The sequence below is a fragment of the Anabas testudineus genome, chromosome 18 (genome assembly GCF_900324465.2).
Source record: "Anabas testudineus chromosome 18, fAnaTes1.2, whole genome shotgun sequence".
NCBI lineage: Eukaryota > Metazoa > Chordata > Actinopteri > Anabantiformes > Anabantidae > Anabas > Anabas testudineus.
Window position 1 is genome coordinate 26774392 of NC_046627.1, and position 138163 is coordinate 26912554.

Here is a 138163-nt window from a genome sequence, read left to right on the forward strand (position 1 = left end):
CAACCTTTGTGTAACCTGATTACCAAAATCCACTTAAATATCTTCTAGAAAAGTGAAAGTAATAATCACAGATAAACAATCAATCAAACAATTGAAGTTAACTGCTTACTTCTGAATTAAACAGTGATCTATAACGGTTGCTCTGGGAGAGCTCACTGAATCTGAATCAGTGCCAGCGGGAGCTTTATGCACTCCCACCTGACCACTCATTTGATGTGCGACTTGACACTGGCTGCTAGCTGTTAATGGTTAGCTTCTATGATAATTAAATTGGCAGCAGGCCAAACGGCAGTGACGGTGGATCATAAATTATGCTGGTGTGGATGTGTGTGAGAGCACAGCAGTGTGAGGGGATGAGCACATGGATAAAGGGAGGATCTCTTTTTTTCTAACTGCAGGAGCCTTCACAGAGTAAAGCAATGTGTGGCACTTGCTCAGCTTGATCACGTTACAACTACAAGAAAGATTTGTAACAGAGGCAAAATAAGACTGAAAGATTTAAAATCTTCAAGTAAGACTGACCTGGATTAATCTAAAATTTGCAGGGGGGTTAATTATAAGGGGTGTTGTCATGATTTGGTATAAAAGGAGCATCCACCAAAGGCTCACGGACCATGGCTCACCACTTTGTGCCAGTTTTTGTAAGAGAACTGACAAAAAGAATATGTTCTCCGAGCAAATCTGAGTGCATTAAGGACATAGTTGAATGAGCATGAGCTTTGAACCAGCAGGTGGCAACAGGTGGCATTGTACAAATACCCATCCTGCTACTGTGATGAACCTATCCACATGGGTTCAGGAGTACTTTGGAGTACACTTAACACTGTGATAGTACATTATGATCAGTCTCCTTCATAAAAGTACACAGTTTAGGAATCAGCAGTTGAGTAAAGTGTCATTGAGCAGAGTCAGGCAGGGTCCACATGAACTGAGAGAGGGGTGACACATACACACACCCACACACACAAACCTACCCTCTGCTCAGGAGGTAATTGGAGCAGACACCAGTTGGCCAGCTGGCCTGACTGACAACAACAGCTCAAACTAACCAAAGCAAAAGACACACTGGAGACTTCCAGTAAGCTGCACTGGAAAAGAGAACAAAGAAAATAAGAAGAAGTTCAGCTTGTTTGGACACAGGGACATAGACTTTTTCTTTTTTTTTCTTGGGGGGTCACCATGAAAAACGTGAACCTGCTCCTGCTGGCATGTTGCTTAGGCGGCCTGAGCACACTGGGTGGTAAGTTAGAAGGAGTTTTTACTAAGCGTGACACATGGAATAACAAAGTAAAACCTTCACTAGAAACTCAGTGAACAGTGAACACTGTAAGCCACCAAGTAATTATAGAAATATTACTGTGTCTCTGGGACACAGGATTCTTATGAGGATATTGAAACAGTGATAGTTTAATTCAGTTAAAGACAGTAAAGAAATGACCAAACATGACTAATAATGTGTAGCAAAACATGTGTAGCCCATGTAAACTGTCTTTGGTTAGGTTACTATGTCTATTTCTAGTTTATTGTGTCACAGAAAACACACTAAACATGCTGTTGGCAACAACACAGCCAAAAATCTGAACTTATGTAATGTAAATAGTTAAACATGCTTCATAAAGAGACTAAAAGTTAACGACCATGTTGCCATATCTGTGAGACTACTGTGCACAGCAGTGCTTTAAGCTAAACATACTGATGAAGCCGTGCCCATGTGCTGATGTTAAGGTCTGTGATGTTGGTTTTGTGAGTTAGTATTCAAACATTTTAAGAAGAAGAAAAGAAAATGTCCAGAATGAATCTTTAGGTGGCAGGTCATCTGGTTAAAGACTCAAGTCACACTAGGATCTGCACTCCTTTGTCAAACTTTGATTTTTAAAGTGTAACATAGACTTCAGTCTTCATCTGAAGACCAATGAATGCAAATGTTCATGTTGAGTAATCAAATAGCTGTTAAGACACTGCAGTCTGGACCAAAGTGGTAAAACAACAACAAACTGTCATTGTTATTTCCAAAGCTGGAGTTCGAATCTATGGAGCCGAAAATAATAACAACATGGAACAGGAAATGATGATGCCATGACAAACTTAGAGCAGTGGTAAAAGACTATCAGAGACACTAAAGGTCACAGTTAGGTACCACAGTTACATTAAGTAGAATCATTTCTGGATGGAAATCAAGACCTTTTTTCTTCTCAGACAACTTATTTGAATGTTTAGTTCCTGGACAAGTGCCGTTGTTTAACGCTGGTTATCACTGATGGATCTTATAAAGGTATTAAAGGTATGCTATCAGTTTTCTACGTTCATACTCACAAGCTCAACACTAGACTTCAACAACTTGAGACCTGGTCTCACTGGTCTTGTACATCAGCATGGGTGAAGGAAATGCTCAATTCTAACCTCCCACAACCACCTCCGTCCTCGCCCATCAGCAGCCGTGCATCCCTGTGCCTAGCTAATGGGGGTGCCTTGCTGGGTGATTGTTGTCATTTATTCCTGTCAGGTCAGATCCTGCTGGGGCCACAGCTATGCCAAACGTGATGAATGCTGCGTCACTGGAGCTGCTGATTATAAATGCTTCTAACCTTCCAACACTGGAGAGAAAATCGGTGCAAATAAAACAGCAGCTATGTATGAGAATGCAAAGGGTTTGAGTTGTACTGGCATGACAGGAGACATTTATATCAGTGCTAATGGGCAATAACACCATTTGCAGGTTCCTCTGAATTAGATAACACACTGGCAATAGATTTCTTCCATTATAGATGACCCATCTCTCCTTAAATGTCACCACTGTCAAAACAACTTGTTCCAACTTGTTACGCCTCATTGCTGTGTTTTAATTAAAATATTTCGACATCCTTTGCAACTCAGTTTTTTCCTCCTATGTCATTCCGTAACATGCCAATGATATGTTTCCACAAAGCACCTCTCTACTTGCTTTTCCTCCCAAGTCAAGGTTGAATTAAATGTCTACTAGCTGCTTTGTCTGGGAGATTTTTAGTCAGCGTGCGTGGGAGGTGAGACAGATAGTGATATCCTGTCTTAATCTTTGTTAGTTACTCAGAGAGCTGGGTGGAAAGGCCTTTTATTTCATTGATTGTGTCGATGTGACTTTCCAGAAATATGATCTCTCAGGGACGTAGCTACAGTACATCCCATCTGGGATACAACCTGCTGCATTATTACAATCGAGGGCTCACTGGTTCTCACATATGAATCCAAAACACAACTTGCCTGTCTATCAGTTAGCTACACCTCTACTCTTCACCACTTTGGGTCTTCCAGGGAGCACCCATGAGAGACATTACTGAAGAGTGTTTTGGATTATTTTATACATTGCCAACATTGAAATAACCATTAGCTGTGTCTTCGACTTCCAATATTCTAATCAGATTAATTAGCTTGAATTTTCAACATGGCATATCATGTGTGTTTGGTTCTTAATGTGTCGTTCAGGTGCCTCTGAGATGGAGAAGGCTCTGATGAAGAAGCTGTTTGCCAACTACAACCTTAAGGTCCGGCCAGCACGCAACCCCGAGGAGAGGGTGGTGGTTCGTGTGGGTATGATGCTGTCCTCTTTCGTTGGACTGGTGAGACATCATGTTCTGATGCAACTTTCATATAGAAGTGTCTCTTTAAAGGTTTCAAGCACAGTGGTCCCCCCCCCCCCACCCCCCACCCCTCCACGATGAGGACGACGTACTCCTATAGGTGCAGATGACAGGATAATAGCCTACTGTTCATGTGCTGTAAATATAGTGCTAATGTTTCTTTATTCAAAACTGTGAATATATACAAGTGCCATCTGCAGTGCTCGCTGGCCTGCTGAGCCGCACCGCACAGTCATGCTACCAATGAGAAATATTGCATATTTATTCGTCCATGCTGGGAAGTAGTTTTTTTTAGCAGCTTTCACTGACTGAGTTTCTGCCTATGTGAATACATAAAAACATAAAAGGCAAGTATGGAATCAAACACACCAGGGCACTCGATTTCTATTTCTATTTCTCCTTGGTTTTCTAAGCAGAGAAACTCTCCTAAAACTGTGTTTCAACTTATGTTCAGTAGTTTACTGATCCTTTGTTATTGGCTCTCATATGGGAAGTTGGACAGCTGCACATAGATGATGGTGCTATAATAAGGTCTCAGTGTGTTATTCAAGGACCCCTTGAAACACAGCCATCAGGGAAAACCAAACCATCAAATCCAAGGGTTCATGGACAACTGCGCTACCTATAGAGCCACATCTGCCCCATCTCACAAGCTGTAATTTCTTGGTCTGACAGTTCCTCATGAAGGCGTTTTGTACTAAACACCTACAATCTGACATTTTTCTGAAATTATTGGAACACATTTGTTAATCACCATTTCACTGCAGTGATATAGCAGAGCAGTGTAAACACATATCTACAGTGAGCACACTCCGTTCACCTCCACTCAAGGTCAGTCTCACCCTGGAGACGATGTCATATGGGAGCTTAAGTTGTGGAGTGGAACAATCTTGACAACTGACCCACTTGGAGCCACAGTTCCCATCTGCTCCGAACTAGTCAGCTAGATAACTGCAGTGTTAGTATTGAAACTACTACAGGAAGTATCATGTTGGTGATGAGATACAGTAGGTACTTGAGCGTTTATGTGCGAGTGAGCGAGAAAGATGGTTAAGTCAACGTCTCTCTCCCTCCCTGCCTCCCCCCTCTCTGTTTCTGTCCCAGCTGTCTCCCTGACATTCCTCTCAGTGTTTTAAATAGCAGGCCTGGCTCAGAGCAGCTCTGCTTTCCTGCTGGATAGACAATTGCATGTTTACATACACATTCATGTGCACGGTGGCACGCATACACACCTATTTATTTATTTGTAGTAGTAGACATTTTTGTGAAAACCAAGATTGAAAACATTTAATGTAGCTAAGTGGATTAAGACATCTAGAATTAGAAGTCCCCAAAATAAATGAATAAATCTGCATTATCCGTCAGGTATGCAGGTGGTCAGCTACACTGGATAATCTGGACTCAGAAACAGGTCTTTTATTGGAAAAGCTTTAAGATTTTTGCAACACAGTCCCCAGTATACACTAATCAGCCACTGAAACAATCCCTGAAACCAGGTGTCAGGTGATAGGTGAGGTGAATAACACTGATATCGTATTACAATGACACAAGTCAAGAGGTGGAATATATATATATATATATATATATATATATATATATATATATATATATATATAAATAATAACAAGTTATCATGATCTTGAATCTTGAACAAGAAGGCTAGGCAACTTAGGTAACTGCATCTCCAAATTGTCAAGTGATTCCAGTGTGCAGTGGTCAGGAAGTCGTTTATAAAGATGCACTATGGGAGAAATAATAATCCACCTCACTACTTATAGGATTTAAAGGATATGCTGCTGATGTATTTGTGCTAGACACTAGAGGCTACAGTGTTTTGATGACAGAGGCTTGCTACACAATGTAAGACTGGTGGTTTCAGTGGTCTGGCTGGAAATTCGTTTAGCAGGAATGGTGTCAAACTCTGAGAGAAGACAAAGAAGACCAACAATGAATTTCGATTAAATGGCTGGAAAGTTCTCCCTGAATATTTAAATCAGTACAATATTGTTGGAAGGCACTACCCTGTCCCAGCATAATCCACTATATCAGACACTTTCTAATGAGCTTGTTGTAATAAGAAATGTACGGCTGTTACACATGACTAGCAACAGTAACCCAGATGCTTTCTTGTATTTTCCCCTCAGAATATGAAAAATGAAGAAATGAGCACAATTGTTGTCATGAATCTGGTAAGTTCACTATCAAAATCTCTTGTATAATGCGTTTGCTTGTAGATGTTGAAAAGGAGAAAGGTGCATGGATGGAAAACTTTATAGACAGTCTCCATTAACACAGAGTGCTGCAAGAGAATAATTTCCTACTATTTCACATCACGCTGCCCATCTCATCTGTGACTAGCAGAAATAACTTTATTAACACAAGACCTCCTCCTTCATCTACAGATCAGTGCCAATACACTACACAAATAAGCAAGTGAAAATGCTTGAAGTAGTCATAATAATGCAGAGGAAATGAAAAATTATGCAAATGCTGTGTGTTGTTGTGCAAGGACAAATGCAGGGGGAATACATCCCTATGGAATCTAGTTACAGCAGTAGAAAAATGAAAAATAAACTGATCAAATGATAAACGGGTTATGTATTAAAATGCAAAGCTGCCCCTCTTTGCCATTTCTTACTTTCTCTCTTGTCCCTGACCTCTTATGTACTTTTATATAATACCAGCATTTGTGCATAGATACAGATGCCTCCTTGTATTTTTTTAACAGGAGTGGACAGACCATCGGTTGTCATGGAAGCCAAAAGAGCATGATGGGATTGAGGTGTTGCGCATCCCCTCTGGGAAGGTTTGGCTGCCTGACATTGTCCTCATCAATAAGTAAGCACAAGCACTGCACTCACATTGAGATTTATTCATCAGGTTAGGGTTTGGTTAAGATGACCTGAAACACAAAAGCTGAGGTTCTGGTTTTCTATTTACTGAGCTGGAGTCAATGTCCTGCAGATCCATAGTACCTATTCAACTCAGTCATTGTTTATTTATGTGTATTTTAATTTTATTTTTGAGAAGTCATTGATCTCACAGCTGGGGGTCAAAAGTTACACATAGAGGTGTTGTAATAAATGAGGTTACTCAAGTAAAAGAGCTGTTACTGTGGTGAATTGTAAGTTTAAGTAGATGTACTTGGTTTAAAAATTGTGACAGTATGTAGATAATTAATTTTAACATGTGTTAACTGACTTTTATATGTACAATGATATGTTGAATAAGATTATTAAGCTACGCTTAAGTAAGAAATACTAGAGAACTCTTGTTTGCTAGAGACCACAAAGTTTACATAAACAGAACATTTGCAGCTTGTTACCAGCACCCAACATCCCAAAACAAACTACAGGTTATTATGAAGCCGCCTAAGGGTGATGGTGGGATTTTGTTTGGTCAAAGATAACGATAAGTTATAACTTATAAGGATATAGGCAGCCCTAGGCTGTTAGCATTTGAGGCCTGTATATAACATTAAGCTTATTGAACTTCACTGCTACTTATTAACAATACACTAAAACAAATACTTATGTCTTTATCACTGTAGTAATAAGATGATCTACTGTTTTTAGTAGGAATGACAGAACATGTGTGGGCGCTGAATCCTCAAAGACAACAATCGTTGTAAAGTAGTACATTGCAATCATTTAAAATGAGTGACTCCTGTGTTTCGCAAATTATCAGTAGTGTTACATCCACATGTTACAGATACATTATGTAATAATCACACACAACAGTGTAGCCAAATATGGGGAGTTGTCACAAGCGGATGAAGGACTCCATAGCCAGAGATTACACAGAGGACAGGACAGAGTTTTCAAAAAAGTTTTTTTCAAGCAAGAGAACAATCTTAAGTCAATGAATTCAACAGGCACTAGATGGGAGGAGATGGCACCGCACAAACCTGCCTCTCATTAGATACACAAGCAAGAAACCTGACAAAATCTTTAATATCTTATACACAGAGCTGTACATTAAAAAAACATCACCGCTAAAGTGAAGTCCAACTGACAAACCACGTCACACTCCAGAGACATGATGGTTAAGTGGTTTAGACGATGTTTACACATTGTTGTCCTTGGAGTAGGAGCCTAACATCTAACCCAAACCCCGTTGCATTTGATACTGGCAGAGTAAGATAGATCCTTAGAGCGATGTCCACATTAAGAAAATGTGCAAATTTAGCGGTGGAAGGTGTGATATTTAAAGAAAAATACAAAAACCGTACAAGTTCATCAAGGAACTCTTGTCCAGATCACAGCTGTACTTCCTTTGCAAATTACAGGCTGAATTGTGGCTCTCAGGTGTCGATAGTAGTCCAAGCTGAGTAAGAAATCCAAAGTATTCACACGTGTTCAGGTCATTTTTATGTCTCTGTTGTAAAGCGTTGGTCAGCTTATCTATCATCGGTAAGAAGACCTCCACGCAGAAATGATCCTGTCCAGTAAGAACGTGGTCAGGTGTGTCTTTGTCATCTGGCCAACGTTTGCATTTTCCAAGGTGTGTTATTTCAGAGTTGTATTCTTCCCTGACCTCAAGTTCCTCAAACCTTTCACGGATCTATAAAGAAATCTTTCAGGGAACTTAATGAATTTACCGCTGTAACCAAATCTAAGTCCGCTCTCTGCAGGGATTTGCTGACTGCGTCATATTTTTGCAAGGCTGTATTCCAAAAGACACACCTCCTGCATTCAAGTCACTCCATTTTCTTAGCCAGTGTGCCTCGTCTCTTGTTACTGCACTCTGTGTTTTATCCTCTGCCTTGAATATTTGTGTAATTCAGGTAATCGGCCATAGTAGCCCTACCAGAGCTGACCATCTGGTAGTTGTGTGTCTATACCGTGAGGCTGTGTTCTGGCTAACCAGGTGAAAGTTGCATTGAAATGCGCATGTCACATTTCTTGTTCCTCAAACTGGTGAGCAGCATTTTTCCAGTGACAGAATCTACAATCACTGAGGGCTGACTTAGTATCACTAAACAATGTGCAGAAAAAACAGTACACTTTGCCAGTTGATGGAGAAAAACACTCTCGCGCCACCTTTTCTCCGTTTTTGAGAGAACGCGTGTATTGAGCTTTACTGAAATGTCTGTGTTGATTTTCTAAGTTCATTCAGAGGAAATTAATGGTGTTTTTATTTTTGACAAAGCAATGGCGCCTTTAATCCCTTGCTCACCCAAAAAGAGTGTGATTCATCTATCACAGCACCCGAAAGACCTACACAAGTGGCTTTATTTCCAGGATTTGTGCTAGATTTGCTAGCTGTACCTCCCGAGTGTGTCTGTCCTTAAGCTGATTTGTTGTTATTGTCATCAGTAACACTAGTTGTTCTCTTGTAAGTGGATAAGTTGTAGGTTTTGACTGTCTTCGTTTCTGTGCCCCACTGTCGTGTTCACGAGGTGGTAGTGCTCACAGAGGAAATTGAGAAAAAAAGCTTTGTTAAGTCTACTTGATAACTATTTTTTTAAATTACATTCAGGTCACACAATGACTGCAAACGTATATGCACATCAAATATAATTAAAAATCTTTAATTTAAAAAACATCTTAGGCTCACTGAGGTCCCCTGCTGGTGAGGTTACCACAGCTCCATGAGAAATTCAGCGGCAACAATAAATGACTTCACTAATATATGTAGCTCCTCATTCAAAAAATACATGAGATGCTGTATGTAAACTCACACAATCTACTTCTTTTAACTGGCTGCACGGCAGCAGATTGTTAGAGCCAGAACACCACACAGCTGTACCCAGTGGACATTAGCTTAAAGACCTGGTACAGCACCACTGAAATAGAAAAACTATATGTCACAGCATTAAATAGAAAAAGAAAAACAGCAAGTGTCATCTCTTTTCCTACACCCCCATACATACACAGTCCACACTGCTATCAACACCATTGTAAATACCCCCACTGCTCCATTCATCAACACTTTGTAGGCAATTAAGCAGCATGCCTCCCTAATAACTGAGCTGATGGCACTGCTCAGCTCATTCAGCTTGGGAGGCATTCACTTGCAGCCACACACACACACACACACACCAATAATGTATGTATATAGACATAAATGCAAAAGCATGCGCTGTGTGCGATCAATGCTGATCATTATAGCAACAGCAGCAGCACCTTCACAGGGACAGGGTTTAAGGAGGGCTGACTCTAAGGACACAAACTCCACACTATTAAATTACCAGAGCTATAAAAGCCAAACAGTATCCCCTGACAGACTGCTAAATCTGCGTCTAATTGACTTTATGTCTTTGTTGTGTATAGTGTTATGAGCTTAATGACCGAAACAGCTTTGTATACATCCAACATTAGTGCTGCACTTAGAAGTGTCCTGTGAAATGTGTCTAGCCTCTCCATTCCGTCCATGTCAATTTAAATGTTTTAGTGCAGTCTGGCAGTGAACAGTAGGACTGCAGCCAAACACTGATGTATAGAGGAACAGTTGAAGTGCAATAATCATACACACATCACATGATTAGTCAGATTCTACTCACTCTGACCCGAGCATTACCTCATCTGTAAGGACTCTGCATTATGGCACCTACAGGAACGCCAAATGATAGAATGGGGCCTGATGTGATGCGGGATCACCAGATTAGCCTAGGGTGAAGCCATTGCATGATGTATGTCAGTGAAGGTCAGGGTACGTGTTAACCCCTGCTCTGAATCACTGATGGCATTACATTATAAAAAGATCAATTTCAGAGGGGCTTTGCTAGTTGTTAACAGATAATATGAGGTGATACAATATGTTACATGACAATATAGTATGAGACAATATGATATTATATCATACTGTCACACTATATTACTATTGTCCATATCATTGGTAGGGTAAAACTAGCCCCTCTCTTGATGGTCTATACCCAGTTCATGTTCCCTGTTAGGGAACGTGTGCAGTTTAAACAGAATGACTTTCTTATTGAGGTGACAGTGCTGCTGGTGACCACCAAGTCACTTAGTCTGCAGTTTGTATCAGGTGAATGGAGCTGATGTGGTTATCCACTAGCATGTACCTGATTAAGCACTGGCTATGGTCTGTGCTCCTGTATTGTCATATAGGCCTATGGGCAGCAGTGTAGTGATGTGACTACTAAACAACACTTAAAGTAAAAGACTTTTTTATGAATATTTTGTATAAATCTCTGTTTGCAGTAATGATGGGGTGTTTGATGTGGCCCTGCATGTCCACGTTCAGGCTTACAGTAATGGTAAAGTAACCTGGACTCCCCCTGCCTTGTACTGCAGCTCCTGTGGAGTTAAGGTGACCACCAACGCACACTCTACATGTATAAACTTAAACTTGACATCACTTTGGTCCTTTTGTACTAATCTTCTACACTTTTCATTCATTTTTTCTGAAGCCTACACACCCCTCTGACCTACTGTACTTACCTGTTTCTCTGTCTAGGTAACATATTTCCCATTTGACTGGCAAAACTGCAGTATGGTCTTCCGCTCTTACACGTATGACGCAACGGAGATCGACCTGCAGTATGCACGCGACTCAAAAGGCAACGAGATACGGGAGATTCAGCTTGATGAGGCTTTTAGCGGTGAGGGTTTCATGGAAAACAAATAAGAGAATAAATAGTTGGATGGATGGATGGACAGAATAGATGTTTGAATGGATGCATGTAGAAGTACAGGGTATAGTGAGCTTTTTGTAATGAAGGGAAACTGATAAACCTACATATATTTTAGCAAATTAAACTTTACACACTTACATTCAGTTCTCTCCTGCTTGTATTTTTCCCTCCTTAAACACTTTATTCTTGCTGTTCTTAATATCTAAACATGGTCACTTGAGTGTCTTTTGCTTTTGCCTGTGCTTGCAGTTTTGTTTGGACCCCTTTGAGGTATGCAGATTTGTTGCTTGTGATGTAAAACAGTAAATTTGCTGATCTTAATTGAAACATTTCCTTCCTGTTTCAAATGTAAATGTATCTCCAGAGAGTGGCGAGTGGTATATCAGACACAAGCCAAGCAGGAAGAATATGAATGATGACAATTACGAGGACGTGACCTTCTACCTGATCATCGAGAGGAAGCCTCTGTACTACGTCCTTAATATCATCCTCCCCTGCATCCTCATCACCATCATCGCCATATTTAACTTCTACCTGCCTCCTGATGCAGGTACAGTAGAATCCAGCTTACTATGCGCTAAAGGTGAAGTTCACTGAAGGACGATTAGCTTCACTGTAACGGTGGCTGGTAGTACATGCAGTGTTCCCCTTGACATAGCTTTGTTTAGGATGTTACACCATTGCTCTCTAAGACTGCTAACGTCATTTAATATCAGAATTGTGTTTTTTTGGTCTGCTTAAATTGGGCAATCACACATCTGTCCAATTACTGGCACAAACGATTCAGTTTCAGATTAGATCATTGTTACTGAGAGCGCTGCTCAATCAATAAGCTCAAAATGAAGGGGTTAGAAATCAGGCCTCCGACAACTTAGAGTAATCAGCTTGTACTTTGTACTTTGTTCACAACACTTTCCTGATATATTTAATAGCTTGTTTTACATTAATTTATTAGGCAATCAATCTCTAAGTATATCTTATCAGAGGAATTAATTCTTTACCAGACTTTCTTCTAATTCTAAGTGTCCACTTGAACTCAAGGTTGAACTGATTAGATTTCCGTAGTCTAAGGTCAAGGTCACTGCGACCTCATGTATGTCCCATTCTTGTCAAATTTATGGTGTATCTAAGGTCTCCTAGAGGGAATTACATTACATCTAGCACAAACCTGAACTCATACATAACCTTTTTAGAATACTGAGTATTAGTAGTACTGGTAGGTGGAGACACAACCACAATGCAATAATTGTAGTATATTATTTTGCTTTTCAGTGTCTGGGGCAACTCAATGTCTGCACTCCTGCAGAAATGTGTGCACGCAAGTATGATCGTCCCCTCTGACACAGTCAAAAGTCGTTAACAAAAACGTCCTAATCCATCAACACATTGACCACTTAATACATTAGGGAGGCTTCAGTCTGTTGACAAATCAGCTTCGCTTAGAACGGAAGATGAATTTTCAATTAGTGCCATCCCGAGTGAGCAACATGGGCCAGATGTTGCAGTAGTAACTCTCAGTCAGGTGAAAGAGAAACGTAATGAGTTGAAACAGTAGCCTAAAGGAACTATTTGTGACTTTCCTTAACAAAAGTAAATACATCTTAATTTACTGTGTTATTTATTTTATTTTTTTTGTCCTATCAGGTGAGAAGATGGGTTTGTCCATCAACGTACTTCTGACTCTTACTGTGTTCCTGCTGCTGCTGGCTGATAAGATCCCTGAGACTTCACTGGGTGTCCCCATCATCGTCAACTACATCATGTTCACTATGATCTTGGTCACATTCTCTGTCATCCTCGGTGTGGTCGTCCTCAACCTGCACCACCGATCTCCCAACACCCACCAGATGCCCATGTGGGTTCGCAAGGTGATGTCCCTGTCTCCATGTGTCACACCCAGAGCCCGATTATAGGCTTAAATATCCAAACTTGGTCTGGGGTTAGGTTAAACCAGAAATGAGGTCAGCACAGGCAGAGAGCATGTAGTTCAATCAAATATGGTCATACAGACAGTAGACCTAGAAATCACGACAGAAATCACTACTACAAAACCCTACAACAATGTACACGTTTCTTTGCAGGCATTTGTTAACGAGCACCAGTCATGACAGGATGCACGTATGCAAACTTTCTCCCAAACAGATTCACTGCATCAAAATGCAGCAGACTGTTGGTAGTAGGTGGTAGTAGTTTAGGTTGAAGCAAATTACAGAATTAAGTTCACACAATCTGAACATGATGTTTTGCCATTGACCTCTGTCAGTGGCTGCTGCCCTCACTGGACTTCATGTGAAGGTAATTACAGCCCAGACCAGCAGTTCTATACTCTGTTTCAAGTTCTGTCACACTTTTAGACATCTTCTCGCAAAGGCTTGTACACTTAACAGGGGATTTGCATGGTGTAATTGAGGGGAACTGGTACTCTTTAGATGATCGGTGATACTCTGACAGCTGTTTAGGTACGTGTCTAATTTCTTTTTTAAATGAAAAATCTCCTCAGTCGTTCATGAGCTAATGTGTAGATGAGTTCATAGGTCACAGGTTTGTTGAGCAACAACATCTAATCAGTTCATCCTTGAGTCCAAGTGGACGTTCTTTCAAGGGGTTGTGGAGATGCTGTGTTCACAACAATGGGCAAATGTTTTATGAGTAAGAAAATGCATTAAGTGAATTTATTAGATCTCTGGGATATACACAAGATAATCATGTGCATGCAATGCATAACCACCATGTCTCCATCTATTCTCCATCCGACTATTACTGTGATTCTGTTAGTTTTAGTTCAAGCTGCTACATTGACTCTTGTAGCCATAGTGTGTTTCCTTACCACTGGGCTATTATTGAGATCTATCTGCCAATAATGGCAAGCCAAGAGCAGTTTCAGAGGATGGATATCCATGACCCTCAAAGTGCAAATAAAGTAACTATTAACAGCATTTATCATATTGACTAACATTTGGTCTAGGACTTTTTTGTTTTATTACTTTTATTCTTTTGAAAGCTCCAGGTCCGACAGCCAGAGAACGCCAACTGATGGTTTTATAAAAAAGATTTACTTGATTTTTTTCCCGCCTGTTTTAATTACACACATTTGGGTGATGCCCAGTACCTTTCTTTGTTAGGAAGCTCCACTGGAGCATCCAGCATTCATGCTCAAGGACACCTTGAGGGAAGACATTGAAAAATTGGAAAGCATTACCCATTTGGTTTCCCCACCCACATCATTCAGCAGCAACTGTTCTCAAAGGTTATCTCAGTGCTAAATTCAACATTTTGAGTCATTGCTCACCCTTAATAGGCAAATACAGGGCAAGTACATTTCAGCTGTTCCATAAATCACCAAACAAGAAGCCAAACAAATGGATTTTGAATACCGCGAAAGACTGTGGATGGATTTGGGAGCTCTGTGAGAGCCAACAAGCTACCGACTAAAGGTGTAAAGTACAGTTAAATAAATCTTTGTTTAGTAATGTGATTTTTAGGCAAAGAAATATAGAAAATTAGCATTTTGTCAATTGTGATTTCTAGTTTTGAACTCAAAAAACTAACCTCTGCAATTAGTTCTGTTGTGTTAAGATCAAGACAGAAGAAATGCACTTCGCTGTAAATTGTGGCTCTAACTCTCCTCTTATAGATCTTCATTCACATGCTGCCTCCTTACCTTGGCATGCTGCGGCCAAAAGTGGAGACCCCCCTGTCGCTGGAGACCATGCCCCGTAGAGAGAAAAAGATTCCAATCAGCAAAGTGGCTGACGAATACTTCATCCGCAAACCAGACTCCTCCATCTTGTTCCCCAAGCCCAACAGGTGAGGCAAGTGTGAGATGCTCTTGGGTTGTAGGTGGATGTACAGTATTAGTGCTTGTGCATGTGATTGTTGATTTTTTCATGCGCTTGTAGAAAAAGCTTCCCTTCCTGCCCATATTTTGGCTGTGATAGAAACTTTATTTTTGGAACGAATGCCATTAATGTTAAGTGTAACGCTTAGAGTAAAACCCATAGTGACTACAAAGTGCTGCCCCAGTAAGGACGTATGTCTGAGTAAGGACCTAGATTTGTGTCAAGCTTGGCACACAACTGGTGACAAACCGTTCTGTTGGTGTTTGTATTTTGAACACAGGAAGTAGGGGATGCTGCTCAGGCAAATTTGAGTCAAAAGCTGTACGTCAGCTACTCTGTGTTGTGCCTAACTAACCCACTTTCCTACTGTTCTATTAAGACACGACACAAATCTTCCTCATGTTGTGTGGCTGTCCCTCCCCCTCTATCCCTCACATCTTGTGAGACCTGAAATCTGTCTAAAGGGAAAGACTGGAAGCAGCAGAGAATCGTTGCTAAAATAATAATGACCTGCACAAATCTACTCTGACACAGTGGAACGGCATGCTGTGTTTCTCGGAGAAGGAACAGGTGACAGAGGAAGGGGGGGGTGGGGGCTCTGTTAGGGCAATTTGATGAGACAGCAGTACGTCTCTTGGGCTCCCACATGCACACACACCCACACGCAGCTTCTTAATTGGGATTAGTGCATGTCTTGGCACCAGACGCAGCCACTTTTAGTTGAATTAGTCTCCTGAATAGTCATTTACTTCTCGCTAATGAAGTGTTACCACGAAGGGAGTGAGAGTGGGGGGTGGGGGTGGGGGTTAAGAGGCCAAACTGCGTCTCTCCCGCTGTCTCTCCCTCCCTCTCTTGTCTCGCTCTATCTGATGAGTCTCCACCTTTCTTAGGTCACAGCCTCTTCACCTGCCACACTCACAGGTGCATTTGCATTGTAAACCCCAAATTCATGCATCGCATGCCAAGCAGCTCCCTACTCTGGCGTCCCTGCCAGGTCACACTACACACGACACGCTTTTACACTCAGTGACATGGTGCCATACTGCCCTCTGGAGGAGATCTAGCTGAACGGCAGTTCAATTAATAGGGATTTTTTTTTATATTGTGTTGTTTTGATTTATTATTTTTTGTCAAAGGTTCTAAGCAGAGGAGGTGTTTAATATTTGAGGTGTTTCATAATTAAACAGATGTCTCGAAAAGGCAGATCATTGGGCGAGTGTAATTTCAGTGTGACCTCTAAATAAATTGGCTAAAATACTGTGGCTCTGGTTTTTGTCACAGACATACATATCTCACATACTTAAAGACAGTGTTATCATAACCATCAAATACGATGACCAGCACCATAAAAATAAGTTGCAGTTAACCAGGGACTATCCTTTAATTTCAAAGGCACTTGTCATTTCTCAACCATTTCTCTCCCTGCAGAGAGAGTCGTGCTGTATCACTACTTAAGGTTATTGAAGTGTTGGAGCTCTACAGTAGATATGTTTCTCTACTAGAAACCATGAGTCACTGCTCAAGGACATGCTGTCTGAGTGTATATATAGAAATGCAGGAGACAAAAGCAGAGCAAAAAGTTACTTCTGTTTGTTATGTTTGAAATTACATTAAGAAATAACATTTGTCTTCTTTCAAACGAATAGTTGAACTCGTAAGTAATTCAGTACACTTAAGGTTTAATCTTTCTTACTTTGTTTGGGGGGGTAAGCTAATGTTAGTAATGGATTAGACTTGTCCATATCAAAGGATAGCAGAGGACACATACAGCAACATATTCAGGTTTAAGGTTTCCACCATTACTTTTACTGTTAACAGAATTTTACTATATCAAACAGTTGTGCTGAAGAGGGAGCGGAGCCACGAGACAATGCTCTCAACTGACCAGTTGTTCTGTGTCCCAAACCTCTCCTTAGTGTATGCGCTTTGGGCAGCGGCCAAAAGAAAGAGCTCAAAAATGCAAGTGGCTGAAATTCTTTAGTTTTATTCGAATGGTGACCAGCCATCGGACTTTGAGATACGGTACAGATTACATCCAGAGGGAGCTCAGAGTAAAGTTGACCTCAGGACTAAACCCAGAACACAGTGGAGAGATTATGTATCTCATTTGACCTGAGAACAATTCAGGATCCCCCAGATGAACCTGGCCAGAATGAAGAGTGTCTGGTCTACCTTACTCAACCTGACAGCCTGTTCTCGCTGTGTTTGAAAATCACTCCCTGTTCACTCTTTCACCACCCCCTATATAATGTATACCAAAAAGTCCACTCGATAGAGAGCAGCAAATTGAGATTTTAGACACTTCATCATATTATATCATTACCAATAAGATTATTTTATCTTTTCACTTAACCTAACACTTAGATTATTGTGGCTAACTCTAACCCAGTCGAGTCCAGACTGGTACTCCATAAAGTGATGAACTGATAACCTCAGTGCTCTTTTCTTTCTCAAGCTTTGATTTCTAGTTGTATTTCTGTCTTATGACTCTACTAATGAACATAAATGAGATTTACTGTTGTTATGTGAACACTAATGACAGCAGTGTGGCAGCAGAGGCTGGAAAGTTAGGAAGACACCCACAGCAAATTTCTAATAGCTTCCCCAAGCAACTCCTGGCACCTCGTTGCAACTCGTGGCTGGTAACTGAGGGCAACAAGTAAACACATAAACATGCACACAAACACACAGAGTTTCTCAGCCAGAGCAGCCCACTCAGCAGAAGCAGAGTGGTGACTCCCACACTGGCACAGTGAGCTTGTGGAGCTTCTCTGACCTTCGCTTTCTTCCTCTCTGAGTGACAGAAGAGTGCAAAGGCGACGTGCAGCTTGGCTCATCAATGCTCAGCTATTTCACAGCTTTTAATTAGTGTGGACCGACATCTGCTCGCATGGAATACTTTCTGCAGGCTTGTGTGCATCTGTTCACTTTGGGTGTTGACACTTGATGTGGACTCATGTTGTAATGTCTTGTGCATTCAGAATCGTTTCCTTTGCCATTCTCTGAGTGTGCAGGTTTCAGCCAGAAGGCATGTGCACAGACCTGAGAAAGTTTATTGACGGCCCAAGTAGCTACCTCTCGCTACCTGACGAGCTTAAGTCGGCCATAGAAGCCATCACGTATATTGCTGAGGCTCTGCAGTCAGAGAAGGACTATGAAGCTGTAAGTTTGCCATTTGTTGTCTTTCTTTTGCTTTTTCATTGCTTTGTTTTATGAATGATTTTTGTTCTAACTCTTGCCCTCTTGTCTTCTGTCCCTTCCATCACCTTCTTCCCATCATGGCTCCTCCTTTGTGCCCATTTCTTCTTTCCTCTTCCATACCTCCTGTTTATTTTGTTCTTCTATCTTATCTATCCATCTCTCCCTCACGTGCTATCCTCTTCCTCCTCGCCCTCATCCTTCTGTCTGATCAACTCATCCAGCTGAAGGAGGACTGGCAGTACGTGGCCATGGTGGTGGACCGCATGTTCCTGTGGATCTTCGTCATCTTCACCACCGTGGGCACCCTGGCCATCTTTGCCGACGCCAGCTTCAACCACACGCCCACCGACCCGTTTAAAGCCCCATGAAAATATAAACATTTGCTTGTCTTGTCTTCTTCCTGATGTAAAATTTCTATTCATTAAAAAATGATAACATAGTATCTAATACGAAGGACCATGGAATATGTAAGCAGCCTTGTCCCTCACATGCACCATTTTAACAATATCTTTTGTGAGTAAACTATAATTACTAGGGCAACTTTAGATCTTCCTTTACGGACAAGCCTTGTATCCCTTCTATCTAAATCTACAGGAGGACACATTACTTAATCAGATAAGTGAAAAAAAATAATTTACAGTAACTGTACGCTGTCAAGAATGTTAGGTCTGTCCGTAGGTGTTGTCTACATTATCAAATGAGCAGCAGTCCTTTAGGGACGAGTGCTCAGTTACACTGCAACAGGTTTTACTTGCTCCTCCATCCCTTTTATTGGAAATGATAAGTATTCAAATGCGTATCTTCTGCTAACATGGGGGTTAATCAGTGAATTTGTTAATGAAGTGGATTTTTTTCAAACTTCAACAATTTTAGTGTGAAACTGTCTTTCTGACTTTGGAAGATATACATTTCATGTGAGCTGTGTGATGCGAAGTACAGTCACAGTTGAAGCCTCATATTGTCTTATTGTCTTAAATTCTGCGTAATGATCAAACACTGTGGACTCTTTAGGATAGATCTCTTATTGACCGCAGTAATAAGCAGCAAAACCTGTTTCAGTGTTCATATGAGCACCTGCCTGTTGTTCAAAGACAGACTTGAAAAGTTATTAACCTATAGTTTAAGATTTTCTCGAACTCACTGTGGCCTCATCACATGGGAACGTTGCCATAGAAAATGTAAACTTCATTATGTGTGCAGCGGTAACGGATAAAAATATACCAAGCAGGCCAATGTTAGCATACTGACAGACTGCATGTATATATCTGTGACAATATGCTACCACCATGTTTCTTGGTGTAATTGTAGAATTAGGTTTGAAGAGTGTGGATCCAGTGTCATATGTGTAGGTGTTAACACATAAACGCCAAGACAAACCAGATGCTATAATGAGCAAGTTGTACGCCTTTCATTTCCCTGTGTCAGAATGTGGTGGAGTGTGCACCACATGCTTTGGGGATATTTCTGCAACCTTAGTAATCCTCTTTGTATTGTCAGCATTGGTGCGTGTGTGCGTTTGCATAGAGGCTATTCTTATGTCGGAGTGCACGGAGCAGCATGCCAACTCAATTCACCAGCTGCACCAATAGCCTGTGGAATTCCCATTATACACTGTAGGAGACCTGAGTCTCTTCAAGTGTCGCTTTCCAGAATACGCACACAAACACACACACACAAACACACACATTTAGATTCGCTCACGACACACCTGTCCTTTTAATCTTGTGCTTTCATTTTGTTTTGTTTTTTAAAATAAAGATCTGAGGGATAGAATATGAAATGCTCCATCACCTGTCTGCTCTGCTATTAATAACCATGGACACACTCACACACACACACACACACACACACACACACACACACACTGGGACTCTGGGACTGGTTACTGTTACATGGGCTTCCCTGATACTTGTGTGTGTAAATACACTCCTGCATACATTCACCCTGAGCTCTGTCAGCTGGAGCATGTGAAGGCTGACAGTCTGCAGTCATTCACAGCAGCCCATTGTGGCGACAGTGCTGATAGGGCTTCAGTATTATAGACCTCGCTGGATCATTACTGCCTCACTACTGTTTGAATTGCACTCATTTCTATCCGCAGCTTATTATCTCACATTTTGACCTTGCATGAAACTGTAGCAATGAGAAGACAGGCTGTTTGACAGATGCACGAAAAACACACAGGGGCCATTGCGACTGATGTATTTATACTGGGAGTAGTGGCATGCTGGGGGGCAAGTCAGAGGCATTCGCCTTCTCTCAACCCTCAATGTGCCTGTGATTCATAGCCTGTTTGTATTTTCACACTGGAAATCCTGACCAGCATGAGGGAGAGATGATAAGATGACCTCCGAAAGTAGACAATAAAAAACTACACACAGCAGGAGAAGACGAAAAGATGTGCATCTCCTTCTGTAACTGACAAAATAACTTATTGACCCTTGAAACACAGACGTCAACTTCACAAAAAGCAAAATGAAAGATCCGAGATGCAGCAGGATCTAGAGTTCATTCCAAGGCCTTTGCTTCATCAATCGTAGCACTTGTAGTCTTCACTTCTTTCTCCATTTCTATAGCAACAAAATCCACCTCTATTTTTATATCTTGTTTGACATGCTTTTCTTGCCTCAAGCTCAGACAAAACCATATAAAACCTCTCCATTAATACTGACAGTGCCTCACTGCTCCTGCCAAGACATTTAGTAATTCCAGGCTCTGCCTTTCCAGCCTCCCCCTGCAGGTTTTCACTCCGCTTCTGCGAAGCGGAGTCATTTTGAGTCCTATACATACATTAGCTTTGATGGTTTTCATGAAACTATATAAAACCATATCCTGTCAGCTTTGCTCTGCTGGATGATGACTTCTCTGTTCTACTAACTGCTTTCCAAATGATTTCTTTAGCCCCACTCTTTATTGCCACTCTATCACAAAAATATACTTGAAATTGGACATTTCACAACCAATTAAGATTACCTAGATTAAAAGCACACCTTTGAATTAGAATTTGATTTAGCAGGAGGAGGTCAGTAACAGGATGAATAAGGTATTAGAAGTTAAACCAGTAAGAGATGCTAACAACCACTTTAGCTCCACACCACTGTCATTTTTTGTCTCTAATAAACACCAACATCCTCCCCGACATATCTCCATTGTTACAGTTCATATCCGACTGCCATTCCTCTACCTCATCCCACCCTAGTCCACCCCCACATCCTCTTCCTCCCACCCACAGTCCCAAACTTAAATTGGTGAGCACCAACAGGTGCCTGCCCCACAGGCCTCCCAGTACAAACACACTCCACCCTCCCGTCACTCCCAGCATGCGCACCCAATCAGGCCGGGGTTTCGCCCACGGAGCCATGGCCACAAAGAGAAGAAGAGACAGAAGAGAGAGAGAGTGGTCAACTGAGCAGTTTGAGCTACTGAGGGTACCACCTAGCTGCAACCCAACAGGAGGTCTGCATCTGTTTGTCCGAACTAGAACGTTGGACGTCCGTTCATCTGCTGTGGGTCACAGGTGAAGAAGCGCAGTGGTCAAAGCACCTGCTACTTGTAGCGGACAGTGGGACATTTAAGTTGTACATAAAGTTGTAAGAAGATGTGATGAGAGCCTTGATTGGACAAATGAAGATGAAGTTCAATCCTGATGTGAGGAGGGACAGCCTTCTCATCGCATGCAGCTGCCTTTGTCTAGCCTTCACTGGTAAGGACACTACTGTCACTGCTGTGTGGGACAGTTTCACTCATTGAACTTGAACTTACAATACCATTTTCTTGTATCTGAACTTGTTTGTGAGGCTTACAGTTTAGCACTTTAAGGCACAAATATCAGCTCAACAAAGTAAATAAATATCTGCTATGCTCTTTATCTAGAAACATTCACTCTGACCTGCACATTGATAGAAATGGAAAGAGAAAGAGGAGAAGATAAACAAACATGTTTGACTGCCTTGACTTTGACCTTTGACTCCATATCGGATTTGGAAAACAAACAGTTGTCCCCATGCCTCTATCTGTCCTGACACCATTATTTCCTGTGGAGCTGCTCAGAATAAGACTTTCTGTCTCTGTTTACACTCATACACTCGAGAACCGAGACACTTTTATCCATTCAAATCGGATAACTGACAAGTGTATTGCAATCCGCTGCAGTCGGTCCAGTTAAATTGGTATCGATTCCACTTCCTCTGTTTTTTCTTTCTTTTGGATAAAATCAGAATTAAAATTGATTTGCTGTGATTAGTTCTCATCAGGACTTAGCTGAAGCGATCTGACCCCAGAATGTTTCTCTCTCCTGTTGTTAGTGACCTCCACACAATTCGTGGTCTATTGTCCTTGAGTCTCTGTTAGTCCTACAGCTCTGGAGATTTTACAAAAAACATGGGTCAGATAGAGAAGATGCAGGAGAAACCGTGGGAGGGCTATTAATTAATTATTAGCGGACTTAATTATGATGAGTCCACTTGAAAAGCAAAAAGCTGTTCTGGAACATATAATGAATCACATTAGCACATGATTGTTTGTTAATCAGAGTCTATTTCTGTCCTTGATGGAACTGGTATCCCAGACATCCCTTTGATCCCATTCCCCTGCTGCATATCAATTACATTAGCTCAGCCACCTTTGCTACCCATGGTGCACCACAGCACCTGCCCTGCTGCCTGCTCCTTTCTTTCTTTTCTGTCCTTCTCTGTCTTTTTCATCATCAGCACATACTGTGAGAGTTAAATTATTATTTACTATTATTTTTGTTGCACAACAGATGACAATGACAACAAACCCTAATATATGTTTTGTTAATATATTCACACTGTATTTACTTTGAACAAATGACATTTAGGATTTCTCTAGCTCTGCCATGTGCCCCCAAAACTAGGGAGTTATCATTTTGCTATCAGAACGCACAATTAGAATATGAATTCGAAAACATAATCATTGCATCATTGCAATGCATCATTGTTTATTGTGGTGACTCTATTTTGTGTTATAAATCTTCATGTGCAAAGCCCCTACACCGTCCAAGACTCTCAGAATTGTTGGTCCCAATCGAAAGGCCCATTGGCTGCCAGCCAGCTCCAAGCCTGTTCCCAACCAGTTTCCAGCCACTAGAAGCCTCCCCTCTTTAACAAGACATGTCTATATTCCACAGTTAACAAACCCATTCAAGTGCCATTCATTTGCAGGTTGTCACCAGATGGTGACTTGCCCACAAAAATACATTCACACATAAACTAATGAATGTAGATGTGTGTTTATGTAGATTTAGAGAGTTTAGAGAAAGTGGGCCACTTTCTGGCAAATGCCCTGAGGCTGGGGACAGGCTGCTGCCAGGAAGGGAGCAGGTCTTTGTTTGTGGGCCCTGTAATGTGTTATCAGTAAAACTGTTCATAAACATAGTTTAGGAATTGGCAAAGCTGCACTGGGTAGTTAGCAGATGGTAAAGTATTGTATTTCAATATGATGTGTTCCATGTAAAAGAAAATTTTTCCTTGCAATATTTTAGTGGGTGTATCCATATTGTATTCTGTATCCATTTTGCAGTTCACTGCTATTGACATTATTTGTTGTCGGGTGGTGGCACCTGTTCTCTTTTTCTCACTCATCATTTTCTGTTTCTTTTCCACCCAGGCGCCTCAGAAACAGAGCGAAGGCTTCATCAGAAGCTATTCGAGAACTACAACATGAAAGTCAGACCAGCTCGATACTGGGAGGAGAAGGTGATGGTGCGAGTGGGGATGACGCTTTCCCAGCTTGTCAGCTTGGTAAACACAAATGCATATGTTTGTACATGTAAACCCAACTTTGGTAATTGCTCCACTCCTTCATACATCAAGTGCTTTCAGAAAGCATTCTTTTAAAAATGCAGCACTATCCTACTACACACACACGCCACGCTGCATGGTCAATCCATTCATCCACAGCCAATTAGCTTTTCTAGAAAGCACTGTAACAGCACAAGATATGGTGCCACTGGTAATTTATGTTGTCTTCCCTCTTTCTCTCTGTGCGTCTCTCTAACCTTCTGCAGAACGAGAAGAACGGCGAGATGACAACCAACGTATTCATGAATATGGTATAAGGATAAAAACTCAATTCATCTTCATCACAGAGCCTCGCGCTGCTGCTCTCCTCTCTCTCTCTCTCTGCTTCTCTGTCGCTCTGCCCTCAAATGGACTTGTCACTTTGCATAACCTCACCTTATTTCTTGCTTTATCTCTCTTATTCTGTGACTCACTGTTTAATTTCTGTCCCTTATGCTCACAATTAGAAGTCAGCGTAGCTAAAGTATTTGTGACAGTGGTGTCTGAGTGTGTTTCCACATCAGTGGGATTTAAATTACTTATTAAAGGCAGGAGAATCCAGGATGTAATTGGCAGGCACATCAGCACACTGTAGTAATGGTTTCACCTCTTGTCTGCTCTGCTCTGCCTGTTACTCACTTTCTTTCCTGTTCCCATCCCTTTCCTGCTTAGCTGCCTTTCTCATTTGTCCTTCCTCTCTTTGTTTGATCCTTCTTTCTATCCCAGGCGTGGACAGATTACAGGTTGTCATGGAACCCGGAGGAACATGACAACATCAAGGTTTTGAGGATTCCTCCCAACAAGGTGTGGCGTCCTGACATCTACCTCATAAACAAGTGAGTGTCCCAGTCACATATCATCCACATCATAACAGGCGACCAGAGGTTCTGCTCCAAACACAAATCTGAAAGGTCCCAGGGAACACAACAAAAATGGTCGAGAAGTAACCAACTTTCTTCTACCTTCTTTATTTTAAAATATAAAATATAGTTTCTAAAAAACTGATGATGACATAATCTTTAGGAGATTTTCAGTTCAGAAGGTTGCAGTGGCAAAAGGAAGCAGGTGAAAGAAAGATGAGGAGGAAAATAGAAGTGAAAATCAAAGTTTGTCTTTAACCAGCTCAGTTATATCTTGCACAGCTGTTCACCAAAAAATGAAAACCATGTTAAGGTAATTAACGGGTCAGGATTAGATTTCATTGAGAGATAGTCTTGGTTTAGCTTTCCCTCTCAGTTCCTCAGTAAATGCTACGTAAATGCTTTGCCAGTTTGGTCATATTTGAATGCATTGCCGTCATACTAGACAGGGAGCTCTGTGAACAAAAAACACAAAGTCACATTTCTCAACTGATTTTGTTTTTGGATCTACACTCCCCTATAAAAGTATTGGAGCAGTGAGGCCAGTTCCTTTATTTTTGCTGTAGACTGAAAACATTTGAGTTTGACATCAAAAGATGAATATAAGACAAAAGACCACCTCAGCTTTTATTTCCAGGTGTTTATTTTGTTATATTTGGATCTGAACTTAGAAGAAAGCACCTTTTGGTTGAACCCACCCATTTTTTATGTGAGCGAAAGTATTGTATGATCTGATTGACAGGTGTGTTTTGTTGCTGATCTGAGTCTTATTACATCTATTATTCCAAAATAAATAGCAACAAATGTCTACACTCAGTTTCAGATTAGTTTTTTGCCTGTTTACATTACATTACAGTCATTTAGCAGACGCTTTTATCCAAAGCGACTTACAAGTCATTACAAGGGATTTGAACCCCAGTGTCCCACATGGGAGGCGGTGATGTTACCACTACACTAACCAGCCGCCAACAGATAGACTAAGGAAGACAACAGCAGTTGATGACAGAAACATGAAAGAAACATTATCATTATTATTATTGACGATGGCGGCTAGAATAGGCTCCAGCATTCTAGCCGGAAATGGATGGACAATTGATAGATTTATGAGAAATATAAATGTTTTAGTTTTTTTTTTTTTTGGCTGGCTAATATAATTCATCCCATTTGTTATTGGAGGTGTTTGTTTTTATCAATATGCTAAATATAGGCTATGTGCTTATTAAATGTATTTCCAGGAATCAGGATGTAGAGCAGTTGAAATGTCATGGTATAATAACATCATTGACATATGACTATCACATTTGTCTTTCTGTTTCCCTCCCTGCAGTAATGATGGTCAGTTTGATGTGGCTCTCTATGTCAACGTATTAGTTTACAGTGATGGGACAGTCAACTGGCTTCCCCCAGCCATTTACCGCAGCTCCTGTTCTATAGAGGTGCACATCTTAATGAACACATGACACTGATAAACTAAAGAAAGACATTTTGGCTTTATTCATGTTAAATGTACACTGGTCTTCTTACATCAAAACGTATCCATATTTCTGAAGAACAATTTTCTCTTCCTAAAGTGTTTAAACAGCTTATACTTTCCACTCTCCATAGGTGGCATACTTCCCGTTTGACTGGCAGAACTGCAGCATGGTGTTCCGCTCATACACCTACGATGCCTCTGAGGTGGACCTGCAGTACTTTCTGGATGACGATGGCAACGAGATCCATGAGATTGTTATAGATGAGAATGCTTTCACTGGTGGGTGCCTGCACTTCAGTTACGTTTTAAAGATATCCAGTAGAATAAAAATAATAATTAATTGTGTAACACTCCTAAAACATGTCAAAAAGCAATTAAATGTAATTTATAAATAGGAAGTCACACACACTTAATGGGAGATAGCTGCCTAGTCAGTTTCCTTCTGCATATTTACTTTATCTTCTGACAAATCCTCTGCTGAAATTGCATTCTCATCATCTTGTTAATTCCTTTTCTCCATAGAGAACGGAGAATGGAACATCTGTCACAAACCCACCAGGAAGAACGCTAAGGAGGACCTGTACGAGGACATCACCTTCTACCTCATCATAGAGAGGAAGCCTCTATTCTACATCATTAACATCATCGTGCCCTGTATTCTCACCAGCGTGTTGGCTATATTTGTCTTTTACCTGCCCCCAGGAGCAGGTCAGTGCCATAATCACTCCCTAAAGGGCTATAAGAACTAAGCCTACCTGCTGATACATAGGAAACTTCTTTAGATGGGGTAAATGATTTTAGGTACATGACTTATTGACGTACTATGGTTTGACCAGGCATGTCCTTATGGTCTGATGAGGTCATAGTATTGAAAAATTTTAATTCAAAGCAACAGGACTGGGGGAACAAACTTCAATCAAGTCTTATGAGAATAGCTGCTTCACTGTCATAACTAATTTTTCAAGCCATCCCCGTTGTCTGCAGGAGAGAAGATGACTCTCTCCATTTCTGTCCTCATTGCCCTGACTGTCTTTATGCTGCTGCTGGCTGACAAGGTCCCTGAGACTTCCCTCGGCATCCCAATTATTGTCAACTACGTCATGTTCACCATGATCTTGGTCACCTTCTCTGTCATCCTGAGCGTGGTTGTCCTCAACTTGCACCACCGAACGCCTAGCACACACATCATGCCGCACTGGGTTCGAAAAGTGAGCTTGGCTTGAACGTTTATCCAAATGAACTGAGCTTCCATCTAGACTCATGTCAGCACTTTAGAGAACCCTGTTTTTACTGATTCATCTTGTATTTGCAGGTCTTCATTCATTTCCTGCCAAAGTACATTGGCATGATGAGGCCGAACCCAGAAGAACCTCTGCTGGACGAAAAGTCTAATGAAGACACACCCCTCCGAAGCTTCAATGGCCGTCAGCCTGGAGGAGAGTACTTCTTTCGCAAGATCAACCCCGATCTTGTTTTACCTTGGAGAGGCAGGTGAGACAAATCTGCAAACCAGCAGTCTCCTAGTTGACTTGATGAGTTTAATATTAGATACGTTCTCATTTGGCTTAAAATCGTCATCGCAGTAGGGAGAAATGTTTTTAAAAGTCACTTCTAGTTTATTTATATGATGCTTGAGCAAAATGATACTGTACACATGCATTATGCAAGGTTACAATTCACATCGTGATGTCAGTGTAAATACACTATTTAAACATTAGGAGACTCTACAATGTCTCAGAGTAAATTCAAGACAACATTAAACAAATTCAGTATTATAATACATCATCATTATTATCATCAGTTTTATCTAGATTGATTATTATGGGATTTACTAATGAGTAAGGCAATCGATCACATATGTATAAACCCATAACAGGACATTTACATAATATGCCTGTATTTTTGAGAGCCCAATAGTTCATCCTGAGTCCAGCCTCCTTCTAGGTTAAGATGAGTGCTGAACCTGAGGCTACACCAGCAGAAAGCTATTTCTATTAATGTTAATAAAAGCCAGCCAAGGAATGAATCTTCTTTACAGAATGTGCCAAACCGTGAATGTAGGAACTGATGCCAGACTAGCTATTATGGTAAAGTATAGAGTGCTAGACTTGGCAGAGTTACAGCAATCACTACAGCAGCTCAGAGAATCTGACGGGACTGTAACAGCATATGCACTTCTTTCATCCTTACATATTTAATACGTCCACATGAAACATATTCAGCTGAGCAAAAAAGACTCATATTCATGATTCATGACTCAGCTGCATGAACTGAATAGAGAAAATGATTCCTATTCTAGTAACAGTCTTTGATGTCAGTGTCATGTTATGTTGTTACTGTATGTAGTTTTGAACTGCACACATGTTTTATGCCTCCACTTCATGGTTTTAAATAATCCGTCTATCCGTACATACATACACCCCCCTGTTCTCACGAACGTGAAAGCTTTGGAATACCTTCAGTGAATTTCTTCAAAGCTGGCACAAGCTTCTACTAAGACCACGGGATTAACAAATTAGACTTTGTTGGTCAAAATCAAGGTCACTGTGACCTCATGTCTGTTCTGTTCTCATCTACAGAATATCTCAGATCTCAATCATCTCAATCATGAGGCTGTGAAGGCAATTCTGGTCTTTAACATTTTTATTATATGCTTGTGGTGTGGCTCCAGGGATGACAGTGCTGTCAGGACAGTCACCACTACAGTGAAGGCTTTAATATCTCAACTAGATTCATGCTCCTCAGTGCATTGTTTGTTTAGCCAAAATGACTCTCTCCTTATGAAGACTCTCTTCACTTCATGCACTAGGTAGACACTAGGTGTGTAGATCAAACCGATGAGTCATCATTAGATAGATCAATCAGTGATGTTGATCAAAAGAGATAATGTCTCTAAAAAGTCACTTCAAATCACGCTGCCTGTGCATCCATGCTGGCTTTGCTCTGTCTAATCTACCAGTAGGTCCCCCCAGCCTTGGCATCATAGACGGCACCACAGTCCCCTGAACCAGGCCTGATGCTAAGCATCTCTCATCCCGTTCCAAAGGCATCACATTCAGCTCTGGCTAAACCCCGCAACCCTGTCCACAGTCGCCAGCCACTAAGCCTTTGTTTAGGTTGGGTATTAGGGGGTAATCCCAACAGAAAGGCAATGGATAGGGAGGTGAAGAATAGAATAAGGGTAGATGAGTGGAAGTGGAGACCAGTGCTGACTGATGGAGGCAGGGACGGAGTCTGTCATATTTGATGTGCACACTATGAGAAACTATCGTCCAGTCTGTGTCCTGCAGATATCTGTTTCTTCATCCTCCTCCTCTCTCTTCTCATTCTGTCACGTTGTTCCTTACAGTACATTTCAGAGAATTGTTGAGATGCTTGTACAATCTGTTGATGTCCTTTTGAGTGTTTAAATGACACCTGGTTCTGTGTCAAATATTTGTTCTCAATACACCTATGTGTGTGTGTTTGTGGTAACATTTTATCACATATACATGTACAAAAATGTATATACATAGTAGAGTACAGTATATAGTACATGTTTGTGTGTGTGTGTGTCATAGTGAGAGGGGCTCCATGTATTTGTAGTAATGAATACAAGCTGTGGAATGTGGATGGCATGCTTGAGTGCACACACACACACACACACACACACACACCCTTCTTGGTCTCTCATTTTAACTGTCCACTGTGCTGTCATACTGTCTCTCAGTGACTCTGATAACTTGTTATCTGTTCCTTCTCTCTGGTGCCAGAGGTTCTGCACATCATACAGCACACTTACAGTTCATAGATGCTACATACTTGGGCTGTATGTAGACATGTACTGAAGTGCCACTCCAACAGGTGCACTGTGGTGCCAGGCCAGACGTCTTCAGAGGCTGACACGTGATACTTTAGAAATCCATGAAGTCTGAATGCTTCAGTGATCAAACAACCCTGTTTCCATGTGTGTCTCTTTGTCTTATTTTTTTTGCTTCATAACAAACGTGCCAAATGTTTTCAGTGTCTAACAGTTCTGGACTGCAGGAAGATCTATTTAGTGTCCGGATTGCTTTTCTATCAAGCCATATTGTTATAATATTATAGTTTTCCTCATCTTAACTGAGCTTAGGCCCATTTCTGGATGTTGTTAATATACTGTGTGGTTTTACCTCAGTGTGGTTTACTCATAACTAATAATAGTGTTAACATTTTTTTTTTTAACATTTGCCTCTACAACCTTTTGAAACCTGTTCCTGGTAAACTTACACTGAGTATACTGCATTCATTTTCAAAAAACATTCGCTCTGTAATCTTTAGGTAAACATATCATTTTTCACACGGCAGTGAGGATATTCACAACACACCAGGCGGAGCGTGAATGGGGTGATGGAGAGCAGAGTAGACCCTGTAGCAAGCAGTAAACACACTATTTAAGTGTTTGCTTAAACTTGTTAGCATGTAGGTCAGGTTAGAGACATGTAGTGTACATGTAGAAACAGAATATATACAGAATATACTGTAGTGTTGGATCAAATATTATAAATTCAAATATCTAAATCTGTGTATTTTTACCTATTTTGCTTTTTAATTTCAAATAAAAAAAAGTGAAGTTCCTGAATGTCGGCATGGTGGATAGGCACTACAACAATGTTGCCAAAGACTCTCTGCACATATGTTTTGCTTTATGGAGCAGCTGTGTGAGGGGAAGAATGGAGGTGTCAAAGATCTTGACATCACATAAATGTTGACCCGGTGTTGTGTCAATGTCACTCGTATGTCAGGAGCGTGCTGTTGTCACTCAGTGGTCAGACGGTGCCCACAGCAGAGGACACATTCTGTATCTTGAAATGGCAACAGTGCACTGTATGTCCTCCGCCGCACAGTGAATGTCAGTGATGGTTTGTTTCAGTAGACTCGTGACACACACAGCATCGGTCTAAGTTTGCTGAGAGTTTGTGTTGAAGGATTTTTTAAAACTTTTTGCAGATGATTCGTGTGACAGTCTTGACAAGTCAGATATTCCCAGATTAGTATGCACATCCAGACCTACGTCATTGCACTTATTGTTTAACGCTAATTAGCAAATGACAGCAGTATGTTAATGTACTAAACTAGGATGGTGATGAACATAATAAAAACTTTGTTGAACGTCTCCTTCTTCGTCCCTGCCTCTCTCTCATCTGTCTTTAAGGTGTGAGAGTACAGTGCAGCTCCAGCGGCTCCCGAACACTGACAACTACTGTCTGATCCTCCCTCCCAACCTGAAATCAGCCATCGCCGCCGTGACATACATGGCCGAGCAGCTGAAGAAGCAGGACGTTGATGACACGGTGAGAAATGAGCCTGACACGCTGTCAGATGGCTGGTTACTCAGGCTGTCTGCAGCTTCTAAGCACCGTGTTCTGAACATGCCCCGTCGAAGTCCATGTGTCAGCCCATACATTGCTGACTCAGTGCCTGTGTGTGTGTGTGTGTGTGTGTGTTTGTCCCCTGCAGATGACAGGTGACTGGCAATTCATCGCTCTGGTGGTGGACCGTCTCTTCCTCTGGTTGTTTGTCATCATCAGCACCCTGGGCACCTTGGCCATGTTCTTGGATGCCAGTTTCAACTACACTCCTGATAACCCTTTCCCATAGAAGACAACAACACACACACACACACACACACGCACACTGAAGCCTCCTTGTTGGTGCTTTCTGAGGTTTTGTCGTTCCATTAAAAGAACAAACTATTCCACATTTCAGTTGTCAGCCTCTGCAATGTTTTGTAAGGTGCAGATGTGTCACATTTTGTATAAAGTAGAGTCGCTGACATGATAACAGAATCCATGTATGTAGGTTTAAACATGCTAACTGTATCTATGTGTTATGGTTACGCATTATGTTTGTCTAATCTGTGTATTTAACACATTGTGATCATTTGTTATGGAAGTCAAAATGCTTGAAATATATGTTTTGGAAAATGACGTAGTTCTTATTCAGTTAAATTTAAAGTCCTTCCTTCTTTATGAATGTCCAGTACTTTGAGGATAATGCAAAATACTGCTGGTGTGTGTCCCCTGCCAACAGGGAACAGTGTTTGCACTGGCAATGTTGGCTTTTGGACAATAGAGGGCAGTAATACGATGCTAATTCAAAACCTGAGGAAACTGGAGAAACAGAGTAAAGAGAACTCACTATGCCATGTTCTGTTTGGGGTCCTGGAGTTCCCAAATACTTTTTCAATGCTCATAAATAATAGTTAAAACTGTTAATCACACTGATAATTCATGAATTGTATCTATATTTATGAGATGAAGAGACAGAGTCTGACTGTGTCCTCATTGTTTTGAATGACTTGTTAAGATCTACTAGTAGATCTTAGTAGAAGTGTATGCAATCCAACTAGCTGGGACTACACAATAATCCTAATGATGGGTTTCACTATAGTCTCTCCTTACAGTTCTGCAAGATTGTATTAATTCACATGGTCCACCTTTTACTCCTGCGTTCCCACATTGACATAGTATAAATTGCAGCTTGTTTTGTTCTCTTTGGAATGGTTTTTATTGGTCTCCTACCTACAGTCCATCTTCTACAGTTGTCCCACACATCCCTATGTTTTGAGCACATTACTATTGTAACACAGTGGAATATCTGTTCAGAGATGCAGCAACTTAAGCTGCTGGTTAGTCAGCATAAATCATTATGTTTGGCTAAAGCACAGAAAGACAGCCCAAGGTACTAAAAGCTGTGGTCATCTGAGGTGAAGTGTCAATAAGAATTGCAGGGGGAGTGATGACAGACCCACCCCAGTAACTATGGGTATCCGTTGCAGTTCTGGACATCGTATTGGAATCATTTTGTAGAACTAACAATAAACTTATAACCTGAGCTTGTTGTTTCTACCTCTGTGGCTCGGAGAGCACCACCCTCTGAAATCTGACCACCCCTGAGTCACTTTTTAGTATCATGGAAAATGCAAAGTGATCACAGTGAAACACAGAATGACTGCAGCGGGACAAACAACCACGAAGAGACAAAAAAGAGTTAGATGCTAAACACCATCCAAAAAAAGTAGAGTAGATGCAAAACAACTAAAAAAAGATTCAAAACAAGATGCAAAATACCAAACAAATTCTGCAGTGTACAATCTACACGCTGTGGCCATTTTCACTCTGACTGATGTGCAGCGTGAGGCCACAGTGACTGTCATTGTGTCCAAACTGGTCAAATAGGTTTCTACCCTGTGTGTACAGTAGCACTTGCCAAGCTCGAAAGAACACCTCACTCTCATTGCCTTAGAGGGAAGACACAAGAAGGAGTCCACAAGACCAAGACCACAGTCTATTGGCTCTGTCCTGCTGCTGCTGCACAAAAGCCAAGTGTTGTTGCATAAGAAATCTGAGGGTGGAAAAAACAGAGGACATGGAGAGAAGGGCGCCGTCCCCCTTGTTTGCACACTCAGAGCTTTTCGGGGAAAAGCCGTGGGCCCAGCGTGTTTTATTGCCAATGCTTCAGTGACTTCCAAAGGGCGCCTAAAGGACTTCAATCACTGGATTTGCACTGCACTTGCTCACTTCACACCCGGAGGAGGCCTCAGAAACGGGAGGGAGAGCCCCTGAGAGAATGCTGTTAGTGCCCCTCTTTGAGCTGATTTAGCTGTTTTGCTTTTTTCCCATTGAGTGTCGACGCAACGGCTAAGCCAGCGAGACAAATGTGTGTTTACGCTTTTAAAAAAGAAAGTAGTAAAAGACGAAAGAAAAGAGACACAAGAAGGGGGGAAAGAGCTATGTCCTTTTTTGTGTGAGGGTTCTCTGCGATCTAGGATCCAGCCAGGAGAGCATCATATAAATCAGGTTTCCAGTAGCAACAGTAACTGGCCCCTTAGCTGCTCCCTGCTCATCTTCCTCTCACACATTTCACGACACTTCGTGATCACTTTTCTTACCAATAAGTGTTGGCTGCTCACATCTCCTTCATCTTTCCCTTCCCAACTTGTGTGTGACAATATTCAACTCAGCACCACCCCCTCCTCCTGAAACCTCTGCGTCAAACTGAAACTGATTCCCTGAGCTACAGGGTCGTTCCTCCCTGGCAACAATGGAGCATTTGTTGGCCTCCACCGCTAAACCTTGATGCCCATTGCCACAGCCAGGATACAGTAGAGGGGGGAAAGAGTTATAGTGGCTGAAGGGAAAGGGCAAGAATGTGAGAAAATGAACAGAGCAGTTCTAGCGGAACAGGGATAACACACTGAGAACAATCTAGCAAAGCCTCATTAGATCTCGAATAGGTAATCCAGCCGGTAGGTGAGCACATTCCCATTAACCTGGCAGTACAGACAGCTTCCTCCAGGCTTATGGGTTATTACTTCCTCGCCTATTGCTGTAGGACCATTGTTTAGCCCCAGTGTGAAGTCACACACACTGCTGCGTCGAGCCCGAGCTCTGATAAGTACAATGCGTGCTATTGTCTCGTGGTGTTTTCCAATTCACTGCAGGAAGTAGCTACAGCTGGAATGTTAATGGACATAATGGGACAAATAAATCTTTTTACAGTTTGATAAAGTTACAGGTATAAAAGAGCCACCATGAAGAAGACGCATTAATAAAGTTTGTAGGAATCACACTAAGAGGTTATGTGTTAATAAGATTGAACTAGAATGAGCTTCTCTTTTGTTCAGTCCTCTAATGCTAATATTATACAGTGCTATAGGTGTTACAGTTAAACAGTATTATTACTATTGCATTTGAATTTTAACTATTTTGAGTGGTGTTTTCCTCTGTAATGCTTGCATTAGCTCCATTACTTTTCCTGCCTGCAGTATTTCCCTTTCATGCTTTTACTTTAACTCCACTACATGCATTTTGTGGCTTCAGTTACTAATTACTATCTGCAGATGAAGTTTATTTTGAAATCAGATAATAAATGGCTTATTATTAAGAATCAACCAGCTGTCAGTTCATAAAGTGGTTGAAATCTGCTCCACCTTTACTCTGTGCTGTCTTTATTCTTTCAATTAATGAACTACTAGAATCTTTGTTTCACCTTTGAAAGTTTGTTGAATAAAACTGGATTTGATGTATTTTTGTACCTTCAGTACATATTAGAGCATGTACTTAGTACTAGCTTTACTTGTAGTGGAATATTCTAAATAAGTACTTGCTTTTTGACGAGTATTGACTTTTTCTACTAATATCAACTTTTCTTATCAACTTCTTCCTGAATCAAGACTTCCTGTTTTCCAAAACTTCTCACTGTTGTATTTCTTCCAGCTCATTTAATGCAGACAAACCACACTGGTGTCCAGTCTGAATCTATTCCCCTCTACAGTGGGTGGGTTTGTTCTGCTGTACTGTTAGATAAGCTCCAGTTGTCATACTAGTTTTGTTAGAAGTCACCTACCTGACTTCCTTCAGGATTTCCTCTTCCAGTCCCGTTAAGCTACAGAGCTGAAGGTGTTAACACGGCCAGCAGACTCTCTGCTCTGCCATAAAATCATACATCAAAGTCCATCAGGACATCTTTGGTGTGTAAAAGTGTTCAGAAGGAGAAAAACCTGGTGTCAAGTACGTGTTTATTATGCTGCTGTTTTTATTTAAATGTGTATTTTATTGACATTTCTTCAATTCAAACCCACCAGACAAATGAAACAGAGAGCCCTGCAGGCCAGCAGTGAGGCTTAAGAGAGGGCATTGTTACACATGTCATCTGAGCCTTTATTCGTCTCTATCAGACATCTAGAGCGACCTGGAGACACAGCTTTCACTTGACGGACTCCGTTTTCTGCATTTAATCTTTCCACTCTTACCCAGCAGTTCACTTCATTACCAAGTCGCAGGCAGCAGCGAGGTCGTGAATCTGCTGTGAGTCAGTGACAGAGACCTGAGTTATAGCATCAATCTGGGTCAGTGGGTATAAAGTAGCCTGTGTACTGCGTGTACCGTACAGCACACACACAGTTTACAGACTCGTAGGAGGGAAAATGAAAACCAAAGAATTTTTAGAGTGAACTTCAGGATTGCTGCCCAGTGATCCTTCACCTGTAACACACCTGCACTTTTAGTCGTCTTAACTGTTGATTTTTGGTGATTTCTGGAAGCATCGAGTGAAAAAGAAAGGACTAGTCATTGGATCTGTACTGTAAGACAAACAAACAGGATGTACTTTTGCCACTGACTTTAATTGTATTCATGTTGCAGTTATTTTCACCTCAATAATTCGTGATCTTGGTTTAGTTGTACAGAGACTCGGTTGACTGTACAGTCAAGCTGCTCTTTTCTCCGTATTAAAAAATAAATAAACACTTTTATGAATTTGGTACACTAAGGTATAAACTATTCATTGCCAATAATACAGTACATATATTTGAATGTTTATCAGCACAGCATGAACTACTTGAACATGTTTGTTAAACTATTGACAGGTTTTTAGATCAGCAAACCAAACAAACAGCAAAGCTGACTTTTTAATATGATTGTTTCCAATGAGATAAAAAAAAAATAACTGAAAACTATTGGTTATAATACCAGTGGTTGAATTTGACAGGTAGGAGTAAGAGACACACAGCATGTGTCTACCAAAGAATAATGAATACTGGGAAACAGTTCAAATCCCACTTTTAAACGTGGAACCCCGTTTGAGTGAGTGTGACACTGGTGAAAAGGTTAGAAACAGATCAAAACAAGTGTGGGGAGTGGAGAGACGACCTGTTGCTTTGCTGGAAGCAGAGGGAACATTTCCCAGCAGCTCCATGCATCAGCAGGCATGATAATTACACACCCACTTTCCACCATCACACACATCCCAGAGGCCCATCCCCGACTGAAGACCACCGGTGCACAAGCAGAGAGAGCGACGCGGGCGCATCCACTGACTTCTGGATCAGAGTTTAGGAGCTTTTACGCAAGATTTGCGTCCTGCAGAAGAAAAAAACAAGCTCCGAACCGACGATGGCCAACTCCGGGATTCAGCTGCTGGGATTCTTCCTGTCGCTCATTGGTATTGTTGGACTGATCGTCGGGACCATCCTGCCGCAGTGGAAGATGTCAGCGTACATCGGAGACAACATCATCACCGCGGTGGCCATGTACCAGGGGCTGTGGATGTCCTGTGCTTTCCAAAGTACCGGACAGCTCCAGTGTAAGATCTACGACTCCATCCTGCAGCTCGACAGTAAGTTGTGGGGTCCTGGGGAGTCCGAGGGCTCATAGGGGATTACTGATAGCAACTCTGTAAATACAGGAGGTTTATTAGATACAGTCTTTAGGAGGATATATATAATGTCTTTGCAACATGGATTGTGTGTGTGTGTGTGTGTGTGTGTGTGTGTCTTCCCGCAGCCTCTTACTCGTGTCCACTTGCAGACTCACCTGCTCTGTTAAACCACCTGTCTCACCTGAATAAGACATCAGTGTCCTCACTCATTAGCTTCACCACCTCAGGGTGCAAACCCTCTCGTGGCTCTTTAATTAGCACCTTTTACACACTCAGTGATTGTGTCACTACAGTGGCACATTGTCTTCTCCATAAGGCTTCATTTTACACCGACAGACACAAATTCCAGGAGACAACCGTCTGAAAAGGACCTGAGCAGGGTTGAACGCTTTCCTCAGAAACCTCGCCTCACATGGCAAGAAACCCTCCACCCCCGCCCACCCCGTGGTGGAACTCCAACACACTCACATATAAAAGAAGTCAAGTCGCTTTTAAGCTTCTATCTTCTTTTACAGTGAGTGAACATTCACTGCAGTTCGCAGGTTTAATGCTGTGTTGCTTAAAACTGGGCGTCTCGCACCTTGAGAGGCCTCAAAGGCCCAAGTCATCTCATCCAAAATGCAAAAACACACACTCGGGGGGCGACAGGTAAGTTCTGAAGTGGGACCTCCTCGTGGTTCAATCATGATTCATCTTAGCTGAGAATAAGTCAATATGCAGTTATAGAGTGTAATCATGAATCCAACACACTGTCTCTTTCTGTGTGGGACCTGCAAAGATCTCACAGGAGCCATGAAAAGACCAGCGTGATGTGAAGCGACACCTGGACACTGTGCACCCTGCTCTATAATCCAACCAGTTGTTTCCCATTTCTCACTATTTCATCTCTCCCCTCTGCATTATTTTCCCCTCCATCGCTCTCCCCATCCCTTCATCTGTCCCTCGCTGCTCGAGGGGTTTGTTTGTTTGGGCAGGGCAGGGACGGCCTAGACTGGCACAGACTGGTTCTAGGTGGACAAGGGGATGGGGGGAGTAAAGGAGGGGGGCTCCCCCTGTGATAGGTTTATTGGGTGAGGGTGGGGGTGGCTGACGGATGAGGATCCTGACAGTAGTGTTTCATCAGGCCTCCACCTCTCAACCAGCCACAGATGGGAGGGAGACAGTGACAAAGACAGTGATGTGTGTTTCTGGTTGTGTGTGTGTGTGTGTGTTCATGTGTATCCCATGGTTTCTGTTCCAGGAAACGCTCTCATTAAAGTGTCATCATACTGTGAAGCCTCTGGACGCACACATAAAGCCTCTCTGAGAGCTCAAAGCCACGATAATTCAGACTTTTCAAATCATTTTGAAGCTGCACTCCCACATTCACTAGCTCCACTCACACACTCTTCTTCCTGCTCCCTTGTCTCCATCTTCCTGCAGGTTCTCTTCAGGCCACTCGTGCCTTGATGATAGTCGGCATCATTGTGTCCATCGCCGGGTTGGGCGTGGCGTGCATGGGAATGAAGTGTACCACCTGTGGCGGGAACGACAAACTACGCAAGTCTCGCATTGCCATGACAGGAGGCATCATTCTGCTAGTGGGCGGTGAGGACGGTCACACTCCTTTAGATATTTCCTGTCCCGGTAGTGTGTAACACCATTAAGTGTTGTATAAGTGTGTGGCATTGAGCATTTACCTTGAGAAACAAAGTATTTATGACTAACCAACACTCCTCATAACGGCCATATCACTTATATATTGATGCATGGATCTTAAATATAATTAGACCCTAATGTATCACAATCTACGTCCCCCTGTGAGTTTTATTACTTTTTGTGTTGATGACCATAAATGTGAGTGAAATGTGATCACAGGGAAAACTCACATATGAGTGTTGTTCCACAGAGAGCTTACATTTGTAGGACTGCGCTGGAGGGTCAAACTCCACTCTAAACAAGTTATATTACTCTATTTGTTTTTTTTTTATTTAGTGGATGCGATTGTGAAGGACGCAGCATCAGAATCACATGACGTTTTTAATCAGTGAACCATTCAGTGCATTTATTATGTTCTGTTAATACTTTCTGCAGAGCTTATTTGAGCTTCTAATGGGACTTGAGTATAACTGAATGAGCATAACAACTCATTACAGTGCTTGAAAAACAGAAATGTAGCTTTTGCAAAATTTCAAATTGAGGCTGAGACTGATGGATTGTACATCAGTACAGTAAATGTGAGTAAATGCTTATCAAAACCACATGGTGGTAGTAGAGAAAGACTAAATGATATGAATAATTCATTTTTAGAGAACAGTGTGTATCTGTACCAAGTCTTGTAATATTTCATGCTGGACTAAAGTGACCAGTGCCGCCATGCTTAGAGCCAAACTGCTAGTATAACAAAAATGCACAGACCCTTCACCTGTTAAACACTGTGCTGTAAATGTAATTTGAAGTGGACAAAACGTCCATGAATCAGCTCTCACTCAGTGAAAAGTATTTTTAGACACATTTTTAAACATTTTTGCAAACGTATTAAAAATACAAAACTGAAATCTCTGCTACTCCAAATGATTCAGACCCTTAATATGGGACTTAAAAACCAATTTAGCAGTAATCACAGCTTCTGCTCTCCTTCTCGTGCTCTGTCAGTTTGGAGGGGACGTGCCTGTGTCCCTGGCCCTACAGACATGTTCTGCGGGGTTTAAGTCTGGGCTTTGACTGGGCCACTCAAGATTTGTTCGTCTAGCATAACAACTCTACCGTAAAGTCCTAATTGTTGGCGTGCTGCTGAGACAGCCATTCTTCTGGCAGCCCCTCACATCTCTGCAGAGGACCTCTGAGTTCGGTTAGAGCTCCAGTGATCGTAGGAAAAGCTTGAAGGCATTTCACTTATCGGTATTGTGGCCACTTATACTTGATACTCTCTCTATGTGGACAGGTGGACTCCAATTAAGTTCTAGACACATGTATAAAAGGTAAAAATGCAGAGAACTGGCTTGAGAGTAGCTGCGCTGGTAATATAATACATATAATGGGAGCGGTATTGATTCAATTAAATGATGCAGCTGACCACATCACAAAACCACTGTATGGGACCTATGCTAATCTATATCTATAGTCTGTGGGACCTATAACAATCAATACATGCTTAGTTATATAATGTTTTATCACTGTCCACCCAACTCACCTCATTTTTGTGTCAGATCTTCAGTACATCATAAAGTAGGTAGGAGGGAGTTTGACCCCCAGTGCAAAAGGCTTTCCTCCCACTCTGCTGCTCCAGCTCTTCAGAGGTCATTACACTGAAAGAAAGCGGCACTCCTGGCACTGATCTAACATGAGAGGTGTAACTGGCTCTGAAGAGAACAGGAACACTAAAAGCTAATTGTGCTGGAGTCAATAGCTGGCCACCCGGTCACTATAAAGGGAATAAAAGCGTGTCTGCTCTCTCAGGTTTTGATGATGTACTGATGGACTGATTGATCTTTGTTGTTGACTTTCTCTCCTCTCAGGGCTTTGTGCCATCGTAGCATGCTCCTGGTTTGCTCACAATGTCATCCGAGCCTTCTATAATCCCTACACCCCGGTCAACACCAAGTAAGTGACCCAAGAGCGGTTCTGTCATTAAAGGAATAGTTTGACATTTTGTAAAAAATCCTTTTCTAATTTGTCGCCAAGAGTTTGGTGAGAAGAAAAAAATTGGCATGGGAGCAGTTGTAAAGCTTTTTTATAAAAATGTGCCAAATATTTTTCTGAATGTAGAACTCCATATATTGACAGAAAAACATTATTTTCCACCAGTGCAGATTATGGCAAGGTCCAGAAACCACTTTAATTTTAAATATTGAAGCAAAAAATATATAAAGTATGTCTTTACTGTAAACAGATGCAGGGCTTCAAAGCGTCAGCCTTTTTTGTTGTGGTATGGTTGCCTGCTTGTATGCGTGGTTGTGCTTAAAAAGATTCAACCTGCAGTTCTACCTTCTGCCACAAGGTGTCACAAAGTCAGTAAGAAGACAGGGTTGGATGATTTGAACTAAAATAAAAATCTATTAAACATTAATCTAAAAGTAATAAACTTTTGTTTATTTATTTATTTTAAATAGGCACCTGGTACAAAAATAGCGTAAATAAAAAAAAGACAATCTGACACTATATCCACTCAAATTACTAATCACAGTTTACAGCAGCTTTAATCCCTCAGTTCTATCCTCTGTTTCTCATCAGTTGTATGTCGTAATATTGGCTATAACTTGTGTACGCACAGGGTGATCTAAGTGTAAGATGAGCACCACCTACTGACATTATACTGTAACACATGCCTATAGGCAACAGGCCATAGTCTGTGGCCTATTCATACATTGGAGACTGATGATTTCAAGCACTACATCTGTTTGTAACTGCAAAATAGTTCCATAGGTCCAAATCTAAAGTTTTCTTTGTGAATCTGTCCCAGGTTTGAGTTTGGTGCAGCCATTTTCATTGCCTGGGGCGGGTCCCTCCTAGATGTTCTGGGTGGTGCCATGTTGGCTGCGTCCTGTCCACGGAAGAAGCAAGTATCCAAATACCCATCCATGGCTGGTTCCCGCTCTGGCCCTCCAAGCAGCACTAAGGAATATGTCTGAGAAAGACCCCTATACCCTGAGACCTCAACAGAAGCCGATGGAGAAGCCTCCCCCCACTTGTTGCAGCATCAGTGAGGAGTAAAACTGAAAGTCAAACAGCAGTTGTGAATCATTCATAGAGGCAAACAGCTACTGAAATGGGACTTTCTTTTCTTTTTGTCCAGATAGACTGTTGATCACTCCTTCATTATGAAGCTACAATCTCAATTGTTTGATGACTGATGTCTCTCACCACGTCCACACATTCCACAATTGTTTACAAGTTGTCTTCACAAATACATTATAATTAGATCCCATGACTTAATAGACATGCCCTCGGGGTGTAACCTCTCCAATTGTTGCCAAAATGGTGGATTATAGCCACAATTAACATGTTTGTGTTAGAACCAGCATCTATTAGCATTTGCCATGTAATCAGTTCCAGTTTGGTGAGTGTAGGCTGTGACTCAGGAGTTTTGTACAACAGAGACAAGGAGTGGCACTACAGTGTTTTATAATAAGTGTTAGTAATTTTCTAATAGATCTTACGCCAAGCAGGTGCGTGCCTTCACACACAGAGATCATTGTGTAGCCTGACAGTATTACACAGGCCTTGAACTACAATACTCCCTATAGGCCCTGCAGCTCTTCATACCAGCCTGTTACAAACCCTGCTCAGATATGAAATATTTTAGTATGTAGTCACTGCGCCATTATCACTCTAACAGCTTCCATATCAGCCACCATGAAGTCAAACTGCCTCTATTTATTGTGTTAAACATAGTTTCCTGCTTCTGTGTAGACCTGCATAACTGTGACCTTTATGTAGCTTCAGAGATTATAACGTTTTTATCAACATTTTTTGCTCAACTGTACTGTTTATTTTTAAGTGTCATTGTTTTATACACATGGCTCATCTCTCTGATTATGGTGTAATGGAAAATAAATGGGAGATTTTTTTTTAACACTTAAATAATAAAGATAATGAAACATTGTGAATTGTGTCATATCACATTAACGGAAAATTTGTGAAACATAAATATTTATGTCCACTAAATTCATGTAAATCTAGTGTTTTTTAAGTATATAGATTTATAAGACTATGAAATAACTTGTACATTATGCTGGGAACCTGAAGTGACCTGTGCACGTGCGGTGATCTGACCTTTGAGTAAAGTGGGAGTTTTATGTCTATTATCTCCTGCATTGAAAAATACGACCTGTTTCAGCTTATTTGAAAGCATCTGTTGTGCTTTCACTTTGACTAAAATGTTGACTTAAAACATTTCCAGTCACTGAAAAGTGACTGGAAAATCTCTTATTTGAATCTCCTAATCTCTTTAAACTACGAAAATGAGCCATAGTTTCTCTTAACATAATAAATATGAACTGTTTCCAACAAGAACCTAGACTGACTAGAGTCAGTACAAAATTCTGTTTAGCTGATGACTATGTAGGGAAAACAAATGAAAAGGACTTAATTTATCACATATTAAAGACATTCTTTCCAGTCAAAGTTTCCATCATCTACGTTTACACTACAAAACAAAACTGTCTGTGGAGAGCTTAACAATGCATGCTGGCAAGTCTACTATAATATTTTATAATTTTTTTATTTAAGTTAAAAATTCAAGAGTTATTTCAACTCACCAATTCAAGCTCACTTAGTTTGAAAAAACAAAATTTAAATTAAGTTTATGAAATAAATATTAGGTTACGCAAAACTCCTATATTGTGATGTACGATTGTGACTATTAATAAAATATAATTTTTTTTATTCATAGCTAAATGAATAAGTATTTTTAAGTGTTTAGACATGTCTAAAAGGGGATCTTTAATTGTTTTTACAGCACGTCTTTTCAACTTCAGAGAGACTAAATGGAAATCTCCACTCAAGTCTCATGCAGATCATGTTTTTCTACTGTACTGCATGTGGAGGAATGTGAACTGTCTCTAAATATGTTTAAATATGTTCACTTAACACAGAGATTCCCCAAAGATTTATCTTTTATTTCCCAAGATGCATTATGAAAAGTAGACCATTTCCATGCAAATGGTGATCACAACCCAAACAACAATCTTTGAGTGAGAGAATGAGCTGTGAAATGCAGTGTTTCCATGACGCCAAAAAAACTATGTCAACTACTAACAATTTCACAGCCAAATAAGTAACATGACATCAGCATGAGCCTTATAGACGATATGTCATTTCAAGGTCCACCGCAATAAGGAAAAAAAAAACAAAAACAAAAAAACATCAGTGTTAAGATTGTCTCAGCAGTGACAGCTAATCACAAGCTGCTCGTTTCCATTATCTCATACTGCAATTAGAAAGGTTGAAATCATCTTTAGTCGGCCTCAACCTTAAAGACGCTATGACGTCAGCTGAGTAAATAAATATTAATACAAAGTAAGTGCTATATGTGAGCCAATCAGAAGCCATTTTAGTATCTGATGTAGCATCAAGTATCATTTGGCAATTTCTTTTTCCAATGCCTTTCATGTACAGGGGGAAACCTGACCTTTGAATTAAAAACAAGACCTCCATAAATCTGCTGCTGTTTATGATATTTTACTGCTGCAAGTGCAGCTCGAGCCAACAATGAGCTCAGAGAAACGGCAACTCTGCAAGATCCGAAGAGCAAAACGGTGGTGTGGTCTGAAATACTACTACATAGCCCTTAATAACAGGATACCAGTTACGTGTTTTGATGCTTTAACAGACTCCATGCATAGAATTCTGCAACATGTCACTGCACATAACAGGCATTCCCACAAAGTGCACCATTTGGAAACATAATAAATCTCAGTTATAAATGACTGAAGCAATACCCATTCAGAAACAAGTAAAAAACACATAGAAGCCATAACAACACAACAAAGTGTCTTATTTCTTTAAACAATAAATAATTAGCAGTAGTCTTTTTCTGTAAATAGCGAGCTTTCATCCACTGGATAATAGTACATCACTTGCATCAGTGTCAGAGTAGAGAGAGTGATAGTCATTGCACAACCAAAAGCTTAACATTTTACCTGTGTGGTACACATTGACAGGCTCGTGTTCCATCACACAACCACCCCAGAGACAATCAGTAACCCTCACCAGTAAACGGGCAGGTGACAGGCTGCTTCTCATCAAGCCATCTGCTCAGTGCAACTTTAGAAATGTAGCCCTTGTTAAGAAGCTCTGAAAATAAAGACACTTTTTCCGAACCTTTCTCAAGTCCTGAAAGTCTACTGCCCACCGAGGTATAGAGTAGAGGGCGACGCAATGCAATTCATTCACAGTCTGACCAAAGGTGAGTTAAATAAACACTATATACACAATCAAGGTCAATCAAACAATGAGCCGTTTTTGTGCCATGTCGAGTCATCAGAAGCTTCAGTAGGACACTTGACAGGATCAAGGCCGAGATCGCTGACGTTTGGCGTCCACAAGGATTTTTCTTTCGCTTTTTTTTGGCACTTCATGGTGAAGTTTAGGAGATAGGCGACAGGGATACAGCACACTGTCCGTTATTGTTCATGATGTCATCCAAGTCTTCATCCTCCAGGTCCACTGAGGAGGAAAAAAGGTCAGAGGTCAGGAATAGTAGTCTCTAGGTCAATACATTCAAAAAAACATCAAATAAAACAGTATATAAGGGTTTTTTGGTCAAATAGTAGCTAAATGTGGTGGTTAAGATAGATTTACTCATTTCTGAATGATGAATAAATCACTTTAAAGCTGTTTCAGTCAGTAACTTTAGCTTAGCATTAAAATAATATCTGTGGGGGTGACTACCTGTAGGACTATTTTTTGTTGTTGTCAATGCCAAGAAATAGAAAGTGAAACTGCTCATAATGTCCTAATAATAGCCCCACATATAACCTTCTGTTGGGCCGTGTACTTGTACACATATAAATTAGGTATAATTCAAAAAATAAATATTTTTATAAGATTTAAATACTACCCGTCTTCAGGACAAGCAAGCTAAGACGGATAATACCGTACAAATCAGTAGGAGATTCCCTTTAGGGACAAGGTTTCTAAACACACCACATGTCATTTACTGTAAATATTAGTAGTAAAAAAAGTCCCCCTATGTGAGCATACATCACAATAAGAAAATGCTTTTTAACTTCCTCTAAGTGTGTACTTTCCAGAAATACTACAGTTTCCTCTTTGGTAATGTTGATGACCTCCACACGCAACTTTTAGAAATCACTTGATGTTAAAAGCAAAGTAACGTAATCATTACAATGAATGACAATGACAAAGACCAGATTGTGTAGTATATTTAACTAGTAGTAGTAGTTTAGTAGTACTATTAGAAACTAGTAGTTGGACTGTATAGAGGGCAGGAATTCAACTTGTATAACAGAGGAATAGATTTCACTGCCTCATCAGATTTTGATTTAGAAAGCGTGAACTATCCCGTCCTCAGTTGTCTGTGTCTGTTTGCTGGTGTTGTATCCGCTTTACACTCCATGTGGGGTTCACTGTCACTGTGTAATTGACAGTTGTGTCTAAGTGCTACTGGCACTATATGTACACCTGTACATGGACCCCGGGGACAACAGCCCCTGCTCCCTGTCACATAAACACACTCACCTTTCTTGGACCGACCGATCTGGCCTAGTTTGGGTGCCCTCTGTCCCAGTCTCTGAGGGCTGGGCCCGCCACCGTGGCCGTTGGCCTGTGGGTGTCCCGGGTTGTACTGGCCTCCCGGGCCGGGCTGCCTGGGCGGTCCGCCGGGCGGGATGAGCTCGGGGATCCCTGAAGCTCCGTACATCTCCGGTGTGAGGTGTCTTCTCCTGTTCGGCCGCTAGATGTCCACACAGCCCAAGCTTCGTGTCGCGTCGAACAACGTCTCACTTCCGCAATGGCATTCAACAACGAATGTGTGGAGAAAAGACGACAAAACGCTGGAAATAACGGAGATCAGGTCCTCGGAGTCTGGGAATGAAGTGAAACACGTCTGTCACAAACGGGTCTCATGCGTCAGAGAGCGGCCACTTTCTGGCAAGTGCGCACAAACACTTCTGCGCTGTTTCTAACGAAATAAACGATGTATTCGTACATGTTTGTCAACGTATCACCACTAACAGGTGAACTAAATGTCTTCCTGGACATTACAACTACAAACAGTACACTTACGCGTCTTCGGTTTGATCCACTCACTATAACAAACTGCTTTTCCGTCCGCTTGTAAAACAAAGATTAACTGATCGCTTTCCCTATAATCCTTTAAGAATACTGTTAAATATCATAAATATTGCCTCACCTCTTCTTCACCGAGGCCGCAGTAAAGAGCTGAATCCAGTAAAAGCGGCTTCTGAGGACCGTGTTGTTGTTTATCAGAGCTCTCTCTCTCTTGGCACAACACCGAGGAAGCGTCAATTTAAAGGGGCCACTCGTCGTTTTCTCGGCCTCGGGGATTTCCTCGTATTGTGCCTTGACTCATAACAACATGTGCACGTCACGGCTGCGGTCGATATAAGCGACAATGCTGACACTTCGGATTATACGCTGGAGGTGTGCCAAAGTTTCATGGGCGCACTGCGTAATTACGCACCTTCAGTAATGAGAGAGTGACTCAGGCACCAGCCAATGGCAGACACGGCTCGATAGCCCCCATATACGTTACTTGTAGTGCCTTATGTCAGAGGCAGAACAGGTCAGTTCATATAGAAACACTCTAAATGACTTGAAATAAATTGTACAATTACTAAAAAGAATAATATTACCAGTCACAGAGATGTTGTAAAGTCCCTGCAGGTGACATAATTCACCATCACAGGTGTCAAACTAGTTTGTCAACTTCTGTAGGTAAATAAGGGAACATGTTAACTCAGCCAGTTCTAAAATAAGCAGCTTGTTGAATGGTGTCTCTGAAACTGTCCCAGTGTAACGTTAGAGTCTGTTTCACCAATAACTGGTGTTTCCTCATGGTTTCCTTACATTGACCACATCCACTTATCTCTGTGAGGCCTCATCTTGACCTCATCAAGTGCAATCCACAGAGCGCACACATGAGGATTACACATAAACAACAGATTTGTCATGTGTTTTGACTTGACCTTTGCTTTTTATTGTGTTGCAAAAAATGTCGGTTTTAGAAATAAATGAGTCACTTCTGGATTAATTGAGGCACAGGCAACTTATACACACAGCTCCATTGAGGACATGTATCATGTCATGTCTTCATGATAGAACACAAAATGCATCCTACAATTTAAATAAAGAAGAAACTAATACACAATGGGCCTGTACAGCAGACAGTATGATATTGTATGACAGTTAAAGTGTGAATACCTGAACCCGACCTATGACACCTGTCAGTAATCAGATTTAGACAGAAATTGAGAAATCATGTTCAAGTTCTGGGGGGGTTTGACAGATTGACATATCACCCCAAAGGTCTTTCTTTGAGGGACATTGCACACACTGAGCTGTGGGTTTGGACAGAAGTATGAGGTTGAATTAATACAGTGAAGACAAAGACGCTGATGTAAGAACCTTTCCATAGGTGTGGTATAGCAGCCTGGCCAAAGTGGCTAATAACACTGAGGGAGACTTCACCGGACTTCACATGATACATATATAACAAAAAAATAAACAACATCCAACATGTTAACTTACAGCTCATATAAACATAAATCATCAACATGTGCAGACGGCAGCACTAAATACTCTCTCTGTTACTGTCCTTTTCATTCAATCTACTTCAACCTCATCCCAAGTGGAACCATTCTCATTACAGGTAGACCACTTTACAACTTCTTCTGCTCGTGATTTTTGTATTTTAAAGTAACTTAAAACTACAGCTGTCAAATGAATGGAATCAAATGCACAATATCCCACTGAATTTTGGCAGTAAAAGCTAAGTCAAATGGACGATTTGACGCAGAGATTACATGTACTTATGAAACTATTGTCTCTTCAGTAATCATCTTTTCAATTTTTTTAATTCACACATAGGTTTCTGCTTGATCTTACATTTATAATTACACATTGTAATTACGCTTTCATCCAGCTAGAAGGCAAGCCAATATCTAAACCAAGGAGACGATCTGTAAGGTAAAAGGCTCTAGGAAGACCTGTCTCCGTTTCATGAGGTGTATGTGCAAGATTTTAAGTCTTAATTTTTAAGATCCCCATGTCCAGGAGAGGACAGCTGAACCATAGCGTCAGTGGTCACGTCTCATTCGACTAAAAAAGATTACATGAAAACTCCCACTCTATACCTGTGTGAGAATGTGCTAGTGCTACCTCCATGTTTATCGCATTTTCTAAATCGTCTTGCACAGTTGAGGAAATAAAACAAACAAAACAAAAAAAAATCCCCCCATTGACTTGTTGAGACTGATCTGCCAGTAAAGCAGCCTCTGCAGACCCACGTGGACGTGGACTTTCTGGGCTGGTATATAATTATCCAAGTTTCACATTTCCTGTAGAACTATTCAGACACCTTGTCCTGAACGGATCAAACCCGCTGCTATCATGTCCAAGATCATTGCTGTTACTCTCCTGCTCCTCATTCTGATTGATATCTCTGACAGCACAGGTAAACATCTGATATTTTTGTTCATATTATCATTATACAATGAAGTTAAATAACCATTTTGGCTTGAAATATATACACTAAATGAAGTTGTATTTTATAGGAAATGTTGCAAGCAGTTGCTGAGTAATGTTTTATTGTTACACACAAATAATTCTTTACTATTTGTTTTCCCACTCTGTGCAGCTTCATCTAGATTTCGTGTCCGCGAGTGTGGGTGCAGAGGTGAATGTCCACTGGTCGTTTTTCTGGTTAAACATTTGGTCAAACATTATGCACAAAGCTATGCTGCCAAGTGACGCAGACAAACACATTTTTTCAAGCGTGACCTTCTGTGACCGCTTCTGTTCTCATTGCAGGTCTTCAAAATGGCAAAATTAGGTGTCGTGTCAAAAATAATATTCAGGAGACGGACCTGGCCAAGTGCCTCTGCAGCAAAAGAAACCGACACAGTAAGTCAAATGCGACTGTGAGTGGGTGTGAGCTTGAGACGTGTCTCTTTTCTGTGCTAATATTCAGTTCACGTATTTAACGTGCTGCGTTTTGTTTTTCCTCTTCATCTGTAGAGTTTCAGGTAGTCTGCAGGTCCTGGCATCATGGTTTGCCAATGTCCTTGGTATGAAGCTGAATGAGGAGGAGCCAAGAGCCAAGAGCAAAGGACTTTGTACAGCTGAACAGCTCGTGATCATATCTCATTACAGAAAATCAAATCACCCTAATGTATAACTGCAGTATCATATGTTGTGAATCATTTCATTAAGTCATGTCATCGTGTCACTAGGTCACAACATGACATTTTATCACGTTAGGCATCATATTTTCCGTGTTCTACCTATATTCTATAGATGTCTGTCCCATATTGTAAATAAAGGCATTTTTCCATTGCATTGAGTTTGATTTGCTTCTTTGTTTGTGTGCATTTTGTACGGTGGCGGTTGGCTAGTTTAGTGTAGCCCAAAGACTGGAAACATGGAAAAAGAGCTACAGGAGATGCTGGTAGCTCATGACATGTCATATCTTGTGTGGCGCTAATGTCATATCTTCAGGTATAAACAACAACATTAGGAAAGCCCCTTCCCCTACCTTCTACTCAGTAGTCTGGGCTTGAATTTTGTGTAGATGTGGTAGATCTACCTTTCACCTACCATGAATGACGCCTCTGTTCATGGACAATCGGATCAGGTTTTGCGGTATAGGGTACAGTAGGATTCATTCTACTGGAGCCTTCAGCCAAGTTTAGTTGTCGCTAGTTCTACAACATTAAAGGATACTCACTTCAATAGTTAATAGAGATCAAGAAAGGCCCCGGCAGAGTGAATCCAACCCCATCAGGACAGTGAGATATCTGATATCACCATAGAGGCATATTTTGTGTTACAGTGCTTGAGTGAGAACGGTTTCTGGAAACAACTACATATGGTGCAACTTCATATGACAAAATTCCATTGTTAACCTAATATCTCAGCTTCAGATGAATTCTAATACATGTTTGAACAGAATCCTAAATCCTAAAACTACAACTCCTAATGAACTTTATTGCTGATTTATAAAAGTGCTGATGGCATTTTCTTTTCTACGTGTCCAGTGGAGGAACTGATGAAGTGAAATTGACCTCACTGTACGTGTGCACTGTGCACCGACTAGCTGACTAATCGCTCACTGAGGAGTCCACATAGTCTAAGTCAGCAGTCAGTGGCTTTGTTATGTATCTTATCTGACATTTTCATATTTACACCAAAACACTGCAGCCGAGCAAAATCCACAGACCCATGTGAAAGTCAAAGTGAGACGACAGAAAGAGAGAAAAGCAAAGCAAACACAACAAAGCAGTTCCCAGTACTCTGTTTCCCAAGGATTCGGATGGTAAGTCATCTATTCTTTATCAAAACGCGACAGCTTACATATTTTCAGTTAGATTTCAGGGTCAAGTCAGGTATTTGTTCAACACACTGGCTCTGAGCCACACTTGCAAAAGTAATGGAATCTTTCACTCCGCAGAGTAAGCACCTCACTAGATCTGATCACTCTTATCTTTTGGCTGAGATGCTGGTTTCCTGTGAGTGTCATGTGTTTTGGTTATGACTCAAAATTATAGGTCAGGTATACCTCAGCCAATATCTCTCCATCTCTGCAAATTTGTACTTCAAATGAAGTCTAGCCTCTGAGACACATTTCCAAATGACTAAATTGGAAAAACTGTATTTATTATTTTAAGATGGAGTCATGTTTATAAGTTCTGAATTGATTTGAATGGTAGAGTTTAAAGAAACAGCTGATTTAGAGTGTGGAATAAACAAACGACATGGTCAATCACGTGGTGGACTTGTTGATACATAATGAAACTGAGTTATTAATCAGTTCGAATGATCAGTTTCCCTCATTATGACAGTTCATTTCTAATTGCATGATACAGCATTTTCATTGTGTCCCCCCTTTTATTTTACTGGAGAAGATGACCGGCTCAGCCGTGTCAAAACATCTCCAGGTGGTCAAGGTCCAGCCGGAGAGCAGGGTTCAGTCGGGACAATGGAGCACTGGTCTGTGTGAGTGCTATAAAGACATGGGAGACTGTAAGTAGTGCACGTGGTATAATGCAAAATATCTGACTGTTTCTGCTGAATGTCAGCAAGATGCATTATATTGAATATTCAACATTGATATTTTGAACATTTATCCGCAGTTACATTTTGTGTACTTTGAGTTGACCAGCTGTGTATGTGTGTATGTGTGTGTGTGTGTGTGTGTATGTGTGTGTGTGTGTGTGTGTATGTGTGTGTGTGTGTGTGTATGTGTGTGTGTGTGTGTGTGTGTGTGTATTCAGGCTGCTTTGCCCTTTGCTGCCTCCCAGTGTTCACCTGTAAAGTGACCAGTGCAGTAGGTGCGTGTCCCTGCCTGCCACTGCTCGACTGTATTGGCTGTGTATCACCAGCCTCTCTCGCCATGAGGGCTTCTGTCAGGGAACGGTTCGGTATACAGGTAGTACATGATAACAATAAGAAAATAACACAAAATTATTATATTGTCAGCAGCAATATACTCAATCCAACATACTTCTGAGTTGGATTGGTGGATTGGACATAGTCATTTTGACACTGTTGAATGTAATTTTGTAATGAATACTTTCTATTTACTTTGGGGTGGTGGCAGAAATGATAAACGTCCATGAATTAAAGTGTACATTACCTGCAAGGCATCATACCACACTGCATTAGAAGGAAAACAGATGGACAGAGCAATAAAGAAAATCTGATGAAAGGTTCAGAGCAGTTTCAGTCCTGTTTGTCCTTCATTTTCTGAACTCTATACACGAGGGATGCACAACATTATTCCAGGTGATATTCTAATGTGCTCATATTAGTGGTGGTGAGAGTTTAAAGCTGGTCAAATTTTGATGACTCTATCCTACAAATATGATTTTTAAATGATTAATTGCTTGATTGAATTTCTGTCATTTTAGAAATTGTAGTCAGCTGTTTTGCTGCTGACACTTTTACAGTAGAATCCCACAAAGGTTTTGCTGCTTTATTAAATGAAGGGAACTGGTATTCATCAAAACTGATGAAGGGTCCCGTGAGGGGCCACATTATGACAGTTGATTGATCTGCATGGTTAATGTGAGCATACATGTGACAAAGCATGATTTAGCTGTACTGGAAGGGTGATAAAAAAGAAGTGCTTTAACTATATTCATGCCATAGAAATAGAGGAATAGAAATAGCGGAGAGTATGTGATTATTAAGATATTAAGGGACCATAAATAAGTCAGTGTTAGCTTGAGAAGTTTTCCACTTTAAAGTAGGAATGTGAGAGTTAAGTCTGAGGTTAGACTCCTTCAGTGCAGTGCACCCTGTGGTGGTGATAAACACCGTCTCGAGCAATGCAGCTGATTGCTTTCATTTATATCACATTGTGTCCACAGCTCAGTTACACAGAGCTGCTGGAGCTTTGAATACTTATGATTGCTGCTGAGGAGATGAAGATGTCTCTGTGATGTGATGTGATGAAAACACAATAACAGCACACATGGGAAATAAATGCAAATCAGTGGGTGCATCTAATCACACTGTTTATTACTTTAGCAATGCAGGCAATGGTTTGAGACTACAGTGGATGAAGTGGTGATCAGATAAACTTTAGGTAGATGCTCAGGATGCAGTGAAATCAGGACATACTTATTTAATTAATATGTTTGCAATACAACTATAAAAAAGTATAAAAAAATGCTAGTGCCTTTAGCTGGCTGCAAGCTGCTCAGGCTGCCCACTCACTGCTCCACTGTTGTGCTTGTTTATCCACACTGAGTAACTCATACACCTGCCTGCATGACCACAGATCTCAACAGACATCAGGTCTCCGTCACTGACCAGTGAACCCAGCCAATACAAAACAGATGTTGCACATAGAAAACAGTGCATGCCAGGTCCAAAGTATGAGTTTGACAGTGGATTGTTTCTGGGACAGTGAAGAGAAGCAGAGATAAGGCAGGAGGTGGGAGTGGTTGGAGGCCAGGCAGGCAGAAGCTGGAGAGCTGCCATCGGAGAGAAGGAGGTGGTTGGTAATGTTGGCTTCTCTGGAGGTGGAGTGGGCCGTGGATCGCTGTCAATACTGCAGAGCAGGAGCTAGGGAAGGTGCCAGGAGTTCTTATGAAAACAAGTCCCAGCATGTAGGTTGTTTGTAAGGCAAGACAACAATCTTCTCATGGGTGGAAGGAGACAACATAACAGTGTATATCATGAGAATTAAACTGTAGATTCTGTAGAAGTGACGAGCGCCATTTGGAAAGTTCTTGATTTGTGGAAAAACCCTCACAAGTGTCACTGAGACAACCTGAAACTTGTTTAATAAAAAATTATTAAACAATAAAAATGGAATAAAAATTAACTCAAAAGCAATGTCTGATTTTAATAAGTTAATTATTAGTCATTTTATATTTATTATTACTTACTTACAAGTACTAATAAAATTAGTACAATTACTAGTTTCAGTTTCAGTTGGTATTTCAGTGACCAAAGTATGTTTTTCTTAGTATCAACTATTTTTTCCAGGTCTGTGTATATATAACACAGTTCAAAAGCCAGCATCTGTGATGGTATGAGGGTTGCGGTCGTGCACATGATCACACAGCACTGGTAACTTATGTATGTTGTATGTTGTAGATGTAGCGCTAGGAGAACCCAAGGGACTGCAGATGAAACGTACCTTTAAGCTCACTCTGGTACTGTGCATCAAATGGACATTTTTATGGTTATTATTATATCCCTTACAAAAAAAGTAAGTCTAATAGTAATAATATGCTTCCATCTAAATAACTAACGCTAAACCACATTCTGGATGTATTACTTAAAGCATGTCTCCATGGGAAAGGAGCCCTGGTGCTATTTTAAATTGGCCAATTTACATTTACATTTAGACATTTAGTTACAGTATATGGCAGACGCCATATTTTATTCAGAGTGACTTCCAAGGTATAAGGCAAGCAAATATCTAAGCCAAGGAGAAGAAGTATAAAGTAAAGTGCTCTAGGAAGCACTGCTTCAGGTACATGGGGTATTTGTGCAAGTGATTTTTTTAGGTTTTAAGTGCAGGGAAAGATTTAAGTGTAGAGAAAGGTCCGGAAAAGGTTCTGTTTTCAGCAAGTTTTTAAAGTGAGGCAGCTCAGCATGTGATCATCACGTTGACCACAGTATCACAACTCTTTTTTTCCTTTTTATAATTGAACTTACCATGAAGTTTATTTAACTTCTCACAGGACGTTGACTTCACTATAAATGAATCAAAAACAGGTGAGATGCTGTACTTATTGTCATACAAACTTCACATGACATGTTGCACCTTGCATTGAAATCCCCACACCTACACTGATGGTGGGGGGATGGATTGATCATTTTAGTTGTTAATGTCGCCCTCCCACACTGAATTCACAGGCGAGGCAGTGCAAGAGAGAGAGAAAGTGTGAGTTAAATATTGAGATATTTGTCACAGTTCTGCTTTGCTCTCATGAGGCTGTGTACCAGCACATAGCTAAGGTCATCCTGTTGGTAAAGTTCACTAACGCATTGTGACGCCACCAAAAACTAAGACTGTTCTTTCTTTTGAGAAGTTGATATTAGGTAAGTACAGTGATGAAGCTAGAAATAATAATAAGAAATCCAAGCTTACAGAAGCACGTAGTTTGGCTCTGAGTGGCAGTGCTGACTCAGTATCAGAAGAAGGAGAAATCACATGCACAGGCTGCACATGGAACAACTAGAGGCTGCCTTCTTACTGTGTCTCTCAGACTTTATTGATTTATCAAATCTCACCCACCAACAATTCCAGCTTGACATTACTGACATGCTCCTCATCCTGGATGCTGTTGCTAAGAGCAAAGACTTTATTGTCCTCAGAGAGGGAATATTAAAGAAACAGAAGAGCATGATTCTTCTTGTTACACTAACACAGAGACTGCCAACATGCTTTTGTTTGTCTTCTGTTCGTTTGTCCTACAATATTTTACTGTAGATTTCTGTGAAACTCACCACGAGTAATGCTACTAATTACATATATGCTCATAATAATAAAATAAAACAATAAACTGCAGCTTTGTATATCAGTAAAAACGTCTTCTCTGCACCTAAATGCAAATGTTCACCTTTTGTTCGAGCCTCCCACCCGTGTTCAGGCCTCTCTGTGTCTTACAGGGGAGTGTGTGGAGCGACTGCCTGTATGGATGCTGTTGCTATCCGCTATCTTGGCTCCAGATCTCCAGAGAACTGAAGAGAAGAGCAGCATCCCACGCCTCCTCTTCCTCCTCGTCAGCCAGATACAGTGCACTGATCTCCCTGCAGGGGGCGCACTTGGTCTAGACACAACTAATGCTCCAGTCTCCTCCAGCCTCTGCTGCAGGCTGTCCTCCAGAGTAAAAGACTTGATTTAATCAAACTTCCTCTGGTCTGCAGACACTCCCTGTTACCTCACTGTACTCAGTAGGGACACAGTTGTGTCCCACAGAGAGAAGGGTAAAGGTTTTAAAGACCTTTAATAAAATAGTTTCATTAGAGCAGGATTCATTTTGTAGGTTAATTAGAGTAACTAAGTAGCTTTTGAGGTTTTGATGATTGTGCTTTACTTTATACTGTAATTCTACACGTTGACTATAAATAAACAGATTGCATTTTCTTGTTTCTCTCTATTTTATATTACAGAGAGTAAAAGTTATGTGCTGCTCAGAAATAAATAAAAGTTAGGAAGTTTTTCCTAAAACATTTTAGCGTCCAATGGGACAGTGTCACATGTGGACATTGGTTTGACATGGATGTGACTGTACACTGCAGAAATGGTTGTACAGACATTAAACTGTTATTGCTGCCTGAGGGCTTGCACTTTTAGGAAAACATTTATAGTGCAAACTCTCCTTAATGTTTAACATTTAATATTACAATAATATATTATCTAATATATATATTACACCCTGATACCATAAGACAAATCTTGGTTTTCTGATTTTGCTCATTCATGTTTTATACTTTATGTATAATTTGTGTCAGGATGACCAACAAAGGATGACAACCACTTACTAGAAATCCGTCAAATCATCTAGTAGTTTTGGCAACAGACAAAGTTGTTGAAAGAAAACATTTACTTTTCCAACCTTCGTGATTACTCAAAAAATAAAGTATTTAATGTATTCTATTATTCCATTTCCTAGCTCCAATCCCTACACCTGCCCTCAGAGTTCAAAGTGGCCTTTTGGTTGAGATCCAGGATCCAAATATTTAGAGCTGAATTCTCTGAATGAATTCTATTAAAACATCAACTGTAGAATTGCTAATCTGCAAACAATAGGGAGACGTGAATCCAAGGAAATGAACGAATCAACAGCTTCTCAGTGGATGTGATGAGGAACAGTTAAACAAAGGCACAGAGCCACATGTCACTGTGGTACAGAACATTCTACATTGTTTTTATCACCTATCTCCATCTACAGTAAGAACTGACTGGAGCACGTTAAATGTGAGGTAAGGGGCCCTACATTTGGAGGCATGCCAGACTGGACCACCAGTGACAGGCATTCACTGCTGTCCCGTCACCTTCTATTCAGGCCAAGGTCTAGAAAGAGCGATGTAATCAGAATCAATATAAGTTATTCGCTTCATAGATACTGACTTCATATTTTTCTGATACACTGTAGGAAATGTTTTCAGCTGTTTTATATTCACATCACCTCTATAAAGACGGGTCAGTCCAAGACCACTGGATCCAGCCACTGGTCCTCTGGTATCTGTGCTGTCACAGCGTATGTGCGCTTTTTTGATTTTGTAAAATACGAATGGATAATAGGTACAATTCTTTCTAACAGATGATGAGACAAGCACTTGCTGTAAATCTCTCTTTTGTGCTCAAAATAGAAAAACATGTTCATTACTTAGGCTGATCTGTGTTTAGGAATCCCAGCAGATGGCAGATTGGAGACGAGTAGGAGTAGTGAAATACAATTGGCCACTTTTGTGCATTAGTATTTTTAATGCTCCATTTGATGCCAACCAACGGTATCCTCAGATAATCTGAGATATGAAATCTCTTGATATTCTGAAACTTTCTAACTTGTTTTGAGTGTTAATGTGCCAGAGATATGGCACTGCGGTACAGACATGATGCAATCTTAAACTCCAGTTCAAAGAAAATGTCAATCCGTTGGGGTTTACGAGGCTTTTTTGTGGTAAACAAATGCTCACCTACATCTACGGGTATAAAAGTCACAGTCACACATGTATTGTTATCGGATCTGTCATCAGTCCTAAACCTTTTCAACCTTGGTCACAGAGTGTATTTATGTTCAACATCCAGCAATTCATGGAGTGTGGTCGTTTCAGAGGGTTCCTTTGTTCCAGCTGATTTGTTTAGACAGACGTGACAAAGATTAATAACAGTATTCAAAAAATCAGCTTTAATGGAGCAGTAGCTGTAAGTCAATGCACGATCCGGATGCATTTGTTTTATCCAGTGGCTGCTGTGAGTGCACTTTGTGTGCACGTTTTACATTCTGCATCCCAAAGCTCTAAACCCATTGAGTTGATTCTCCGACCTCGCAGGGAACAACGACTACATCTATGCCTTCACCCGTGGGCCCTGAACTTGGAGTCAGACAGCAAAAGAGATCAACTCGAGGAACAACCCCAATACCCTCATCAACATGTGGGCAAAGATAGAACAGATAGGTGTGTCGTTATTATCCTTACCAACGCCATCAACCCTCATCAGAGCCTCTTCGTTCCCAGTCTGGTCATGCTGTTTGGTAGAACACAGGGCCACTCGATTCAGCTGAGTTGTGTCCTGGTTCAAAGACATCTGCCTCAGTGAAATGTGACCAGGAAGCTGTATAAAGATCACTACATGAGGGTAATAAAAGCACTGTAGTGACAGTGAAGAGCACTGCTGCACTAATAAAGATTCCCCACCTGTCACTTCCTAGATATTTGCTTACCACTGGGATAATTCATTGCACAGGACTACAGTTATTGACTACCTTTACTGTGTGTGGGAGATACATGCAATTGTTATTAAACATTTACAACTTTTTAATATTTTTTCCAATCTGTTTAAATGTCTTTTATCTGCTCACATTCAAATATTTAGTTTTTTAAACAATGTATGTGAGTTTTCTAGAGTGGTGCAAAAAACTCTTGTACAGTCTTTGTGAAGGTGAAACCAGTGAATCTCTGAGCGCTCTATTCTATATGCAAACCAAACATGCAAATCAACCAAAGTCAAAACATGCTTTGATGCTTTAAATACCAACTTTCACTCTGTGTGATCAAACCACGGCGTCCACACAGAGGCTCCAACATCAGGTGAGTCCTCATTGAAATTAAACTATTAATTAAGAATTTCAAAGCTAACACTGGGCTTGAACTGATTATATTTTAATGGCATATATGCAACAGCTACACACAGTTCTGTGTGATATTCCTGTAAAATCTAATTTAATCCACTGTGAGCAGCTGTCACCAGCTCAAAGTATATGTCAGGTACATGAGTGGATGGTGTGAACAGTGAGATGGGGATTGTGTTGAGCCATATCATGATACAGAACAATTCAAGGAAGGAAAGCTTCTGAAAGAGCGAGTGTCTCTGGAGCTCTGTTCACATATTTGGGCTTCGGGTCAACGTTGCTAACGTGCAGTTAATGTAGAGAGAATCCCAGGGGAAAAAATAATAATAAATGTTTTCATTTTTAGGCCTTCCTTATTTGACCGATCACGATGGCAACGAACGTGGTTATCAACAACCAGCCACGTCAGTCTCCGACTGTGATCTCTGTCCAGTCTAATCAGTGGAGCACTGGCATCTGTGACTGCTTCGATGATTTGGAAATCTGTATGTCTGTTTCCTTATGTGTTTGATGTTTGATGCATGTGTTTTCACATGTATTAGCATGAATAGGTTGAAAACACAGCCTGTACCTACACATACTGATAAATTGATATTTGAGCCTGGACCAAGTCTTAGAACAGTGTCTAGGTGGACTGTGTAAAAGAGCAAGATTTCAAATTTAAACATGAAGAATTTTGTTGTGTACATGTACAATATTTGCTAGTAAAATCCTCGTCTTTGTGGCCAGTATTAGGTTACACACGCACACACACACACACACACACACACACACACGAAAACTGGATTTGGTCAAGACTGAAGACTTTATAGAGGAGTCTGAGGACTGTGACAAATCCGAGACTTAACAAGAGACTGCAGAGTACTCCCACTACACACCCACTCTGTGAACTTCTAATTTGACTTTAGAAAAACTGTGCACAGCCAAAGTGAAATATTCAATATTCATGGGGAGTAAACAGCTAACAAAATCCAAAGACAATCAGTACCTCTTTCTTTGGGTAATAATCTTTAGAAGCATCTTTTCCTATTTCTGAGCATTTTGACCACACCTCACATTGAGGTATTGTAACACCCCCCCCCCCCCCCCCAAAAAAAAAATAAATAAAATAAAAATAAATAATCATTTTTTGCCTCTGCGGATAAGGTCTGTTATCATCGTGGAATTGTCTCACCCTTGTTCCAGGTTGCTTTGCCAGCTGGTGCTTACCTTGCTTTGCCTGCAAAACCGCCTCTGACTTTGGAGAGTGTTTCTGTCTCCCCCTGCTGGACATGGTGTTTTTGGCTTTTCAGATGTTGCTCTGCCCAACATGCATTCCACCTGTGTCCATGTCCATGAGAGTTGCAGTGCGTCACCACTACAAAATCCAGGTGAGAAAAAAACACCAACAAAAAACAAGAACTTCATTGAGTGTGTCTCACTTTTCATGGCTGTAACTTTCATGCTTTGTGTCTCTGATCAGGGAGACATGTGTGGTGACTGTGTTTACACCACTTTCTGTAACATTTGCTCCTGGTGCCAGATGGCCAGAGAGATCAAGAGACACAAACAGTCCATGACTTTTATCACTACCCAGGCTGTGTACACGGGTGACCAACAATTTCTGGTGACTCAACCTGGAGTCGTGGCCTCTCAGCCAGTGATGGCAACTGCTCCTCAGGCGATCTTGACCTCCATGTAAACTCTCTCTCTCTGTCTCTCCCTCTCTCTCATCCATCTGATTACTATTTATATATGCTACATATTATGCAATTTAAAGTATCACACCTGTCCTGACCAGCCTGGAGTTGTCGTGGTGATAGATAGAGCTGTATATGACCAACATGATTGTATTTAACTGTGATATTTTGACTCCTTGTTGAAAGGGTGTGTGGGAAGCTTCAGAAATGGCTCCGGTATCCTGATCTGAGGAAGGACTATTTTTAGTTCTTCTTTAAAATGTGTAATATTCCTGAAACAGTCTTTATAAATACAGGCCTCGCTTTTTTGTTTTGGTCAACTTTCTTATATACCAAAAATTCCAGATATTTCTTACATTGGTCAGCGGTCCTCTGATGGGTCCTCTGTGAATGCAAAGTAAAAACTAAATTATGTTTTTTTCTCCTGTATCTCCTCTACCAGCAGGAGACTTTTGCAGTTTAGCATTTCACCAAATGTCACATTATTCCTCCTTATACATATAGTTGGTGATAACTTAATAATTAGATCTGTTATGTGGTCCAAGATTTCATAATTTCACATATAAAACTAAGTTTAAAAAGTTAACATATAATAACATACATCATACTGTATAGTTATCCATATGAGTTTTAGAAACCTAGCTAACCTATTTCAACTGTGTCTGTACTCCGTCAGTGCATATTTGCATAAAGTTGTTGAATAAAATCTAAGAAAATTCTGCATTTGTTTGGTTCTGGTGAGGCTGTCTGAAAGCTGTGATGGTCTAGGTAAAACTATAAGAGGTGCCGGTGTTGTCATACTGAAGAATAAGGAGTTGAGTTCTGAATCCTCACCTGCACAGTAGCACCCTGACAGACCTGGCTCCAGATCTATTTAAACTAGATCTATACAGACACCTACCTACTTGTAGAGTACCTCTAATCTTCTTCTTTCTTCCTTTTCTATTTTTCTACTCATAAGGGATATAGTTGGTTCAATCCTGAACAAAATGAGGTTGCATCTAAATAGCAAATGCAATCCTGTTTTAGTGTGTAACACAGTGAACTGGATGGAACATGGTGTGGTGAGGCTGGATATGGTCCCTGTGTTGTGGACGACCTCCTGTGTGGTGCCGGTTCCTAAGACAACGCACGTTAGGGAGCCATACCACTACAGGCCTTTCTGGTTGCTGGGGTGGGGGAAGGCAACACCTGCAGGTCCAAAGTGAACACTTCTGTCTTTGAAAACAGAAGAGGAAACAAAACATGACACTGGCTGATTTGTTTATAAGTTAAGTTTTGTAGTTTTCTTTGGCAAGCAAACTAATTTTAGCAAATAAGCTCAGCAACCTACACAAACAACTATATTCAATCAAGTTAGGCTGCTAGAATAGACAATGTCTGGAGATGTGCATATGGCAAAGGTTTATCTAAGACAAAGTGAATTCAAGCTCCCCCTGTAATTTGCAGGATGGCAATCAGAAGTCCAGTGTCTGCAATGTCACAACTGCCACCAAAGAGAGAAAAGTTATTACCATCCCTCGCTTGAAAAAAAAAATGAAATGAATCAAAGTCTTTTTGTCTCTATCAATGTGTCTCACCATTTATTTTAAAGATCTGTACTTCTCATGGTACAATATGAATTGCTTGGAAATGTTATGCATTTTGTTAATATTAACAAGCAAAAACAAAAACCACTTACCTATTAATCTAAAGGATGAAGATGGGTGAAAATTAAAATTGGATTGTTGACTCAAGCATGTGGGCTCACTATAGTTGCTTATGTTCCCAAGATGCATTGCAAAAAATATTGTAAAGTACTGTTTTCTCTCCTTAAAGTATTAATACTGTTATAAGGCATTTCACCAAAAAAATAACAACAATGTACTGTATTTGAGGATTACAGAAATATACTGTTAACGTTTTTAAGTAAATTAACAGCAAAGTCTAAGACTGTAGAGCACAGGGCCACTCGATTCAGCTGAGTTGTGTCCCAGTTCAAAGATGTCTACCTCTGTGAAATATGACTGGGAAGCTGCATAAAGATCACTACATGAGGGTCATAAAAGCACTGTAGTGACAGTGAAGAGCACTGCTGCACTAATAAAAATTCCCCACCTGTCACTTCCTAGATATTTGCTTTGAAAGACCACTGGGATAATTCATTGCACAGGACTACAGTTACTGACTACCTTTACTGTGTGGGGGAGATACATGCAATTGTTATTACATATTTACAACTTTTTAATATTTATTTCCCATCTGTTTAAATGTCTTTTATATGTTCACATTCAAATATTTATTTTTTAAACAATGTATGTGAGTTTTCTAGAGAGGTGAAAAAAAAAAAAAAAAAACTCTTGTAAAGTCTTTGTGAAGGTGAAACCAGTGAATCTCTGAGCGCTCTATTCTATATGCAAACCAAACATGCAAATCAACCAAATTCAAAACATGCCTTAATGCTTTAAATACCAACTTTCACTCTGTGTGATCAAACCACGGCGTCCACACAGAGGCTCCAACATCAGGTGAGTCCTCATTAAAATTAAACTATTAATAAAGAATTTCAAAGCTATCAATGGGCTTGACCGGGTGGCTGTGGCTCAATAGGTAGAGCAGTTGTCTGCCATCGGTGTGTGAGTGTGTATGTCCTTGTGTGAATGAGCTGCAGTGTAAAGCACTTTGAGTTTCAGTAAGGTAGAAAAGTGCTATATAAGTGTAGACCATTTACCATTTGACTTGATTTAATGGCACATACTGTATGCAACAGCTACACACAGTTTTGTGTGATATTCCTGTAAAATCGAATTTAATCCACTGTGAGCAGCTGTCACCAGCTCAAAGTATATGTCAGGTAGATGAGTGGATGGTGTGAACAGTGAGATGGGGATTGTATTGATCCATATCATGATACAGAACAATTCAAGGAAGGAAAGCTTCTGAAAGAGCGAGTGTCTCTGGAGCTTTGTTCACATATTTGGGCTTCGGGTCAACGTTGCTAACGTGCAGTTAATGAGAATCCCAGGGGAAAAAATAATAATAAATGTTTTCATTTTTAGGCCTTCCTTATTTGACCGATCACGATGGCAACGAACGTGGTTATCAACAACCAACCTCGTCAGTCTCCGACTGTGATCTCTGTCCAGTCTAATCAGTGGAGCACTGGAATCTGTGACTGCTTCGATGATTTGGAAATCTGTATGTCTTTTTATATGTGTTTGATGTTTGATGCATGTGTTTTCACATGTATTAGCATGAATAGGTTGAAAACACAGCCTGTACCTACACATACTGATAAATTGATATTTGAGCCTGGACCAAGTCTTAGACCAGTGTCTAGGTGGACTGTGTAAAAGTGCAAGATTTCAAATTTAAACATGAAGAATTTTGTTATGTACATGTACAATCACTATTTGCTAGTAAAATCCTCGTCTTTGTGGCCAGTATTAGGTTACACACGCACACACACACACACACACACACACACACACACACACCGAAAATTGGATTTGGTCGAGACTGAAGACTTTATAGAGGAGTCTGAGGACTGTGACAAATCCGAGACTTAACAAGAGACTGCAGAGTACTCCCACTACACACCCACTCTGTGAACTTCTAATTTGACTTTAGAAAAACTGTGCACAGCCAAAGTGAAATATTCAATATTCATGGGGAGTAAACAGCTAACAAAATCCAAAGACAATCAGTACCTCTTTCTTTGGGTAATAATCTTTAGAAGCATCTTTTCCTATTTCTGAGCATTTTGACCACACCTCACATTGAGGTATTGTAAACCCCCCCCCCCCCCCCAAAAAAAAAAAAATAAAAAAAAAAATAAAAATAAAAAATAAAAAATAAAATAAAAATAAATAATCATTTTTTGCCTCTGCGGATAAGGTCTGTTATCATCGTGGAATTGTCTCACCCTTGTTCCAGGTTGCTTTGCCAGCTGGTGCTTACCTTGCTTTGCCTGCAAAACCGCCTCTGACTTTGGAGAGTGTTTCTGTCTCCCCCTGCTGGACATGGTGTTTTTGGCTTTTCAGATGTTGCTCTGCCCAACATGCATTCCACCTGTGTCCATGTCCATGAGAGTTGCAGTGCGTCACCACTACAAAATCCAGGTGAGAAGAAAACACCAACAAAAAACAAGAACTTCATTGAGTGTGTCTCACTTTTCATGGCTGTAATTTTCATGCTTTGTGTCTCTGATCAGGGAGACATGTGTGGTGACTGTGTTTACACCACTTTCTGTAACATTTGCTCCTGGTGCCAGATGGCCAGAGAGATCAAGAGACACAAACAGTCCATGACTTTTATCACTACCCAGGCTGTGTACACGGGTGACCAACAATTTCTGGTGACTCAACCTGGAGTCGTGGCCTCTCAGCCAGTGATGGCAACTGCTCCTCAGGCGATCTTGACCTCCATGTAAACTCTCTCTCTCTGTCTCTCCCTCTCTCTCTCATCCATCTGATTACTATTTATATATGCTACATATTATGCAATTTAAAGTATCACACCTGTCCTGACCAGCCTGGAGTTGTCATGGGGATAGATAGAGCTGTATATGACCAACATGATTGTATTTAACTGTGATATTTTGACTCCTTGTTGAAAGGGTGTGTGGGAAGCTTCAGAAATGGCTCCGGTATCCTGATCTGAGGAAGGACTATTTTTAGTTCTTCTTTAAAATGTGTAATATTCCTGAAACAGTCTTTATAAATACAGGCCTCGCTTTTTTGTTTTGGTCAACTTTCTTATATACCAAAAATTCCAGATATTTCTTACATTGGTCAGCGGTCCTCTGATGGGTCCTCTGTGAATGCAAAGTAGAAACTAAATTATGTTTTCTTCTCCTGTATCTCCTCTACCAGCAGGAGACTTTTGCAGTTTAGCATTTCACCAAATGTCACATTATTCCTCCTTATACATATAGTTGGTGATAACTTAATAATTAGATCTGTTATGTGGTCCAAGATTTCATGATTTCACATATAAAACTAAATTTAAAAAGTTAACATATAATAACACACATCATACTGTGTAGTCATCCATATGAGTTTTAGAAACCTAGCTAACCTATTTCAACTGTGTCTGTACTCCGTCAGTGCTTATTTGCATAAAGTTGTTGAATAAAATCTAAGAAAATTCTGCATTTGTTTGGTTCTGGTGAGGCTGTCTGAAAGCTGTGATGGTCTAGGTAAAACTATAAGAGGTGTCGGTGTTGTCATACTGAAGAATAAGGAGCTGAGTTCTGAATCCTCACCTGCACAGTAGCACCCTGACAGACCTGGCTCCAGATCTATTTAAACTAGATCTATACAGACACCTACCTACTTGTAGAGTACCTCTAATCTTCTTTCTTCCTTTTCTATTTTTCTACTCATAAGGGATATAGTTGGTTCAATCCTGAACAAAATGAGGTTGCATCTAAATAGCAAATGCAATCCTGTTTTAGTGTGTAACACAGTGAACTGGATGGAACATGGTGTGGTGAGGCTGGATATGGTCCCTGTGTTGTGGACGACCTCCTGTGTGGTGCCGGTTCCTAAGACAACGCACGTTAGGGAGCCATACCACTACAGGCCTTTCTGGTTGCTGGGGTGGGGGAAGGCAACACCTGCAGGTCCAAAGTGAACACTTCTGTCTTTGAAAACAGAAGAGGAAACAAAACATGACACTGGCTGATTTGGTTATAAGTTAAGTTTTGTAGTTTTCTTTGGCAAGCAAACTAATTTTAGCAAATAAGCTCAGCAACCTACACAAACAGCTATATTCAATCAAGTTAGGCTGCTAGAATAGACAATGTCTGGAGATGTGCATATGGCAAAGGTTTATCTAAGACACAGTGAATTCAAGCTCCCCCTGTAATTTGCAGGATGGCAATCAGAAGTCCAGTGTCTGCAATGTCACAACTGCCACCAAAGAGAGAAAAGTTATTACCATCCCTCGCTTGAAAAAAAATGAAATGAATCAAAGTCTTTTTGTCTCTATCAATGTGTCTCACCATTTAGCAATTTTAAAGATCTGTACTTCTCATGGTACAATATTAATTGCTTGGAAATGTTATGCATTTTGTTAATATTAACAAGCAAAAACAAAAACCACTTACCTATTAATCTAAAGGATGAAGATGGGTGAAAATTAAAATTGGATTGTTGACTCAAGCATGTGGGCTCACTACAGTTGCTTATGTTCCCAAGATGCATTGCAAAAAATATTGTAAAGTACTGTTTTCTCTCCTTAAAGTATTAATAGTGTTATAAGGCATTTCACCAAAAAGAATAGCAACAATGTACTGTATTTGAGGATTACAGAAATATACTGTTAACGTTTTTAAGTAAATTAACAGCAAAGTCTAAGACTGTAGAGCACAGGGCCACTCGATTCAGCTGAGTTGTGTCCCGGTTGTCTGCCTCTGTGAAATATGACCGGGAAGCTGCATAAAGATCACTACATGAGGGTCATAAAAGCACTGTAGTGACAGTGAAGAGTACTGCTTCACTAATAAAGATTCCCCACCTGTCACTTCCTAGATATTTGCTTACCACTGGGATAATTCATTGCACAGGACTACAGTTACTGACTACCTTTACTGTGTGTGGGAGATACATGCAATTGTTATTACACATTTACAACTTTTTAATATTTATTTCCCTTCTGTTTAAATGTCTTTTATCTGTTCACATTCAAATATTTAGTTTTTTAAACAATGTATGTGAGTTTTCTAGAGTGGTGCAAAAAACTCTTGTACAGTCTTTGTGAAGGTGAAACCAGTGAATCTCTGAGCGCTCTATCCTATATGCAAACCAAACATGCAAATCAACCAAATTCAAAACATGCTTTGATGCTTTAAATACCAACTTTCACTCTGTGTGATCAAACCACGGCGTCCACACAGAGGCTCCAACATCAGGTGAGTCCTCATTGAAATTAAACTATTAATTAAGAATTTCAAAGCTAACACTGGGCTTGAACTGATTTTATTTTAATGGCATATATGCAACAGCTACACACAGTTTTGTGTGATATTCCTGTAAAATCGAATTTAATCCACTGTGAGCAGCTGTCACCAGCTCAAAGTATATGCCAGGTACATGAGTGGATGGTGTGAACAGTGAGATGGGGATTGTGTTGAGCCATATCATGATACAGAACAATTCAAGGAAGGAAAGCTTCTGAAAGAGCGAGTGTCTCTGGAGCTCTGTTCACATATTTGGGCTTCGGGTCAACGTTGCTAACGTGCAGTTAATGTAGAGAGAATCCCAGGGGAAAAAAATAATAATAAATGTTTTCATTTTTAGGCCTTCCTTATTTGACCGATCACGATGGCAACGAACGTGGTTATCAACAACCAGCCACGTCAGTCTCCGACTGTGATCTCTGTCCAGTCTAATCAGTGGAGCACTGGCATCTGTGACTGCTTCGATGATTTGGAAATCTGTATGTCTTTTTATATGTGTTTGATGTTTGATGCATGTGTTTTCACATGTATTTTTATGAATAAGTTGAAAACACAGCCTGTACCTACACATACTGATAAATTGATATTCGAGCCTGGACCAAATCTTAGAACAGTGTCTAGGTGGACTGTGTAAAAGAGCAAGATTTCAAATTTAAACATGAAGAATTTTGTTGTGTACATGTACAATATTTGCTAGTAAAATCCTCGTCTTTGTGGCCAGTATTAGGTTACACACGCACACACACACACACCGAAAATTGGATTTGGTCGAGACTGAAGACTTTATAGAGGAGTCTGAGGACTGTGACAAATCCGAGACTTAACAAGAGACTGCAGAGTACTCCCACTACACACCCACTCTGTGAACTTCTAATTTGACTTTAGAAAAACTGTGCACAGCCAAAGTGAAATATTCAATATTCATGGGGAGTAAACAGCTAACAAAATCCAAAGACAATCAGCACCTCTTTCTTTGGGTAATAATCTTTAGAAGCATCTTTTCCTATTTCTGAGCATTTTGACCACACCTCACATTGAGGTATTGTAAACCCCCCCCCCCCCCCCCCAAATAAAATAAAATAAAATAAAATAAAAATAATAAATAATTTTTTGCCTCTGCGGATAAGGTCTGTTATCATCGTGGAATTGTCTCACCCTTGTTCCAGGTTGCTTTGCCAGCTGGTGCTTACCTTGCTTTGCCTGCAAAACCGCCTCTGACTTTGGAGAGTGTTTCTGTCTCCCCCTGCTGGACATGGTGTTTTTGGCTTTTCAGATGTTGCTCTGCCCAACATGCATTCCACCTGTGTCCATGTCCATGAGAGTTGCAGTGCGTCACCACTACAAAATCCAGGTGAGAAGAAAACACCAACAAAAAACAAGAACTTCATTGAGTGTGTCTCACTTTTCATGGCTGTAATTTGCATGCTCTGTGTCTCTGATCAGGGAGACATGTGTGGTGACTGTGTTTACACCACTTTCTGTAACATTTGCTCCTGGTGCCAGATGGCCAGAGAGATCAAGAGACACAAACAGTCCATGACTTTTATCACTACCCAGCCTGTGTACACGGGTGACCAACAATTTCTGGTGACTCAACCTGGAGTCGTGGCCTCTCAGCCAGTGATGGCAACTGCTCCTCAGGCAATCTTGACCTCCATGTAAACTCTCTCTCTCTGTCTCTCCCTCTCTCTCATCCATCTGATTACTATTTATATATGCTACATATTATGCAATTTAAAGTATCACACCTGTCCTGACCAGCCTGGAGTTGTTGAGAAAGGACTATTTTTAGTTCTTCTTTAAAATGTGTAATATTCCTGAAACAGTCTTTATAAATACAGGCCTCGCTTTTTTGTTTTGGTCAACTTTCTTATATACCAAAAATTCCAGAGATTTCTTACATTGGTCAGGGGTCCTCTGATGGGTCCTCTGTGAATGCAAAGTAGAAACTAAATTAAGCAATTGTCTTGTGATACAATTGGAAGGACTATGTAATGTGTCATTGGTCCTAATGAACAATGTGTTGACAGAAGCATCAATGTTTTATAATTTAGGTCGATAGTTGGTCTTACAAATTGAAGTTCTGCTTTATGATATGTTGTTCATGTTAATTATGTTTTGCTGCTAAGATTTTAGGCATATTTGGTATTTCTGTGGTGTCCAAATATCCTTTTGTCCCTTTTCTTATGTTTTCTTCTCCTGTATCTCCTCTACCAGCAGGAGACTTTTGCAGTTTAGCATTTCACCAAATGTCACATTATTTCTCCTTATACATATAGTTGGTGATAACTTAATAATTAAATCTGTTATGTGGTCCAAGATTTCATGATTTCACATATAAAACTAAGTTTAAAAAATTTAACATATAATAACATACATCATACTGTGTAGTCATCCATATGAGTTTTAGAAACCTAGCTGTCATACTGAAGAATAAGGAGCTGAGTTCTGAATCCTCACCTGCACAGTAGCACCCTGACAGACCTGGCTCCAGATCTATTTAAACTAAATCTATACAGACACCTACCTACTTGTAGAGTACCTCTAATCTTCTTCTTTCTTCCTTTTCTATTTTTCTACTCATAAGGGATGTAGTTGGTTCAATCCTGAACAAAATGAGGTTGCATCTAAAGAGCAAATGCAATCCTGTTTTAGTGTGTAACACAGTGAACTGGATGGAACATGGTGTGGTGAGGCTGGATATGGTCTTTTGTTGTGTAATAAAATGTTGTGATCTAAAGTTTCGAATGCAGCACTGAGATCTAACAAGACGAGTATAGAGAGTAGTCAATTGTCTGATGCTAATAGAAGGTCATTAGTGACTTTTGCCAGTGCTGTTTCTGTGCTATGATGTACTCTAAATCCTAACTGGAAATCTTCATACAAGTTATTGCTGTGCAGGTGGTCACATAATTGCTTAGAAACTACCTTTTCAAGAAATTTTAGTTAGAGACCAGAGTAGGCTTTTTGAGTAGGGGTTTGACTACAGCAATCTCAAAAGCCTGTGGTACGTAGTCTATTTGTAAGATTGATTAAACTGATCCAATATGAACGTGCGGATCAAAGGTAAGACATCAGTCTAGTCGGGATGGGGTCTACGAGACATGTTGATGGTTTAGTTTTATTAATTACTGAAAGTAATTCAGAGTGATCTACAGGGAGGAAGCAGTCTACGTTCCAGCGTGGTCTTACAAATGAATCTAGAGCTGTTGTACAAATGAGACCATCCAATCAATTTTATCTCTAATAGTTATGATTTTATTTGTAAATTAATTTATGAAATCATTGCGGCAGAGATTTAAGGGAATACTAGGCTCAACAGAGCTATGACTCTCTGTCAGCCTGGCTACAGTGCTAAAAAGAAACCTAGGGTTGTTCTTATTTGCCTCTATTAATGAGGAGTAATATGAAGTTCTAGCTTTACGCAGGGCTTTTTTATATATTATTAAACTATCTTTCCAGGCAAGATTAATCTAAATTGGTGGAACTCCACCTCCTTTCCAGCTTACGTGATTTCTGCTTTAAGCTACGGATTTGTGAATTGTACCAAGGAGTTAACTTCCTCTGACTCACTAGCTTCTTTTTCAGTAGAGCAACAGTATTGTTGAGTGAGGCTGCGGTATTATCAACAAGATAGTCGACTTCTGCTGTTGTAACGTTAGGAGGACTGCCCTCCTCTGTGTTGGTACACGGCTCTGAAATAAAAGATGGAATCAGGTCCTTAAATTTGTCAACAGCATTTTCACATAAACTTCTACTGTCGTGAATCTTATCTGTAGGTTTAGTAAAGTCTGGTACTGTAAATTCAAATGTTATTAAGAAATGGTCAGATAAAAGAGGGTTTTGGGGAAAAACTATTAAATGATCAACTTCAACACCGTATTTCAGAATAAGATCAAGGGTGTGATTAAAACAGTGAGTGGATTTATTTACATTTTGGGTAAAACCAATGGAGTCTAATAGTGAATTAAATGCAGTGTTGAGGCAGTTATCATCAACATCTACATGGATATTAAAGTTACCCACTATAATTACTTTATTAATGAGTAAGGGACAGGGGGACAGTACACTATAACAAACAAGACTGGTTTTTAACTTTTCCAGTTCGGATCAGAGAGGCTAAGAGTGAGGTTCACAAATACATTTAAACTATGTTTAGGTCTTGGGTTATTGAAATAAAATGCAAGATTTAGTATCATTACGTGACCTGGTGGTGTAGTGGTTAGCACTGTTGCATCACATCAAAAAAGGGCCCGGGTTTGAATCCACTGGTCGACCCATCATCTAAAGACATGTATGTTTGGTTAATCAACAACTATAAATTGCCCATAGGTGTGAATGTGAGTGTAAATGTTTGTATGTCTCTATACATAAACCCTGTGTTAACCCTAATGACAGCTGGGGTAGAGTACAGCACTAAAACAGTACTCTCTCTACAACAACCAAAACAACCACCTGCACACATGATTGGATCCAGTGTACAAAGAAAATCAAGAACCAAACATGTGAATAAAGAATAGCAGATGGGGGCACCCTTAATGAACCAAAGATCTCTGGGCCACTATCTAGTTTCCTTGTGTCATGGCTCCAAACCTTATTCTTTAGTTATGGGAAATATTTTTGAGATCATTCTCATAACTGCTGATTCCTACCTACATGCCCTGATGTGCATGGTACTAAAGCCTCGTACAGCTGTGAAGCAAGAGAGAAGCAAATACAATGTTATCATTTTAGTTTTGTAAACAGACGTTACATTTTAACTCGTGCACCGCTTAAGCTACACACTGCACGTCTTCTGATGACCTCTCTTTTCTGATGTAACTTCACTCTCATGGCTGTTCCCTGGATCAGGTTTCTAAACCTCCAGAGGAGAGGAGGGGAAGAGTGCAGTCTGCTGATATGGCTGCTGAACTGCCGCGACCCGTGCTGTTTTTGTAATCACCAGTGCTGACTTTATTTTCCCTCCGCTGAGTGACCTTGCTGCTTCCTCCTTTCCTTGTTCCCTGCCACTCCTGTCTCCCTGAATGTGTCCCAGTTCGCATCTTTCTCCTGTTCTTTTTGAAGGCTTGGTGCCAGATGTTCAGGTTCAGCAGAAAGATGAAAGCAGCAGAATAACCCTAGCCTTATACACATTTTTGCCTTATTTGACTAACGACAGCAACATGGCACATTATCGCATCATTACAGTACAGCAAATGATTAAGGATCTGCTGTAATGAAGACAAGCAGAGACAGAAATGGCAAGTGCCCCCATCTCCATTCAAACTGATCATGGTCAGTGTGTGATGACTGTATGAAACAAGGTCTTTGCATGAAGCTCAACAAAGCGCTTTATGGCCACTGAAGTTGTCAATCAAGTCTAAATCCTGAAGAAAGCACCAACACTAGAACACAACATTATCCTTTTTAAAATACATTTTCGTTTATCACATTTAAAAAATGCTGATGAATTAAGCAGATTACACTGGGATTACTGATGAATTGCCTTTTTCTAAGACGGGATACACTTGGATTTTGAACTTGTACTGGTTATAATTGCGAACATGTGGAGTTGTGAGATCACTGAGTTTAATGCTGCACACCAAAAATGTGAAATCATCATATCAAGCATGGGGGTTCAAATTGTACTTTGGTCAAAGTTATGCAAAGGGAAAGTGTGCCCTGGTAGCCGAATTGTTCGAGTCCAACTGAGTTTATTCCATATCATACCCCCTCTTCTCCCATGTTTGCTGTCTAACTCTCAACTAGTTCTATCCAGTAAAGGCAGAAATGCCCCCTCAAATATCCCTGTGTATATTTTTATTTGACACAGAACATTAATCCTAACAGTATTTGATCCTCTGTCTTAGATGAAATGACAAATTTCCAAATTAAACTCACAGAAGGACCCACAGATCATCTTCGTCCATCAACAAATATACATAAATAAAATGATAACATCAATCTGAAGAGTTTTACAAAGCATTTCTAAATGTGTGGGAAGGTTCAAATGACTTTGAACCTTCCCTCAGTAAAGGACCTGTTACCTGCTTCTCCAGATAACGATACTGTGAACCTGTCTGAACCTTGTTCTGGGTCAAATTTCCTACTTTGGTTTGAAACCCTATAATACATATTATAATTATTTATTTTTGTTTTGTTCGGTTTAAAATATTTTAGACGATTTCCTTGATTCAACACTGCCACAGCCACTGGTTATTCAGATTTGACTGTAAGTGAGCTGCTGACTTTTAATATTTGTTCCTTCCAGGTAGATAAACTTTCCAGTTTTAAAACTAACAAACTCACAGTATATTGGTACATATTTAAACATAGATCACAAATTACTAGTTTTAAAATAAGAAATTAGTGTTAACTGATATTCAGTATACACATCATCATGACTCAGATCACTGCATATCAAATGCACACTCACTCTTAACCCTTAATATCTCTGTGAATTACCTCTGATCCACATACTGGACTTTAATCTGGCAGAACAAGGCCTCTGTGTGTGTCAAAGTTAGGCTCTGTGGAATTATAAATACTGAATCCTGGCTGAGTGGAGTTCAAACCAAACTGGTCTGGATGTGGATACAACAAAACAAGGTGAGGCAATGACGCTTTACTAAATCATTTGAAAGAACCAATTTAATAGTAATAATAACGACTTTAAATAAAAAATATTACAAAATAAGAGTAAGATTACTATCCTGAAGATGGTTTTGAAGGAAAATAAAAGCATGGATGTGTAATGTAAATGGATTCATTGTACGGTGTTGGAGTAACTTAACTGGTGGATCTTAATAATTACAATAATACCAAGTGTGCACAGTGCACAAGACATGCAAATTGTCTAAAAGTAGTGTAAGATAAAAGTTGTTTGCGTCTCTGCTGCTGTTCAACATGCAGTTATTAACATTTCTCCCAGGGGCAGATGATGACTGTCAGAACCATGATTGGATTTTCTCAGTTCTGCTCTGTGCATGAACATGGACACCAAGTACAATGTGGCATTTAGAAGCAGTTCCTAATTATTTCTGTCTTTTTTTCTCTTCCAAGAAATGTCCAACATAAACAGCATATTCCTGACGGGACTCTGCTTCCTGTTGCTCAGGTCCACTCTTTGTAGTGGCAGCAGGATTCTGGTTGTTCCTGTTGATGGAAGTCATTGGATCAATATGGAGGTGATCCTGCAAGAGCTGCACTCTAGAGGCCATAATATCACTGTACTGCGCTCTGCCAAAAGCTGGTACATTCCTAGTAACTCTTCCATATTTACCTCTATTGACATGCCCATGATGGAGGATGAGGCAGACCGGAATTTCTTTCTAACAATGATACAGGATGTAATTGAATGTCGCAAGTCGTTGATTTTTATACGCCGCACCCTCTGTCAACAGCACATGCTCATGTCCAAGATAGCAGAGGGCCATGAGATGCTCGCTGGAGCTGTTGAAAAAATGTTGGACGACCATGTTTTTATAAAAAAGCTGCTTGATGCCAAGTTTGACTTAATGTTAACTGACCCTGCTATGACTATAGGAGTTCTCCTGGGTAGTTACCTAAAGCTGCCATTGGTTTTCAATGTGCGCTGGATCAACACTGGGGAGGGCCATTTATCCATAGCTCCATCTCCTGTCTCCTATGCGCCTGTACCAGGAAGTGAAGTTCATGACAAGATGGATTTTCTGGAAAGGACCCAGAACATGTTACATTACATCCACACTGTTTTTGTTCAGCACTTCCTCATTAACCCAGCATACTCGAGTCTGTTCCAGAGACACTTCCCTCCTGGAACTGATCTGTTGTCATTGCAACAGGCAGCTGATATCTGGCTGGTGAGGACGGATTTTGTCTTTGAGTTACCTCGGCCCACCATGCCCAATATGGTCTACATGGGGGGGTTTCAGTGTAAAAAAGCCAGACCCCTCTCTGCTGAGCTGGAGGCCTTTATGCAGAGCTCAGGAGATCATGGAGTGGTGATCATGTCTCTGGGGACGCTGGTGTCAGCTCTGCCTCCTGAGGTCACAGAGGCCATTGCTGCTGCTTTTGCTGAGCTCCCCCAGAAGGTTGTGTGGAGGTTTGTTGGGGAAAAGCCTTCATCCCTGGGAAACAACACCTTGCTGGTGGACTGGCTGCCTCAGAATGATCTCCTGGGACACAAGAAGACTCGTGCCTTTGTAGCTCATGGCGGCACCAACGGTATATATGAGGCTATCTACCACGGTGTTCCTGTCCTGGGCCTGCCGCTCCTCTTTGACCAGTTTGACAACCTACTCAGGCTGAAGGTGCGAGGAGCTGCTCGGGTAGTAGAGGCCAACTCACTCACAAAAGAAGAGTTCTTGGAGGCTCTAAAGGACATCCTGGAGACTCCGTCGTACCGTAAGAATATGCAGCATCTTTCAGAGCTACATCATGATCAGCCACTGTCTCCTATGGACACTGCCATCTTTTGGATTGAGTATGTCATTAGGAACAGAGGTGCAAGCCATCTGCAGTCAGCAGGTTTTAGTCTGCCTTGGTACTCCTACTTCTGCCTGGACGTGGCTGTTTTCATCATGGTCATTGCTGTATTCTTTGTCTGGTTTTTAGTCTTCCTCTGCAGGATGCTCTGCTGCAGGATGTTCAGAAGAAAGTTGAAAGCAGAGTAACTTGTGTTCTGTGCCCTGTGTTTTTCTGAGCAATTATCAAAAAAAAGCAACTACAAGTACTTCCTCACATTATAACCTTTTTTGAGAAATGAAAGGTCTTCTGTTGATTTAATCATCCATTTATCCTCAAAGTTGAAATATACCCTTCCCTCGACATAAAACCGTTGTCTAAGCTAGTTTTTGAAAATGTCATTCTTTTTTTATATCATATTAATTAGCCTGACAACAGAAGCACAGCATAACATATTGTCATTCCCACACACACTATATGGTGACAGCATCCACATGATCATGGTTGGTTGATGATTAATCTCATCCACTTTTTTTTTATGACAGAAAGGCTATTATTACTACTATTACTACTACTAGTACGTGCTTACATATTATGGTGCCAACAAAATGTGAGCACAGTCTCAGAAGTGTGTATAATATCAAGGACAGACAACTGTACTGTACTGTACAAAGAGTTTTCTATTTGGATACGTGACCATACAGTGATGCTTAAAAGGTTGTAAGTACAGTATGGCATACTGTACTTACAAGCAGATAACAGCAGACACATTTATCATGACATTGTTGACTTACTGCAAACTACAAATGCGGGATTGTGGTGTACATAATCTTAGGCCAGATCAAACAAAGCTGAGTACTTTGTGACCTGACAGTAATAATAATACTTGTTCTCTGTCATCCTTTTTAAAACGTACAAACAAAATTGACATTAAATGCAAATACAAGGAGTAGCTTTCTACTTTTATTTCATTTTGAATAGTAAAGGAGAAATTTAGAAATTGCACTGAACTGTATCAAGTTTGAAGTTGCCTGTTCTAAACATACACTGGAAATCTGAAATATTCTACAACATGAATCTTTCTACTCGAAAGCACCTTTAACCTCTTTGTTAGTTAAGGCCTCTTATCATTGCGAACCTGTCTGAACCTTGTTCCAGATTGGTTTCCCATCCGTTGCTTACCTTGCTTCGTTATCAGTGACCAGTCAGCAACAGCTAACAACATCTGATGATCAACCAGCCTGGATTTCCCTTCTCTCAGCCAATTTTTAAAGCTGCTCCCAGAGGATAATTCAACTGCTAAGAGACAAAACTGAGATCAGCATTTCAGCCTTATTTTAGTTGCTATCTTGATATATTTCTCCTAGAATTCACCAGGTAAAATCTTCTACATTTGCTTTCTTTTTACCTTGAGTTTTTCATTACAGTGTGTCATGTCAAATGTTTAAAACCAAACATTTGTCCAAATCAGCCCAAAATTCTCTTATTGTTGCTTTCAGACTTTGATGCAAAATAATTTTATCAGCTTTCCTAATCCAGCAATTACATCTCATTTCCTCTGCAGAGCTGTTCTAATCTGTTGCGAGTTGGCAGCAGGTAGATTTGTGCACATGCAACAAGTGGTGACTAATGAAACATTTCCCAGAATTAACACCTATTTGAAGTAAGCACAACTTTCTGAGGAGGTTCAGAATATTAATGTTATTCTGAATTTGTGTTGGTGTGGATCTTTCCTGGTTGTGGTTCCCTTTCTTTCCATCTGAGTTGAGAGCAACTGTAACAAGGCAAAACAATGTCGCTTTGGGATTAATAAAACTTTTTGAATTGAATCGAATTCTTAGCCTCTTGAAATTATTGCTCAGTGTAGTATATCACTGCTAATTCTGTACGTAGAGACTGATCCTGATAAAGTAAAGCTTTGTTAAGCTGAAAAGCAAGTGAGAGCCAAAGAAAAATTGTTTTTCTTGTAAGGTAAGTGACTTCATTAGCCTTTCTCTGGTATGTCACTGCAGTACACGTTACAATTTAACTCGTGCTATCAGAGACACATGCTCCATGTCTTTATCTCTGTTTTGTTGTGGTGTTGGGATGACTGTTGTTTGCTCGATCAGGTTTCTATAACTCTACAGAAGCAAAGGAGAGTAGGTGAGTGGTGCAGTCTAGTGACTATTGAACAGTAACTTTATTTTCCCTGTGTGACCTTGCTGCTTCCTTTTTCCCTTTTTCCCTGCCACTCCCGTCTCCCTGAATGGGTCCCAGTTTAGATTTTTCCTTTGTTTTCCGTGATGGTTTCTCATCAATCTCAGCTCTTTACTACATATTTTACCTTAACCGCTTCAGGAAGTGGCTTGGAAAACAGTACATAACAGGTGCCAGTGTTTTCCAAAGAAATAGAAAATCAGCAGCAATTAGGTGCAGATGATAAACTAAGAAGTAACCTTATTAAGACAAAAAGAATATATAATTTTGGTGTTGAAAGGTTTTACCTCACAATAACAGACATAGTAACAATATCTGTGACTGATTTATTAAACGTGGACATATACATACAAATAGAGTTTTGAATAACTTGAGATCAATACAAAATGTTGGACAGCTCAGATTAAACAAGTGCATATTTGCATATTTTGTATGCAAATTATACTTGCTTAGACCAGTGCTGATTACATTACACTTTAACCCATGACATTTAAGCCTTTGTGAGTTACCTCTAATCCACATACTGGACCTTGACCAGGTAAAACAATACCTACAGCATGTGTGCAAAAGTTAAGCTGTGTGAAAATGCTGATACCATCTAATATCCTCACTCACTCAGCAGCTAGGCCTCAAGCCAAGTAGGTGGACGTAACAAGAACTGGGTAAGGAATTTAATTACAATTAACTGAATAATTCATCAAAAAAATACTAGTAGTAATACTAATAATAGTATAATACATGTACTAATGGTATCCAAGAAATAAAACATTTAAAACAGCATTATGAAAGGCAGAGGTAGATAAAGGTTTATTTTTAGCCCCTGTAGCTATTCAGCATGCTGCAATATGAAACACACTACGAGGATGTTTCTCTGTGTGACATATATCTCATTGCCTATGTTTTCAATTTACTATCATAACTATCACAAATTATGGGCAATGTTATTGTGACAAGTTCTATAAGAATATTCCATAACACTGAAGAAGATGGTTTAACATCTGACACATACTCTAACCAGCAGCTTATAAACTAGCCATCAGAGGAGGAAAATAAAAGACCTAATCTACACTATAGTAGAGTAATATATAAACAGGCCGAGTTCTTGTAAAATAAATAAATAAATAAATAGAATAAAATAAAATAAAGAACAACCATCTACATTGATCCAACAAAAATAGACAATTGATTTCAATGTGGTTGCAGTTAAATCACCTATGGTTCATCTCTGTCATGTCACAGGTTGCTTCCTTTGTTTTGATCCAGATGCATAATGGCACTTTTTTTAAAAATGTAGAGTTGAGGATCAATACAATCCGGTGTGAAAAAACCTAAATTGTAGTTGTATTGGAGCATCCAATTCGCTACCCCACAAGTTATTTTCCCTTATACTCTAATGCCTTCAGTGACTTCCGAAAATATTCATACTACTTGAATTCTGCCTATCTAACCCATAATGACATGGTGAAACCAATAACTGAAACTTTAATTCAAATACAGTAAGTACTTATGTCAATAAGTTGTCAGAGCTGCTTTGGCAATAATCACAGCTTGGAGTCTTCTTGGATATACCTGATTTAAGCAGGTTATCCCATTCTTGCTGGCAAATCCTCTCAAATTGGAGATGTCTCTGAACTGTCATCTTCAGGTCTTTTGGTTGGGCCTCTCAAAGCCAGTCAGAGACTTGTCCTAAATTTGTTGTCTTGCCTCTGAGCTTTGGTTGATGGGCATGTTGAAAGGCAAACCATCAGCTGCTCACAGGAACACTGTTACTCACCACAACATGTTACTGCGGAGGTCTACAGAACATTTCTTGGACTTCATGGCTTGAATTCCAATTGCAGACTGCTAGATTTTTGAAAACTATGTTTAAATTTTGTTAAGAGTTGTTGTGTGTAATATATTTTCTAATGTATTTTATTCATTTAGTCTGGCCATAAAACAAATATTAATCTAAATAATGGTAAATGGTCTGCACTCACAGTATATAGCTCTTTTCTACCTGACACTCAAAGCATTTTTACACTGCTTTTCATTCACTCATTTGCAAACACACACCGATGGCAGAGCTGCCATGCAGCTAACCTGACTCATCAGGGACAACTTGGGGTTCAGTATCATGCCCAAGGCAACTTTAACATGTGACAAGAGGAGCTGGGAATTGAACCACAGATCCTACGATTGGTAGACCATTGTTCTACATCCTGAGTCACAGCTGCCCCTATTTTTATACATATAGAAAAATGTAATGATTATGTTATTGTAGTTAGATTTAATTTGTGATCATTCTACCCTACCCATGTTGCTCATGAGTCCCACATTACCCATTACTGGAATCTTACAGATCTTTAAAGTTTTGCACCTGATCTCTCTACTATGTGTACCCATTACATCGTATTCTATGATTGGATCACAAAATGTTACACTAGTACAAATTAAAAAATCCCTTAAGTCAGTTAAAAAATGAAATGTGGAGAGAACATTTTTGTGCTTTTGTTGTACAGTAATCTAAAGGGAAATACAAGTGTAGCGCTACTTTAACTTTGCACTCTTTTAGAAATGTGCACCAGGTTAGTTTGGAAGAGATAACCACTCTTTGATGAGATTTGATAAAATCCCAGAACAAATTGATCAGCCTGTTTCTGGACAGGTTTATGACAAAATAAATTATCACTGTTCTCTTACAGATAGAAGAGACTTGTTGGTATATGGTGCAATGGGCATCTTGGAACTTTGAGAAGATGGAAAAGTATTCAAACAGTGTAAAATGTGAGATAGCTTAGCCTACTCTGACACTGGCTGACACTCAACCATCTGCTGCTGTTCGTGAACAGTGGCAGTGTCTTCACACTGAGAGTGTCCTTTAACACCAGGCATCCTTGGGTAGAGTGTTGAGTCTATCTCTCTGTTGATGCAATATGCTCCAGTTACCAGCTGGATGTTTTCTATGATGTGGCCTAAACCTAAAGAAATTTTCCTGAGGAAACAAAAAGCGCAAACTAAAAAACAGGTATGCACTAAGAGGAGAAACAAGGCTTAAAGAGTAAACCGAGTCCGAGTTACCGACAGCAAAAAGAGGAAAAAAAAAAAGGTGAAAAAACAAAAAGTGAAAAAAGAAATGTTTCCTTCTATGTTGACCTTCCATTATCCAGGGAATACTAGGTGGCAAACTGGTCTTTGGTGCCAATATACAAATATATAATTTCTTGAATGGAAGCTAATTCTGTGGACTTTCTATTACCATAGCTCATAGACATAGGTATGTCTTCCTCATACAACATAAAGACAAAGACACATTACACATAATACACTTCACATTTAATTTGATTGTCTACACGATCGATAATGCTGTCTTGAGTACCTACAGCTTATTAAAGGTTCAGGTGAACCTTTGACTATGTGAATCACTGCGAAGGCCATAATTATTCAACTAGATATTTAGACTAATGGCCTTACAGACCTTGTCCTTTTGGTGGAGCTCTAAGTCCACCATATTCTGTCCTTCAGTAACCTAAAGGTCAAAGGATGGGTTTTATGACTTTGTTCTTTTAATTCTCTCTCTAGAGTTTGGGCTCAGCTCTAGGTGAGTCCCTCCAGGATCTTTAAAGTAGTTTAATAATGGTTCTGAGGGGTAAATGACAGAGTCAGAGTCCCCGGATGTTTACCTAGGCTCAGCAAAACCACCTGGTCCATGTCAGTTTGTCACCTTGATATTCCTGTAGGGTGAAAAGTCACAGGAGAACTGGACAAAGAGACCTTCCCTGATATAGGAGGAAGTGGAAAAGGAGATCATTGTGGTGTGCAGCACCCTACTTTTATCTTGTCCAAAATAATGTTTCTTTCTGTTGTTTCTTACAGAAATGTCCAACAGGAGCATTGTATTCCTGACGGGACTCTGCTTCCTATTGCTCAAGTCCACTATTTGTAGTGGCAGCAGGATTCTGGTTGTTCCTGTTGATGGAAGTCATTGGATCAATATGGAGGTGATCCTGCAAGAGCTGCACTCTAGAGGCCATAATATCACTGTACTGCGCTCTGCCAAAAGCTGGTACATTCCTAGTAACTCTTCCATGTATACCTCTATTAATGTGCCCATGTTGGAGGACGAGGCAGACCGGAATGTCTATCTTACAATGATTCAAGATGTAATTGAATGTCGCAGGTCGCTGACTTTTATACGCACCTTCTGCCAGCAGCGTTTGCTCACATCCTTGATGCAGAATGCCCATGACATCCTGGCCAGAGCTATTGCTACAATGCTGGATGACACCAGTTTAATGAAAAAGCTGCAGGATGCCAAGTTTGACTTAATGTTAACTGACCCTGCTCTGAACATAGGAGTTATTCTGGGTAGTTACCTAAAGCTGCCATTGGTTTTCAATGTGCGCTGGATCAACACTGGGGAAGCCCATTTATCCATAGCTCCATCTCCTGTCTCCTATGTGCCTGTATCAGCAACTGAACTTCATGACAAGATGAATTTTCTGGAAAGGACCCAGAACATGTTACATTACATCCACACTGTTGTTGAAAAGCTCTTCCTCATTAACCCAGCATACGCAAGTCTGTTCCAGAGACACTTCCCTCCTGGAACTGATCTGTTGTCTTTGCAACAGGCAGCTGATATCTGGCTGGTGAGGACAGATTTTGTCTTTGAGTTTCCTCGGCCCACCATGCCCAATATGGTCTACATAGGGGGATTCCAGTGTAAAAAAGCCAGTCCCCTCTCTGCTGAGCTGGAGGCCTTTATGCAGAGCTCTGGAGATCATGGAGTGGTGATCATGTCTCTGGGGACGCTGGTGTCAGCTCTGCCTCCTGATGTCACAGAGGCCATTGCTGCTGCTTTTGCTGAGCTCCCTCAGAAGGTTGTGTGGAGGTTTGTTGGGGAAAAGCCTTCATCCCTGGGAAACAACACCTTGCTGGTGGACTGGCTGCCTCAGAATGATCTCCTGGGACACAAGAAGACTCGTGCCTTTGTAGCTCATGGCGGCACCAACGGTATATATGAGGCTATCTACCACGGTGTTCCTGTCCTGGGCCTGCCGCTCCTCTTTGACCAGTTTGACAACCTACTCAGGCTGAAGGTGCGAGGAGCTGCTCGGGTAGTAGAGGCCAACTCACTCACAAAAGAAGAGTTCTTGGAGGCTCTAAAGGACATCCTGGAGACTCCGTCGTACCGTAAGAATATGCAGCATCTTTCAGAGCTACATCATGATCAGCCACTGTCTCCTATGGACACTGCCATCTTTTGGATTGAGTATGTCATTAGGAACAGAGGTGCAAGCCATCTGCAGTCAGCAGGTTTTAGTCTGCCTTGGTACTCCTACTTCTGCCTGGACGTGGCTGTTTTCATCATGGTCATTGCTGTATTCTTTGTCTGGTTTTTAGTCTTCCTCTGCAGGATGCTCTGCTGCAGGATGTTCAGAAGAAAGTTGAAAGCAGAGTAACTCATGCTAAGTGACTGCCCTGTACTTTTTTAGTGAATGATCACACACAAACACACACAGATCTACAGATAAGTGAAGTTAATTTGCATTTTATACACACTTCTGCTTCATATTTTAACCTTTTTAAGAAAATAAAGGCCTTAATCAGAAACTGTCTAAATTTTATTTTTATATTCAAGTGATATTTTTGCCACATATGTGGAAAAACATAGAACATACGTGGAATATTTTTATGTCTTATAGTCTTCACATTTAAAGAGATACAGTTATCCTCAAACCTAAAGATGTAATTTATTTCCTAAGCTCCACATGTGTAATAAAACTGCTTTTATAAGCTAATTCTGATACTTCACATATATGTGAACAAGGTAATTCTTCTGTGTCTGTGTATTTCAGATCTTCGATTTAAAACTAATGCAGAAACAAAAGCAACCTGAATAAACACAATGTACAAGCTTTAATAAATATTAATTGTTTTTTTCTAAAGCAAATATGTTATGTAATACCTAAGTCAACCCTGCTGAAAAATTAACTGCCCCCTAACTTTTAATTAGTATCAGGTTATTCTTGAATAACTTATTTAATACACATATATTTTCCTTACCAACCCTAATTTTGTCTATACAGGTACTGTACATGTAAACCTTCATGCAAAGCTCTTGAAAAAAAGGTCAGCAGTAATGTCCCAGGGGGCTGACTGCTGGGTTCATTATTGAATAATTCAATAAATTAGAGATTGCTGACATTTAAAGTAAACAAAGGGACTGATTAGACCCCTCCTCCCTTTGAAATGATGTAGTAAAAACACTCCTCAACAGCCATTATCTCCACATATCATTCTTCACCCAAACAATTTGAATTGTGCTAAGTATTTTTCTTTCTGTAGTAGCAGAGACATGTTCATCCTGGAGATTAAACATTTATCAGTTTTGAGTTTTTCATGTAACCTGTGGTTTGTACTATATTTGTCTAGTTGGAGTGTCCTGGCTGACCCCAGTCCACATAAACATTAAAACTTCCAGGTGGTGCTAATGTGACTGCTGTACCCTGTTGTACGTGTAAACACAGTACAATACATACACACATTTTAACATTTAAAAGATGTACATTAAACGAGAAAAATGTAACTTAAAACAAACCTATTTTCAAAGGTGTTGAAACACTTGTTTAAAGACAGCATGTAACAGAGGGGTTAACGTATTTATTGGCAAATATCCAGCAACTAAAAATCTAAAAGGCATTAGGGGACACCCTACATCAGTTCCGGCATTCACAGACTAGGTCCACCTTAATTATCCTGTCTACTACTGGAGAGAGGGAGACATAGAGAAAGAGTGAGTGTATGTTTTTGTTCTGGAGCAGAAAGGCGTTCTCCTGCCTCAGGATGTTGCCTTTAAAGCTGGAGAAGTGGTTTTCCTGTAGAGGAAGTGATTATAGAATAGACAAGGCTTGGTTGAGACACCGTGTTCCCACATTTATTGAGTACAGGTCACATGCTGAATAGCGACAGAGTGGAAGTCAGTCTCGCAGTGTTGAGAGGTGAGTGAAAAGTCTTTGGCTTTATCTTATATAGATTAATTCCTTTAATGCCTGTTGATGCTAAACCATCTGAGAATGCTCATTCTGCTCATGTGCTGCAGATGTATGTAATGGATCCTGGATGCTTTAAAGACTGGTCGACTAACAGCACAAAAGCCCAACTTGACCCTCTTGTTGGATAATGCATTTGTGAAGATGTACAACGGACAAATCACAAGTAAATGAGTCAACCTTATGAAAAATGTCATTTGAGCTTTCACTTTGTGTCAATCAATGGGTATTCCTACACCAACCCATCGTCCTGTAAGTATCAATCCATGTCTAAGTGAAGTCACATCTAGTTTTCCATGTCAGGTGTTCAACAACGACATGTCCAATGACAGCTGCAACCTTCCCTTGGACACGGACACATTTGGCCTGACTTGTATCTATGGCCTGATTTTCTCTTTGGGTCTTCCCAGTAACCTGCTGTCTCTCTGGGGACTGTACCAACTGGGTCGTTCAGGTGGGGGAGGCTGCCAGTTGGTGTACATCTTCAACCTGCTGCTCTCAGACCTCCTCCAGCTGCTCACCCTTCCACTGTGGATTATTTACCTTCAGGGTGGACACCGCTGGCCCTACGGTCAGTTAACCTGTGAGCTTGTTGGATATGTGTTTTACGTAAATGTCTACGCCAGTGTTATGTTCCTGTGCCTGATAGCACTGGACCGCTGCCTGGCCATTGTGTACCCACTGAGCAGCCGCAGGATACGGACTGTTAAAGTGGCAGCAATGTCTGGAGTAGCAGTCTGGACCCTCACCTTCCTGTTCTGCCTGAGTGGACTGTTGCCATCAGTGTTTGTTTCTGACAGACTACTATGTCTTGAGCAGTACCCAGTCAGTCCCAAATATGCCCACTTCAAGATCACCACTGTGGCCCTTGGCTTCCTGCTGCCATGTACTATACTGGGGTGAGTTAATCCTAAGATGTTACTGCATATTCCTGTTGTATTCTACATGTAAAATTGTGCATCCAAACCTGGTCCTGTCAAGGTTCTGTGAGTCAACCAGGTCAACAACTTTACATCATCTAAGCAGTTTAAGTTGCAGAACAGCAAAAGAGAAGGAGACTATTTACCATCTTTGAGTTGAAACGATGCAATGGAAAATGTGTAGAATGAGTGAAATTTGCAGTTGGCCAGAGGTTTTAACACACCAGCCAAAGTGGTTTTCAAACTACTGCACATAGAGTGAATGTACAAAACAACATATGCACATAAATATAAGGGAAAATCCATGTGATGCAGAACTACTTCTTTTTACTTCTACACAGTAGATTTAACAAAATAAATTTCAGATTTACTCCTCATAGGACAAGGTATGTTTTTGTATACTCTGATTTGCAAATCTGCTTTCTCACAGCTATACCTCAGCCCACATTGGGGTGACACTCCGTCGATCTCCTTCCCTCTCTAACCATGAACGACACAAAATTGTAGGCATCTTGGTCATCATCACCATCAACTTTATAGTTGTGTTTGGGCCTTACCACCTCGTAGGCGGATACAGGTTTGTATCTTTACTGCTGACGGATGAGCCATGTGGACTGGAGCGTTCCATTTTTCTCACTTATCGGCTCTGCTATGGGCTGACCAGCCTCAACACCCTGCTGGATCCTCTCTTCTATATCTTCCTGTGCCCCGATGCCCGGCTAGAGCTGCAAAGATCCCTGCCATGTTTGGGAAGAGGACAAAATGCCCGCAAAAAACTGACTCTTAGTACCAGAACTTATCCAAATCCTCCAAGGGGAAGTGAAACTATACACAATAATCAAGCAGCAATTCAACTTGGATCAACTTAAGTCAAAGTAATTGTGCCACCAAGTGGAAAAACATATGTAGGGTTTCTGTGAAGTGTGAGTTTCAACTCTCAGTGACTATACATTTCCACCTAGTCATCGAAAAAATTCTACCAGTACAGTTTTTTATTTAGTTCCCTACTTGATATCATCTAGATATAGATTCACAGGCTGATTAAAGTAGAAGGTGTCTTAAGCACAAACACTTGATTGCACAAACTTGCACAACTGAAACTATACTGTGGAAATTCATTGTCACATGTGTGTCAAAAATTAACTCATATTATGGCTACAAAGACAAAATATGCAGCCATCTGAAATACAGCTTGTATTTTTTATATATGCTTGAAAAGTAGGAATAAAGCAATTTCACACTCTTTTTCACTTTTGTGTTTGTACTATAAAATTCATGTTTAATAATTTGCAAGTCACTTTAATCAGCGAGTTGGTGTGACTCAGTCTGGAAACACAAGCATGATTGTGACTCTGCAAGTGCAAACATGTGTCACACTGCAACGCCCGGGTGCTATTCTTTATGTTTATTCATGTATAGAAATCTAACTTCAGATAAGTACACATGTTACATGAAAAGACTGCAAAAATGCACAGATGTGCAATTGCAAATGAAAGACATTTATTTTCCATTATTTTGTACAATGAGTAAAACCATAAGAGGAGAGCACACTGTCAGCTCAAACAGATGCTGATAAGATCTAGTTAAAAGCACATCATGCATGTGACTTTCAGCACAAAATCTTGTTGCAAAGAGGAAGCAAGCAACACAAAGATCAATCCTCAAAATATTTACATCTTTTAAAAACAAATATAATGTGACTGTAAGTTTTGTTTTGTTTTGTTTAGCTGTTCTGTATGTAAGTAAGTTCTTAAACATTTTTGGCGATAGGATTTTTAGTTTTGTTTAGATTTATAGGATAAAGGATGGTAGAAGTGATAACTGATAATTATGGATAATGTACATTTAATCAAAACAACAACTCTACTTGTTTTAGATAGATTGATGTGTTGGTTCAGACCTGAGTAGAGTTAACAATATTTTCATACAGCACTTCCTCTGTTTTGAGACACACGCTTGTATTGGAATTCTTCTGCCTCCAAGCAGTGTCAGTGGTGCTGATGGAGCTGCGAGCGGTGCTGCGACGCCGAGTTAGCTCTGCCAGATCTTCAGCCAGAACACTTTCCATTACAGCACCCAGAGAATGTCTAATCTTATTACAAAGGTCAGGGCAGCTAAACACATACAGAATAGGGTTAAGGACGCTGTTAAAGAAGCCAATGGATGCTGCCACTGGGAGGGCTTTGCCGATAAACTGCTGCACCGAAACGTTATCGGGAGCCATTACCTCAATGACAATGAATAAATGGTACGGAGCCCAGCAGAGTATAAAGGTCACCACCACAGCCACTACAAGCCGAATGAAACGAAACGGGCGTCTGGAGCCCCTGCGTGCCAAGCTAGCATTCACATTAGCATAGCTGAAGATGATGATTAGTAGGGGGATGAGGAAGGCTACAAAGAGCTTCATAAACACTAAGGCTTCTTTACGACGCTTACATATTGCTTTCAGGCCTTCCGTGTTACTTGGCAGGTAACGGGCATAATTGTAGTAACAGAGAACTCTCCCATTGGATACAGGGATGGCGTCACGGAAAATGTAAAAGGGAATGGTGCAGACCACGGCCAAGGCCCAAATGCCTCCACATATTTTGGCCACTAATTGGCTGTTTCTGTAGTTCTGGGCCCAAACAGGTCTCAGTACCATCAAGCAGCGGTCCATAGAGATGGCCGCCAGTAGGAATCCACTGACAAACATGTTAAGAAAGAAGATGGAGGAATGGATGCGGCAGAAAGTTGTGCCCAGTGTCCAAGTGTTTCCCTTTGCCATGTAGAGGGTGAAGAAGGGCAGGAAAGAGGTGGCCAGCAGGTCAGAAGCTGCAAGGTTCAGGATCCAGATGCTGATGATAGTGCGGCGGACACGAAAGCCCACAACTCCGATGATGAGGAGGTTTTCCAAGATGCCAATGGAAGAGAACAAGCCATGGAGGGAAATGGTGAAATAATTCAAGGAATCTGTTGGGTTTGTGTAGTTTGAATGGCTGCTGAGTTTGGAGGAGTTGATAGGACAGGACGGCATCTTGGAGAGAATATGTCTTGTTTCTCTAACTTCAGGCTTTTTCTTCACACTGCAGGAACCTACAAACACAGATTCGTATAACATGTAAAACTGAACAGTTCACTGAAGTTCAACGGACTAAATTTGAAGCAGCAAGCATTTTCTTTGAGAACTAACTTCACACTTTGTGGTTATCCTTATCATACAAGCACATATGACCATATTCTTTGTAACCACACTGCTTCTAGCTAAAACTGAACAATAGATATAACTGAGATGACAGAAATATGGTGGTGCTGACTCAGACGTCTATGTGCAAATTATCATCTGCACATGTAATTTTTTGTATTACCGTATTTTCCGCGCTATGAGGCGCTCCGGAGTATAAAGCGCATTGAGCAAAACAAAACAGTCAGTCAAATTTGATTTCACGTGTTCACCATAACTTCCAAACTTGTACAGTTGTAACGCTTAAAAAACACAACGGCTTTTAAGTGCGCCCAATAGTGCGGAAAATACGGTACCTTTAAATATTATACTTCAAAATTGTTTCTCAATAGTAAGTCATAAATCAGAAAGTAAGAGCATAAAACCACACTTCAGCCAAACACATACAATCAGATACCAAAGCAAATAATCAGCACAATCTCACAAAATCTGAATTGAATAGGTTTCACTGTACGATTAAGATGAACCACTGAAAAAACAGAAAGTTAAAAAAGACATACAACAGATGCACATTTAAAACACTTTGTTTCACATTGCAATGTCATGCTTATTGTATATACATACATCCTCATAAAATGTTTTATGTTTCTAACAACTGCAAATGTCACCAACCAATAGCTCACCACCTGAACAAACTTTGGGAGGAATTTTTTATTAGATTTTATTAAACAATTCACATGTTGTATGCAGGCCTGAAGTCTGTTTTAGAGAAGTTCACCATCTCATAGAGACAAAAAGGATATACCACACTATGTATTTATGGTGTCTTTTCTGTCACCCTTCCCACATCCTTTGTCACATCTACAACTCTAGAGAGATAGAGAGAGAGATCACTTGTTCTTATGTTATTCTGTCATGTAACACAAAATGCCACAGCATCAGAACTTAACTATATGTTATGACTTTTACAAATAATACAATAGTCAAAGGCTCATGTGAATGCTGAACTAGAATTTGGCCATTACAGAGTAGGCATAGCACATTAACAGAGGCGTATCCTGTTGAACACAGATAAAAACATTAGTGAAAAAATTAAGATGAAAATGCACAGACATGGATTTAGACTTAAATAGTATAAAATAATATATATATAATACTGAATAGGTCCCACTTGTTTACCCAATATATATATTAATATAACATATATAATATATAAAATCATGATACGCCATTGACCAGTCATTTGTGGCTACTACTGCTGGTGATGCAATGTCTGCAAAATCACAGAAACAAACTTTGCAAATAGAATTCTTACTAAAAAAACAGACACATGTTCAAGGACCACACTTGTTTTTGCACATTAGCTCCCATTCATTATTCTCATTGAGTTATTATAAAACAAGTGGCAATGCTCATGCATCATCTGTTGCAATACAAAGTGATAATGCTGTCTCACTAAACTGCCAACTGAATGGTCTTTCACTCACCGCCTTGTGAGCCTGTCCTTGGAAAAACAAATATCTGTTTTTGTCTGTCTCTGGCAGGTTTGTTGTAACCTCTGTCTTGTTGACGCAGTAAGGATCACCAGCCTAATGATAGTAGAGTAGGAAGTCACAAACCTCAAAGTGACTCCTTCTCAGAGAATGTTAATAGAGCCTAAAGTGACAACCCAAGAAACCCAGTGTGAAAATTAGGCTTCTGCATAACTAAAGTGGTTTGACTCAAGGAAATATATAGAGGTTATATTCTTTTCATATTTCTAGAGCTTTTTCTTTTCATTTTGAGAGCATAATGTCTTGATTTCACATTTTCCGCTGCTTTTCCTCAGAACCCTTCTCTCTAACTCAAAATCCCTCTGCTTAAGTTCAGAATTGCTTTGCTCCCATTCAAAACTGTATTTGTGTTCTCAGGTTTACTGCACATTTTTCCTCTGCCCCAGCCCAGCCTGGATTCTTGCACTTTGATTGTATCTCTGCTACTCACACTTGGATGTTTGAATGAACTCAAATTAGCCTCTGTCCAAATTCACCAGCCAACCAACCAATATAATTAAATCTGGAATTAACCAATAAAGTATCGAGAAACTTTGAACAAACTCCTTTGTTCTATTGGCAACGTGCTTTCCCCTTGTCAGAAAGGTGGCTGTGAAAAGCAGGAGCAAAGCAGCAAAGTAACAAAATATCCCCAACAATAGGACATTTCTGGAGAGGAGGAGTCTGCACCACCCTGGGATTGAAGAAAGGTGAAGCAACACCTTTCCCATCTCAGACAGGTGATGGCATCCACAGTGGGTCTACAATAGAAATCTATAAATCTAACGTCTGAGCTTTTTTTACTTTTACATGCACATTAAAATGGAAAATAAACGTGTACTTCTTTACGAAACACACTGTGCATATATATGAGCATTATGATGGTGAAAACCACACATAAGAAGAAAAAGCAAGAAAGCAGAAGTTAAGAAATAAGAACAAGTGTCACATGGCAAGACTTTTAGATCAAGAAACATCACTGTGAAAGGCAAAGAAAAGTGGAGTTCAAATACATTTGTCCTGTGGCCCACCGTGAGGGTTTAGGTGGGTGTGACTGAATTGTTTCACAGGCAATTCAGCATTCGAGCTCACAAGAATGTGTAATGGTACGTTTGATTCTAGCTTTACACTGACACCTTCTGGCCTCCTAGAGTGCAGACACATGCAACAACCTCACTGACAACAGATGAAAGCTGCCAGTTATCACCAAGTGTTCATTTTAATCACAGTTTTTTTTTTTTTCTTTACTTAGTGTCAGCATAATACAAATGATTAAGTTGCAACATCTTTTCTCAGTCTTTGTTTTTTCAAATTATAATTAAGCAAAAGATAAAATAACAAGCACTTCTACTTTTTGTTCCACTGCTCTGTTTGCAAGGATGTGTTAAAAGGAAGTGTTAGTACAATCTGTTTTTGTAACTTGCAAGTCATTGCAAGAGTAAACATTCAGTGAAATGTATTCATCACAGAAGGGAAATGATGTTGCCTTGCTACAGCTGCTTTCAACACAAAACTATTTACGTTCACCACCAACCAATGTTACTCATAGTTGCCAACATATGTCATTTTTATGCATGCTTTTTCTGAGGTGATGGGATAATATAGGCTTCTTTCAGATCCCCAAGAAGAGAGAATCCACAAAGAGCTGTAGGAGGCAGACTGCGTACGCCGTCCGTCATTATGTGAAGTGTTAGAGCTCCTTCCAAGTAAATGGACGACTCCTCAGCGCTGCTCAAGGTCCAATATCTACATGTTCACTAATCACTAACTGTAAATAATAAAGAAAACAAGCACAAATCTGCTTCTAGACGTGAGGATTGCAAACATTTACTAACTGTTGTCACAGTGTCACCCCATAGTTAAAAAAAGGAATTTGACATAAAATCTTCCATTGATGTGTCACTGTTAATATTGTCTCCCTCTAGTGTTAAGACCTTATTATGGGTTCTTCTAATTTTCTATACATCTGATTATTCATATTACTCTTTGTGTATACTGATGATAATTATTCAATAGATTGGGAATAAATAATTGCTGTTTTCTAAATACATAACCTACATTGTTCATATTAAGTGTTGTAATGGTTTTGTTGTTTTTCCTAAAGTTAGTGGTGATCATTTTTATCATTTGAATGAAGCATGTTTACATCAGTGTGCTGACAATTGCTCTTTTTTATTTACATATTACATTATTGTCCTCCACACCTCTTGAGTTGGATGTAAACCTCAAAATTATATGTAAATACAGTATTTGTGTAAATATGTAAAACCACATGACCACATTTATAGCATTTGAGTTGGAAACCAGCCTTGAATGTACAGTGTAAATTGAGGCTTTTGACTCTAAAACCATCAGAGAACTAAGAGCATTGATAAGAGTTGACAAAAGTTGTACGGCACCTTACCATCCATGTGGAAAACCATTCTAGCATATAATAGTCCTTCTCAAGATACAGACAAATACCACTGGATGGATTTTGTCAGACTGCAAGCCTCAAATTGCATGAAATGTGGCACTTTAAATTTATGTTTTTTAGTCCTAGGCCTATATAGTGCTCAACAACATTAAAGGAACACTTTAAAAACATATTAGATTTCAATGGGGAAATCTGTGCTTATCTATACTGATATATATATATATATATCACACATACATCAACCTACATGTTCATGTTCATACATCATGAGTTCATTTTTAGTAGATTTTTATAAACGATTACTTTTGTCAGTTTCAAGTTCAGTGACCTTTGTGGGTTTATCTTTCTTCAACAAAAGTATACTACCAGACAACCATAATACGACCTTTCACCTTACAATACTTTCATGTTCAGTATTATGTGCAGTTATGATACTGATCAACAGGGGGAAGCAAGACACCTGGAATATGCATAGGTTACCATGAGCATCACAGCTTAATGCTACAACACATTCAGTCTGTGCGATCACACAACACTGTTGGTGTGAACACCAAAGTGGACTGGAAAAAGACTGGAAAGATAAATGATGTAAAGTAAGAACACCGGAGACACAGGCTGAGGGCATGTTTGAAGAGTTCAGAGACAGACACTTGTGAGATGTGTCTTGTTTGTTCATGCATCAGTGCCGACCACCCACAGAGAGTTATCGTGGAATCCATATCACATCAGCATCGTTCCATGTCACTTTGTTTCGCTTGAGAGATTGACACAATCAAGTAGTTTTTGTTTTTGTCCTATTTCTTTTTGACACCTGACCAAATCTAGAGTAAAGTTTGGCCAGTTGCAGCCGATTAGCTGCTAAGACGAAAAACAAAAACAAAAAACAAAGACACTCTCGCTCACTTCTGAGTTCCCGCTCTGGTCAAGCTCTCTTATGACGACTGAGTGGTTTTGCAGCCCCCACCTTCCCTCCACCCACAGGATGTGTATGTGGTTGTATTTCTGCCTGTTTGTTTGTTCCTGTCGCTTGACAAAAATGTTCTCATAAGTATTTTTACATTCAAGTCCATGAACAGATATGAAACTAAAAACGTAAAAGAGAAAAGTAAAGGTATTAGTACATCGAATAAATGTAGCTGGATAAATGTGAAAAAACACAAGTAGTTGTAATGCAACATAAGGTACTAAAATTGATTTAGTCCAAACATGCAAAGGAGGAATATTTGTCCCAAACTGACCTAAATGTTATTCTCAGTGCCAAAAGTACAGTACTGAGAAACCAAAATGTTTGCTGTGTATTGTAATGTAATGTATTTGAAGCCCAGTGTGGTGCTCTGTTCAGCACCTGTTCAGAGTTTCTGACTTATTTTCAACAGACACAACTCCAAAATCATCAGGAGTATTGCAACCTATTCATGACTATTTTTGATGTCTTGGCATGTTGAAGGACAAATCTACTTTTGGCATATACTATATGAAGAATACATCTTTTATAGGTGTAAAACTAGAGTAGAAATATATTTTTAAAATGTATTGGTGCAAAGGTTATTTGGACATGGAGTTTTAAACTATATGAAAAATTCCCATTTCAGAATTATCTAAATTGACTGGTTACATGCAGCCAGTAAAAGACTAAGAGTGTTTCAGTTGTCATTTCACATAATCACCAAATAATATATAATGAGCTTTTTGTGCATTTGTCACAGCTGCAGCTCTGCAGTAGGACTCTGCTCCTGCTCCTGCTCTGGACAGACTGTGTGTCATGGTAAGAAGGTGAAGTGAAGGCGAGCTGTTTTCATCAGTTAAAGACATAATTTATTTATTCTTAAGATGTGAAGAAATTCTGACCTTTTACGGTAGCTCACACTACATCTACAGACAAAGTGCAAAAGCGCCCTTTGCTCCAAATGACATTGAAAGTATCACAAAGTACAGAGCAGGTTTCGAGAAGCAGACATCTGCGCAACTGACTAAAACCACAGGACTATACGTCTCAATGTGTTTCCATCTCGCTTGTTTCTCCTAAATAAATATTAATTACCTAGCACAGCCTAATTTTGCTATTTGACTCAGTTTCTTTAAACCAGTTTAGCAGCATCTGTTTTCCATTTTAGCTTTGACGCGTTTGAAACAGTGTTTAACATTAAGTTGTCCTCCTGCCATTTTGTGCAACTCAGGAAGTTGTGTTTCGTGTGAAGTGTTGGTCAGTAAAGCCCTGACACTGTCAACAACCGTAGAGCTCTTACCACAGTATGTTTTTTTAAGCAGGTACGTACAGACCACAGAGATCAAACGATAGATTTGAGTCACACACTGTGCTTCTGCTGCATGAGCTGACATATCTGCAGAAGTTACGCTGAGGCAATTTGATGAAAATACTTTGTGTGGGAGAAATTGCACCAAATAAAACGACAAAATCATTTGTGATTAACTTTTTTTTTTTTTTTTTTACAGTGGTGAGTAATAGAGAATGTAGGGTAGAGAATGTCTCAACCATTGTCCATAACAAGCTTTAAATTCCTCTTTTCAAGGGTTATTTCAAAGGGTAGTTTCACCGTTTTCCTGTGGTTCTACTGTAGCCCGAGAAGCACATGCTTAGTAGATGAATAGTATCAAGTATCCCTCTGCTTGCTCCAACTGCATATATCATTGCCTTGGCTGCTCTGCACCCCAGAACTCCCACAGATGACATCTGAAATTAAGTTTAAGAAGATGCAGAGGAAAAGCAGAAGAAAGCTCAACACAACAAACTAGAACCACAAGAAGCTTGAAACGGCCAAGCACCATGACACCACAGTATGTGTAGGATGACCTATTGTCCTTTACAAGGTCTACAAGGCAGTTGTACCGAGAGTACCATTACGTAAAGAGTATGCAACCTTGTTGTGGTTATCCGCTAGTGTACATAAAATCACCTTAGTGCCCACACTGTCAAAAGTAGGAACTTATGCCAACATTTGTAAACCATATTGAAAAAGAATAACAATATATACTATGGTATAACCGTAAATACAGTGGGAAGTAGAGTGCAAACATGCATAAGCAGCAACCTTCAGTTCTCAGCACCTATGTGTGTGTGAGTTTGGCTGATGGGAGGGGCACAAACAGTCTGTGTTATGTAGGCGGTAAGCATAAACTGTGTCAAGGTTGGGGAGCTTGGTTCCTGCAATCTTCTGTGCAGCCTTAACTATCCGAACCAGGTCTCTCCGGTTCTCTGCAGTGCAGACGATGTACCACACTGTGATGCACTGGCAGAGAATGCCCTCTATCGCGCCAATTAGTGCTGCAGGTTGCAGTGTTGTTTTCCCTTTAGAAGAACAGGGAAGAATTGGAACATGCTACATGCAGCAGAACATGCACGCCCCTGGGCCATTTTTTGTCTATGACCATCGGTGTGTACTGTGTGTCCTTGGCTTACTCATGACACACTAACACCCTTGTGGCCTGTGGACCTGTCAGGAAACAGAGGTTACTATATTAGTAAGAAGAAGGCAAAGCTGAACATGACTCAGAACTTGCCAAAATCTTTTTTAAGTTTAAGTTTTTTTAAGAGTTAACTGACTCTTTGCTTTTAAATTGCTGCTGTTTATAATGTTGGTTATGTGATCACTGCTATGTATTGGAAGGAAGTGGAAAAGGAAGTACTGGGTTAGGATGACCTTAGAACAATAAGGTAACAACAAAGAGCTATGTATAGTTGACTTAGCTGCAGTTTCACATTTCAACCAATCTGTGCAACAAACAGCAAGAAGCTAACCACTAAATTAGACTTTACATTTTAGCTCATAGTAGGGTTTTTTTTTTTTTGTTGTAACCACTAACAGCAGTTTTGGTATGTATTGTTAATTAGATACTAGTTTATTGCAAGGTGTGGTATGGTATAGAAACAGGGACAAGGCAGGAAATGTGGGTAATCAAAGACACAACAACAAAGTACCAACAAAAAACAACCAGAATCTGGGCAAATTAACAAAAACAGAGCAAACAAAAAGGTACAGGTCAACTCGAAAGTCAAGAAAAAGGAAGAAAGTGAACAAAAAACAACCAGCAATATGGCCCAGCACAAAGTAACGATGAAAACTAGAGAGAGTCAAGAGCAAGAACAAAGGGTGCAACAAAGGGTGCGAAGCAAACTGAAAAAGTAACAACAGAAAGTCACTGCAAAAAAAGTAGCCAAAAACTTACAAGAGCAAAGCTAAGACATAGTGTCTGTGATCAAAGGGGGAAACAAGTTAAAGGTCCAAAACACGAGTCAGACTAAATCCAAAATGGGCAAGGCAAAAACACACACACACACACACAACATAAGGCAACCTACTGAAAAGTAGTTCAAAACTGTAAAAACACTGACGATCTGACAAGATGTTAGAGACTGAGGGGGGCTTATAAAGTGAGGCTGGTGCACAGGTGAAACAGCTGATGTGATCAAGGTGAGTGAGCAGAGGGCGAACAGGTGCAGCTGGTGCAGCAAGTGTAGCTAGAGAAGTGAGGACAGGGCTGGGAGAGGAAATGAAAGTCAAAATAAAAGCATGGGCCAGGAAGCGAGGAGCACGATCATGACAACTGCTTACTGCACTACATTCCACTACTAGTATCAACATATTTCATCCATCTTTCGACTTCCTTTGCTCTTTTTCAGTTTGTCATATTGGTGTTATTTGTGTTGATTTGATGTTTCTGTTCATCCCTTTCTTTTTGAACTGAGAGCAGCTGTAACAGGGCAAATTTTATTTTCCTTTAGAATTTACTTTTATTTGAAATAATTTATTATTTAGTATTATTCTACCAGCCATACTTCTGAATAACAGCTATATCCCATCCTAACAAATATATACAATAGTCATAAAATTACTTTAAACTTGTTAAATGCGAAATAAATGACAAAGTATGCTTTGCGGCATTTATCCTCAAAATGTGGCAATGTATACAGGCTAATTGGAAACTAGCAACTTAATGTGTGGTATAGGTCACATGTGTGTGATTTAGGAAATGGAAACGAGCCTATCTCAGTGTGTGGGTTTTGAGATGCTGTGTGTAATTTTTTTTCCCCCCTCATGCTTCAACCCTGTCTTTTTCAGCTGGTTGTATTGTGAAATACCTTATTAAGTAAAATACTGACATTCAAAGACAGCAATGCAACATCAAATTAAATAGCTCTGCCACTGAAATAACTGTTATGTACAACATTTGGGTGTCATCCCGTTAATGGGAATTGCTGGAACAAATGGCACAAATGACCCATGGAATATGACCAGAATTAGCAGCTGAACCACCTTAAAAGTTTTCTTGTGTGACTCATTCACAGTCATTTTCAGGACATTTACAGATGAACAGACTTGTTGCATGCCTCAAGAATGAATTATTTTACAAAATAAAATTGAAACCCCTGACATGGAACCTCCATTTAAAAATGAGAGTATTAATACTTGAGAGTATTTCCACTACACGGCACAGAAAACATGTCACACCTCCTGTTTTCCAGTTCACAACAACAAAGACGTAACCAAAAAGGCTCAATCGACCCCGATTACAGCTCTAGTTACTTGATCAGGCTCAACCTTTCTTAAAGATCACACCACTAGTCTGAAGCCAACAAGTCAGCTGAGCCAATCACAGACAGTCTTTTTGTCCTATAAGAGCTGTGTGTGTCCGACAACACACAGGACAGAGACTTCAGAGCTTCAGAGATGGGTCCGCTTTGTATTTTTCTTTTGCTACTCAGTGAAATCTGTGAGTATTTTATACATTTTCTTTGCAGTTTCTGTGTGCATGGACACCATTTGAGGTTTGAGTGAAAGGGATGTGGCGTATAAATGAACTATAAGGACAATAAAGGAAGTATAAATAAGAAAATGATATGCTTTTCTATGCAGGTCAGTTGCCAGCTGTTGTCAAGACCTCAGGTGTAATTCAGGACAGTGGGATCGTAACAGCTGAAGTTGGACAGAATGTGACTTTACAGTGCTCTTGTAAAAATGATGCAGTAACTTTCCTTTCTTGGTACCAGCAAAGTTTGGGAAAAAAACCCAACATCATATCAACACGGATGAAGCACAGTTCAGAAGCTGATATCTACCCTGCATTTAAAGAGAGGTTTCAAGTTGTGACAACAAGAGGACACTACAGCAATGATCTCGAAATCAGAGATCTTCGACTGTCAGATTCAGCAACTTATTACTGTGGAATATTAGAATTTAATGCAATCGAATTTGGGCAAGGAGCTTTCCTTCATGTCAAAAAGTCAATGTCCAACTTCCAAGCTGCTGTTCATCAGCCAGCACTGGTGCCACATCAGCCAGGAGACTCTGTAAATCTGAGCTGCACAGTAAATGCTGAACCATGTGCAGGAGAGCAGAACCTCTTTTGGCTCAGGCACAGTGCATCGCTGCCTGCAATCATGCATTCCAGTAACGAACATTGCACAAGCATCACAAATGAAAAGACTCATGTCAAAAATTGCACGTCAACCCTTACAATAAAATCAGGGAGATTGCCTGATGCTTCGACGTACTACTGTGCTTTGGCCTCCTGTGGGGAGATTGTTTTTGGAAAAGGAACTAGAATGGAGATCACAGGTAGGTGATGAATTGCATATTCATTTTGTTATCAACCTGTGAACTAGTTATTAAGTTAACAATCTACAAGTTCTCTCTCTATATATATATACAAATTGAGTTATATTTAGATTATGTGATACATGTTTTCTTTTGCACACTGAGAGGTTCAACCAGTGTCCTCCCTTTGCTGGTGTATATCCTGAGTGTGGCATTGGCAGTTTCCGTTATCGTGTTTCTTGCCTTGGCATTCGTCATGTACAAGCTGAAGAAAATGTTGTGCTCCGTCTGCAAAGGTGAAGTTTTCAGAATCACTAAAGTATTGCTATATTTAACAGACTGAATTCAACATTCATATACTTTGATTTACAGGGTCTGTTTCTCATCTGGCAGATGCTGCAGCCTCTGATGCCTCGGTGGGTAAAGTAACTATAACAAAAGTACATTTAGTCCTATTGAGTCACTTCTAAGTTTGAAATTTATAATGTTTTTATATTATGTTTCTTCTGCCATGATTAAAGAAATGGTGTTCATATAATTTCCTATCACTGTTTTATCCTTAACAGGGCCGAGATGCAGACGCTCTCCATTACGCTGCTCTGAGTCTGAACAGAAACGTCAAACGACATCGTGAAGTAGACAATGCGGACACTGTCTGTGTATACTCCAAATTAAAGAGCAGAAAAGAGTGAAGTCCAACTTTACAGCCACCAACTCCAGTCTTGTTAGTCACTGCTCCAAGAAAACTATTCACATGACCAAATATTTAATGTAAAATAATGTTGAAAGAAAATAAAATATTCATATTAAAATATTTGTTGTGTCTAATATGTCCTGTACACACAGTATATTACTAGATACTGTTAAATAAAAATCCCCTCATGATCTAAAAATGTATTTTTCAGCCAGAAAAGTGCAGCCAACTCTCACCGTCTCAGTGTTTACCTTTCACTCTTGTGGTGAGGGTGGTGTGAAGTACTGACTAGTGAAGTTTCCACCGGTGGAAACATAAGCACCTAGCAGAGGTTAAAGACAGCAAACCAAAAGCAGACAACAGGGAGTGGAGATAAACAATTACATGAGAAAGTAAAAGAGGCTAATGTTTACATACCTTAACTCCAAAAGTCCAAATTTATATCTCGGCTTTTATGAAGACTGGAGCTTTCACTTCAGTCTGAGCACAGTGTTATTTTGCTAATCCCTAAGCATTTCAGTTTCATTTCCCTAAAGCTTGCTACATGCAAAATAACTTGTGCTGGATAAGCTTTCTGAGAAAACAGGATATTCAGTCTTCGGCATCTGACATGGATAAAACTGTGCATGTCAGATGCGTAGTATTCTAATCTGACCTCACTGAGATCAACCAACTGACCACAGCTCAGTTGGTGTACCAGTCACTCATGAACACTGGGATTGGTGGTTTGACTCATGGTTTCTCTTGGCCACATGTTAAAGTTAGTGAAAAACCAAACGCCTAGCATCTTAAATAGAGCAGACTCTGCAAACATTTGCTCTAAACTAAAACATCGTTATTACATTATTTATTACCTTCAGCAAAATGACTGGTGTGCTAAATAAAGAACATCGTATACATGCTGCTGTTTAGGAAACGAGAGCTCAGTGTGAAACTGGGTCACTTTATAAGTTAAACTGTAAATCCTCATTTTAAAAGCAATAATGTCAGCAGTACCAGATTTACCAAACAGAAATGAGAGAGATGCTAAGAAGAGAAGTGGTTATAGTTAGAGTGGTCTAAATTTTCCGTCCTCTGCAGACCACGTTCAGCCACAACCAGCTTAGTACGGTCTAACTGTACCTGTACACAGAGAAATGGCAGTGATCTGATTTAGTTCATAAAGGTGCTAAAGCTTACAAGATCCTTTAATTTACGCAGTGGACGATTCTATGGTTTTCATTTCAGAATTTCACAAGCTGCCTATGGTCTCTAAGCTGAACTAGCAACTGGATTCTCCTTAACCAATCCCAGTCCTCCTGAGCTCAATGGTTTCCAAGTCTGCCTCATTACTTTCCTTGTAAACCAACATTAACACTATGAAGGGCACTTGTCATGTGATCAGTCCGTGTTCTTTCTGATTGGCCATTCATACAGTCTTGTCTATAAAAAGTAGAGAACGTACGTTCGGCAATTACGACAAAATGAAGCCTCCGGTGTTTGCTTTGTGTGTGACATGTCTGCTCGTGGGGCTGATGAGTAAGTACAAGTTGTCTTTTCTTGTCTCCGTCTCCCATATTTTCTGATAGTTCTTGCTCCCAGTCATAGTTAAGGTAACTGTGTATTTTCTTGGTGTCTGTTTTCTCCTCAGCTGATGTGACGGCTCTGGAAGAAGCATCATCTTTACATTTTAAATCAGTTCATGTGGGTCAGAACGTGACTTTGACATGTTTCTTTGGAGATTCTGTGGCAGTGATGTTTTACTGGAATAAACAAACTCTGGGAGAGAAACCACAGGTTGTCTCTAAATTCTTTAAGCATAATAAAAATGGCATTTTGCTTGATAAATTTGAGAATGATTCACATTTTCAACTGGAAACAGCCGTTGGTAAAAATCACTTGATAATCTCAAATGTGCAAATGTCCGACTCAGCTACTTACTACTGTGTAAGTTGCTATTCTTACGTGTTTGAATTTTTGGAGAATATTATCATCAGTGTAGAGCATTCAGACTCCAACATCCAAGCTCTGGTTTATCAGTCAGCATCTGAGACCATCCAGCCAGGAGGCTCTGTGACTCTGAACTGTACAGTACACACTGGGAGCTGTGATGGAGAACACAGTGTTTATTGGTTCAAAGACTCTGAAGAATCTCATCCAGGAATCATTTACACCCATGGAGACAAGAATGATCAGTGTGAGAGGAAACCTGACACACAAACAAACACCTGTATCTACAACTTATCACTGGACAATCTGAATATGTCTCATGCTGGGACCTACTACTGTGCTGTTGCCTCATGTGGAAGTATAATGTTTGGGAATGGGACAAAGCTGGACTTTGAGGGTAAGTAACTTTATGGTCGATGTTTTATAATGAAGTTTAGCTTTTAAATATGTTCTGATGTCTGGCTCTCTGCAGATGTGAACAATTCTCTTGTCTTGGTGTATTTCTTGTGTGGAGCTTTGGCGTTCAACACCATCCTGGTTGTTTTCCTGACTTACATCACTTATAGACTGAAGACAAACTGCTGCCACTGCACAGGTGGGCTGTTCTTATTTACAACTGGGAGCATGTATGTGATGTGTGTGGTAATAATGGGGAAAATTTAGAATAGTCTCTACTGCTGCATAAATATGACCTAACATAAGACTAAAAAATGACCAATTAAACGTACAAAGACCTTTATGATATGAGAATGATCCAATCTTAAATGAACAATGTATCTGACCCCATATAATGCAATGACCCCTTTTTGCAGCAATGGCTTTAACTTAATTTTCTGGCATCTGCCAATGGCCCAAATGCATCAACCATGATGTTTCACAGATAAGATAAGGTTATTATGTTGGTATGCAGTGATTATCAAACATAAAGTTTCTTTGTTGGTCTCATCTGTACAGATAAGAACAATTTTCCAATAGCCTAGAGAGTTGATGCTTCTTCCTTGAAACTCAGGTGGAATCCTGAACACTGATACAAGCGACTGCTAGAGAGGTCTTTAGGCTCTTTAAGCAGCCTGTTAATGTGATCAGACATAACGCTAGAGTGGAGAATTGGTGAACTCAAAGCACTGCTACAGTGTTTAAGTAGTTGGATATGTGCAGAAGGTGATCAGTTACTTGGTGATGTAACCCAACAAGTTGTGTATTATTATTATTATTAACCAGATCCCAGTCTTACTCCAACTCCATCTTCATCCAAACGCAGTTCTCTTACCAGTAATGTAGCGGCTGGTTAGTGTAGTGGCAACATCACCACCTCCCATTTGTGAGACTGGCGTTCAAATCCCAGCTGTGGCCTACCACCAGTAGGGGTCCTTAGGCAAGACCTCCTCATGCTGCCCTGCCTACCCTTGTACTGACTTGTAAGTTGCTTTGGATAAAATGCATCTAGTAAATGTAATGTTTTGTAGGTCATGTATATCTGATGTGTGAGTTAAATGTCACGCACACATGTGCCTTTATGGTGGTGTTTTAAAGTGCAGTATAAATAGGCAAAGGCAACTTAAAGAGGGGACAACTTCTGGTAATCCTGGAGGTTCTCATAAACATGTAAGATTGGAGAAATGTCATTCGTCTCATCTGTTTAGCTGTTTTTGTTTGTGTTTGTATGTTACATTTGGTTATTTGTTCAAATCTGGTTAAATGTATACTGTCAACAGCTTATTGAATTTTGTTTAAATAATATTTGTATTAGGTGCTACTTAGTGTTTTTTTGTCACACATATAGACGTACAAGAACGGTCTTCGTGTCCCTTGGCTCCAAATACAAATGTAAGTATTGCAAAATAATACTTTCTAATACTGAATTAACACAAACTGCAACTTTTGTGAAATGCAGTATAATTCCATTTAGTTATAGTAAGCTGTATTAAATATAAACAAAACAACTGATGAAAAAATTAGTTGCTGTTGTACCAGGTTACATTGCTCTTGGAGATGGCTCTGTTATTTTGCTCCACTCCTGAAACACGAAAACAGCACCAGCATAGATAGAACTTCACTGACACCCAAAAATCATTACATTATAATCTTAACAAATAAAGTTAATCTTTGCAATCAGATTTGCATGATACTGAACATACATTAGAAATGTCATTTTCAATACTCTGTATCTGTATCAGTTATTACACCTAAACCAATGTGCCAGTTAATATTTCTATATCTTACTACCAGAGTTATCAAGATGTGGAGAATCTCCATTATGCTGCATTAAAGCAGAATAAGATCAGCAGACCAAAAAGACAAAGACATGACACTGGGAGTGAATGTGTGTACTCCAGTGTAAGGCACTAAATGGGAACATGTTTCATTTGCACTTGGTTTCTGTGTGACTGGAGAAGACCTCTATATACCAGCTCGTTGACTGTAACGCTTTTCCTGGCATAGCATTATACCACTTTGTTCTGCTAGAGAGAAGCCAAATTCATATGAGACCTACACTGCGTGTGTTGTCAAGGGTGCTATATTTCCACTCTCACTGTAGCTGTTATTTATAGTGTACAAATGCACAGCCACAAAAAACTGAAAAGAAAATCCAGTAACCCACTGTGTAGTTCTCGCTGTCTATGCTGCATTGCTAAAAGTGTGACGCAAAAACCATCAACAAAGACCACACCCCAAACAACGCGTTAGTTCGTTTTTTTGTTTGAAGCCACTTGCACAGTCAAATGCATATCAAACTCTCAGCAGTCTGTGCCCGACTCACAATTTCGGAGTGAGTCGGGCACAGACATGACTCTTCAAAAGCATGGTGGTGCAGCACGATCTGCCATGAGGGAGGCAATAAGGCCCAGCAACACAGGAACTGTGCTGCACAGACTGGCCAGATAATGAGTGCACTCGCACTGTTGAGATGATTCCTGTTATTCTTTGCAGGTTGTTTACTGTAAATGTGCTGGTTGTACACCACAACCCCCGAGGTGTGAGGATCTTTTTTTAGCCTTCGTGTGGTCGACAGCCAAACATTAGCTCTCAGTATTCTTGGGCCATGTATTTCACTAGGACCGACTGCTCTCTTTGTCGGTGTGGTTTCAGACAGGAAGTCTGCAGTGTTTTCATGCATATCTGCCACACAGTAAGCATAATGCCCAGACCAAAAGACTAAAACAGACCTTCACAAAGTCATTAATAAAATACATCACATCTTTATTCCTGATCTACATTCAACCACTGTAATCATTACCATGTTAGACCACATTAAAACTATATTGTGATGAAGCCTTGACACCAGCCTTGTCTCTAGGGAGTGGCACTTATCATATACTGTATGTTGCAAGCTTCTTTCATTTCATACAATAGAAATCACTAATTATTACAAGGAATACAATTGCACAAACACACAAGTAGTGTACTTACAGCTGTATCAACCAAACTAAGATTACAGAGAAATACATTCCCATATAGCAAGAAATCTTTAATAGCAAAATTCTAACAAAACACATATATATGGATAGAGATACTATTGGATGGTCCAGCATGCACAGTTTACCTCACTGCCCAGATATCAACTAAATGCCAATCAAACTACTATATCCCATTGATCTAAATCAATCAATCAATCAATCAATTAATCAATCTCTGATAAATTGTGTCTGTGTCATATTAAAAACCAAAGACACAATATATAAAGTCATAATAACCGCATTAAATACAATTTTGCTTAATTTGCTAATTTAATTTGGTGATAATGCTACATTACAGCAACGCGGAGATTGCAGCTGAATTTTTGACAAGAGTTTTCAGACGTTATACATATGCCATCACATTATTAATATGTGAAATGTCAAAATCTTTGTTCTGCTACAGTTCTGCTTGTTCTGTCCCCTTAATGGTCATAAATGTGTAATACTACCAAATAACCAGATAGCTGACTACAGCGCTATTTTATTTGGTGAATTTTCATTAAATAAAATGTAATCACCAGAGATGTTTTAATAAAAATAAATATTTCCACATCCTGGGCAACTTAAGATTAAAGAACTTTGTGGCGTGAATTGAATCAAAGAGTAGAAATCAACTGAGTGGACCTCTTTGAACTGGCAGATCTTTCTTTCTGCAACACATTGAAGGCAGCACTGAGCATGTGGTCACTGTTTCCACATCAGCATATTGGATGTCACTTTTCATTAGCCAGTCAAATGCTTCTTCGCTCTGAAGAGTCAAGACCATATTGCGATTTGGGTCATTTTCAACACCATGACACCTTTAAAGGTTCTTCTGTACCTGACTTATCTGTCCTTGGGGAGCTTAGGTAAGTTGTATACATATTAGTAACTTGAATATTTAATGGAATTACAAACTTAGCACATTTTCTTTTTTCAGGTCAAAAGACTAATCTGAAATCGTCGATTTATGTGCAGCAAGACAGTGGCTTCTATCCCGTCAGTGTTGGTGACAGTGTGACTTTACGTTGTTTTTATAAAGGTAGGGCAGTGATGTTTTACTGGTACAAACAAATTCTGGGACAGAAACCGAGACTTATGTCTTCTTTCTACAAACGTGAAACAAGTGGCACTTTTCATGATGAATTTAACAACAATTCTCGTTTCACACTTGAAGCAGGAAATAGTATAAATCATTTGACAATCTCAAATTTGCGCATTTCAGACTCAGCTACTTACTACTGCATTGGTTGTTATGCATACGATTTTGAATTTAATGAGGGAGCTACTGTCAGTGTACAGAGTTCAGTTTTGAACATCCAAGCTCTGGTCCATCAGTCAGGATCTGAGTCCATCCAGCCAGGAGACACTGTGACTCTGAAATGTACAGTACACACTGGGAGCTGTGATGGAGAACACAGTGTTTACTGGTTCAAAGACTCTGAAGAATCTCATCCAGGAATCATTTACACCCATGGAGACAGAAATGATCAGTGTGAGAAGAAAACTGACACACAAACAAACACCTGTATCTACAACTTACCAGGGAATAATTTGACTCTTTCTCATGTTGGGATGTCTAACTGTGCTGTTGCCTCATGTGGACACTTACTGTTTGGAAAAAAGAAAAAGTTGCAACGTAAGTAACATCATAGCAGAGGTTTCACATGTATATGATCACTTACCATTCATCATTCTAAAAAGTAAAGTAAAAAAAACATCTCTCATTAGGTGGATCTGCAGATGGATATTCTCTTGACTTAGTGCATGTGTTAAGTGGAGCTTTGGCATTCACCACCATCCTGGCTGTTATACTGGCTTATACAGCATATAGAGTGTACAAGAGGAACATTGCTGAACGCCTGCAAGGTAAGCTAAGTGTTTGTTATAAGTTTTGACGATGTGTATTCCAGTACCTAAAATTAGAGCTAAAAGTTGATATGATATAATAAAGTCAACTTAGCATCTGTCTTTCTGGTCCTATTTATCTAGACTCACAAGTAAGAGCTTCAGCTACCTTGACTCCAAATGCAGAAGTGAGTATTTTTATACTATACTATACAAGTATTGCACCAATGTAATTATACTAATAAACCTGAGTATAGGGAAAAGTATAAGGAACAAACAAAAACAAAACCGGTGAAAATACATAGTCGATGTAGTAGTGTTGCCCCACTATAGCAACATACTGACACATATGCTGATGCTTACTGCTTATTATAACTCACATTTTAAAGAACACTTGTGTCTTTGGTTTCAAATTCTGCCTTGATTGTCCAGATGTTGATGTTTGTGTGATTAGTGTTTTGTGTATCTGACAAGTAAATGTAAAATTATGCTGCTGTGTGCTGCACATGAGCAAATGTATGTTAAGTTAAATTCAGAGATTCTGAGTTGCATTTAGCAAATCAAAAAGAGTAGTGTAAAAAATGACTTCACTGAAATCACAGATAAAGACAGACTTATAATTCCACCTTAATATGTATTAATACAGTGATTGAAATTATATTTATTATTAGGGTTACCAGGATTCAGACTACCTCCATTACGCTGCTTTGAAGAAACACAAGATCAACAGACCAAAGAGACAGAGGCTCGGTACACAAACTGAATGTGTGTACTCCACCGTAAGACAGTAGAGACATTTAATCTCAAAATTCAGGATTTTTATATGTCCTTTATGCATAAACACACAGTCTAGGCATATATGAATTCTGGTGCAGGGCTCTCTTGGAGTCAAGTCAAGTATCTAGACTCAATATAAAAAATACTAGACTAAAAATCAACAAAGAAATAAAATGATAAATATAGTGGTGAATTTCAAGTATTTCCCATGGTATTGCACATAGTGTCATAATGAGGCGATATTGCACATGTTAGTCAAATTTAGTATTTGCCATCAGTTTTGCTGTGGCCCAGAAAACCGCGTTCTGTGTTTATTTGTACTATCATTTTCACACATGTTAATGTGTTCTGTGGAATACATTTTTCAGAATTAAAAGCAATGCTGTCCTGTTTTTCATCCATACTGATTGTAATGTTTACTTCTGCAATAATCTAATAAAACAAGTGCTTAGACCACCTCTGCCATTAATGTAACTGTGGTTAATGAAAAAACAGTATTTACGTAAGTATTTATGTAAAGAGACTGTATGCACTGAGAGCATGAAACAATTTTTATATTACACAATAAAATATTTAGCACTGAGACTGTACACGTGAATACAGACACTAGGTCACATCTGTCTTTTCAGTACTTTTTGGTAAGTAGAAGATGCTTTGTCATACAGTAGTTCTGTTGAATATCCTAAGTCTCAGTAACAGTGGGAACACTAATAAATTTCATTTTTGCATGTATATTTTGGGAGGGTCTGGTGTGATCTCTGTCTGTGTCACAAATTAAGGGAGGGGGACGAGGCAGGAATCAACTGAAACAGGATTTATTAGCAAAAGTACCAAAACAACTACAAAAATAGGCAAAAACACGAGGAAAGAGTAAGAACAGAAAATTACCAAAACGGCATGGAACAAAGTTACAAATCAGGAACCAAAGTACAAAACAAAACCGCTGCTCAAAGGCAGGAAAACACTCACGGGAAAAAACAGGTAATAATGTCCAGAATTCATAGGGGGGAACATAGTCCAGGGAATCCAGGGGGGAAGCAGACAGGACCGAGGAAGATGAGCAGGAGCAGGCAAGGTTGGGCAACAGGCAGGGAACACAGACTGGAAACGGGTTGGGAACTGACACTGAAGACAGGTGGGGAGACGACGCCGATCTGACAGGGGAGGAAGGTCTGAGGAGAGCTTATGTAGTGTGAAGTGGGCACAGGTGAGTCCAATATGCCGCTGATTGGCAAGAGCAGAGGGAGAGAACTGGCTGGTGGGCGGAGTCCAGAGGGAGAAAAACCAAGGCTGGCCGGGGCCAGGCCGAAACCATGACAGTCTGTCTTACTGTTTCAACAACGTGTGTTTTTATGACAACAAAGAAGACAGAGGTTAAGGGAATGCACAAGGAAAGAGAGCGCACAATGATGTGGGAGGTTAGTCAATGTTCCTGAAAGTTAATTGCAGCAACTCAAAATGGTACTCAGTAGTATTGATGGCCTCCACGTGCCTGTGTGCATGCCTGACGGTGTCAGAGCATGCTCTTAATGACACAATGGATGATTTCCTGAGGTATCTCCTCCCAGATCTGGAACAGGGCAACGCTTAGCTCCTGGACAATCAGAGGTGCAACATGGTGGCATCATCCCGATACCTAAAAATTGTGGCACTCTGGGTGCTGTTGTCTAGTCTGTAGAGGACACCATCACTGAACCACCAAACCAGCCATGCTGAACGATGTTAGAGGCAGAATATTTTTCTCCACAGCTTCTCTGCACCTTTCATGTCTGTCTCGTGCTCAGGGTGAACAGCTATGGATAGTACAGGACACCAGTGGCAGACAGGCCAGTTCTAGTGTATAATGGCAAATTCCAATTAAAAACGTTGCTTTGTTACAGTTGTTCTTAACACAGGCAGAAAAAAACAGAAACCACAACCATGAAAGATCCACACCAACATAAGTCAATTTATAACTTACCCTAACATCAATACGGAAAACTCAAAATACCTGCAGAATATGCGTAACGAATGAGAACAGAATGATGAGAATAGAATAGATGAATAAAAATAGGTTAATAATTATTTTCCAAGGTGGAGTAACAGTAGTTCTGTGCAGTGTGTTGGAGGGATTGTCCAGGATTGAGAGGAGTTTGGACAACATCCTCCTCTCAGCTACAACATGTGGAGGGTCCAGCTCCACCCCCAGAACAGAGCTAACCACCCTGATCAGTTTGTACAATGCCGCTGAGTTCTTTGTCCAGTCCAGTTTGTTGTCCAAGTCCACTCCCAGGTATTTCCTCCCCCTGTATAAAGAGAGGGATGACAGGACTCCTAGATTTCCTGAAGATGATTACCAGCTCTTTTGTTTTACTAATGTTGAGTTGAAGATGGTTTAGTCCACACGAGTCCTTGAAACTATCCACCCCCCCCGATAATCTATGACGTTTCCACCCATACATCCTACATCTGCAGATTCATCAGAAAGCTTCCAAAGATGTCAGTATTCTGAGTTGTACCTGAAGTCTGAGGTGTACAGGGTGAAGAAGAATGGAGACAGAACTGTACCCTGTGGAGCACCTGTGCTACAGACCACAGGATGGCGAGATAGTCCAGGATCCACGAAATAAAGGGGAGTGTTAACCTTTATGTTTTTTAATTTCTCTCCCAGCAGCACGGGCCAGATGGTGTTGAATGCACTCGAGAAATCAAAAAACATGATCCTCACTAAGCCCCCGGGGTTGTCCAGGTGGGTGTAGGTGCGATGTAGCAGATGTATGATGGCACCATTCACTCCAAGATGGGGGAGGTCAGAGCTACTGGTCTGTTGTCATTGAGGACACTGGTGTCTTATTTACTGGAACTACACACAACTTTTTCCACCCAAAAGGAACTCTCTCCAGATGCAGGCTGAGGTTGAAGATGTGTTGGAGAACACCACATAGCTGAGGAGCACAGACTTTCAGCACCCTTGGGCTGACTCCATCTGGCCCTGCAGCCTTTGTGGCATGTGACTCCTTCTGCACATGGCTGCATGAGGTGCTAGCCTTTTCATAGCAGGGTGGAAACACAACCCATACACATGTCATTTCTGATTACATGATGAACATGATGGCAACCAATCATATACTGGATATATATTTTGATACTGTGATACAGGTCACTTTGTAGCTTGTTTACTGTGACCATTCTGATTGTGCGACACAACCCCAGAGGTGTGAGGATCTTTATTTAGCCACTGTGTGCTCAGCAGTCAGACAGAAATTACTTTTGATTATACTCTGGTCATGTACTTCTCTAGGACCCTCTGCTCTCTTGGTGTGCTGTGGTTTCAAACAGGATGTCTCTGCAGTGTTTTTGTACACAGCTGCTACATAGTACAGTAAGTATAATGCCCAGACTAATTTAGTACATTATATCATTACATCAACCTTTTCAACAACTATTTGATGCATGAATGAATTTAGGTAGAGATGTTTACAGTGTAACCAGCTGGAAAGTGTGGGGGTAAAATCGCTGCCCTCTGGGAGACTGGTGTTCGAATCCCAGCTGTGGCATACCTCTGGCAGCGATCCTTCAATCTACCCTACCCTTGCCTTGTAAGTCGCTTTGGATAAAAACATCTGCCAAATTACTAAGTACCCGGCCTCCTGCCCAATTACAGCTGGGATAGGCTTTAGTGCACCAGCAACACTTAAGTGAATAAGGACATAGGATAATGGATGGAAGGATGTCCTGGTGTCATCCTGGTGACTTTGATGGCTTGAACTTTTCATGTACAGTAGTTCCCCCAAAAAGTATTGTTACAGGATGACTTGGCCCAAAACTGGACAAAGGCATTTATGTCTCCCAAAAAATATTAATGGCATGTCTGTTTAGACAGTTTAGTTCAGCAAAACAAAAACCAAAATCTTTGGCTTGTCATTTTTGATGTCACCACTAAAGTTTAACTTCCCATTTGCTAAACACTTACCCTTTTATTCAGATGTGTTAATTGAAGTTGTAGACCAAGAGACTTGTTCAAATGTTGCAAAAATAGTTTTCAGTTGTTTTTAAAATCAATTCAATACTCATCTATCAGGAAAACTGTGGTTATACATCTCGCATTATTGTCGTCAGAACTATATTCCATTCTCAAAGAATGCATTTGTAAATATCAACACTTTTACTGCTGCTGAAAGTTGACAATTGTGTGTAATCTGTAAAGAGAAGTTCAATTAAGCCTAGCTGGATGTCTATTCGTGTTTTTATGTGATCAATCTTACAAACGGCATTATGTTACTGTCCACACTACTTGACCTAAAATTCATAACGGAGGGGGTGCTGAACACATTCTCAGTGTTTCCAAAATAGGACTGGGTGTCACTTCTTTGTTAGCCAATCAAACACAGTCCTCTCTCTTAGAGCAGAGGACGTACGAAGGTCCTCTACATTCATCAACATTTTGATCAGGATGACATCTCTAATGTTTGCTATTTGTCTGACTTGTCTATTGTGGAAAACCGGTAAGTTGGTGCATTTACATGATACTCATTAAGCATCCAATATTTGTTATTAACAGAAAAAACATTTGCAATAATTATGATGACATTAACTGTGAACTTTCTCGATCTTTCTTGTTTAGTCTTGTCTGTCCACCAAGACGGTGGTTTTATATCAGCAAACGCTGGTGACAGAATGACTTTGAACTGTTTCAATGAAGGTGACACAGCTGCTATGTTTTATTGGTACAAACAAACTCTGGGACAGAAACCGAGGCTCATCTCTACCTTCTATAAATTTGATAAAACTGGCACCTTTACTAATGAATTTAAGAACAATTCACGATTCTCACTGGAAACTAGAGAAGGTAATAACCACTTGACAATCTCAGATTTGCACATATCAGACTCAGCTACTTATTACTGCGCAAGTTGCCAGACATACAAGTGTATATTTGCAGAGGGCACTACTGTCAGTGTGAAGGATTCAGGTTTGGTCCATCAGTCAACATCTGAGACCATCCAGCCAGGAGGCTCTGTAACTCTGAACTGTACAGTTCACACTGGGAGCTGTGATGGAGAACACAGTGTTTACTGGTTCAAAGACTCTGAAGAATCTCATCCAGGAATCATTTACACCCACGGAGACAGGAATGATCAGTGTGAGAGGAAACCTGACACACAAACAAACACCTGTATCTACAACTTACCAATGAGAAACGTAAATGTTTCTCATGCTGGGACCTACTACTGTGCTGTTGCCTTATGTGGACACATAGTGTTTGGAAACGGGACAAAACTGGACTTCAAGGGTAAGTGAATTGAAGTACTCACTCCTTAAGTGTAAGCTGGACTTTGGGGGTGAGTACTGTAAAATTATAGCATTGAACATAGATAAACTTGAAAGGTCTGTAATGTTTCCCGGTGTCTATCTCAGCAGATGATGTAGACTCTCGTGTCTTGGTCTATTTCTTGAGTGGAGCTTTGGCAATCATCACCATCCTGGCTCTATCAGTGTACAAAATTAATAAAGGTAACAGTTGCAAATGTACAGGTAGGTAACAATGTTTGTATGTAACGTTTTAAAATGTAACATGGATTTGAAATAAAATAATCATCTCTATGTTTTAGAACCTGATTCTGAAGTACGATTTTCAGCTCACGCCACATTAAATGCAGAGGTGAATGTTATGTGTTTGAATTACCGTACTTCAATTACCAATTTTTTTTATGTCTTATTTATTTTTTCATTTATTTTTTCATTTGTACTAGGGTGGCCAAGATGCAGACAACCTTCATTATGCTGCATTAAGAGAACGAAGGTTCAACCAAGCAAGAAGGCAGAGGGGAGATACTATTAGTCATTGTGTGTACTCCCTTGTAAGACAGTCCAACTGAACAGACTCTATGAGCCTCTCAGTGCTGCAGTTCTGAAAACGTTAACTGTATTTTATATTCCATTAAAGACAACATAATGCTCTGAGGGACTATAGCATTCAATGATCTATTTTAGGGACTGTTACTTTTACACGTGTAGTACATGTTGCTTGTTAGGCTTATTATAGCTCTCTTTGTGGTATGCAGTGAAATGGTTAAGGCTCTATATGCTTTGCCAAGGGTCTCTGTAGCTTAGTGCTCGACTAAAGCAAGTGTGAATATATAACCGTTTGTTTTTTGAGTAAATGATACATGCTTAGTGTCTGTTTCCAATCAATTCTTTATTGACTACTATTGTACAAAATGTGAAAAAACACAATGAGCAAATCTTTCAAGAGAAAATGTGTGGGTGTATACTAACTAATGCCATTAGTCAACTAAGTCCATTAACCAGCCTCTTATTATATCACTATGAAATGGACACAAATAGCACAAACTCAGTGGCGTTGTGGGTTAAACACTCCTTATTTAACAGGTCAACACTGATGATTCTGAGGAGGCACATGGGTACACCTGGCTGTCCTGAGTCTCTTCATCAATGATAAATGCGAAAAATTGAGCATACCCGATTAGAGGTGAAAAAGGTGAAGATTGCACAAACTTTTTAAATTTTACATTTTAAAACTGTTGCATACAAATTAAGCAGCCATTAAACTGTCAACCTTGAATTGCAGGCATTTTGCTGTGTATAGCTTTTATAGCAGCAGTCTTTGTGGTTTGCAGCAGGATGTAAATGTTTTTTTCTGTCTTAGCGAACAGCCCTGCGATAAAAGCATGCAGGATGATGTGCTGCTGGTGAGTTTAAACTCAAATACAGAGCGTGCAGAGTCATACGTTTCCAGACTTCAACCACTTAAAACTATGCACTACATTAACTTAACAATAAATATTAAACATTTAATATACAGTAATATGCTCAAAGTCAGGATACTACAGCATCATACTCACTTTGATTGTGAGGAAGCACAAGACAGTAGATGGTAGTACTATTTACTAGGATTGTTATTACAATCAATAGGCAGTTTATTAGATTAAACCTAGTCTAGCTAAGACCAGTATATAGCCAATTAGTATATAGCCCCTTTTACAGTCCCATTTAAAGGGCTTAATGCAGAGATTTACTGCACCCCCAAAGGTATGTTACCAGTGTAGTGGGTCCATGCTGACCTCCCTTTAAGCCATCATGAAAGGTAGTGTCAGTAGTGGAAGTGTGTTCAGTATGTAAATGATTTCTGTTACATTCAGTTTTGTTTGAATGCAGCCTTACAGAAATTCAAAGACCAGTTACTAATTCAAGCTTAAAAGAAGAAGTTGGAACGTAAGTAACATCTAAGCAGAGGTTTCACATATATATGATCAGTTACCATTCATCATTCTAAAAAGTGGGTAACGTCTCTCATTAGTTGGATCTGCAGATGGATATTCTCTTGACTTAATGCATGTGTTAAGTGGAGCTTTGGTATTCACCACCATCCTGGCTGTTTTTCTGGCTTATGCAGCATATAGAGTATACAAGAGCAACATTGCTGAACGCCTGCCAGGTAAGTGTTTGTTACATGTTTTTATGACGTGTATTCCAGTATCTAAAATTAGAGCTAATATCATTTCATATCATCTGTCTGTTTCCAGTTTTTCCCCTCCCTCAAGGGGGAGGGGAAAAACTGTTTTGGACGGCTCTTCAATGGTTTTGGACGGCTCTTAGTGTATGACCTTGGATTTGTCTCTCATTCTGCCTTTTTGGATATCTGGAAACCTCTCTACTGACTTTGCGTTTAACGGATTGTGCTTATACCACATGGCTCGCTCTCCAGGCCACACGTGCGTCACATTGTCAGCCATTTTGGAAGCGCTGTCTTAGACTTCTTCCGTCTCACCACTCAACAGTCTACGGCACCTCACCACCTCCCATCTGGTTCACTCCTCCCTACACTCGACCACCACTCACCAAGACTCCAGTGAGTAACCCCCTTAACACTTTTCAAGATCCAGCCACAGATTCAACTTAACTCTGTCTCCTCTCCTAGACCACCATACTCCCCTGATGACAGCCCTGTCCAGCTGCTGAGTCCTGTGACTCACCATTTTTGTCAATAAACCTTCATTTAACTTGCGTTCGTGTGTTGTGTAATCTCTGGCAATGGAGTCGGAGCCTAGGTTTGTGACACTCACAAACCTCTTCAGCTACCTTGACTGCAAATGTATGAGTATTTTTAGTATTTATTTTGTATTGCACCACTATAATTCTACTAATAAACCTGAGAACAGTATAGGGAAAAGTATAAGGAACAAACAAACAACACCTGGTTTTAAATTTGGTCTTGATTGCACAGATGTTACTGTTCATGTGGTCAGTTGCATTTAGCAAATGAAAATTTACGGAAGTTGTTTAAAAAAATGACTTCACCCAAATCACAGATAAAGAGAGACTTATAATTCCGCCTTAATATGTATTAATACAGTGATTGAAATTATATTTATTATTAGCGTTACCAGGATTTAGACTACCTCCATTACGCTGCTTTGAAGAAACACAAGATCAACAGACCAAAGAGACAGAGGCTCGGCACACAAATTGAATGTGTGTACTCCGCCATAAGACAGTAGAATGAGAGACATTTAATCTTAAAATTCAAGATTTTTATTTGTCATTTATGCACAAACACACTCATTCTGGTGCAGGGCTCTCTTGGAGTCAAGTAAAGTACCTAAGTCTCAGAGCAAAAAAAAAAATGTAGACATTGTATAAAGAATATAAAAAATACTAGACTAAAAATCAACACAGAAATGTATTAAACTGTGTGATACCTAAAAATTGTGGCACTCTGGGTGCTGTTGTCTAGTCTGTAGAGGACACCATCACTGAACCACCAAACCAGCCATGCTGAACGATGTTAGAGGCAGAATATTTTTCTCCACAGCTTCTCTGCACCTTTCATGTCTGTCTCATGCTCAAGGTGAACAGCTATGGATAGTACAGGACACCAGTGGCAGACAGGCCAGTTCTATGTTTAATGGCAAATTCCAATTAAAAACGTTGCTTTGTTACAGTTGTTCTTAACACAGACAGAAAAAAACAGAAACCACAACCATGAAAGATCCACACCAACATAAGTCAATTTATAACTTACCCTAACATCAATACGGAAAACTCAAAATACCTGCAGAATATGCGTAACGAATGAGAACAGAATGATGAGAATAGAATAGATGAATAAAAATAGGTTAATAATTATTTTCCAAGGTGGAGTAACAGTAGTTACATGACCCCTTACAGAGGGGGGAAGAATTGTAAAGACTGATGGCCAGAGTTAGAAAGGATCTCCTGTGTCGCTCTGTGGATCACTTGATGTTGATCAGTCCCTGGCTGAACGTGCTCCTCTGTCGAGCCAACACACTGTGAAGTGGGTGGGAGGGATTGTCCAGGATTGAGAGGAGTTTGGACAGCATCCTACTCTCCGCTACAACATGTAGAGGGTCCAGCTCCACCCCCAGAACAGAGTTAACCACCCTGATCAGTTTGTTTAGTCTGTTAGTGTCGGCCACCTTCATGTTGCCGCCCCTGCAGACCACAGCATAGAAGATGACACTGGAACCACAGACTCATAAAACATCCGCAGCATGGTGGTGCAGATGTTGAAGGACCTGAGTCTCCTCAAAAAGTGCATCCAGCTCTCAGCTTTTTTGTACAATGCTGTTGAGTTCTTTGTCCAGTCCAGTTTGTTGTCCAAGTACACTCCCAGGTATTTCCTCCCCCTGTATAAAGAGAGGGATGACAGGACTCCTAGATTTCCTGAAGATGATTACCAGCTCTTTTGTTTTACTAATGTTGAGTTAAAGATGGTTTAGTTCATACCAGTCCTTGAAACTATCCACCACCCCCTGATACTCTATGACGTTTCCACCCATACATCCTACATCTGCAGATTCATCAGAAAGCTTCCAAAGATGTCAGTATTCTGAGTTGTACCTGAAGTCTGAGGTGTACAGGGTGAAGAAGAATGGAGACAGAACTGTGCCCTGTGGAGCACCTGTGCTACAGACCACAGGATGGCGAGATAGTCCAGGATCCACGAAATAAGGGGAGTGTTAACCTTTATGTTTTTAAATTTCTCTCCCAGCAGCACGGGCCATATGGTGTTGAATGCACTCGAGAAATCAAAAAACATGATGCTCACTAAGCCCCCGGGGTTGTCCAGGTGGGTGTAGGTGCGATGGAGCAGATGTATGATGGCGTCATTCACTCCAAGATGGGATTGATAGGCAAACAGGAGGGGGTCAACTGAGGGTTTGACCAAAGGTCGCAGGGACTCCAGGATCAGCCTCGCAAAAACCTTTGTGAGGTCAGAGCTACTGGTCTGTGGTCATTGAGGACACTGGTGTCTTTACTGGAACTACACACAACTTTTTCCACCCAAGAGGAAATCTCTCCAGATGCAGGCTGAGGTTGAAGATGTGTTGGAGAACACCACATAGCTGAGGAGCACAGACTTTCAGCACCCTTGGGCTGACTCCATCTGGTCCTGCCTCCATTGTTGGATGAAGCCTATTCAGCTCTCTTCTAACCTGATCTGCTGAGATCATTTGGGTGGTGGTTGAGTCCTGTGTGGGAAGGACTGAGGAGCCTTTAGTGAACTTCAGGGGGCTCAGAGGCTCAGCATGGAATCTATTAAAAATATATTAAATTTGGAGGTCACTTTGTAGGGCTCATCCTTTTCCTCTGTGCACATAGGAGCAGGTACCAGTCCTGCTGATGGGTTAAGGACCTTCTACGGCCCTTTCCAGCTCTCCTAGAGTAACTACCTGCCTCCACCTATAAAACCATTTGTGTTTTGGGAGTTGTCATGTTGCCCTCTAGTTCACCTGTTTAAGTGATTAACAGGCCTCCCTGCTACTTAACTGACCAGATCAGTATCCCAGACATTTAACTGACTTGATGCCATACTTAAGGTGTTCCTTTAATTGCTTTTGAGCAGTGTATATTTTGAAAACTCTATAGCTAGTAAGATAAGATAAGATAAGATAAGATAAGATAAGATAAGTTAAGATAAAGCTTTATTGTGAACTATTTTATAGTAGTTCGTGTACTACACATTCTGGATTTAAAGAGGGGGAAAATCAGCAAGCCACTGTTTACTTAAAGCATGTTTTGCACTGATGTGACTCCTTCCACACATGGCTGCATGAGGTGCTAGCCTTTTCATAGCAGGGTGGAAACACAACCCATACACATGCCATTTCTGATTACATGATGAACATGGTGGCAACCAATCATATACTGGTTATATATTCTGATACTGTGATACAGGTCACTTTGCAGGTTGTTTACTGTGACCATTCTGATGGTCTCAACCCCAGAGGTGTGAGGATCTTTATTTAGCCACTGTGTGCTCAGCAGTCAGACAGAAATTACTTTTGATTATACTCTGGTCATGTACTTCTCTAGGACCCTCTGCTCTCTTGGTGTGCTGTGGTTTCAAACAGGATGTCTCTGCAGTGTTTTTATACACAGCTGCTACATAGTACAGTAAGTATAATGCCCAGAATAATTTAGTACATTATATCATTACATCAAACCCTTCAACAACCATTTGATGCATGAATGAATTTAGGTAGAGATGTTTACAGTGTACACAGATGGAAAGTGTGGGGGTAAAATCGCTGCCCTCTGGGAGACTGGTGTTCGAATCCCAGCTGTGGCATACCTCTGGCAGCGATCCTTCAACCTACCCTACCCTTGCCTTGTACGTCGTTTTGGATAAAAACATCTGCCAAAAGTTTCTGTCCGTCTGCCCAATTACAGCTGGGATAGGCTTTAGTGCACCAGCAACACTTAAGTGAATAAGGACATAGGATAATGGATGGAAGGATGTCCTGGTGTCATCCTGGTGAATTTGATGGCTTGAACTTTTCATGTACAGTAGTTCCCCCAAAAAGTATTCTGTTACAGGATGACTTGGCCCAAAGCTGGACAAAGGCATTTATGTCTCCCAAAAAATGTTAATGGCATGTCTGTTTAGACAGTTTAGTTCAGCAAAACAAAAACCAAAATCTTTGGCTTCTCTCTTTTGATGTCACCTCTAAAGTTTAACTTCCCATTTGCTAAGCACTTGCCCTTTTATTCAAATGTGTTAATTGAAGTTGTAGACCGAGAGACTTGTTCAAATGTTGCAAAAATAGTTTTCAGTTGTTTTTAAAATCAATTCAATACTCATCTATCAGGAAAACTGTGGTTATACATCTTGCATTATTGTCGTCAGAACTATATTTAATTTTTTGCTGCTGCTGAAAGGTGACAATTGTTTGTGATCTGTTAACAGGTTATTTGTGTTTTAATGTGATCAATCTTACAAACGGCATTAAGTTACTGTCCACACTACTTGACCTAAAATTCACAACAGAGGGGGTGCTAAACAAATTCTCAGTTTTTTCTAAAATAGGACTGTTTGAGTGTCACTTCTTTGTTAGCCAATCAAACACAGTCCTCTCTCTAAGAGCAGAGGACGTACGAAGGTCCTTTACATTCATCAACATTTTGATCAGGATGACATCTCTAATGTTTGCTTTATGTCTGACTTGTCTATTGTGGAAAACCGGTAAGTTGGTGCATTTACATGATACTCATTAAGCATCCAATATTTGTTATTAACAGAAAAACATTTGCAATAATTATGATGACATTAACTGTGAACTTTCTCGATCTTTCTTGTTTAGTCTTGTCTGTCCACCAAGACGGTGGTTTTATATCAGCTAATGCTGGTGACAGAATGACTTTGAAATGTTTCAATGAAGGTGACACAGCTGCTATGTTTTATTGGTACAAACAAACTCTGGGACAGAAACCGAGGCTCATCTCTACCTTCTATAAATTTGATAAAACTGGCACCTTTACTAATGAATTTAAGAACAATTCACGATTCTCACTGGAAACTACAGAAGGTAATAACCACTTGACAATCTCAGATTTGCACATATCAGACTCAGCTACTTATTACTGCGCAAGTTGCCAGACATACAAGTGTGAATTTGCAGAGGGCACAACTGTCAGTGTGAAGGATTCAGATTTGGTCCATCAGTCAACATCTGAGACCATCCAGCCAGGAGGCTCTGTGACTCTGAACTGTACAGTACACACTGGGAGCTGTGATGGAGAACACAGTGTTTACTGGTTCAAAGACTCTGAAGAATCTCCTCCAGGAATCATTTACACCCACGGAGACAGGAATGATCAGTGTGAGACGAAACCTGACACACAAACAAACACCTGTATCTACAACTTACCAATGAGAAACGTAAATGTTTCTCATGCTGGGACCTACTACTGTGCTGTTGCCTTATGTGGACACATAGTGTTTGGAAACGGGACCAAGCTGGACTTCAAGGGTAAGTGAATTGAAGTACTCACTCCTTAAGTGTAAGCTGGACTTTGGTGGTGAGTACTGTAAAATTATAGCATTAAACATAGATAAACTTGAAAGGTCTGTAATGTTTCCCGGTGTTTATCTCAGCAGACTCTCTTGTCTTGGTCTATTTCTTGAGTGGAGCTTTGGCATTCACCACCATCCTGGCTGCTTTACTGGCTCTATCAGTGTACAAAAATAACAAACGTAACAGCTGCAAGTGTACAGGTAGGTAACACTGCTTTTATGTAACATTTTAAAATGTAACATGGATTTGAAATAAAATTGTCATCTCTATGTTTTAGAACCTGATTCTCAAGTAAGATTTTCGGCTCACGCCACATTAAATGCAGAGGTGAATGTTATCTGTTTGTATTATTATACTTCAATTACCAATTTATTTTTATATCTTATTAATTTTATTTATTAATTTTGTACTAGGGTGGCCAAGATGCAGACAACCTTCATTATGCTGCTTTAAGAGAACAAAGGCTCAACCAACCAAGAAGGCAGAGGGGCGATACTCTTGGTCATTGTGTGTACTCCACTGTAAAACAGTCGAACTAAGGTTTTATTGTATGTTTTTGTATGTAAATAGTAATCTCAGTTTTAATAAGTAAAGAATACTATAAAAAATAGTAGTTTTTTGAGTGACACTGGTTGCAGTGTATAACTTCAATAAGTGTTGTCAATGACAGTACAGATTTTAGAGGTGGAATTTATATGTTCTGGCTAATGAGCTGTATAGTCATTGTCAGACTATGAGCCTCTCAGTGCTGCACTGCTGAAAACATTAACTGTATTTTATATTCCATTAAAGACAATATAATGCTTTGGGTTACTTTAGCATCCAATGCTCTGTTTTAGGGACTGTTAGTTTCACATGTGTAGTGTTGCCTGTTGAGTCTTATTATAGCTCTCTTTGTGGTATGCAGTGAAACGATTAGGTCTCTATATGCTTTGCTGAGGGTCTCTTTGTGTGTGGTTTCACTTTATAGGTGTCACTTAGTGTTTGACTAAAGCAACTGTGTATTTATAACCCTTAGTTTTTTGAGTAAATGATACATTCTGTGTTTCTGTTTTCAATCAATTCTTTTTTGACCATTATTGTATAGGTGAAAAACCACAATGAGAAAGAGAAAATGTGGAGTGTATACTAACTAATGCCATCAACCAGCCTCTGATTAGATCACTATAGAATACAAATAGCACAAACTCACGGCGTTGTGGGTTAAACACTCCTTATTTCACAGGTCACCACCGATGGTGAGTCTATTTATTAATTATGAATGTGAAAAATTGATTCCCAATTAGAGGTGAAAATGTGGAAATTGCACAAACTTTTAAACTATAATATTTTTAAAAAATTAAGCAGGCATTAAACTGTCAACCTTTTATTGCAAACGTTTCGCTGTGTATATCTTTCATAGCGGCAGTCTTTGTGGTTTGCAGCAGGATGTAAAGGTGTTTTTCTGTCTTAGCGAACACTCAGATCGAAAACAGCCCTGCGATAAAAGCATGCGGGATGATGTGCTGCTGGCGAGTTCAAATTCAAATACAGAGCGTGCAGAGTCATACGTTTCCAGACTTCAGCCACTAAAAACTTTGCACTATCAACTTAACAATAAATATTAAACATTTAATATACAGTAATATGTATAATACTGAGTAGGGATACTACAGCATTATACTCACTTTGATTGTGAGGCAAGCATTAGACAGTAGATGGTAGTACTATTTAATTCAGGGGTCTTAAACTCACAACGATAATTTGTGGCCCCCGCCTTACTATGAAAGTTTAATGTTAGTGCGGCCCGCAAGTTTGATGTTTGGCACTTTACAAGTATTGGTGCGGAGCTGATCGAACCAACCAATCACGGTGGGGTAAAGGGTCTGGGGGGCGGGACATCGGCCAGGCTTAATCCAAGCAGAGAAACATTTTTCAATGAGTGACAGCAGCGTTGCCATGGAGAGTTTTTAGCCTGGCCAACGGCCTCGTTTCTATGAAGCACACGCGGACATTCGTCCCAGCATTTTAAAAAAAAGTTATTTTTTAAGTTGCTGCCTAGTGGGACATTATAAGTCATAGTGATGCATTTGCAGTGGGTTAAAAGAAAACTAATGTAGTCTGCAGTTACATAGCAATACCTGTCCATCGGCAATAACAGTAACCCAGGCCAATTATAGGGTCGCACCGTCATTTGTGGGTCACTGTTTTTTATTTACATCTCGCTATTTGCAGTTTTTGAGATTTTCCTGAGCTTTCCCGAATGTTCAAGCGGAGCATGTTCCCTTTTGGGAGCACATACTTGTGCGAAAAACTCTTCTCCGCCTTGAACTTCAATATGTTCAAGTACAGGTCTAGACTTACTGATGACCATCTTCAAGTAATACTGAGGGTCTCAACTGCTTCCTCCCTCAAGACAAATTTGGTTCTGCTAGGAGAGAGGAAGCGCTGCCAGGTCTGTAGCAGCAAAGAGTAGGAGTAGGCAAGAGAAGCCATGTTCAGAAGAACAGTTCATGTTCAATGTTCAATGTTCATGAAGTTCAATGTTCAATTCACGTTCTGAAGAAGGTTAAAGGTTAAAGAACTGTTTATACAGACATTTTAATCTGAATACAGCAGATAGAGAAGACTGAAGAAACCACATATAGTTGCTGAGTAGAGGAATCTAATTAGACTCAAATAGTGAACAACATGGGCTACATAGACAATTGAAGAACTTTTTGGAGAAAACCTGGGCTGAAGAGACGGCATCCATCCCACTTTAGATGATGCGTCTCAACTCTCTAGGAATATGGCAGAGTTTATTAGACGACCTAAACCCTGACATGTCAGAGTGGAGCCCAGGATGCAAAGACGCAGTCTTACACACCTCTCTGCAGCTTCCTTGTGGACGACCTGTACTACACAGATTTAGTCATGTGCCATATTCCTTCCTTTGTTGATGATGGATTTCACTGAACTTGGGGGAATAATTAATCCCTTGGAGATTGCAGACTTATGCTTTGTAATTACCTGCACTCTCTGTACTCTCATTTGTTGTCATGGTGTAATGGTAGCCAAGAATACAGAATAACCAGTGACTGGACCTTCCAGGTTCTTTACACTGCAATCACTTGAGACACATTCACTGCACTCAGGCGATCCCTATTTCACTACTATGGGACTACTAGTCCCAAATATGTGGAACTCTTAGAGCAGGTCAGTCATTTTAAAGGGGGTGAAAAATAATGGAAATACTAATTTCACCTTATATATTGTAGCAACCCAGAGGTGGAGCACATTATTCTTTTGGTGTTTGATGCTGCTGTTCCAGTTGCTGCTGTTATGTGTTGTGTAGTTCTCTTGGTTGGTTCTTTTATTTTGTAGTGTACATAGTTGAGTTGGTGTACTTCCGGGGAGAGGGGGGATAGGGGACCCGGGAGAAACAGGCGGGAGATTCAGTGATTCAGGGGGTGAATGTTTAACTGTACTGAGACCTGCTGTCACTGTCTGTTGTTATTATAAAAATAAAAGAGTTGTTCACTCAGAGACTCGTCACATTGGTGTCAGAAGTGGGATCTTTAACCTGTCTTGCTAGACCAGGAAAGAGCGAGCCATGGAAGAAGAACTGCTGGGGCTGGAGCGAGCTGGGCTGGAAAGCAGCCTGCTTCTGGATAGGCTGATGCGGGGGAGATCAATGCAAGGCTACCGCGATCCAGACCGACCTGACGGCTCCAGCTCCTCCTGCCTCATTTACACAAAACGAGCAAAGCAGGCAGTGGTGAACAACCGTTTCAAATAGAGAGAGTCCCTCATAGCACTGCACCGAGTCAGACACCCAAAAGACGACCAAACTCCTGAGGTTCAACGGGCTGACTCCCCTGTAGCCCTACCTCGCTCAGGTCGAGAACGGGGAGAACGGGACTGGTGCAACACCACATCAACACCGGTAAGGCCCAGCCCATCCGCCTGTGACCCCACCGGCTTCCTCTCTCCAAACTCCAAGCTGCAGCAAAGCTGATCACTGCCATGGCGTCGAAAGGCATCATCGAGCCGTCAGACAGCCCCTGGGCGGCTCCGGTTGTGATGGTAAGGAAGAAAGGGGGTGGCTGGCAGTTATATGTGGACTACAGACGTCTTGACACTGTCACCCTAAAAGACTCTTATCCACTACCCCGCATCAATGAAGCTCTGGAATAAGTGGCGGGGTCATGTTGGTTTAGCTCCCTGGACCTGAGGAGCATGTAATGGCAAGCAGAGCCAAAACGGATTTCATCATGTGCCAGGGACTGTGGTAGTTCCGAGTCATGCCATTTGGAAACCCGGAAAAGTGCAATCTGCTGGCCAGAGAAACGGCGGTCCTTCATCCTCAACACCGATGTCAGCAATGTGGGGGTCGGCGCCATCCTCTCCCAGGGGGGAGAGACAGGTGAGAGAGCGGTGGCTTTCTACAGCTGCAGTCTGAACCAAGCAGAGCGCAACTACTGTGTGACCAGGCAGGAGTTGCCGGCAGTAGTCCTAGCTGTGCGGCACTACAGACCCTACCTGCTTGGCATCCGGTTCACTCTGTGCACTGACCATGCCTCCCTTGGCTGCTCAACTTCCGGCAGCCTGAGGGTCAGGTGGCGAGGTGGCTGGAGGTGTTGCAGGAGTACAACTTTGACATCCAACATCGGCTGGGGCGACAGCACAGCAACGCCAATGCCCTCTCCAGGCGACCCTACGCTGTGGAGGAGTGTTGTCACTGCCAGCGTCAGGAGGAGCGGGGACCTCTTAGCGGGGGGCTGTGTAGTGACCCAGAGGTGAAGCACATTGTTCTTTTGGTGTTTGATGCTGCTGTTCCAGTTGCCGCTGTTATATGTTGTGTAGTTCTCTTGATTGGTTCTTTTATTGTGTAGTGTCTGTTGTTATTATAAAAATAAAAGAGCTGTTCACTCAGAGGCTCGTTAAATAAATATTTTTATTTATTCATATTCATTATTTTGTAGAAACATGTGTTCACTTTGACATTAATGAGGTATGTTTCAGATTTATTTTTGTCAAAGTCACCAACTTTTATTGAACATGATTGATTTATATGTCATCAAAAGTATGAAACATCCACGGGGGGTGATTTCTTTTTGTAATCACTGTTTAGAGTTAGTAGTTTAAAGCCTGTTTATAGTTGTTTTTATTTTAAGTTTAACCTTTGAACAAATATCTTTTAAACCTCAACAGTATATTTTACAGGATTAATATCATAGTATTTGGAGTATTTGTAACTCTAGTGTTCTCGTACAGGGTGCTGAAACTCTGAGTAAACGAGGGGCTAACCAGATGTCAAATGAATGAGGATTCAATTAATTAAAGTGCCGTTTATTGTCTTCTCTTCACATAAAAGTGCGTTTATGCAACTGTGGTAAAAACTGTAAAAACACAATACAAAGGAAAACATAAATACAAACTTACGCCATTGTGTCTACGGTATTTCTCAATAGATGGCAATGGATTCACATGGTGCCTGCATGTGCCTAAGCTCTCCTGTATCCCGTTGTAAACAGGAAATCACAAACCAGATTTCCCGCAAAACCGGATATAACGTTGCCAATATCGCGAGATTATCTAAACTTATCAAATTAGCGACTTATCCTAACAGAAACATTTTAATATTACTTTACCCATAATCATAAACGTTTTAGCTGAACACTTTGCATCAAACAAACTTAAATATGAATTTAGGAAAAATAGGCATAAATTAAAGATTAAAGAGGCAACACACTCCCCGTCTGAAATTTGTAAGGTCACTGAACATCAGAACATATCAAACAGTTAGTACTTTAGTCTTTAGACATCAGTAAAACAACCTCCCCTACAGGTTTCAGGAAAGTCTTTGGGTTTCCTCCCTCAGTTGTTTGCTACTCAATTTTCCTGACATGTCCGACCTTACCAGGGAATGTGGCAGTGACTCTGGCCATTGGCCAGCAGTTGCGTGCAACCTGCTTATCCTTTAGTAGGACCAAGTCTGAGGATCGAAAATGCTACTCACACCAGACACCTCGACGAGTGAATAGCTTGTGATTTAGTGGCACTGAGAAGGTAAATGTGTCCATTCTGATTTCCCTAAGAAGACCTAAACTTCGCTGTGTGGGTGTGTCTTTTCCACTCAAATCCAAGTTCTTCGCCACTGCAGTCTTCTGGTGAGAAGGCCTCCATGACTGCCTGACAGTTTAAAACGAGCTTGTGCAAGCGCAAGTTGGACTCTGCAAGTGAAGCCTGTGTTCGTCTCAGAAGGTCATCTGCTACAACTTCAGTGGACACTGATATTAGGCCATCATCGACATAAAAGTGCCTTTCCACAAACTTGACGGTGTCGTCAACATACTCTTGTGCACCTTCCCTTATGGCTCTTCGCAGCCCATAGACAGCAACTGCAGGCGACGGACTGTTACCAAAGACGTGGCACGTTGGTCTTGAATGTCTTCACAGTGGGTTTGTGCATGTTCCCAAAACACACATCTCTTACAGCCACCCAGCCAAGGTCCCAAGGCAAAAGGTGCGTTGTGTGGTCCATTGATCTGCTCTCTGACTTTATGTGTTCTAATGACGTCTCTTCCAAGTAGCAGTAGTATTTTTGCATCTGGATCTAAATCTGGGATGTGTTTAGCTATGTGTCTTAAATGGGGTTGGTGCAAGATTGCGCTTGGTGTTGGAATCTCTGGACTGTTGTTCAGGATGTTGTTGCATTCCAGGAGTGGAGGGAGACAGATGACGACTTTGCCATCTATCGACTCTATCTGGAATCCCTCAGCCTTTGAGCGCCTTTTGGATAAATCTTAGTGAGACATATCTTTGAGCATGAGCGGTTCCACTGACCTGGGCCGCAGACTTCTGTGCAGCTTGTGTTGATGGCATCTGTTGGCTCTTCTCCCGTATTCTTGAGCCGTTGAGGGAGCCTTGACTATTTGCAATGATGAGTCAGGGTGCATTGCTGCATCATGATAGCTACTACTGCATTCAGAACACTTCACAGCTGATGTGCAGGCTATGACGAACTAGAAGAACAGCATTTGAAACATATTCCTTTCTCTTTGAGGATTGCCTTCCTCTCACTGTAGGGTTGGTTTCGAAACATTCTGCATTTCTTAAGTGGATGAGGTTTGTTATGTAGTGGACAGTTCTTGTTAGGATCAGTATTGGTGATGGAAACATTTGTTTTATGCAGAGAGACTGGTTTGTTTGGGATGAAATGGTTTGAGGTGTACTTAGCTGGTTTGGAATGTGTTCTGGGGCTGGACTGTTACATGAAACTGGGGTCATTTCTCTTCTTTGCTTCATAGCCCACAAACTTGCAAAAGTGCTTAAAGGGTGGAAAGCGACCGCAGTTCTCTTCTTTGTAAAAGGAACCAATAGACACCTACCTCTCTTTAAGACCGAATAGAAGTTTTTTCACAATGGGTGCGATTCCCCGTGGAGTGTCCAAGAATGACAGGCCTGTGAGGATTTCTGGAGCTGCATAGGACTCTTGTAGCCTCTCCCATGCTTTACTTAAGGCTAATCTGGGGTTATTAACATGTACTGAGCAAATGCGTTTTACCAGTTCACTAGAGTCTTTTCCTAGACACTTAGTCATGAGGTCCAGTTCCTGGGCTGATGTGAGCTGGAGAGCGTTGACAGCACCGGAGAATGAAGGATACCAGGCACAATCATTTTCAGGCATATCGTGATACTGGTACAGTCCTGAGTTGAGTTCCATGCCAGATAGAGTGACACGGGTTCTGGCTCCGACTGTCTGGCAGACAATGGAATATATCATGGTGTGTATGGCGATGCATCAACATTCACGAGTGGGCTTGATATCTTCTCAACCAAGCTGTTGCCATTGTTACAGACTGCCAAATGGACGAGGGAAAACAAGGATATATCAAAAGGTTTATTAACAAAAGGGGCAGGAGACACAGGGAACTACCAAAACTCACAAAGTATCAACTAAAAGAGACCCAAAAACATGGTGGTTAAGTACAAGCAAAACACTAGACAAACATACAAAGTGGCAACTGAAAACACTGTGGTAACACAGGCAAAGACACAAACTAGAAACTAACAAACTATCACGAAACAAGACATGACACAAACGCTTACAGAACACAAACAAACTCACAAATAAGAAATACAAAGTAGAAAACAAAAATCACTGCGGAAGGCAGGCTAAACGGGTACAAAACATACAAAGCTAATAGGACAAAGTAACAATGAAAAATACACTGCAAAGGCAGGCAACTACAAACTCACAAAAACAAACTCACAGACGAAACCAAAGTCCAACAAACTGAAGTGCAGTCTGGCGTGATCCAAAATGGCAGAGTGACTAACTAACAAACTGACAAATGAGTGCAGTAGGTCCATGAACAGTTTGCAACAAACCTGCTAAAAACAGAGGACTGAAGGCTGCTTTTAAAACAAAGGGATGCACAGGGGAAACGAGTCAGTAATTAGTACGGTGACTGGAGAGTGGAGGAAGTCCATATGTGGGTGTGGCAGGAGAGTGAGCAACCAAAACAAAACAAAACCCACAGACAGGGGCAAAGGGGGGAATCGTAACAGCCATTGTGGGTCCTTAATTCATTTTTAACAATTGTATTGAACCCCTGAACCAGCCTTTACCTGGGTGAGCTGTTTGTGAGAGCAGAAACTTCCAAATTATCCAGCTCAGGGATTACCTGGACTTTATACAGCGAGCCCCATAATACAAAGTCAGAGTAATGTCCGTGTGAGCATTCCAGAGTATTCACAGCGAGGGAGGGGGTGTTTCCTTTCAGCCGAGCTGTTCAGCTTTTCGAAATAGAACAACTGATAAAGTTACTCCTCCCTCAGCCTATCCTAATGAGGCCTCAGCCCTTTAATAAAATAGAAAAATAAACTTAGTTGCAACATTTTAGATCTGTTTCTGCAGTGAACACACAAATAATGCAGTCATTAGCAAATAACAGCTGTCGACATTAATATTCAGACATTTTACTGGGTACAGCAGCCTTTGTGGTTTGATGTAAGGGTGTTTACCACCTTAGCGAACACTAAGATCAAAAACAGCCCTGCTTCAAAAGCATTGAGGGTCCAGGGAGACTTCCTTTGTACACTGTAGGATAAACAACATTTTCCACAGGATTCAAACTCAATTGTAGTTGTCATACATTGTGTTCAGCATGTCAGTCTTTACTGTAACCTTAGGCTTGGTTTACGTAATGAAATCACACTTCCGCTCAAATAAATTATTTTTATACTGGGCTCGAGTCTGAATACTTACTTACAGATCTCCGAAGACCAGATTCAGCCAACTTCAGGCTTCACAAACTCAAAACATTGTAAAACTACTGCACTTTGCCTTTTCTCCCATTTTCTCCATTGTTGTAAATAGAATCAGAAAGTTTAACCAATTTTTGTTCTTTTGTTTGTAAGTGTAAAACAAGCCATCCAGAGTGCAGACTTGAACAATGAAAAATCATATAGTAGTTTAAAGGTTTCTAGTTTTTGAATTAGTGATATAAATGACTAAATAATTTCATAAGTTTTCAAAATCATGGAAAAATAATTAAATGTTCTGAAGCACCGAGGACTATTTCTGACAATTAGAAAAAGAAATTATTTACTGTAAATAGTTAGTATAGTTGGCAGGTTGTTACAAACTTGCTTGCATATGGTCTGCACATATTCTTTCCAATGGTTACGTCAAACAGCTATAATTCACTTTTTTTTTATTTTCCGTAAATTAGAGTCATATATCAGTGATTTCAGACCTAAAAGCTCTGTGAGGAGCTTGAGATACTTTTCATTCTTTTTGAGGAACAAAAATTGACACAGTAGGTTGTCAGTGAACATGTGATGAATATTCTCTGGCCAATGAAACACAAGCTTGCCTCTTAAGAGTGGAAAATGCATCAAGGTGCTTTTCATTCAACACGACAATTTCAACATGACGCCACCTTCAAAGTTTGTGTTCTACCTGACATGTCTGTTCTTGGGGAAAATAGGTAAGTTACGTTTTTATTACAGACACTTTGTTTTAATGTACAGTCAATATAAATGTCAGTTAGTTTTTTTTTTTCTTTGACTAAGATTAGATATAATTGTTAACAAAGTTAATTCTTATATTATATTATATTTCTCCTAATTCATTTCAGCTAAGATGAATAATGTGAAACAGTCCACAACTGTTCATCAGCAAGGTGGCTTTATATCAGCTAATGTTGGTGAAAGCCTGACTTTGAAATGTTTCTATGAAAGCGATGCAGCAAAATATTATTGGTATAAGCAAACACTCGGACAGAAGCTGCAACTTGTGTCTATTACCTATAAGTTTGATAAAAATGGAACATTTCAAAATGAATTCAAAGATGATCCACGTTTCACATTGGAGACTGAGTTTGGGGAAAATCACCTGAAGATAAAAGACCTGAAAATTTCAGACTCAGCCACTTATTACTGTGCAAGTGGATTTTCATTTATGTTTGAGTTTGGGGATGGCACTACTGTCAGTGTAAAAGGTTCAGGTGTGAACATCCAGCCTTTGGTCTATCAGTCAGGATCTGAGATCATCCAGGCAGGAGACTCTGTGACTCTGAACTGTACAGTACACACTGGGAGCTGTGATGGAGAACACAGTGTTTACTGGTTCAAAGACTCTGAAGAATCTCACCCAGGAATCATTTACACCCATGGAGACAGAAATGATCAGTGTGAGAGGAAACCTGACACACAAACAAACACCTGTATCTACAACTTATCACTGAAGAACTTGAATCTTTCTAATGCCGGGACCTACTACTGTGCTGTTGCCTCATGTGGACGCTTACTGTTTGGAAATGGAACCAAGCTGGACTTTGAGGGTGAGTAACTTTATAGCAAAGGGTGTCTCATTTAATAACTAGTGTTTTTTCCTTTCTTAACAAAGTTTAAATGAAGACAGAACAAAACTTCTCATTTCTGAATTTACAGACCCCGGGGACTTAACTCATTTAGTGTATGTCTTGAGTGGAGCTGTGGCATTCACCACCATCCTGAGTGTGTTACTGTCTTTCTTAGTGTGCATGACAAACAAGACAAACTGTTGCAAATGTTCAGGTAACTTGTGCTTTTTACTTCAGCTTGTAGTCGCGGAATTTGACTATTTGGTATATTAAGCATTTCTGTGTTTCAACCCCAGAATCTCAAGCAAGATTTACAGTTCCTATAAGAACAACTGCTGAGGTGAATACTGTCTTTTTTTCCGATCCGATCTGTTACAGCCTTTAACCTCTTTGCATTATGTTGTAATGTGGACCTTAATTGTGATACAGATATATGTTAATTTTCCAGGATAACCAAGGCGGAGACAGCCTCCATTACGCTGCTTTAAGTGTTAACATGCCGAACAGATCAAGAAGACAGATGAATGATACCAGAACTCAGTGTGTGTACTCCAGTGTAAAGCAGAAGAACTAAGCTGTTAAACTATGTTAATTCTACATGTTTTTTTTGTCTTTGCAATGTAAATGTAGAATTGATGACGCTACAGTCTCTCTGTGTTTTGGTAATGTACACAATCAAGACCTTGTAGTTTCTGACTTTCAGATAATTTATATTTATTCTGTGATTAATTATTAAAATAAACGAACTATGTGTGTGTGCATTTTTTTCAAATACATGGTATCCTGGTGGCACCATGTAGTGGTGAAACTACAGTGGAATTACCACTGACAAGGAATGAGAGTCAATTACTGACCCTGTGGTACCAACTGTTCCATAGTCTCATTAGTAACCATCCCAGTGACATAATAAGTTAAATTATAGTAATTTAGAAAAAGAAAGCTACAACGTCCAACTACAAGTTAGAGGATTGTAGATTGTAGTTCCATATAACGATTTGAAACTTCCACTGCCGTTTTACATTCAAAATTATGTACAGGATTTAAACAGCACTGTTGCTACTATACTGCCACTTATCAGTACACATCCTCACAGTGCTTCTGTGACTGGTGTGGAAAAGCACTGTGTCACTGTGTCATAAGACCCATCCACCTATTCCAGCCTCCACTTAACAAAGACTTTCTTTCTCTATAGCTATGTCACCTAAAGTTCTCCTTTGTTCTTATAGTAATTATCTGTTCCTGCTGTCACAACATGCTGGAAGAAACAGCATGTGATTTATTTTTTCACTTTGTGACTAGGTTTAGAATAAATGATCTTGATAATTATTCCAAAGTAATTCCTACAATATTATATTGTTATTATATTATATTGTAATTCCTACAATATTATATTGTAGGAATACTGCCCTAAAACAATTGTAGCATACTGCCCTAAAAAAATCAGCTAACTCAGTCTTATGATCGGACCCGGGACCCTGTAGTTACATGACATGAAGTGCTCAGCATAAATTGTCAGTGAAGAGTCTTAAGAAGCAAGCTAAAGGTCAGGGAAAGGATGAGTGGCAGGAACAGGGAACAAACGAGGTAATCAGGGGACACACTAGCAAATGACCAATGGACAGACACTTAAACTTAAATACAAGCACAGTAATGACAAAATCAAAACACCTACTAAAGCACACACCTGCAATAACTCGAGCCAGCCGAGTAATTTCCCTGGAAGTGAGAGAAAAAACAAGAACGTGTAAACAAAACAGAAAGGCTTCCAGGGACACTGCCTCAGGGGTGGTTCTTTCTCAACAGCTGCTGTCGACAACAAGGTGCATCCATGCCTGTCCAATGCGGAGAAGAGTTATGATGTTCGCAACCTTGAGCTGCTTGCGGTTAAGCTTGCCCTGGAGGAGTGGAGATACTCCTGGAGTGGAGTTGGAGGGAGCTGACCAGCCTTTTCTAGTTTGGGCAGAGTTTCGAAACCTGGAGCATATCAAGACCACCAAGAGACTCAATGCTCGCCAATCTTTGTCCTCTCTTTTAGGCCCGGCTCCCAGAACAGCCAACCAGATGCTTTTTCCCACCAGTTTGAAGAGGGGGGACTCAGACTCTAATGAGGAAGTCAATGACCATCACATAATCAGCCCAATCCCTCAGAACCTAGAAGATAAGGTAAGGAATGCTCCTCATGTCACCACTCTTCCCCATGGTTGCCCTGTGGGTCGTTTGTTTGTCCCCGCTTCTCTCCGTCAGCAGGTGCTTAGGTGGGGGCATGACTCGAAGTTGACCTGTCATCCAGGGGTGAAGATGTCACAGAGTACCATGGAGTGGTGGACAGTTTTGTTGACTGGTGTGGACTCAACCATCTGCAACTCAACATCAACAAAACAAAGGAGCTGGTGATGGACTTCAGGAAATCTGGGAGTCCTGTCATCCCTCTCTCTATACAGGGGGAGGAGGTGGGGGTGGTGTCCGAGTACAAATACCTGGAAGTGTACTTGGACAACAAACTGGACTGGACTAAGAACTCAGCAGCACTGTACAAAAAGGCTCAGAGCCGGATGTACTTTCTGGGGAGACTCAGAAAGAGTCCTTCAACGTATGCAGCACCGTGCTGAGGATGTTTTATGAGTCTGTGGTTCCAGTGTCATCTTTTATGCTGTGGTCTGCAGGGGCAGCAACATGAAGGTGTCAGACACTAACAGACTAAACAAACTGATCAGGAGGGCTGGCTCTGTTCTAGGTGTAGAGCTGGACCCTCTACATGTTGTTGCTGAGAGGAGGATGCTGTCCAAACTCCTCTCAACCCTGGACAATCCCTCGCACCCACTGCACAGTGTGCTGGCTGGACAGAGGAGCACGTTTGTCCAAAGACTCATTAACATTAAATACTCCACAGAGCGCCACAGGAGGTCATTTCTACCTGTGGCAATCAATCTGTACAATTCCTCCCCCCTCTGTAAGGGGTGGGGGAAGTGATAGTTGTGTCATATACTTTCTGTCAATCCACCATAGGCTATAAATGTTGACCAATTTTCATTCATCTCTTTTACATATTGTGTACATATACTGAGTTTTCTGTATTGATGTTTTTAGTTATGTGTCTTTATGTTGGTGTTGGATTTTTCCTGGTTGTGGTTCATTTTCTTTCTGTCTGTGTTGATAACAACTGTAATGAGGCAAAACAATTTCCCTATGGGATTAATAAAGTTTTTTGAATCTTGAATCTTGATACGTGGCTTTCTGTCGCATCTGTGCCTGCAATGAGACCTCCCACCAATCACCTACAGGTTTGTTGAGACCTCTTCCACTTCCATCACTACCGTGGTCGCACATATCACTAGACTTTGTAACTGACTTGTGGCCTTCCAATGGACCGACTGTAATTATGATTGTTCCTTTGCCCAAGCTGCCGTCTGCCAAAGAGACTGCCATGCTTCTGGTGGACCAGAATCCAGAGGGGCCCGGGGCTCCTGTACCTAGTTGATTGGAAGGGGTACGGTCTGGAGGAGCGGTCCTGGATTCTGTCCCGCTTCATCCTGACCCGTGACATGGAGTGGGCCTTTCCGCTTCCCCTCAGGGAACAAACGAGGTAGACAGGTGACACACTAGCAAATGACCAATGGACAGTGACTAACTTAAATACAAGCACAGTAATGACAAACACAAAACACAAAAACGCACACCTGCATTTACTTGAGCCAGCCGAGACATACACCTGGAAGTGAGAGAAAAACATAAATGTGTGAACAAAACAGAAAGACTCTCGGGGACACTGCCTCAGCTGGTCGGAGGGAGGAACTGTAACAGGTTAGAGATGGGCCTGATTTTCTTGGGGATGGGTGAATGTGTGAGAGGGCAGCATGATAAATAGATCACAAGTTATGTCTAAGGCCTCAACCTCTGTTGTGTGAGGACATCTTTATTTGCACATGCAAATAAAGGGATGAGGTCGACCACACCTAATGATCCACTTTAGGAGGGGCTGGCAGAAGTGTGATTATTAGATCTATTTCCACTCTCCCCTAACATTGTTTCACTAACGAGCCAATTCAGGCCAGGTATAAAGTAACCAACTACTGTATTCCTAAACTGAAGAAGCTATTTGGACAGTTCACTGTAGAGAATAGGTCATGGAACTGTTCAGCTAGCTTTTCATTGTGGTCTGTTCTATCTCTGTAAAGATAATATTTTCTGTTCTATGGTATCCTGCTGTTAATCCTTTACCTCCTTCTTTGTAAGGTATTGTATCACCACAGGGTTGACTTAACAACCTTTCTCCGATTTATCATTGATTTGACTTTCTCACTTTGATATCAATGGCTGCTGCCTCCATCTCTTCAATGGAAGTTGGGCTACTGGTATATATACTACTACTAATGCTACAATGAAATACAATCTTTTACTTTTAAGAGTGTCTTATTTACAGCAATCACCTTTGATTTACTTTGTCCACCTAGTTAAGCATTAAGGGTAATAACCTAAACTAATGTTTGAAAATCACCATGTATAATAAATGCTTTAGGGTGTATCAGATGTAAATTAATATAATCTGAGTTACAGTACTTCAAAGCTGCTGTTACGTTAACAGCCTTTTACCTTTACCCTCGTGCTGTTTGCTTTTTATCTTTGTCACTGCAGTAGCTACAATATTTTCAGCAGGATGTAGAGGTGTTTGCACTCCCACCTAAATGTACTTCAAGGCAAATACCACAAAAACATTTAAAAGCAATGTTTTGGATGCCCTAGTTGCGTAAGACAGTTAAAAAAAGCAAGTTTTCAAGTTTCAAGTTTTCAAACAAGCAGAAAAAGGGAGCCCTAAATATTCCCATTATTTAAACTGAACACAAAAATATATTCTGATATTCTATAGCACATTCAAC

The 138163-nt window shown here is 40.3% G+C and overlaps 18 protein-coding genes across 22 annotated transcripts; 16 read left to right on the top strand and 2 right to left on the bottom strand.

Annotated features, from left to right (window-relative positions):
- Nucleotides 1-1021: 1021 nt before the first annotated feature.
- On the top strand, nucleotides 1022-19969 carry chrnb1 (cholinergic receptor, nicotinic, beta 1 (muscle)). Its single transcript, XM_026352392.1, has 11 exons — nucleotides 1022-1240; nucleotides 3460-3593; nucleotides 5759-5803; nucleotides 6343-6452; nucleotides 10781-10889; nucleotides 11037-11181; nucleotides 11579-11764; nucleotides 12859-13082; nucleotides 14849-15021; nucleotides 18068-18215; nucleotides 18476-19969. Exons 1-11 carry the CDS (start codon nucleotides 1180-1182, stop codon nucleotides 18620-18622), a joined length of 1482 nt encoding a protein of 493 aa, XP_026208177.1. The 5' UTR covers nucleotides 1022-1179; the 3' UTR covers nucleotides 18623-19969.
- A 1685-nt stretch (nucleotides 19970-21654) lies between these two features.
- Nucleotides 21655-33182, top strand: chrnb1l (cholinergic receptor, nicotinic, beta 1 (muscle) like). Its single transcript, XM_026353588.1, has 11 exons — nucleotides 21655-21957; nucleotides 23883-24016; nucleotides 24283-24327; nucleotides 24782-24891; nucleotides 26243-26351; nucleotides 26521-26668; nucleotides 26912-27097; nucleotides 27374-27597; nucleotides 27702-27880; nucleotides 31563-31701; nucleotides 31868-33182. The coding sequence occupies exons 1-11, from the start codon at nucleotides 21858-21860 to the stop codon at nucleotides 32006-32008; spliced, it is 1515 nt and encodes a 504-aa protein (XP_026209373.1). The 5' UTR covers nucleotides 21655-21857; the 3' UTR covers nucleotides 32009-33182.
- Nucleotides 33183-37177: 3995 nt separating this feature from the next.
- cldn7a (claudin 7a) lies at nucleotides 37178-43134 on the top strand. Its single transcript, XM_026353589.1, has 4 exons — nucleotides 37178-37528; nucleotides 38993-39157; nucleotides 41068-41152; nucleotides 42012-43134. Exons 1-4 carry the CDS (start codon nucleotides 37306-37308, stop codon nucleotides 42178-42180), a joined length of 642 nt encoding a protein of 213 aa, XP_026209374.1. The 5' UTR covers nucleotides 37178-37305; the 3' UTR covers nucleotides 42181-43134.
- A 1014-nt stretch (nucleotides 43135-44148) lies between these two features.
- On the bottom strand, nucleotides 44149-47766 carry si:dkey-112a7.4. The gene is made up of 3 exons (XM_033326785.1): nucleotides 47427-47766; nucleotides 46754-47098; nucleotides 44149-45718 (listed from the first exon to the last, which is right to left on the bottom strand). The coding sequence occupies exons 2-3, from the start codon at nucleotides 46932-46934 to the stop codon at nucleotides 45639-45641; spliced, it is 261 nt and encodes an 86-aa protein (XP_033182676.1). The 5' UTR covers nucleotides 46935-47098; nucleotides 47427-47766; the 3' UTR covers nucleotides 44149-45638.
- A 3666-nt stretch (nucleotides 47767-51432) lies between these two features.
- On the top strand, nucleotides 51433-56864 carry LOC113157073 (placenta-specific gene 8 protein-like). Of its 2 annotated transcripts, none has more exons than XM_026352312.1 (4): nucleotides 51433-51569; nucleotides 52156-52276; nucleotides 52528-52682; nucleotides 56387-56864. In XM_026352312.1, the coding sequence occupies exons 1-4, from the start codon at nucleotides 51567-51569 to the stop codon at nucleotides 56549-56551; spliced, it is 444 nt and encodes a 147-aa protein (XP_026208097.1). In that variant the 5' UTR covers nucleotides 51433-51566; the 3' UTR covers nucleotides 56552-56864. The 2 variants fall into 2 exon arrangements, with proteins under 2 accessions (XP_026208097.1, XP_026208098.1); XM_026352313.1 differs by having other exon boundaries at nucleotides 51435-51569; nucleotides 52159-52276.
- Nucleotides 56865-59329: 2465 nt separating this feature from the next.
- On the top strand, nucleotides 59330-61969 carry LOC113157712 (cornifelin-like). Its single transcript, XM_026353318.1, has 4 exons — nucleotides 59330-59536; nucleotides 59924-60062; nucleotides 60763-60947; nucleotides 61040-61969. The coding sequence occupies exons 2-4, from the start codon at nucleotides 59948-59950 to the stop codon at nucleotides 61256-61258; spliced, it is 519 nt and encodes a 172-aa protein (XP_026209103.1). The 5' UTR covers nucleotides 59330-59536; nucleotides 59924-59947; the 3' UTR covers nucleotides 61259-61969.
- A 1755-nt stretch (nucleotides 61970-63724) lies between these two features.
- LOC113157713 (cornifelin-like) lies at nucleotides 63725-66388 on the top strand. Its single transcript, XM_026353319.1, has 4 exons — nucleotides 63725-63763; nucleotides 64295-64433; nucleotides 65172-65356; nucleotides 65449-66388. The coding sequence occupies exons 2-4, from the start codon at nucleotides 64319-64321 to the stop codon at nucleotides 65665-65667; spliced, it is 519 nt and encodes a 172-aa protein (XP_026209104.1). The 5' UTR covers nucleotides 63725-63763; nucleotides 64295-64318; the 3' UTR covers nucleotides 65668-66388.
- A 1511-nt stretch (nucleotides 66389-67899) lies between these two features.
- Nucleotides 67900-70118, top strand: LOC113157711 (cornifelin-like). The gene is made up of 4 exons (XM_026353317.2): nucleotides 67900-68151; nucleotides 68540-68678; nucleotides 69366-69550; nucleotides 69643-70118. The coding sequence occupies exons 2-4, from the start codon at nucleotides 68564-68566 to the stop codon at nucleotides 69859-69861; spliced, it is 519 nt and encodes a 172-aa protein (XP_026209102.1). The 5' UTR covers nucleotides 67900-68151; nucleotides 68540-68563; the 3' UTR covers nucleotides 69862-70118.
- Nucleotides 70119-74766: 4648 nt separating this feature from the next.
- Nucleotides 74767-77579, top strand: LOC113157889 (UDP-glucuronosyltransferase 2C1-like). Its single transcript, XM_033326796.1, has 2 exons — nucleotides 74767-74787; nucleotides 75241-77579. The coding sequence occupies exon 2, from the start codon at nucleotides 75243-75245 to the stop codon at nucleotides 76830-76832; it is 1590 nt and encodes a 529-aa protein (XP_033182687.1). The 5' UTR covers nucleotides 74767-74787; nucleotides 75241-75242; the 3' UTR covers nucleotides 76833-77579.
- Nucleotides 77580-77992: 413 nt separating this feature from the next.
- Nucleotides 77993-84315, top strand: LOC113157890 (UDP-glucuronosyltransferase 2A1-like). Its single transcript, XM_033326797.1, has 2 exons — nucleotides 77993-78000; nucleotides 82678-84315. The coding sequence occupies exon 2, from the start codon at nucleotides 82680-82682 to the stop codon at nucleotides 84264-84266; it is 1587 nt and encodes a 528-aa protein (XP_033182688.1). The 5' UTR covers nucleotides 77993-78000; nucleotides 82678-82679; the 3' UTR covers nucleotides 84267-84315.
- A 1352-nt stretch (nucleotides 84316-85667) lies between these two features.
- Nucleotides 85668-88019, top strand: si:dkey-165a24.9 (G-protein coupled receptor 4). 2 transcript variants are annotated; one of them, XM_026352444.2, is made up of 4 exons: nucleotides 85668-85805; nucleotides 85907-86022; nucleotides 86160-86755; nucleotides 87207-88019. In XM_026352444.2, exons 3-4 carry the CDS (start codon nucleotides 86175-86177, stop codon nucleotides 87643-87645), a joined length of 1020 nt encoding a protein of 339 aa, XP_026208229.1. In that variant the 5' UTR covers nucleotides 85668-85805; nucleotides 85907-86022; nucleotides 86160-86174; the 3' UTR covers nucleotides 87646-88019. The 2 variants fall into 2 exon arrangements, with proteins under 2 accessions (XP_026208229.1, XP_026208228.1); XM_026352443.2 differs by having other exon boundaries at nucleotides 85907-86755.
- Nucleotides 88020-88169: 150 nt separating this feature from the next.
- Nucleotides 88170-101623, bottom strand: LOC113157926 (prostaglandin D2 receptor 2). 2 transcript variants are annotated; one of them, XM_026353593.1, is made up of 2 exons: nucleotides 101556-101623; nucleotides 88170-89854 (listed from the first exon to the last, which is right to left on the bottom strand). In XM_026353593.1, the coding sequence occupies exon 2, from the start codon at nucleotides 89793-89795 to the stop codon at nucleotides 88671-88673; it is 1125 nt and encodes a 374-aa protein (XP_026209378.1). In that variant the 5' UTR covers nucleotides 89796-89854; nucleotides 101556-101623; the 3' UTR covers nucleotides 88170-88670. The 2 variants fall into 2 exon arrangements, with proteins under 2 accessions (XP_026209378.1, XP_026209377.1); XM_026353592.1 differs by lacking the exon at nucleotides 101556-101623 and adding an exon at nucleotides 91430-91576.
- Nucleotides 99537-101207, top strand: LOC113157927. Of its 2 annotated transcripts, none has more exons than XM_026353594.1 (5): nucleotides 99537-99620; nucleotides 99764-100465; nucleotides 100612-100740; nucleotides 100817-100860; nucleotides 101011-101207. In XM_026353594.1, exons 1-5 carry the CDS (start codon nucleotides 99578-99580, stop codon nucleotides 101134-101136), a joined length of 1044 nt encoding a protein of 347 aa, XP_026209379.1. In that variant the 5' UTR covers nucleotides 99537-99577; the 3' UTR covers nucleotides 101137-101207. The 2 variants fall into 2 exon arrangements, with proteins under 2 accessions (XP_026209379.1, XP_026209380.1); XM_026353595.1 differs by having other exon boundaries at nucleotides 100838-100860.
- Nucleotides 101624-102601: 978 nt separating the features above from the next.
- On the top strand, nucleotides 102602-105276 carry LOC113157584. Its single transcript, XM_026353155.1, has 4 exons — nucleotides 102602-102656; nucleotides 102769-103464; nucleotides 103540-103662; nucleotides 104851-105276. Exons 1-4 carry the CDS (start codon nucleotides 102602-102604, stop codon nucleotides 104910-104912), a joined length of 936 nt encoding a protein of 311 aa, XP_026208940.1. The 3' UTR covers nucleotides 104913-105276.
- Nucleotides 105277-107101: 1825 nt separating this feature from the next.
- LOC113157175 lies at nucleotides 107102-109587 on the top strand. The gene is made up of 5 exons (XM_026352490.1): nucleotides 107102-107373; nucleotides 107445-108143; nucleotides 108236-108373; nucleotides 108497-108540; nucleotides 109024-109587. Exons 1-5 carry the CDS (start codon nucleotides 107319-107321, stop codon nucleotides 109141-109143), a joined length of 1056 nt encoding a protein of 351 aa, XP_026208275.1. The 5' UTR covers nucleotides 107102-107318; the 3' UTR covers nucleotides 109144-109587.
- A 3980-nt stretch (nucleotides 109588-113567) lies between these two features.
- On the top strand, nucleotides 113568-115151 carry LOC113157582 (immunoglobulin alpha-2 heavy chain-like). Its single transcript, XM_026353154.1, has 5 exons — nucleotides 113568-113613; nucleotides 113733-114401; nucleotides 114530-114643; nucleotides 114721-114770; nucleotides 114862-115151. Exons 1-5 carry the CDS (start codon nucleotides 113574-113576, stop codon nucleotides 114985-114987), a joined length of 999 nt encoding a protein of 332 aa, XP_026208939.1. The 5' UTR covers nucleotides 113568-113573; the 3' UTR covers nucleotides 114988-115151.
- Nucleotides 115152-121767: 6616 nt separating this feature from the next.
- Nucleotides 121768-123254, top strand: LOC113157573. The gene is made up of 5 exons (XM_026353146.1): nucleotides 121768-121962; nucleotides 122056-122406; nucleotides 122532-122651; nucleotides 122729-122778; nucleotides 122865-123254. Exons 1-5 carry the CDS (start codon nucleotides 121791-121793, stop codon nucleotides 122988-122990), a joined length of 819 nt encoding a protein of 272 aa, XP_026208931.1. The 5' UTR covers nucleotides 121768-121790; the 3' UTR covers nucleotides 122991-123254.
- Nucleotides 123255-132328: 9074 nt separating this feature from the next.
- Nucleotides 132329-133979, top strand: LOC113157181 (immunoglobulin alpha-2 heavy chain-like). The gene is made up of 5 exons (XM_026352499.1): nucleotides 132329-132413; nucleotides 132564-133268; nucleotides 133378-133503; nucleotides 133586-133629; nucleotides 133738-133979. The coding sequence occupies exons 1-5, from the start codon at nucleotides 132356-132358 to the stop codon at nucleotides 133861-133863; spliced, it is 1059 nt and encodes a 352-aa protein (XP_026208284.1). The 5' UTR covers nucleotides 132329-132355; the 3' UTR covers nucleotides 133864-133979.
- The last annotated feature ends 4184 nt before the right edge of the window (nucleotides 133980-138163 follow it).

What these genes read in the sequence shown, in the direction of transcription:
- chrnb1 (XM_026352392.1), top strand. Translation starts at nt 1,180, where the DNA reads ATGAAAAACGTGAACCTGCTCCTGCTGGCATGTTGCTTAGGCGGCCTG. An exon ending in CGGCCTGAGCACACTGGGTG is followed by an intron (nt 1,241 to 3,459) that starts GTAAGTTAGAAG and finishes TGTGTCGTTCAG; the next exon opens with GTGCCTCTGAGATGGAGAAG. An exon ending in GCTTGATGAGGCTTTTAGCG is followed by an intron (nt 11,182 to 11,578) that starts GTGAGGGTTTCA and finishes ATGTATCTCCAG; the next exon opens with AGAGTGGCGAGTGGTATATC.
- chrnb1l (XM_026353588.1), top strand. Translation starts at nt 21,858, where the DNA reads ATGAGAGCCTTGATTGGACAAATGAAGATGAAGTTCAATCCTGATGTG. An exon ending in TTACCTGCCCCCAGGAGCAG is followed by an intron (nt 27,098 to 27,373) that starts GTCAGTGCCATA and finishes CGTTGTCTGCAG; the next exon opens with GAGAGAAGATGACTCTCTCC. An exon ending in AGCAGGACGTTGATGACACG is followed by an intron (nt 31,702 to 31,867) that starts GTGAGAAATGAG and finishes TGTCCCCTGCAG; the next exon opens with ATGACAGGTGACTGGCAATT.
- cldn7a (XM_026353589.1), top strand. Translation starts at nt 37,306, where the DNA reads ATGGCCAACTCCGGGATTCAGCTGCTGGGATTCTTCCTGTCGCTCATT. An exon ending in CTCCATCCTGCAGCTCGACA is followed by an intron (nt 37,529 to 38,992) that starts GTAAGTTGTGGG and finishes ATCTTCCTGCAG; the next exon opens with GTTCTCTTCAGGCCACTCGT. An exon ending in TACACCCCGGTCAACACCAA is followed by an intron (nt 41,153 to 42,011) that starts GTAAGTGACCCA and finishes AATCTGTCCCAG; the next exon opens with GTTTGAGTTTGGTGCAGCCA.
- si:dkey-112a7.4 (XM_033326785.1), bottom strand. Translation starts at nt 46,934, where the DNA reads ATGTACGGAGCTTCAGGGATCCCCGAGCTCATCCCGCCCGGCGGACCG. An exon ending in GATCGGTCGGTCCAAGAAAG is followed by an intron (nt 45,719 to 46,753) that starts GTGAGTGTGTTT and finishes TTTCCTCCTCAG; the next exon opens with TGGACCTGGAGGATGAAGAC.
- LOC113157073 (XM_026352312.1), top strand. An exon ending in CTATAAAGACATGGGAGACT is followed by an intron (nt 52,277 to 52,527) that starts GTAAGTAGTGCA and finishes GTGTGTATTCAG; the next exon opens with GCTGCTTTGCCCTTTGCTGC. An exon ending in GGGAACGGTTCGGTATACAG is followed by an intron (nt 52,683 to 56,386) that starts GTAGTACATGAT and finishes TGTGTCTTACAG; the next exon opens with GGGAGTGTGTGGAGCGACTG.
- LOC113157712 (XM_026353318.1), top strand. Translation starts at nt 59,948, where the DNA reads ATGGCAACGAACGTGGTTATCAACAACCAGCCACGTCAGTCTCCGACT. An exon ending in CTTCGATGATTTGGAAATCT is followed by an intron (nt 60,063 to 60,762) that starts GTATGTCTGTTT and finishes CCCTTGTTCCAG; the next exon opens with GTTGCTTTGCCAGCTGGTGC. An exon ending in GTCACCACTACAAAATCCAG is followed by an intron (nt 60,948 to 61,039) that starts GTGAGAAAAAAA and finishes GTCTCTGATCAG; the next exon opens with GGAGACATGTGTGGTGACTG.
- LOC113157713 (XM_026353319.1), top strand. Translation starts at nt 64,319, where the DNA reads ATGGCAACGAACGTGGTTATCAACAACCAACCTCGTCAGTCTCCGACT. An exon ending in CTTCGATGATTTGGAAATCT is followed by an intron (nt 64,434 to 65,171) that starts GTATGTCTTTTT and finishes CCCTTGTTCCAG; the next exon opens with GTTGCTTTGCCAGCTGGTGC. An exon ending in GTCACCACTACAAAATCCAG is followed by an intron (nt 65,357 to 65,448) that starts GTGAGAAGAAAA and finishes GTCTCTGATCAG; the next exon opens with GGAGACATGTGTGGTGACTG.
- LOC113157711 (XM_026353317.2), top strand. Translation starts at nt 68,564, where the DNA reads ATGGCAACGAACGTGGTTATCAACAACCAGCCACGTCAGTCTCCGACT. An exon ending in CTTCGATGATTTGGAAATCT is followed by an intron (nt 68,679 to 69,365) that starts GTATGTCTTTTT and finishes CCCTTGTTCCAG; the next exon opens with GTTGCTTTGCCAGCTGGTGC. An exon ending in GTCACCACTACAAAATCCAG is followed by an intron (nt 69,551 to 69,642) that starts GTGAGAAGAAAA and finishes GTCTCTGATCAG; the next exon opens with GGAGACATGTGTGGTGACTG.
- LOC113157889 (XM_033326796.1), top strand. Translation starts at nt 75,243, where the DNA reads ATGTCCAACATAAACAGCATATTCCTGACGGGACTCTGCTTCCTGTTG.
- LOC113157890 (XM_033326797.1), top strand. Translation starts at nt 82,680, where the DNA reads ATGTCCAACAGGAGCATTGTATTCCTGACGGGACTCTGCTTCCTATTG.
- si:dkey-165a24.9 (XM_026352443.2), top strand. Translation starts at nt 86,079, where the DNA reads ATGGGTATTCCTACACCAACCCATCGTCCTGTAAGTATCAATCCATGT. An exon ending in CTGCCATGTACTATACTGGG is followed by an intron (nt 86,756 to 87,206) that starts GTGAGTTAATCC and finishes GCTTTCTCACAG; the next exon opens with CTATACCTCAGCCCACATTG.
- LOC113157926 (XM_026353593.1), bottom strand. Translation starts at nt 89,795, where the DNA reads ATGCCGTCCTGTCCTATCAACTCCTCCAAACTCAGCAGCCATTCAAAC.
- LOC113157927 (XM_026353594.1), top strand. Translation starts at nt 99,578, where the DNA reads ATGGGTCCGCTTTGTATTTTTCTTTTGCTACTCAGTGAAATCT. An exon ending in TTTGCTACTCAGTGAAATCT is followed by an intron (nt 99,621 to 99,763) that starts GTGAGTATTTTA and finishes TTTTCTATGCAG; the next exon opens with GTCAGTTGCCAGCTGTTGTC. An exon ending in GTTGTGCTCCGTCTGCAAAG is followed by an intron (nt 100,741 to 100,816) that starts GTGAAGTTTTCA and finishes TTTGATTTACAG; the next exon opens with GGTCTGTTTCTCATCTGGCA.
- LOC113157584 (XM_026353155.1), top strand. Translation starts at nt 102,602, where the DNA reads ATGAAGCCTCCGGTGTTTGCTTTGTGTGTGACATGTCTGCTCGTGGGG. An exon ending in TCTGCTCGTGGGGCTGATGA is followed by an intron (nt 102,657 to 102,768) that starts GTAAGTACAAGT and finishes TTTTCTCCTCAG; the next exon opens with CTGATGTGACGGCTCTGGAA. An exon ending in GACAAAGCTGGACTTTGAGG is followed by an intron (nt 103,465 to 103,539) that starts GTAAGTAACTTT and finishes GGCTCTCTGCAG; the next exon opens with ATGTGAACAATTCTCTTGTC.
- LOC113157175 (XM_026352490.1), top strand. Translation starts at nt 107,319, where the DNA reads ATGACACCTTTAAAGGTTCTTCTGTACCTGACTTATCTGTCCTTGGGG. An exon ending in TCTGTCCTTGGGGAGCTTAG is followed by an intron (nt 107,374 to 107,444) that starts GTAAGTTGTATA and finishes TTCTTTTTTCAG; the next exon opens with GTCAAAAGACTAATCTGAAA. An exon ending in CCTTGACTCCAAATGCAGAA is followed by an intron (nt 108,541 to 109,023) that starts GTGAGTATTTTT and finishes ATTTATTATTAG; the next exon opens with GGTTACCAGGATTCAGACTA.
- LOC113157582 (XM_026353154.1), top strand. Translation starts at nt 113,574, where the DNA reads ATGTTTGCTATTTGTCTGACTTGTCTATTGTGGAAAACCG. An exon ending in GACAAAACTGGACTTCAAGG is followed by an intron (nt 114,402 to 114,529) that starts GTAAGTGAATTG and finishes CTATCTCAGCAG; the next exon opens with ATGATGTAGACTCTCGTGTC. An exon ending in TAACAGTTGCAAATGTACAG is followed by an intron (nt 114,644 to 114,720) that starts GTAGGTAACAAT and finishes TCTATGTTTTAG; the next exon opens with AACCTGATTCTGAAGTACGA.
- LOC113157573 (XM_026353146.1), top strand. Translation starts at nt 121,791, where the DNA reads ATGACTTTGAAATGTTTCAATGAAGGTGACACAGCTGCTATGTTTTAT. An exon ending in TAACAGCTGCAAGTGTACAG is followed by an intron (nt 122,652 to 122,728) that starts GTAGGTAACACT and finishes TCTATGTTTTAG; the next exon opens with AACCTGATTCTCAAGTAAGA. An exon ending in ACGCCACATTAAATGCAGAG is followed by an intron (nt 122,779 to 122,864) that starts GTGAATGTTATC and finishes ATTTTGTACTAG; the next exon opens with GGTGGCCAAGATGCAGACAA.
- LOC113157181 (XM_026352499.1), top strand. Translation starts at nt 132,356, where the DNA reads ATGACGCCACCTTCAAAGTTTGTGTTCTACCTGACATGTCTGTTCTTG. An exon ending in AACCAAGCTGGACTTTGAGG is followed by an intron (nt 133,269 to 133,377) that starts GTGAGTAACTTT and finishes CTGAATTTACAG; the next exon opens with ACCCCGGGGACTTAACTCAT. An exon ending in CTATAAGAACAACTGCTGAG is followed by an intron (nt 133,630 to 133,737) that starts GTGAATACTGTC and finishes TTAATTTTCCAG; the next exon opens with GATAACCAAGGCGGAGACAG.